Below are 144,179 nucleotides of genomic sequence, written 5' to 3' on the forward strand. Positions count from 1 at the left end.
CTGCTCCAGCTAAGGTTGTGTCAGATCTTATATCAGAAATTATTTCTTTATTATAACTTGGACTAAAATACTCCCTTAGGGCTCATACTTGGCACATGCACATGGTCAGCCCAGAAAGCAGGCTATTAAAAATGACGTTTCCATGCTAACCATTTGAACACTGAGCAGCAAAGTCTAGAACCTAGATATGCTATAGGTTTAGAGAGGACAAGAATGAAGATGGTTTCAGAGTAGCAGCCATGTTAGTCTGTATCCGCAAAAAGAATCGGAGTACTTGTGGCACCTTAGAGACTAACAAATTTATTAGAGCATAAGCTTTTGTGGGCTACAGCCCACTTCACTGGATGCACAGAATGGAACATATAGTAAGAATATATATACACATACAGATAAGTTGGAAGTTGCCATACAAACTGTGAGAGACTAATTCCTTAAGATGAGCTATTATCAGCCGGAGAAAAAAACTTTTGTAATGATCATCAAGATGGTCCATTTAGACAGTTGACAAGAAGGTGTGAGGATACTTTACTTAGGGAAATAGATTCAATATGTGCAATGACCCAGCCACTCCCAGTCTCTATTCAAACCCAAGTTAATGGTATCTAGTTTGCATATTAATTCAAGCTCAGCAGTTTCTTTGGAGTCTGTTTCTGAAGCTTTTCTGTTGCAAAATTGCCCCCAACTAAAACCTCTCCAGCGCATCATCAAAGATTTATAACCTATCCTGAAAAATGATCCCTCACTCTCACAGATCTTGGGAGACAGACCAGTCCTCGCTTACAGGCAGCCCTCCAACCTGAAGCAAATACTCTCCAGCAACCACACACCACACAACGAAAACACTAACCCAGGACCCTATCCTTGCAACGAAGCCCGTTGCCAACTGTGTCCACATATCTATTCAGGGGACACCATCATAGGACCTAATCACATTAGCCACGCCATCAGGGGCTCGTTCACCTGCACATCTACCAATGTGATATATGCCATCATGTGCCACCAATGCCCCTCTGCCATGTACATTGGCCAAACTGGACAGTCTCTACGCAAAAGAATAAATGGACACAAATCTGACATCAAGAATCATAACATTCAAAAACCGGTAGGAGAACACTTCAACTGTTCTCTGGCCACTCAGTGAAAGATTTAAGGGTGGCAATTTTGCAACAGAAAAGCTTCAGAAACAGACTCCAATGAGAAACTGCTGAGCTTGAACTAATATGCAAACTAGATACCATTAACTTGGGTTTGAATAGAGACTGGGAGTGGCTGGGTCATTACACATACTGAATCTATTTCCCTAAAGTTAAGTATCCTCACACCTTCTTGTCAACTGTCTAAATGGGCCATCTTGATTATCACGACAAAAGTTTTTTTCTCCTGCTGATAATAGCTCATCTTAAGGAATTAGCCTCTCACAGTTTGTATGGCAACTTCCAACTTATCTGTATGGACATATATAGCTTCTTACTATATGTTCCATTCTATGCATCCGACGAAGTGGGCTGTAGCCCACGAAAGCTTATGCTCTAATAAATTCGTTAGTCTCTAAGGTGCCACAAGTACTCCTGTTCTTTTTAAGAATGAAGATGGTAACTTTGGACTTGTTTTTAAGGGAAGGTCCAGTGGGGAGCTGGGGGGGGGAGTGCTTTATCTGTAGCTACGGGGGAGTTAGTGACATGTCTGGAAACCTTCCTGAATATGCTCTGCCTGCCAATCCACCTTCCATCTCCTAATTCCACGTCCACTCCTACATATGAAGTAGGACTTGACTTACTATGGCCAGTGGTTCTATCCAGTTCGGTGCATGGGCCACCAGCGCCCCAGGCAGACTTCTAAATGGTTTGAGAACAAAGCCTTAAGTTGCCGGCAGTGTAGGAAAGGAGGGTCTCTTTTATGTGTTCCCCTCTCCCCTCCACACACACACACACATTTACAACTGTCCTATGGTGTTGCTAGGTGATTCTTAGTGCTCAGCAGACTATTTGCACTCCCGCGTGATTGTTATCCCACTATTTAAAAACGTACATTGCCACCTAGCAACCGCTTGCATCTCTCAGACATGGGAAGTATGTAGCTTGTTATGCTGCTGGTAGCAGCCTCCCTCCGGAAGAAGGCAACTGAGGACAAAGAAATTGGTTTCAGAAGGCAGTGTTACATAATACTGCAGTACAAGACCACCACCCCACCCCACCCCGCTTTAGTCCTGCTGAACTTCCTTCTGCAGTACAAAGAACAGGAGTACTTGTGGCAGTTTCCTTGAGCTCTCCATGATCTCCTACATCAATCACTTGTGTTTTACTGAAGGATGTGGGGACTCTCCCAATTGGATTTGACTAGTGCACTAATCCCCTCACAATATAAACTCTACATCACTTGTACTGATGTATTTGAAACGCTCTTTTCACAAGTGTAAGTGAAATAATGCAAATGTAAATTGACTGCTATGCATGAAATCAAATGAAACAAATTACTGTTCAGATCCTGTTTTAGAATCTGCTCATTTTTGCTGTGGAAAGTACTGTAAACAGGGCAGGGAATGGCTAATTGTGTTTGGACAATGCCTAGCTTGGCAGGGCTCTGATCCTAACTGGCACCTCTGAGCACTACTGTAATATAAGTAACAATCAAAGGCAGTGACTGGGGCCTAATTCAGTGCCCAGTGAAGTCAATGGAAAAACTCCCATTGATCTCCGCAGACAATGAAAATACCATACAAACTGTAACACTTTTGAGACCACAATTCTGGCCACCAGGGGGCTGCAGCAACTAAGTTTCTGTTCCCTTTCCCAGAGGCTCACTGTTTGTGCAGGACAGTGCAGTTAGTTTTGTTGTCTTTGTGACACACGTCATTTGGTGTATATCCAACCACTTGCTGTTTTCAGGAAACTCCTTCCTTTTTTGTTTTTCATTTAAATTATTTAGCTGATATTTTTAAATGCAGTGGATCATTATTAGGGAAAAAAAAAGAATTGGAGAAGTGTGCACAGAAAGGTTTCAGAGTAGCAGCCGTGTTAGTCTGTATTCGCAAAAAGAAAAGGAGTACTTGTGGCACCTTAGAGGCTAACCAATTTATTTGAGCATAAGCTTTCGTGAGCTACAGGATGCAACCGATGAAGTGAGCTGTAGCTCACGAAAGCTTATGCTCAAATAAATTGGTTAGTCTCTAAGGTGCCACTAGTACTCCTTTGCTTTATGCACAGACAATCTTTGAAACAAAACCAAGGAGTTTGCTTTCTGAAAAGCATTCTTAAAATCTGGAATATATCGCAACATGAAACAATGTTAGTATTAAAGGCACTGAAACTACCATTCAAATAAAAAGACTCCTGAACAACAGTGGAACCACTTAGGCATATTCAATTAGAATAATCTGAAGAACAGCTCTGGGTAGCTTGAAGGCTTGTCTCTCTCACCAACAGAAGTTGGTCCAATAAAAGGTTTCTCTAAAATAACCACACAACATTGAACTCCCAAGTGAATGAACCCTGGTGAGCATTCTTTCTAGTGCAGCAACTAACATGCCACTGCAAAACCTCCAGTTAAAGCAGGCAGAGTAAGGGTGAAAAGGCCCCAGTGAAGTCAACTAGAGTTTTGACTGTCTGTCAAGTGGATGGGCAGATGCCAAGAATTGTTCATCAATTCAGACCAAAATTGTTTGGGGCACTTCTCTTACTGTAGCTAATACAAATGAATGTTGTGACTCTGTTTACTCTCTTATAAGGTAACTAGGGGATTTGACAGCTTTTGATCCGATCCTAAGGTGTGATGTGGTTGGCTGCTTTGCATTGCATTGTTAGTGGGTTCCAGCCCCAAAGCTGTTGTACCTTGCCATGGTAGGATAACCCCAATATAGAGGATCCTCCTGTGCTATACCCACACCTCATTGTATCCTGCTGGCTGCTGTGTGGCCCTCAAGGCGATAGGCAGCTACTTACAGGCTCCTCCAAATCATGCCGGGAGACCAGCCCAGGATCAGGGCAGTGCAAGGGCTGCCTTTGTACATACTTCTCTCCTCAACCGCACTATGTTCCCCATCTATAGACAAAAATCTGGGCCTTTTGGTATTGGATTTTGTTCAGAGGAACACAGCTTTTGTTTTTATATTTAATTTTGGCTTCCTGCCTGACAAAGCAATAAACACTTTATATAACACTGTTATGTAAAGCAATGGCTAGGTATGGAGTTCCATAACTAAAAGGGGAATTTGCCCTGAGTAATACATTTTCTTTTCTTTTCTTTTAAAGACAGGTGACTTCTTCGCTCTGATCACTCTGTTTGTATGTTGGATCCTGTTTCCCCACCTTTCATCTGTAATACGTCTTTCTAGATTATTTTATGCATAGTTTCTAGGACAGTAGTGACATTCAGCCTTCAGTGCAATGTAGTACAATACCATTAGCATTGGTGCTGGCAGAATCACCTATTATTGAGGTAGTCTGATTTGTCCCATTATTACAGTACCCTCTTTTCAGTTGCTTATACCTTTGACAAACTTTAATCATCAAGACTTCAATTCTTTCTACCACTTCCCCTCTCCTGCAGACAAAACAGTTCGGCTATTTTTGATAATGAGGCTAGGGGGAAATACATTGTTTTGCCAATGTTAAAAAATTCTGGTAACTTTTTCTTTCAAAAACTCTAGCACCCCATACTTTTGAGCAGAGGTATGAAATTTAGCCAGGGGGAGAGTGGCCTTTAAGTCAGGGAAGTCTCTTTTGCCATCCCTGTAAAACTCCCTTCAAATTTGTCCAAGTTATAAGCCTATGAAAAGTCTGAGTTTGCATATGCTCAGTAAGAGACAGATTTTAGCAGCTAAAATCTCTAAAGATTTTGTCCTCACTGAGCATGCTCAAGCCTTTCACAGCTCCTAATGCTGACCAGACTGCGCATTCTCCCTCTAGCCCAGGACTACAGGGGAAAAGCCAGACCTTCCCTCTAACTGCAGGTCCCAGCTGCCCCAGGCTAAGGTGAGGGCAGGCACCGGAACGGAGAATAGGGAGACTTTCTCTCGTGTGCTCTCAGTGACTTCCCTGCTGGCACCCAGGCATGACAGAGGAGGAAGCCGCCTGATCAGAATGCAGACGGGACAAGAGATGGACCAAGTCACAAAAAACGCCATAATGGGTGGGCAAGTGAAATTGTGACTGGCTGGGCAAGGATACTGGTACTGGGAGCTGGAAGAAGAGGATGCAAAGTAGGTAAGGTCAAAGAAATGTACCTTGCACTTATGAGGTTTGTGGTGGTCCTTTCTTCCCATGTGAATTCATTGCACAGTTTTGAACTGGCCCCCAAGAAAGGTCTGTCTCCTGCACAGACCAGCTTTATCTTTGCTGCAGAGAGTGGGCCAAAGGAGAAAAGTTGCATCCAGGGTCTTCATCCCAGACCTTACGTCAGTCTTTTAGATATCTTGGACCCAGGCTATGAACCAAGAGTTTAAACTTGATGTGATGTTCTATGGGAAGCCAGTGTAGAGAGTGGAGGACAACAGTGATGTACTTGTGGTAGCCTGTTTTTCTGAGAAGATGCACTGCAGTGTTCTGTACTAGATGGAGTTTCCTAAGTGCAGCCGAAAAATGAGGAAGGTGCGAATGACTGAAGCCAGGTCATGGTTTGCCAGGATGAGATGGAGTTTTGAGGTAACTAAAGATAGATGCTATTATGTGAGAGCTTAGCATCAGTGAGGAATCCAGGAGCACTCCTACGCTATAGACTGAATTGACCAACTGTGGTGTGTATCTTCAACCAAAGGAGACTGTCCTGTGGCTGCAAATGCTTTCCTCTGCCCGTCAGCACAACTCTCTTTCACTTGGTTGGGTCCAGGTTTTTTTGTTCTTGCCACACAGCATGCATCCAATGAAGTGAGCTGTAGCTGTAGCTTATGCTCAAATAAATTTGTTAGTCTCTAAGGTGCCACAAGTCCTCCTGTTCTTTTTACACGTGGTTATGGGTCACAACATTATTAGTCAAATTACATGACAAAAACACACCCCTGACTGAGAAAAGTTTCACCAACAAAAGTGCCAGTGTGGACAGCGCTATATCGGTGAGAGATGATCTCCCTCCGCTCATTAGGGGTGGTTTAATTATGCCGGCGGGAGAGCTTTCTCCCGCTGGTATAGAGTGTCTACACAGGAGACCTTATAGTGGTGCAGCTGCAGCATCTGTAGTGTAGACATAGCCTTAGTCTCTATGCCTCAGTTCCCCAACTATAAAATGGGGATAATACCATCCCCTCACTTCACAGGGGTACTGTGAAATAAATTAATTAGTGCCTGTGAAGCACTCACATACTATTGTGATAAATGGCAGAGCAAAGTTCATGAGGAAATTAATAATTCTGTATTCAGAGCACAGTTTGAATAGTGTGCAGTAAATAAGGCCTGTGGCCATACATTGAACAATGAGAAAACAAAATATTGAATAGCTTCATCTATCCTGTGGACTGAATGAGGCAAGGGTCCTGTGGAAAAAACAGTATGTAATCATATAGCTAAAGATTGTATCATAATGCATATGCACAAGGGGACCAAATTAAGGTTGCATAGGTGACCTTAATTCTGGTGTTTCCTATGTTTCGAGTGCTTGACTTTGCAACCTTAATAATAGAGAGCCAAGGTGGGTGAGGTAATATCTTTTATTGGACCAATTTCTGTTGGTGAGAGCTTTCAAGCTTCCCCTGAGCTGCTCAGGTCTGGGAAAATACTCAGGGTGTTACAGCTAAATACAAGGTGGAACAGATTGTTTAGCAAAAGTAGTTAACACGTATTTCAAGGGACCATTCAAAGTGAAGTGGCCTGTTAACACCCCTCCAGTCATAAGGATTATAGGAACAAGGCATAAATCTAGTGTCTCTACTTAGGTCATGATTTTTAGTATCTAGCAAAGGTGTGAATTTGAGCTCCCAGACTCATGTTTTGACAGTGTTGTGCAGGTTTCCTTTGCGGATGAGGACTGATAGGTCCGATATAGAGTGATCGCTTTGTGATTTGGGGTTTTTGTCTTTTTTTCCTGTGTGAGTTCATTTGAGAGCACAGTGATTGGCTGGCTGGTTTCATGCACACAGTTGCTATTGGGGCAGTTAGTGCAGTGGAGGAGGTACACACCACATGTTGAGATAGGCATGTGTAGGACCCAAGGATCTTCAAAGGTGAGTTCAGGGTGGGGGTAGTGTTGATCATTGTAGCAGTGGAGATATGTCTGCAGATTTTGCATCTGTTGTTCTGGAAGGGTCCGTGCTCTTTGAGTTGGTGTGTCCTGGTCTGTGCGGAGCTTGCCTCTGATGATGAGGCTGAAGAGGTTGTGGGGTTGTTTGAAGGTCAGAAGAGGGGGTTCAGGACCCAGCCCTGAAAGAAATCTTTCCTGAATCTTTCTGGCTTCTCCTGTCGGCATAGATACTCCACCTCCCAGAGAGGAGGTAGCAATGTTGACAGGAGAAGCCCTCTCATCAACATAGCACTGTCTATACTGGGAGTTAGGTCGGTATAACTGCATCGTCCGGGGTGTGTATTTCCCACACCCCTGAGCAACGTATTTATACCGATATAAGTTGTTCGTGTAGACCAAACCTTAGGCTATGGCTACACTAGACAGCTTACAGCAGCGCAGCTGCCTCATCTAAGCTGACAGGAGAGATCTCTCCTGTCAACTTAATTAATCCATCCCCAGTGAGTGGCGGCTACTATGTCAGTGGGAGAAGCTCTCCACACCAGCGCTTAAGTCAGCATAAGTTATATCACTCAGGGGGTGGCTAATTCACACCCCTGAACAACATAACTTGTGTCAACTTAAGCTGTAGTGTGGCCATAGCCTTCGTAAATTTCCCAGACTTGAAGCTGAGCTCTGTATATGCCCAGAAGTTGGTCCAATAAAAGATATTACCTCACCCACCTTGTCTCTCTTAGGCTATATCTACACTGGCACTGTTGTCACTCAGAGGTGTGAAAAAACACCTCCCTGAATGACAAAATGTTAGCGACGAAAAGCGCCTGTGTGGACAGCGTTTTGTCGGGGGGAGCTGCGCTCCTAGTGACAAAGCTACTGCCCCCATTGGAGATGGTTTTATTTTCTCACCAGGAGAGGCGATAAAGAGCAGCCACACAGCGCATCTTACAATGACGCGGCTGTGCCATCCTGGGATTGACACAGCCACAACAACACTGCATACCACCTTATTAATATTCTTTTAATGTAATTTTGTATGTATGTGTGTATATAACTACCATGTCTGATTGCTTATGTTCAATATTCAGTTAATATTAAACCTGCATATTGGATCTCAAAGTACTTTATACACTACCTCAATACAGCATCACTGAAAAGCTGCTACCTGGGATAAAGTGTAAAAACCATCCAGCACATACCAGTGTGTCAAAGGAAACTCTTGGCCAAAGACACTAGCTAGCCCTTGTCCTTATTTTTTTATGAAAAGTGCCATCAGATCTTTAATCAGAGAACCTCTGTTTTTAAGTGAAACACCCACAAACTTCGTAACAGTACTTCGTGATCTATCTTGGGAGGATGAAGGCTTGACATAACCCTCCTGAAATTTGAGCCTGCCGGTTTGAAAACATCTAGTATTTCAAAGCTGGTTCTTAGACCAGGCATTCTGTATAACAGCATGATTGAATTATGGCTGAAAACATTTATTCATAATTCTTAAAAATAAAAGGAAACATATTAGAAGTTTTCCTGTCATAGGGCGTGATCCAAAACCTACTGAAGTGAATGAGAGTCTTTCAGTTGATTTCAACAGGCTTTAGATCAGACCCATAGTAAGTGCAACATTTAAAATACTAGGATATGTAATTTGCCCTAGCAGTGACTAGCTTGTTTACATGTGCAGCAAGCCCTCACCCCCACCGAAGATTAGACTTGAGACAGAAAGGAAACCGAATGCAAACAAGTGAAGAAGTTCTCTACATCTGAAATGAAACCTTCACACTCATGAGATAAGTCAAACCACTGAAGTGAAAAAATTGCTAACAGAGACAGAGTTCTTCAGCCAGCAGGGTGAGAGGACAGAGGCACCAACTACATAAACACACTTCAAATCCCAGGTTACACAGGACAGGCTTCCAATATAACTCCTCTTATGGATTCCAAAATAAAACTCCCTGGTAAATTTTAAGTTAAGGTTGCTAAATTACAGAACAGCAGCGAAAGAATGTCCTACTTATTAAATTTAAAGATGCAAGAGTTTAGAAATTCTCAGTGTCTCAGTGTGACTTTCTCAGTTAATATTAATTCTCTAAAATTATAATTAATGGATAGATTAGCAATACCATCATAAGTCTTAAAAATGGAACTTTAACTCTATCTTCCTGTGCTGTAATATTAGGGTATGTGGAATTATTGGGGATTCTACAGCCTTCTATGGATTATGATTGGATTAATGCTGTGTGTCACTGATCTGATTCGATCAGTATAATGAGCTTGCTGCGTGTCTTATTGCATTTGAATTGCTCTCCCTAAACGGTATGTGTCTTCATTATTGGAAGCGCTTTGAGATGTATATTATTTATGAAAATGGAAGATTTTCCCAAAACTGTATCACCAGTGCTGAGAAATGGCATATGAATGATCATTCCTCGGCACTTTTTGATGGAAGTCCAAAGGATAAAGCTGAACAAGGAGAGGAATATATCACCCAAGGTCAGCTATACCCAATGTGCTAAATTCATACTAGAGTATGCCTATACGCCCCTATTGAGGTTAATGGGGTACAGTGGTGTGAGATCAGAACTTGGCATAATGTATCCCTTATGGTCAGCTACCTAACTTTAAAACAGGTTAAAATTTCTTATGGCTCATCCAGCCCAAAAAGTTAGGCTTTAAAAATTTGGGGATATCCACAAGATGGACTATAAAAACTCTTACCCCAAAAGTTTCATCCTTCCTGGAAATATATTCTCTGCCACACAAGACTGATAATATGGCATTTAGGCCCCAGTTCAGCAAAGCAGTTAAACATATGCTTAAGTACAGTAGTTAAGCACGTTAGGACTCATTGAAGTCAACATCACGTAAGAAGACACAGTTCCTTATTCCTCTTCTGTTTTGTTGCTTTAAAGTTCACAGAAATTTCAAAATGCGAACATATTTCAGAGGGGTTGTGTGAGTGTATTACAAGCTTTCATCAGTTCATATTAGAAAGGAAAAGACTGGTGATGCCAGCAGTATTACATTGAATTTACACTTGCCAGCCATAGTTTAGACTCCAAAAAAAGAAAAGGAGTACTTGTGGCACCTTAGAGACTAACAAATTTATCTGAGCATAAGCTTTAGTGAGCTACAGCTCACTTCATCGGATGCATGCAGTGCAAAACACAGTAGGGGGATTTTATATACACAGAGAACATGAAACGGTGGGTGTTACCATACACACTGTGCATCCGACGAAGTGAGCTGTAGCTCACAAAAGCTTATGCTCAAATAAATTTGTTAGTCTCGAAGGTGCCACAAGTCCTCCTTTTCTTTTTCCAGATACAGACTAACACGGCTGCTACTCTGAAACCTGTCAGTTTAGACTCCTTATCTGAAAAGCTTTTAGAAGCAATTGCCTGTGGGACCTAACAAGTGAACAGAAAAGACATCTTTTTCCCCAGCAAGTACAATTTCTCATACAAGATTAAAATGAAATATTATCTATTTATAATTTAAATAGATTTAATTTATAATTTAAGTAGATTAATCTGCCAGCAGGATAGGGTGCTGAGTGCTAAATAAGGCACAAAAACACGCACACTTCCTAAGAGGAGGTCACAGACTAAGCAGGCAGTCCAGACAGAAAATGGAGTGAGAGCCAGAGGATGATTCTAACAAAGGGCCCTACATAGATCTGGTTTTACTGGAGAAAGTTGGGGGTGGAGGGCCAAAAAATGTGTGAGAAAGTGGGGAGTCAATAAAATGTTAAAGTGAGAAAAAGTAACACTAGGAAAATTGGGGGTGGGAGGGAGTCAAAAAGGCAGAGAAAGTATCTCCCTCTCCCATGCTTCATCCTTTAGTGTTATCTTCCAAATCCATTTACCAAATCAAAACCAACATTTCTATCTATGCAGCCAGCAGAAGCAATCATGGTCAGGCTAGTGGCGTAATGCAAACGCAGGTGGAGGGCCAAATTCAATTCCGCACTTCCGGTATCTTTATCCCTGGGTGGGGCAGAAACTCTGTGTAAATAATCTGCTCAGCCTAAGGATATGCGAGCGGACTTTAAGTGGCAGAAGGCATTCTCTCCCCTTCAAGTTAGGCGTGTGCATCTGCAGCATTCCTAGCCTTTGCTGGCACAGGGATTCTGAGAGACCAGGATTTAGGGGATTATTTTAGCCAGTCTCCCATGTGCCAGTGCAGAATACTGGATTGAGGAATCCTTCCCATCTTAAATCCTTTTAAACATCCTGTTTTATAAATATGCATTCTTACATAACTACCTAAAAGTCAGTTGAAAAACAGGAGTAGTATGGGTGGTCCATTTACATACAGCCAGGTGCTGTCACCTGCTCCTGTGTTGAATAGTGCTGTACGCCATGAGCGGTCCACTGAAATCAGTAGGACTGTTCATGATATATGATGATACTTAGCATGAATAAGGCTGGCACAACCTGGCTTTCAGGGCTTGATTCTGCACCATTTAAGTCACTGGAAGCTTTGCCATTGACTTCAATGGGCAGGATCAGGCTGCCAGAGAGTAGCTTCATTCTACTTTCAGTGGGACTCTTCACTGAGACAAGTACTACTTAACATAAGTAAAGGTGGCAGAGTCTGACCCCAAATGGCAATTCGAATGTAACTATCTCCTGTGTTCAGAGGTGGATTGCTTTCAGTGCAATGATCCAGACCTGCCAACCGTCCCCATTTAGGAGGCACACTCCCTTAGTTTTCTTTATTTTAGAAAAGTATCACTTTTTCTTTCTGTGCCTCAGGAAAACTCTCCTGCACCGATATATTAATGGTGTTTAAAAGGTTTCAGAGTAGCAGCCGGGTTAGTCTGTATCCGCAAAAAGAAAAGGAGTACTTGTGCCACCTTAGAGACTAACCAATTTATTTGAGCATAAGCTTTCGTTAGCATACAATGAAGTGGGCTGTAGCCCACGAAAGCTTATGCTCAAATAAATTGGTTAGTCTCTAAGGTGCCACAAGTACTCCTTTTCTTTTTGCAGTGTTTAAAATGGTGTCCTTACTTTTGTCCCCTAATGTTCCTGAGTCTAGCCTTCAAATGTTGTCAGCTAAAACAATCCCACCTCTAATCTATTTACTCCTCTATTATTTTAATAATGAAAATTGCCTCTTCAGAGCATCAAGTGACTCAAACATTACAGTCATCAATCTTAGGCCACAAAACCCAGTGTGAAACCGGTAGTGTTATTTAGAGAATGAAACCCCTGCTGTTCGCTAAAATCACCCTCTCCAGATAAAATATTCAGTCAATTACATGCATTCCAGGCTCAGCTTTCCTTCCCTGCTCCTTAGAAGACCAGTCAAAGCAAACCGCATTCTTAAAAATAATTTTAGGGCACCATTTAAGTTTAAACAGTTTATAAATTATTGCCTGGTAATTTTTTCCCCATTTATTTGTTCAACTCCTGTTGTTCATTCAGCTATTTAGGCTGGATTCATCTTAATTTAGATCCCTGCTAGCACAGTTGGAAGAAAAGTGACCCAGAGACAGTAAATGACTGTGCAAGCCAATGTTATATTTCACACAAAGGCAAAATATGTTCTGTATCCAGACTAGCAAATGGGTGCTGGAGTCATGGCCTTCTAATCCTCGCCTGGAGGCTGAGCTGGTTCCATACATTTATTTTAGTCTGAATAGAATTTAAGCATTAGGGTGGAGACATCTTTATCAGTGCACCTCTCAGCAAGACATGATAATAGAAAGCAATCGTCTTTGATCTCAATATAGGCAATGTGTGTTTCACAAACCACCATGTAAAAGGAACCTGCCTTTGCAGTTGTATAAACCTCCTATTGAATGGAGATAGTGTCGCTGGTATCATGGAGGCTGAAGAAAAAAATGTTATTTCCCTGCACATCTTTCTCTGGTGATTGTTCTGTCTTTTGCTCTCTACACAACAAAAAGAAAATGAAACAATTTCAGAATGTGGGGCTGAATTAAGGAAGTTCACAGAGTGTTGTCAGATTGGAGAGCATTTAAATGCTGCATTAAGGGAGTGGTTAGCGGGTGGGATGCAAAGTGAATCAATACAACCACCACTGTTGACTGAGGCTGACTGTATCCTAGAATGTGCCCCAGAAATTATTATATTAATCGAGACATCGACTCACAAGGTCAGGGAGCAATCGTTGCATCTTTTGTTTATTTACAATAAATGTAAATAGTAATATGAAGGCACCACAGCAGCACATTGGGGGCCAAGAGACCAGGTTTACTAAGAGCTTTTCTACACGTACAGCACAGCAGCTGCACCAGTGCAGCTGCTCCACCGTAGGGCTTAGTGAAGATGCTGCCTACACCAACAGGAGACCGTCTCCCATCAGCACAGCTACTCTGCCTGCCTGAGAGGCAGTAGCGATGCCGAGGGTTAGGTCGGAACAACTACGTCACTTGGGGTGTGGATTTTCCACACCCCTGAGCGACGTAGTTATACTGGCATAAGTTAGTAGTGCAGACCAGGGCTAAGTATATACAACATACAAGGCCTACCTACATGTACACACTACTGCTCGGGTAGGTTTCTAAACACAGACCGCAGAGAGTGCCACTAGAGGACTCTAAGACTTTTTAAAGGGATACGGCCCAGTTCCTACACAATGCAGAGATAAAAATCAAAATTGTTCATACTTTTAAAACATGGCAACTTGTTCTGCAAACCTATTGCCACTTTGACATTTAAATCGGGAACTGTACTACTGTTCATCAGAGCAGGTAATATATCTAACATAATCTCTGTAAATTAGTAGGAATTCTAGAACAATGTATTTGGGGGGTGGTGCAGCTTTGGAGTATTAGATGAGGGTGTCTGACTGTGAAGTCATGTTATAAACACTCAGAATCCCTGATTCAAGGTATAGATCTATACCTAGAAAGAGATATATAGTGGGAGGTGATGTAGCAGTTAAAGCAAAAGACTTGGTACCAGGACTCCCGGGTTCTATTCCCAGCCTGCCACTAAATGATGTGACTTCTAGCCTCTCACTGAACCTCTTTGTGATCAAAGGGAAGTAGTAGCATAAAATACAGCTTTTGGCAGAGTAACAGATGGCACTAGTGGGAGTCCCATGCAGTCATCCTTATCCAGAAAGGGAGTGTCTGTAGTAGGGGGTCTCAAATGGTTAGGAGGAAAATGAAAACTAGGGAATATTCAAGCCTTTTGCAGGTATTTGGAGGAGTCCCATTGCCCCTCTGGTAGGGGGCAGTGGGAATAGAACAGAACTATTCCAATGGGAATTGTTTTTATAGTGATCAGGAACAAATAATTATCAGACATTTATATACCACTAGGATGTACATGATGCTCTATACAAGACAGTCCCTGTCCTAACAGTTTTATACCTAATGCAAACATATTTTCTTTTTCATGAGCTCAGAATGAAGTTTCCTAAAAACAAGCTTGGTTATAATGTTCTATCAGTTGATGGTTTAAGATACAGCCATTTCTTATAAGGGAGCTAGCCAAAAGGGCCATGTACATTTACCTGTTTGTGTTTATCTGAATGCAAAAGTTTGGAAAATCTAGAAAAAAAATCAGAATCCAAGAATACTATTCAAGTAGAAAGTTCAAAAGTAAAGACTAGTATTTCATTTAACAGTTTTTTCTTTGTAGAATTTTTAAAAGTAAATCCACTTACTTAAAAAGAATGTTATTATCTTGGTAGATTTATAGCAGGATCTATCAAAAAGAACCTACCAAGAAAAAAGAACGGGAGTACTTGTGGCACCTTAGAGATTAACAAATTTATTAGAACATAACTTTGCTCTAATAAATTTGTTAGTCTCTAAGGTGCCACAAGTACTCCTGTTCTTTTTGCGGATACAGACTAACATGCTGCTACTCTGACACCTACCAAGAAGCCACCAGACAGAAACACAATGCATCTGCAGGCTGTTGCTTTGATTATTTGCTGACAAATATTATTTTTAAATCCCTGTTCAGCAAAGCCATTTGAAAATAGAATTTTCATTTCACTCATTTATGTTACGATATATTTTTCAAATTAAATAAGTGGGCCAGACCTTGCCGTCATTATTCAAGCAAAGCTCTCACTGATGAAAAAGATCTCAAGATTTGACAATAAGGCCCAATTCAGCCTATGTACTTAAACCTATGCATAATCTTAAACACATATTTAAGACTATCCCTATTCTGTAGACCATTTAACTGTACGTTTCACTTTTAATCACATGATTCAGTCTCATTGACTTCAACTGGGTTACATAAGCCGCGAATTTGATCCTATGTTTATTATTATGAATGGCAAGCCACAGGGTTTTTTCCTCCAGGAACCTAGAATAATATGACAGGTTTCAGAGTCGCAGTCTGTGCTAATCATATGAAGTAGGATTCAGGAAGCTGGCAAGTCCAGTTGAAAGGAGCAGCTCCCGGCTTAATGGAGTCAAGTGAGTACTCACCTGAAAGTTTTACTTTCTTAACTGATTTGAGCTATCTCCAGTAACAGCAAGAGGCCAGACATAATTTTCAGGTCTTGATGTGTTTTTGTCTTATCATGCTAATCAGTAGCTGACTACAGGCCACAGACAAAGGAAGTGCTGGGAGCAGACAAGATGACCCTGTTTAATTTCTCAATGAACTACAAACAATTGGTATGTATTTGCTGTTTACTTTCATCCAAATGAATTTATCTTTGGCTTATGTTAAAGCATACATATACAGCATCTTTGGAACTATTATTACTTAACTTTTACTTCAAAAGGGGCTGGCAAATCATTCAATACACTCTTCTGTACAGCGTTGTCTTCTTTAAATCATCCTGTAAATTATTCTTAAAACCTGCATATTCGTTCCTATTATTATTTACTTACTGGGAACAAAGCATTCTCAGTGGAGGGATATAGCTATAAAATGAACTTTGCGGGAGATTCGGCAAAGCCAGACTCTGACCATCTTTACAAAATGAGGAAAAATCTGCCTCTTCAAAAGAATCTTTCCTCTGTAACAAGAATGACAGCCCCAACATTGAAATTCCACCTACCTAAACAGGACCCCACTTTTGTGCAAAAAAATTAAATTAAATTAAATTAAAACCAAGTAAATTAAAAAACACAAAACTAAAAATTAAAAACTAACAATAAATACAAACAAGCAACTCAAACCATCAACAATAACCACTATCCCCTTATGCATAGGTTAGTTTTTAATCCCTAACAAGGGGACTCCAAGAATCCACTAGAGACTTGGCTATTGCTACTGATCTTATGTGCAAGGTGCTCACATAGAACAGTGATGGGCCACAGAATAGAATCCCAATATAGATAGTATATTTCTAGCACCTACAGGTCCCAGTCAGGAGCTGGAGCCCCAAGCTCTAAGCATTGCACAGACACCTAATGAAACGATGGTCCCTGCCACACAGAGCTTATGTATGTTTGAAGAGCAGGAATTTAACTTTCATTATAATAATCTTCAACTCTTGTCCTCCTTTTCTCCTTCCACTGTCCTCTCAGAAACAACCTGTGTTACACACAGCATTTACCCCACAGCTGCCTCTAACTTTACTATCGCCTTTGTATTGCCATCCACCGAATGCAGCCTACATATACTTCTAAGGATGTTTTACCTCTTTGTAGGGCTGTACTGAATTGAGGTTCTGAGCCTAAAAGCTTCTCATGCAAATAGTCCAACTGACTTCCATGACTAATGATTACATAGGTGAGGCTGGACTGAAAGCAGAGTGGTCCCAGGAGTAGTGCATTGGATGGGGATAAAAGGAGATGTGAATCTTCTAATCCTGCCTTTGCCACTAACAACTCACCTCACTGTGCACCTCACTGTGCACCCTGTTTCCTAGCCCAACCTTTGTCTAGCAGATCTATTTAGAAGCTGTTACTTACTCACTCTTTGTACAGTGCTAAGCCGTGGATCCTCCCCTTCTGCTCAAGGGCCTGCCCCTCCTCCTCCCCTTCTGTCTGCCCTCCCCTGCAGGAGCCCAGAGCACAGGTTAGCCTTCCCTAATGGCTGGTTCACCAGCTGCCCATGTTCACAATGATTAATGTGTTTAGCGTCACCACACCCATGTGAGAATAGAGAAGTGCTATTATCCCCATTTTTCAGATGGAGAACTGAGGCACAGGGAGATTAAGTGCATTGCCTAGTGTCACACAGGAAATCTATGACAGAGCAGGGAATTGAACCTGGGTCTCCAAAGTCCAAGACAAGCACCCTAACCATTGGACAATCCTTATTCTCCAATAAATAATTAATAGTAATAAAGATAAAGATCCTCATTTGTAGCATCCCAGGGCAGTAGCCCTGTTCTCTTGAACTATTATTGCACTATGTGCACCTACAGCTCTTTTTAAATAAAAATAATATTTCTGATTTTTAAAAAATTAAAGCATATCTAAAAACCATTTCTATTAACAAATTAAAGAAAACCCTTTCAGTACCAAACACAACTATTCCTCACAGTTATATTGGTGCCAGTATCTATTTACCATCATTTTTTGTAATCCACCAAAATCAAAACCAAAAGAAGAGACTATGAAATAATTGCTTTCATGGAAGAAAGCATGTTAGTGTGGCAAAGTACAAAGGCAACTGGAATGTTAAAGTACAAAATATTTATTGTACTACTGACAGAGCAGGCCTTCTTGGAAATCTCTCATTAGGACTGAGAGTGGAAGCACAAAGTTTAAGGGTTGGATCCTTTTCAAACCGTCTTGCATTTCTACAATTATTTTATTTTGTTTGATATGGCTAAATACCACACCAAATCTTTAGTTTAACTTTTTTTTTTTTTTTAATACTTAGTTTTCTAATCTGTTCAGATTGCCCAAACAAACTCCTGCCTTCTTTGAGGAGAATTCCAGTCCCATTTCTTATAGAGTCTGATCAGTGGCTCCTCATTAATCTCTGTCTCCCTGGGAACAGTCAAAGGAAATGAAGGGAACAGGGTAGAGGAGGAGGGTAGTCTCCAGTGACTATTCAAGTTATCAGGGTCCATCAACAGGTGACTGTCTCTCATAGTCAAGAACAGTAAATATGGCCTGTGGCTAAGGGAGTGACCTCACAACTTTCTTCAAAAGTCTTGAAAAGAATCAAGCTTGAATCACATGTTCAGGAACAACATACCTGTAAAACATGGCAATTACTTTTTGACTGGACAACATTACATATTTCAAAGCTAACAAAACTTAGTTTAATAATAATAATAAAAAAAGGCATGTAGGCCCTGCAATTTCCTCACTCAATTTCCTCAGCAATTCTTACTTTCTTTGTTTTTTGTAGTCCTTACTCAGGCAGCCCTTCCATTGAAGTCCCACAGGGATTTGGAAGAGCAGCAAGAGATGCAGCACAACCAGATGAATGAAGTGAAACAACGCATCAAAGTGGGATGGGGGTGGTGAAACACATAGTAAAAGGATCCCCTTATGAAGCCACGTGCAAATTCACATGGCAACTTTTCCACACCATGCTGATGAGTTAAGTAGCCACAAAAAGAAAAGGCAACTTGTACTCCTGTAACTCCTATTTCTGTGGAGGAGTCAAAATACTAATTGATGTGAAGTGCTCCCCAAGCCATGTCTCTGTTTAGTGACTGGCTTGCCAGAGTCTTGTTAAAAATGATGACGTATAGCCAACTGCTGTCAGACTGCATGTCAATCAGAGTTCCCTCCATGGAGGATGTCAAACTACTGAGGCCTACAAATAAATATGGCCAGGAACTTCCTTGTACTTAAGACTGAACTGTGAATGTGTGGAACTGAAGTCTCAGAATGGAGAAGGCTTACCTGGGAAATGATGCTGCTGAGAATAGCACAGGATAAGCAATTTGACACAGCTAATACACCCTTGAACTAGATGATTACCAAGGTGCAACAGACTCAAGAGCCCAGTCCTAAGGACTTTGTTTTCTGGCAGAAGGCAGCCAGCAAAGATAACTAGAACTATGGCCTACTAGGTAATGGTTTCAGTTGCTGCCTCAAACCAGAAACAGTGACAAGTATCAAGCAGAAGGGGTATGTGTTTATGAAAGCTAGCGATCACACTAGGGCTGTGTGATCACTGGCTTTTGATTCACATGAACTAAAAAGCTGAAAGTGTATTTGAAACCATCACATTTTATAGCTAACAATACATGTATACATTTTTTCCATACTCAAGGAGCAGATACTTTTAGTCAGAATGATAAGAGTACACAGCAAAACAAGAAAGGGCAGAAGTGAAGCCTCCATGAGAGAGCACACAGTATGTGTCTCTTCTGACAGGCTGCACTGATCTCTCTGAGACAAGAGGAGTTGTCCCTCCAATCCCTGGTGGAGGCATATTGAGAGGCCAGCATGGAGACGCTTGATGTGCTTGTTCTATTGTGCTGTACCTGTTCTATAAACTGAGGCCTTGTGTCTCCAGGATGCTCAGTCCACCTGCCTCAATAAGCACCACATTCACTCACACACAATAGTTTTCTTTACAATTAGAAAGTGCAGATCCTTTTAAAGACAGAGCACAGTAAGCAAACATGAAAACTGATTTAACTTCCTGCAGTGCAAATTTGGGACTAGAGTGAGTCTTTAGATACAATGCTGAGTAAGTGGTAGCTCATAACTGCTCCACCCAGGAACAGCCCCAGGAAGAAATTGTGACTCAGAGATTTCCAATTCCTTACTTTGAAGGGGAGAGAAGGGGATTGTTGCTATATAATACAGCCCTGGAAAAGGTTCCACTTGCTTCCCCACTCATACCTGGCCAGCTTCTCAGAGCCAGGGCCCCTCCTACTTCCTACCTCTCCCCAGCCACTTGCCCACAACCCAGAGACCAGCAATTGTTCTCCATTCTACAGACTGGAACCCATGTAGGCTGAGCAAGAATTGGAGTGTTTAAACCCCATTATTCCCTTGCTTGGCTGAGAAACGCATGGGTACAATCTCGCCATTTGAGTGAAAGAATTAATGTTGCCTGCAACAAGCTGAGAATTTGTCATAGGTCTATGTTTTGCCATTATATAATAGTTTGGAAGAAATCAAATAGTATTTTTATATAAGGAGTGTGGGAATTATGGTCAAAATAGTTAATAGCCCTCAGGCCTTTTAATAATATATGTTTTACAGCACTCGAAGCTCACATTACAAATAAGAAGGCAGGGTCCCAATGCTGGAGAGCTTCCAACATGATTTCAGACATAAAGCAATGAAAAACACAACAAAATAATGCTGAGGGGCTGAAGCAAAGGGGTTACAACAATAGGATATGAGGTTACTCAGCAAAGGCTTGTGCACAGCATGGATGAATACAGAACTCCTTTTGGTTTGTTTATTTTGGACACATTGGGGTTCATTGGCATTGTACACATTCTCCTGCAGCTCCGAAATATGCAGTGCCACTAAGGCTGAGGGATGCAAAAGGGGCTGTAAACCACCTTTGTGCTCTCCTAGTCCTGCTTCAGTTGGGCATTGGCCAGCCCATCAGCATATGTTACATCACCTGTCAAGAAAAATTGTTACAGCTGCCAGGGATTGCAAGGACACAGAGAAGCCTTGATCTCAACTCTGCTTCTTATTTATGCCTCCTACTTTGACAACGAGAGGGAGTGGTACCCTAAGGGCCTTTTTGGAGGAGGATTTTACCTACATGGTGTTATCTTCCCATGGGTTATATATGTTGGGTGACCCCATTAAGGCTTTCCCCATTGACTTAACTGGAAGTTATGTACATAGAAGTTTTGCAGGATCAGGTCTATGACTTAGCTCTGTGCACACTGGGCAGCCAAACCATGTCAGAAGACAGTTTTAAAAGTTTATTTGAATTGGTTTGAAACTCAGGCCCAGATTCTCCTGTGTTAAGGCTGCTTTGTGCCACACTGTTGTTGCAAAGTAACTCTAAAGCCAACAGGTAAAAGCCTGGCCTAACTGAAATCAATGATACTAAACCAGTTTCTTTGGAACTACATTTTTATTGAGTTTAAACGTGGCTCCTAAATTTGAGTTGAAGATGAAGCACTTGATGAACTTGACGCTGATGAATAAAGGCTTGAGGTGTTTCCCCATAGCCCTAATTAGTCTTATTTTGTACTGATCTTCTCTAGTTTGAGGAAATGGAGACAGGTATAAATAAACCATATTTGTCCTCAGAAACAAGGAGCAAGAAACAAAACAATAAAAGAAAAAAATCCATGGAATATTTGTTTTTCCAAACAACACCATTAATCCCTGGGAACTTTTATGTTGTCTTTTATCAGGGTATTTAAACAGATCCTGTAATTTTCCTGCTAGCATACAAACAATAAAACAAATATGTACGGTGAAATCCTGAGTCCCGTGGGAGTTCTGTCATTGATTTCAATGGGTCTAAGATTTCACCCCTAGACATTTACACACAACTACTGATATATAGTGTATTGTCTTTCTCAAATCTGTTGAGGCTAGAGGTCTGAAAACATTCTGGAAGAGTCTAATCAAGCACTATAACTGCCATGTCTGAGCCCTTCAAAAAGATATTATGAGCCTATTTGTTTTAATTATATACACATCTATTTATCAGAGATAGGTTTCAGAGTAACAGCCGTGTTAGTCTGTATTCGCAAAAAGAAAAGGAGTACTTGTGGCACCTTAGAGACTAACCAATTTATTTGAGCATAAGCTTTCGTGTATGCTCAAATAAATTGGTTAGTCTCTAAGGTGCCACAAGTACTCCTTTTCTTTTATCAGAGATAATACTTTGTAGTAGATTTATTGTGATTAGGGCCTGACATTTTATTAATATCTAAAAAGTTCTTGAAATAAGTTTACATATTGTAAAGCAGCCCAATTACTGTCTGTTTCAGAGTAAAAAAATCAATTATTTGAGGAGAAATGGATCAAGTGATAAGAAATTGATTTTAAAAAAATTGATATAAATAGAGCTGATGGAAAAATCTGTTTTCATCAAAATTTAAAATTTCCATTAACTTTTTTTCTAGTTTGAAACTCAAAAATTTTCAACCCTCTTTTGATATAACTTTTCTAATAGCAATATGTATGCTAGCTGTAACTCAGATCTATATGGCCTCAACTAGTCTGCTCCTTTCTCTGGTATATCTGGCACCCTTTGTTTTAATACTATGTAAGAAAATAACTTGCACTGTCAGCAATTCTATTTATTTTTAATTAACAAAACTGACAATTGAACTTGTGCTAAAAAAAGGGTGATGGGAATAGTATTTGCAGTTATACATTTTCATGTATTTATAAAATGTTAATTAAATGATATTCATTTATTAGTAAAGTAATTAAAATACATAACCATCTGAATGCCTTAAATGTGTACCATCTTTCATCTCAAAGACTCCCAAAGTCCTGTGCCAATTATAAGCAATATTCTGGCTTTGTGTAAGTGTATGTTGACATAGATGACTGTAGCTGAAGCCAGAATATGGTCCTATACTATCCACTTAGAAAAACTTCTCCCACCTCTGAACTTGAATATACCTTCTGCTAATCTAGTCAATGAAAGATGAGAATTCTAAAGCTAAATATATAACCCTGCCTCTGGATATCCTAATGAATGAGACAATACAGTAAATTCCGTAAGCGCTCAGTTCTGTGACTCTTACTGAAATCAACAGTAGTTGTGGTGCACTTAACGCTTCATGGGATTGGGACCTAACAGAAGTTTCCAGACAGAATATTCTTTTACTAACAGAAAGCTGTCTCCTTTGTAGTACTTGGCCACATAAAGAAAGTGCCTCTTGAAGTTGTAAAACAGTGCAAGAGACATGGTGCAATTACCAAAAGCAAAACATTTTCACTTGATAAGTCAATCTGAGCTGTTTTTTTCTGCCAAATCAGCAATGTCTGACAACAAAAGAGACACACCAACCCCAGGAGACAGCCTGTCTGTCAAGTACTTTTCTAGGGGGTCACTTAATTCGATTTAGCAGGCACATAGCAAAACTACCATGTGTCACAATTTAATATGCCACATAGTATGCTGCAGCACTGACATTTTCAGACTCATGAAATCCCATATGTAAATTTTTGCATTTAAAGTCATCGTCTCCACCTCCCTGGTTATCACAACAATCACTTGAATGGGCAATAAGCCCAGGTCTTGTCTTGAGTGTTTTGATAAGCTGTTGATAACGAATGGGGCAGTGAGCTCATGGTGTATATAAACCACAAGGCTTGTGTGTCTGAACACTACAGAAGGACTTGACAACCCCACATTTAGCAACTCAGGAGTCACACAAAGATGTTTCCTGCAGCAGAGATGCTCTTTGCTCTCAGTGGCTTCCTAGGATTGACAATGGGTTTTGACATCGGATTATCCACTAAATGTGTAACGATACCTATGGAGATGGGCATGTGCCACAGCATTGGTTATTCTGAAATGAGGCTTCCCAACCTGATGGGACACACAAGTATGGCAGAGGTTATTCCAAAATCTGCTGAATGGCAGCACTTTGTGCAAACTGGCTGCCACCCTCATGCAAGGACATTTCTGTGCTCTCTGTTTGCGCCAGTCTGTTTAGATACGTAAGTACTATGTCACGTTCTAAAATTCTGCCTTGTGTACCTGAATAGATATCAATCTGAATGTATGTTGTTAAATCTTAAAATGAAGATAATTCTCAGCCCAATTGTTTCTCTTTTGCTGAAGAATATTTATTAACCTTTCTTTTGCCTGCCTGTTCCAGGAAAAAATTCCACACAAGAAGTGTTCTACTTAAACGTTGGTCATGATGTAAAAAAAGAGAGAGTTGTGATCAAACAATGTTGGGTTTTATTTCATTTGATTGCAGTGTTATTCATATTAATAATTTAGGGCCCAATCTAATTACTGCTGAAATCACTTATTGGACATAGAAGTAGGCCCTTATTGAGTGCCTATCAAAAATGACGTACAGGTATTTTTCTTAAAACAATGTATGACTTCTAAAAGCCAGCCCAAGGCCCAGATACAGAACCCCCAGCAGCACCCTCTGTCTGTGTGGACTTGCATCACTGATGAAGACTGAGGATGTTAAACCCTGACATATAAGAAAGACTTTCACAACTCTGTACAGAATTTACTGTAGGAATAATCACTATTGTCACTGACTTCCAATAAATTTAACTGGTTGGACCTGATTTTTATTTTTTCACAGCTTCATCCATCCTTGCAGGAGTATGTGTGTCGCTGTTCGTGACAGCTGTGCTCCTGTGCTCCTCTGCCATGGACTGGCTTGGCCTGACAGTTTGTACTGTGATCGTTTCCCTGCTGATGAGGACATGTGTTTAGCATCTCTTAGCAAAGAATACAAACATATTCATAAAGGTAGATGGAGTAGATGGGTCGGATTGGCTGTGAGCTCTTTTAAAATCAAGTGTACAGAATCAATCAAATACAACTTGCCGGACAAATTTCAAAAACAGTCTCTTTTGTAAACAGTCATTTCCTTGGGTGCACATTTATTGTGCATGCATTCAGATCCATTTTGCACCCGATCCTGTGAAGTGCTGAACACCTTCAGTGTAAACTGGGCCAGATTTTAATTGGTATAATCAGTATAACTGTACTGTAGTCAAGGAAGGATGGTCAGATGGCAGGAGGAAGGCTAATACAATCATGCATATATGCAGCATAATCACCACGGTATCTACAGAGCTCAATGTATTTTATTTATTTACTGATAGGAGTGTCTATGGCCCTCATCACCATGTATTTGAGTACTTCATATACACAATAAATTTGTCCTCACAACAGCTCTGTGAGGTAGGGAAGGATTCCCATTTTAGTGCTGGGAAACTTAGGCAGAGAGAGATTAATGCCCAGATTTTAGCACCCAGCAGCTCCTATTGAAGTCACCTTTGGAAATCTGGCCATAAATGACTTGCCCAAGCTCAGACAGGAAGCCTGTGGCAGAACCAATACTATTTCCGGAGCCCTAGCCCAATGCCTTAACCACAAGATCTTCCTTCTCGTGAATTTAGCATAGCATCACCAATAGAATTACTCCAATACACATGCAATAAATGATACAAATTGATACCCTTGTCACTCTTAGCAAGCAATGTGAAAGGGCATGGAAAATGAACCCCCTTTTCATCCATAGAAAGGGCCCATTTTCAGAGCACTGTCTGGAAGCTTGCCTACATCACACCTGTTCTGTGGTTAAGTGGAGAATGTTACTCTTCAGGCCTGTCACTCTCGCACCTTTCATTGGCTCTAAATTCAGACAGCGGACAAAACAATAACAAGACTTTAATATTTCTTACCAGAATTGCCAAAGCCTATATGCCAGACCTGCCCAGCAGTGGAGGAATTCTTTACACAGAAAAGAGTACTTGATGTTTTCTGTGCCAATAATTTTGGTAAGTTCTTGTTAATATATGTACAATTAGAGACACCAGTATTTTTGATTCCTGAATAGTGGACACACTTTGTCACTTCAGATGTATTCAGAAACTATCTCTAATATAATCGGCAGTTTGTGATGTCTCTGTGTGTGTGTGTGTGTGTGTGTGTGTGTCTCAGGATTTAGCCCCAAGCCAATATCTTCTGGAAGTTCTTTCCCCTATAAACAATATACAAATAGGCCCCACGCTGATTTCGTTTGAATGATGAGGTTGCCTTATTGTCTATTGTATAACCAAGTGGCTTTTTTGTTCTAGTCTAATTTGCTGTACTACAGTGTACTTTATGGATAACATCTGTGGCAAAAAGGAATACTTGTGGCACCTTAGAGACTAACAAATTTATTTGAGCATAAGATTTTGTGAGCTACAGCTCACTTCATCGGATGCATTATGCTCAAATAAATTTGTTAGTCTCTAAGGGGCCACAAGTACTCCTTTTCTTTTTGCAAATACAGATTAACAAGGTGCTACTCTGAAATCTGCGGCAAAGGAGTGAAGTGGCTTTTATTGGCAGTTAAAACCAAAAGAAAGCTGAGGCACTTGGCTGTTTGACATTAAAAGAGGAAGGTTCCTTATTGAATGTGTACATGTGCATTATTCCTGTTAACCACACAAAGCAAGATTCAGCAAATGCTAACATTAAAAAAAAAGTCTTACCTGATGAGGGTTTGAAAGTTCTGGCTGCTGCCTTGTTGGGCTTCCACTGACAATACTTTGAGATTACAGCTAGAAGCCTCTTCCAGAACCCACAGAAGTCAATGCTAAGACTTTCATTGATTTCAGTTGACTTTGGACCAGGCCTTAGGAGAAGTGGGCATGGAAATGCAATGATGCAGTTGGATCTGGGGAAATAGCTGGATGGGAAGCTTTACTGAGAAAGGGAAGAACTATAAAGAAGGTGGAGCAAAGAGCAGGCAGCAGTAGCCAGATATTTTGTTGGTTGATTCTGCTGAAAAATGGACAAAGTCACAATTTCCATAGGACCAGCTGGGATACCTGGGTTGCCCTACAAAGCTGGAATGATACCAGGGTGCTGGAACATCTGGTCACCCTAGTAGTTGGACACATGCAGTGTCACTAAAGATATATGACAGTGATCTTTGTGAGAATGTTACATTTTCCTGGTTGTGTGATTCAGTGAAAAACCTCTCTTATCTATGTCCCTCTTTAAAAAAATACTACCATAATCTATGGCAATGACCCAAAACAAAGGTATGACCTAATACTTATACTGTAGAATTCACTATGGATTCCTCCACTGCTCATTAGGCAGTATTCCTTGCTACACTTAAACAGTTAAAGCAACTTATGTGTTTTTTTCTCCCTAGCGGTAAAGGTAAAGCTGTCCAAAAAGAGAACAGTTTCTGGTGATCAGGAGTATAATATTGAATGCCAGGTGGAATTCATCAACCAGGGTTTGCTCTTGCCTTATGATACTCGGAACATGATACAACAGTGGTTGCTTATGAATGAAAATTGTACTCAGAGGATGACCCAGACCTACCGCCCCATGGTGTATCTCATTGTGGGGAATATTGAGGAAGGTACCGTTTTAGTAAACCAAATTTACCGCTGGCAGAGGAGGGACTCCCAGCTAACTTTGGCCACACGGAAGTGGAAACACCATAAATGTTTATAAATATTTATCTTATGATCCCTGATACATGTAAAAGGTGACTACTCTCCTCATACTAATGCAGTCTTGTAAATAGAAATGTATTATAAATGCAATGTAAAGTCTTAATGTAATTTTTTAAAAATATGTTATAACAGGTTGAATTCAACCTGGGTGTAAGTGGACATAATTTCTGTGTGGTAAATGGTGTTCCAGCCACTTTGGCCCAGCATGTATAAATGTGTATCCTCAGATTATTGTGAAAAATCTTGCATAATATGTATAACACTGTCATAAAACACTTTCTTGTGCAAATCATAACAATGAATGCTTCTAATGCTGTTTGAGGTGCTCAGCACCTCTGAAAATCTGTCTGTCTACAGTTTCTTAAGTTTTCTGTATTGCCCATCACTGTAATATCTCAGTATTGACTTTCACATGCCCTAACTGTGGTTTTAGGTGCCTAATTTTAGGCACCTGCTTTGATAAAATTTGGTCTACATCTACGCTAATCTACTTAATTTCTTACATTGATGGAGTGTTTTAAAAGAAGGTGGCCCTCTACTGGACATTTCTATATGGACAAAATGGTTTCCTTTTCTGTCAAATAGACATCAGTTTGAGTGCCTCAGAAGGACATGGTTGGGGTGGCTAGTTTTATTTTATAATGGGTAGCACTTACAATCACATAGTATTAATATTTTAAAGCATAAGACAAGTACAGGTTTTGAAAAAGTACTTTCTTGATCGTGTGTGATCATTTTGAAAAAGTGTACACTCCTACTGGAATCTGAATCAGAACTCTACTGAATGTATCTAATCTGTTTTCATTTTATTAATTCAAATAAAACATTAGTTACTTTAAAAAAATCAACCCAGGTGCTTTACAAGCTGTCTCTGGGAATTACATGGGACTAAGACAACTGCAAAAGACACTGATAATATTCAAGAAATGTAAAACACTATACTGCCCAAATTATTGTAATTAGCATCTTCAGTTGTAGTATGCCTGTGCTGATCTTAAAATACAGTGGTGATGGATTGGGCTCAATTTAATTTCAAATACATAAGAACTAATTTCATAAAGATGTATAATCAGCACAAAAACATGTAATAGCTACTGCATAAATTATCAGCTACACCAGTAATATGCTACCTGTTGTATCTATATATTTAAAAAGTTTAAAAAAGCATCTGGATTTTTAAAGCAAGGTCCTAAGGTCCCAACTACACCAACTAGAACATGATTCTCTACCATGCTCCAGGGCATCCTTATTAAAACTAAGCACATAGTTTTTTAGTGATTCATTAATCACCCTCTTGTTCACTTACATACAAAAATTTAAAAATCTAGCTTACACTTAGCTAATATATACAACCTTGTGTTCCTAACACTGTTAGCCCTGGCTTCTTGGCTTCTCTCCTCCTACCATTATATCCTATTCTCACCTGTCACATCTTGTCCTTAGTTAGACCCCAATCCTTTAATAAACTCTTTGATTGAGTCTACCCTTGCAGAGCTCATTGCGAACTGTAAGATCTCGGGGGCAGGGACTGTCTTCTGTTCCATGTTGCTCAGTTCCCAGCACCATGGAGTCCCACTCTTTGCCTAAGGCCAATAGTAACAACATGGCTTCTTCAAGAAAATATGGGACTGAATCAGATATTCCCTGATAACCAGAAACTTCTATGCCTAAACTCTGTACCGTTTTCTTTTTATTTCAATATTTTAGAGCTGTTTTCCCATCCATACTGGTAATAAAAAACTGTATTTAAATGGTTATAACAGTGTCCCCTATTCATAGCAGAGAGTTGTATACAAGCATGTTTATTCAAGTAGTGCAGATAGGCCCCAATATGAATCTTTTCTAATAATTAAAATCCATATGGCATAGAGGTTTCTGTATATATATTGTGGAACTCTTGTTATGAATTGAGTAGTGTTGTTACTGGAACAAATCCTCTTTGTTAGATTGGTGGCCACAATTCCCACTGACATTAATTAAATGTAAATCATTTTCCAGAGGAAGTTGTGAAGGCCAAGACTATAACAGGGGTCAAAAAAGAAAAAGATAAATTCATGGAGGGTAGGTCCATCAGTGGCTATTAGCCAGGATGGGCAGGGATGGTATCCCTAACCTCTTTTTGCTAGAAGCTGGGAATGGGCAACAGGGAATGGATCACTTGTTCTGTTCATTCCCCCGGGGCACCTGGCATTGGCCACCGTTGGAAGACAGGATACTTGGCTAGATGGACCTTTGTTCTGACCCAGTATGGCCGTTCTTATGTTCTTATATACATGCATTTGAACCAGAGCCAGCCCGTAGTTTGCTGTTATGGACTGGAAAACTAATACAGATTGAGAAATATCCAGAAGCTGAAACAACCTATTTTAAAGCTGTGTTGTATAATGAAGCAACTGCTTAAAAAAGCATGTAGTTGAAAAGCTCAGGTCATTCTGTCCTGTGGCTTGTGTGTCAATCTCTGGTGGTAAAATGGTAAATATTTAAAGAACTCTGTCAGTGCTTATACAAGTACCAACTCTCCCATAAAGGCCACATTAAAAGGCTCTCTTCATGGTAACATTCACACCCAGCAGTGGGTGACCCATTCTAGAAGCACAATACCTGTCAGAATGGTCAGCAACATCACTAACCTGGTTTTGATCATACTAAAAGGTACACTTTGAGTATGATCCACAGGGAATTAGATTCATGGTTCTTTATAAAAATAAATTTCCACTGAATGCTTCCGATGAAGTGAGCTGTAGCTCACGAAAGCTTATGCTCAAATAAATTGGTTAGTCTCTAAGGTGCCACAAGTACTCCTTTTCTTTTTGCGAACACAGACTAACATGGCTGCTACTCTGAAACCTATAAAAATAAAAGGAGTTATTTCCTTAGTTTAGTTTTATTTACCTTTATATTGGGGAATTTAGTTAGGATTTAGGTTGAAGGGTTTTGTTGGATTATGGCAAAAGTTTAATAAAATACTCCTGTTTTAAACTGTCCCTGACTGGGAGTGTAACAAAGACTGGCCTGGAAAACACATTCAAAACAATCCCTAACAAAGGGGCTGATGCCAATTTGCACTAACAATATGTCTACACTACAAGTGCTACAGCGTGTTGGGAACACTGGGGCATGGCCACTAGGTAACTCGAGGGGATGGAAGACCACGAGTGTCGATGAAGCCCCCTCACACTAGGCCCCGGTGTCCTTGGCCCCCCCCTCCTGGCTGGAGGCACTCGCAGCAGCTCTGCGTACTAGGCCCAAGTGTCCTTGGCCCCCCCCGCCTGGAGGCACACACAGCAGTTATGCTGAGAATCTGCAACAATATGTTGCAGAGTCAGACTGCCTGAAACTAAGCAAGGCCAAACAGGGGAGATATGGAAGATCAATGCTGAATAAAGCAGCTTTATGTATAGTTTAACAAATGATACAGAGAATCAGGGCACTAGCTGGGAACTGGATTGGCTGGCTATATGGATACTTGGGGCAGCTTGCTATTGGATAAGTATGCTGGGAAAAAGGATGTATAAAAGCCTGTGTAACTTCCTGCTCTGTTGTGCAGGATTTGAGATTTTATTCTCCCTGTATCTTTTTGCAGCCTCAAATAAACTTTTCTGCTTCTCCACCCCGTTGTGATTATTGGGTGTAGCACACCGGGTAACGAACCACTCAAGCTGTTGTTCAGCCTCTCGGCACTGGGTGCCGGCAACAGCTTTTGGCGTCCCTGGGTGGGCGACGAGGCTGCAATTTAGCCTTGCCCGGGCCCCTCCTGGAGGTCGAGGATTGCGGCGAGAACCGACGCCCAGCGCGCACTGGTGAGTTCATCGGGGGCCTCGGAGGAGACGCGATTTGATCGACCCCAGAGGGCACAACGGTGCAACGCACTCATATAGTGGAGAAGCTGTTGTGGACGGCGGTGAAGAACCGGACCCTTAGACATGGGGGAGGAGCAGCTGCAGGTCATGGTGAAGAACCGGTCCCTTGGATAAGGTAGGAACCTTTTAAAATCCGGATTATATGCTCTGTTGGAACCTGGGGACGCCCAGAGTTACCCTGTAGGTATGGGACAGGGACAGAGCTCAGAGGTTAGGGCACGGTGTACGCCCCTAGAGTGCATTCTAGCAAACTGGAAGGTATTTGGTGCGGATCCGATGACTAAGAGCCAATTAAAACGATTCTATACAGTTGACTGGCCTCAATATCAACTAGAGGACCAGGAGTGGTGGCCACCAGGAGGGTCAATTAATTACAACACGATCCTTCAGTTACTCCTGTTCTGTCAGAGAACAAGGAAATGGAATGAACATATGTATGCGCATTTGTTTCTGACTTTATGTACTCGACCAGATATTTTACAGCGCTGTAATCTGACTCCGACTGGTTCGGTAGTACCTAATGTTAGTCCCCAGACCCCCACCCCCACTGTAATGGCAGAGCCGGTGTCCCCTTCGGCCCCCACACCCCCACCGTATAAGGGTAGGATGCCTCGGGTTACAGAGATTGCCCCCTCGGTGGGACTCTATCCTTTGCTTACCGAGACTGTTGTGGCTTGCCCAGGGGCAGACGGACGTCAGGCTACCACTATGCAAGTTTACACCCATGTGCCATTCAATCCAATAGACTTAGCAGCTTTTAAAACACAGGATGGGGAATTCTCAATGAACAAAAGCAGGTTTATTTCAGTCTTTGAGGGGTGCCTCAGTAGTCACAAGCCGATTGAGACGACTGTAATATCCTTCTGAGAACCCTGTTGTCTGAGGTGGAGAGGGATCAGGTTACAGCTAAGGCAAGGGGAGCGTCAGCGTTCAAGTGAAAAAAAAGAAAGGAATCTATCTGTCAAGTTCCTCTCCAAATAATTGTAAGCGGCTCAGGGCATTTCTGGGTATGGCAGGCTTTTGCAGGATATGGATCCCAGAGTTTGGACTGTGGGCTAAACCCCTGTACGACTGTGTAAAAGGAGCGGATCATGACCCCTTCTATTGGACCCTAGAGGCTGACAGGGCATTTAAAATCCTGAAAAGAAAATTGATGGAAGCCCTGGCTCTGGGCCTGCCGGATCTCTCTAAGCTGTTTCAGTTGTATGTACATGAACGAAGGGGGGTGGCCCTAGGAGTGCTCACACAGCTGTTAGGAGCATGGAGACGTCCCGTGGCTTATTTTTCTAAGCAACTGGATCAGGTTGCAAAGGGTTGGCCGGCATGTTTACGGGCGGTCGCAACTACAGCCCTACTGCTTGAGGAAGCCGAGAAGCTAACATTGGGAGGGGTTATGCAAATCTATACTCCCCATACGGTCCGAGCCTTATTGGATGCAAAGGGAGGGCTTTGGCTCACCCAGGCTCGGATTGCTCGGTACCAGGCTAAGCTGTTAGAGAACTCTGAAGTCACCTTACAGCCTTGCCCCTCCCTTAACCCAGCCACCCTCTTGCCAGAAACAGAGGAACAGAAACATGACTGTTTAGAGATCATAGATGTCCAGTACTCCAGCCGTCTGGATTTAAAGGATGTACCCCTCCCAAATGCAGATTATGAGTGGTACACTGATGGTAGCAGTACTGTAATAGATGGGCAAAGGAGGGCGGGTTATGCTGTTGTGAAAGGAGGGATGGCTCCATTCCCCAGAAGGGAAGGTCCTCTTACCAAAGGGCCTAATCCGGCCAGTGCTGCAGAAACGACATCAAACCACTCATGCTGGCAGGGAAGCACTTATCCAACTAATGGGAAAATACTTTATCACTTCCGGACTCCGACCCCTGGCTGCCCAGGTACAAGTGAACTGCTTAGTCTGCCAAAAGAATAACCCCCGACCGGGACATCCTGTGCCACCAGCTGCCCTAGAACCCACTCCGGGCCCTGGACAAGTGTGGCAAATAGACTTTACTGAGTTTCCCCGGACCCAAGGGTTCAAATATCTCCTTGTTATAGTGGATCGGTTCAGCGGATGGCCAGAAGCCTTCCCATGCCGTAACTGCACTGCCAGAACAGTGGCCCCCAAGTTTGTTAAGGAGATCATTCCTCGCTTTGGACTCCCCCTGTGGATGGAATCTGACAACGGGACACACTTCACGTCAAAAATCATTCAAAGCATCTCACATGCCTTACAGATCCCCCGGAAACTCCATACGCCCTGGAGACCGCAAGCCAGTGGGGTAGTGGAGCGTACCAATCAGACCCTTAAACGGCATCTCTCAAAAGTGTGCCAAGAAGCCTTACTGCGATGGCCTGATGCTTTGCCCCTCGTCCTACTCCGTATCCGCGTTCTCCCAAAGGGTAGATTAGGGCTCAGTCCCTTTGAAATTATGTTTGGAAGGGCATGGCCTATGAATGGCACCCCGGTTCTGTCAGGGGAATGGGAGTTGGGTAATGGTTTTTTGTCACAGTATATGTGTTCCCTGTCTGCTGTTCTCTTGTCTCTTCACAGGTATACCAAGGATTCCCAGCCTCTCCCCTTGGACTCTCCTGTTCACTCCTTACAGCCCGGTGACTCTGTGCTTGTTCGCACCTGGAAAGACGAGCCTCTCCAGGAAAAGTGGAAAGGACCCTATACCGTCCTGCTGATCTCCCATACAGCGCCAAAGATCGAGGGACACAAGAACTGGATCCATCACTCTCGTCTGAAGGCAGTACCCGCCCCCTTGTCAGCAGAACAGTGGACCGTCCAACCTGCTGACTCCTCATCTAGTGACGATCTCGGGCTAAAGCTACTGTTTAAAAGACACAAATAGCGGGCACCTTAATGCTAAAATGGGCCCACCCAGGTACTGGAGACCCTGGGTTGGGAAGACTCTGGTAATAATTAATTGGGTAACATTGTTATTCTCTGTATTGGTATTTCCAAACTGTGCATATCGGGAGCATAACTCCTTTGTTTTGCTTGCGCACCATGTTGCTAATTTAACAAACCAGGCTGATTGCTGGGTATGTACTCCAACTCCACTATCCCCCAAAACGGGAATGCCCCTTGACATGCTGCCCTTGACCCTAGCAGAATTAGCCACCACCAAAGAGCAGGAAAGAACGGACTCGCAGTTCTGGGACAAGACCTCTTTACAGCAAGCCACCTATCAGGACCAGGAGTATTCAGTTGCAGTACTCACTGAGGGAGTGTTATGTTTTACCCGAAACCAATCTGATCACTATGGGCATCCTGTGGGAAAGAGCTCCTGTGTTATTACACAGTGGGCTGATGGGTATTGGATAAAGACCAAAAGGGGAGGCCAGCAGTGTGGGTGTAATGGTTCCTCCCCTTTTAGGGAAACTCTTACAAATAATCTTACCACAAAAAAGAAGGGTTTGGAAATATAACTTGCCGTCCAGTTAACATCTCCAATGTAGCAAGCCAATGGTGGGTTTGTAGTGGTCCCTATGGCGACTGTAATTTGAACGGTACAATTAGAAATGCCCCCACTTGTACCCAATCAGGAGGATGGGATGCCCCCTTAGGGGCATATAAATTGTTTAAAAAAGCAGCCAAAGCAGCCTTAAATATCCCAGGAATCCCCTTAAGAAACAGTCCTTACTGGGCCCTACAGGGTCACTATTTTGTATGTGGCCGAAAGGCTTACAAGGTGCTGCCAGCCAACTGGACAGGTAGCTGGGTTATATAGCTCATGGAGTTCCTCATCTTTCCATAACTGCCACACTGCCCAAAGGAAAGATGAGAAATGCCCGAGACACCTCTGTTGAGTCACGAGAAAAGACCCTGCGGCGACTGACTACGGCATTGGAGGGCAATATGAAGAATCCCCTCACAACCGAGAAGCCTGTAGGGTGCTCTGTACTGGGAATAGCGCCACTGGTTTCCGGGCCAGCCATGGCATGCATAGGCCGCTATACTATAAGGCTGCAGATGGTATTTGAGAAGGTGGCCTTAGAGTTAGAGGACTCGGTTAGTGATTTAGGGTCAGCAGTAAAAACATTAAATAAAGAGGTACAGCAGCTCAGGACATTTTCCCTCCAAAACAGGCTGGCTTTGGACTATCTCTTGGCATCCCAAGGAGGGGTTTGTGCCCTCGTCGGGCCCCGATGTTGTGTATATGTCAATGATAGCAGTTATGAGATCTATGAAAAGGTGGTACAGGCTGAAGCCCATGCCCGAGCCGGAGCACAGGTTGCCTATACTGCCCCAGAGAACGATTGGTTGCAAACCTTGTTTTCAGGCTGGGGTTTGTCGTCTTGGCTTGGTGGTTTATTTAGCCTGCTATTGAAAATTCTCTTTCCTGTATTGCTTGTATTACTGGTATTATGCTGTGCAGTATCATGTGTCAGGGCCCTTTTGCAAAAGTTAATAAGTCATTCTCTTCAGGGCTATCACAAAGTGCTTATGCAAAGTCATATTGTAAAGAAATAAGTAGCCCAAGTGAGAAAACTCAGAGCCAAGGCTGTTGAGTGTTCTCAAAGGGGGGAGTTGTTGGGAACACTGGGGCATGGCCACTAGGTAACTCGAGGGGATGGAAGACCACGAGTGTCGATGAAGCCCCCTCACACTAGGCCCCGGTGTCCTTGGCCCCCCCCTCCTGCCTGGAGGCACTCGCAGCAGCTCTGCGTACTAGGCCCAAGTGTCCTTGGCCCCCCCCGCCTGGAGGCACACACAGCAGTTATGCTGAGAATCTGCAACAATATGTTGCAGAGTCAGACTGCCTGAAACTAAGCAAGGCCAAACAGGGGAGATATGGAAGAACAATGCTGAATAAAGCAGCTTTATGTATAGTTTAACAAATGATACAGAGAATCAGGGCACTAGCTGGGAACTGGATTGGCTGGCTATATGGATACTTGGGGCAGCTTGCTATTGGATAAGTATGCTGGGAAAAAGGATGTATAAAAGCCTGTGTAACTTCCTGCTCTGTTGTGCAGGATTTGAGATTTTATTCTCCCTGTACCTTTTTGCAGCTGCAAATAAACTTTTCTGCTTCTCCACCCCGTTGTGATTATTGGGTGAAGCACACCGGGTAACGAACCACTCAAGCTGTTGTTCAGCCTCTGGGCACTGGGTGCCGGCAACAAGCGGAATAGCTGCAGCGTGGCAACTGTGCCACTGTAGTGCTATAGCGCAAACACTTGCTACAGCGATGGAAGGGATTTTACCTTGAGAGGTGGTAGCGAGGGCCAAGCGAGAATTCTTCTATTGATTTACCAGTGTCTATACCGGGTTTTAGGTCAGCGGACAGTCTCTGAGGATGTGAATTTTTCCCACCCCTGAGCGACGTAGCTAGGTTTCAGGTGCAGAGCCGAACTAAGTCTACTTTACACAGTGTAAAGGGGCCTCAGAATGGATATAACTTACACATGTACCCACCACAAGACCTCTTTACACACGAGAGAGGTGTAATGTGGCCTTCGTGTAATGAGAGCCAGGCCCTTCAAGTTTCCTCAGTGAGGTACACACACACACAGTGCCCAGCCACCCTTATCCTTCACACACACACACACAGTGCCCAGCCACCCTTGTCCTTCACACACACACACACAGTGCCCAGCCACCCTTGTCCTTCACACACACACACACAGTGCCCAGCCACCCTTGTCCCTTACACACACACACACACAGTGCCCAGCCACCCTTGTCCCTTACACACACACACACAGTGTCCTCCCACCCCAACCCACTCACACTGCCCTGTCCCTCACACGCAGAGTTCCCTGCCTCCAGAGCCCAGCCACGCGAACCCCGCGCGCACACCGTGCTCTGCCACCCCTAGTCCTAGTCCCAGTCCCAGTCCTAGTTTTCTCTCTCACACACACACACACACACACACGTGCGTGCCCGACCATTTGACTCCTCCCTCAGAGATCGGTCACGTGAGCCACTTAAATGGGAAGGACGGAGGAGGGAGGTGGAGCAGGTTGGGGGTTTCGCTCCGGGTTCACGGGCTGGCAAAGGAAACAGGAAGCGAAGACAAAGGGGCCGCGCCGTAGCAGCGGCGCAAAGACAACCCAGGTAGGGGACGCAAGGCCCCCGCTCAGAGCAAAGATACAGTCACCTTCCCGCTTCTCCTTTGCACCCGCCCCTCTCTTCCCCCGAGGGCCGGTAGCCTGAAGCCCTTTATCGCCCCCGCAGAGCCCAGGGAGGGAATGAGAAGTGCCTGGCCTCCCCCTCCTGCAGTTTGCACCGTCTTTTATTCCCCTACCCCCGCCTTTATTCCGCCCCCGGGGTGGTTGGCTGCCTGCAGGACTGATGCATTCTCATACCCTCTCCCCCAACTTCTTTTTTATGTGTTTGCACTGCTGAGCCAAGGGGTCTCACGGCCTTTTGCGGGGCGCCACTGAGCTCGGGACGCTAGTGAAGTGTCCGCGCTCTCGCACCGTAACCCAAGTGTTCATACAACTCGCTCTTGGGATTATTTTTACTGCTGAGGGTGGGGTGACGGGATGATCTGATTTTGCGATTGGTCCTGCTGCAAACACGCGCGCTATTTAAATAATAGGGAAACGGCTTTGTAATTTAGAAGTTATAAAATAAACTGATATGAGACTGAACTGGAAAGCTGAGCTGATCTGGGCAGTTCCAGGTTACATATTAACATCCCACTGGCTGATCTCTGGTGCTTGCCTTTGATGACACCAGTTTATTGTTTTGCATTTGAATTTGCTTTTGTCACTTTATATCCGTTTTTAAAATGAATTTCTTTTTATATCCATAAGACCCATCCTTCTAAAAGTAAACCTGATAAAGGTTAATGTGATCAATTTATTATAACTGTAATGACTAAGGTATAAATAATAACACTTTGGTTTCACCAGTCTGAGGATTACCCAATACTTCACAAACATACATTCAGACCAGCCCTGACAGATAGGTATGTAGCACAATATTACAGTTTGGATAACAGAGAAAGTCTAGTGCTCTAATGGCCAACAATGTTGGCTTGCTGCATATTCAGACAATTGCAGGTCCTGAAGTGAGCTGTAGCTCATGAAAGCTTATGCTCAAATAAATTGGTTAGTCTCTAAGGTGCCACTAGTACTCCTTTTCTTTGTGCTCCAGTTTCTGGATCACTGCCTCTGCTTTGTATTGTTGCCACTGTAATGTGGGCATTCATCCCCAAAATAGATTACACAGGATAAGATGATGTATGAACAGTTCAATCCTTTTTTTGTAATTTTTGTTTTCTGCCTGAATATGCAGAAATGTATCTTGGGATGTCTGTTTTGTTTTGTTTTAGCAATGGCTTCAGGAACAGCTTTGATTTATGATGATGAAATGACAAGTTACAAACTACTTTGGGATAAGTAAGTCAGCTGCAGGTTTGCTGCATTTTCTATGAACAAACCGTTATTAGAGCGTTTCTAGAAATGTCGTATACAAGAGTTGATGGGTGGCCCTGATTTCCATTTTGTGAGCTGCATTTTCTTGGGACCCAGAGAGTTTCTTTTATTTTTACGGCTTTTGATCAAAGTAGAATCCTGCTGTAAATCCCCTTTTTCTTTGCTGGCCTTGAGCATTATTTATCTCTGATACTCTTTTCATTTGAATACTCCTGCCTTCTTTATTTTAGGGCGCGCTCTCTCTCTCTCTCTCTATTTATTTATTTTATTTTGGCTTCGTTCTTTGTTGGTTGCACTCCTGATGTTTTTAAAGAGCCACATAAAATTTCTTCTTACTCATGCATTTTTATAACCAAAAAATGTTTGTTGTTCCCCCACCTCCCCAATTCCACAAACTGGAAAGTTTTCAAAGATCTTTTTTCTCTTATTCACCCCTACAAGAAAAATGAATCTTTTCACAATGAAATATTTGTGCCTAAGCATCCCTGAAGAGGATTTATAATAAGACTTGTTGATATTGTATTGTAACAAGATAATTTTTGTTTATTTGTAGCCCTGAGTGTGATATTGAAGTGCCGGAAAGATTGTTATCTTCCTATGAGCAACTTAAACGTTATCATCTTCTGGAAAGATGTGTCCATGTACCTGTCAGGGAAGGAACGGAAGAAGAGATCATGTTGGTTCACAGGTGTGATATCAAGTATAATGTTAATTTAATCACCTGGATCCTATTTGATCTTTACAAAAACTGTTCATATATTTTGCTGCTATGAAAGGTCCTGACCCAAAGCTCAGTGAAACCAATTGAAGGATTCCCCCTGATATCAGTAGGCAATGGATCAGGCCCAAAATGAAAGACTGGCTAGATCTAGGTGTAGTGGGGGCAGGTGCTGAACAAACTTCCCTGCACAAGTCTGTAATGCCCCTAAATCCTGTCTGACAATTTTCTTGGTTTTCCTATTCTGGGCTTCTTTTGAGCAGAGATTGCCAATTGTATCCAGCACTAACTGCATACAACTGAGGCTCTGTACTTGTAAAACTTTAAAAGTAATCTTTAAACAAAACTGGTCCAACTTTGCCAGAAAAAGTGAACACAGGAAAAATGGGGATTTGTATAAATCAAATAGGAAGAGATGTTGAGGGGAAATTATCTAAGATAAATTGAATCAAATAGAAAGGCATTGTATTTAATTCTGCAGAAGGCCCTGGGCCTAGAGGGACTGTGGCATACATACTCAGAGAGGGTGCCCCAGAGATGGGATTTCTGAAATCAGAAGGCTCTGGCTGTAGCCCTGGCCCAGACTTAATTGTGGCATGTTGTGTAGTGGTTTTTCAGTATGGGCAAGTGTTGATTGTACATTAGGATGAAACCACCAAGTTCAATTTTATTTGTGATCTGGATCGGTGCCCACGCATGTAGAAAATCAGGCCCAAAAGAGGTCCCAGGGTGACCCACTCTCCCACCTGCCTCCCTCAAAAGACATGTAAAGCTCTTACTCTTCCTAGAGGATACCGCAATGGATTGGGACTCAAGAGACCTGGGTTCTATTCCTAGCTCTGCCATTGGCCTGCTGGTGTCCTTGAGCAAGTCAGTTCCCTTCCCTGTGCCTCACGGGGACAAGGATACTGACCTCCTTTATAAAGGTGCTGTATAAGAGCTAGTTAATATTTATTTATGTTGCAATGTTTTGTATGTGTTGTTCACACCTGGTGCCTATGGGTTTAAGTTAGCTCTCTTTTTTTTCTTTTTTCTTTTTCTTTTTTTAAGTACAGTGAATTTGGATCCTACTCCTTAGTTCTTGCGAACCTCTTCATTTGGAGCCACTCTTTTACATCTGTTCCTATTAGGCAGCTGCCATTACTGTGTCTGTCTTCTACCTGGAGTGAGACTGTGGCTTGTGTTGCATGACCCCACATGAGAGTAAGCAGGCAGGGTGTAAGATGCATCATATCCTAAGTCACAGAGTGGAGGACAGAACAGGTTCCACTGGGATGCCATTACCATGCAGTTGGACCAGGAGGGGCAGGGACAGACAATGGTTAGAACATTGATTCTGCCCTTCCAATGCACTTCCAATGCCAGCACAATTGAGCCAGTGTGGAGATGCAAAAAATATAAACCTGATAAAGGGCTGACTCAAATGACTTCTTCCATGGAGCAAGGGGAGAATTTGGGACTGAACTGTGACTCTCAGAATCATAATATCATTCCCTCATCAGCTCTTGAGGCACAGCATCTCTGCATTGCTCTTTACTCAGGGCAGATTGCAAAGGGACAATCTCTCCTTTGGACAGTAAGGGTGTAGAGTACAGCGTGTAGAGTACAGATGTTGCATGCCCAGCTAGCACAGATGTAAACACAACTGGAAACAATGAGGTATGGCTTCGGTGAGTAGAGTGGAATGGAATGCCCAACACACCTGAACCCCAGGGTGCATGCCCTATACAGGCTCTCTACACCCAAACAGTCTCCCCCACCTGCTACACTGCTGTTGTTAGCAGTGTAGGATCCCACTGCCTCCTCGCTGCCAGAGCCTTTCACCACTGCCTTCCCCTGCCAGAACCTTTCACTGTGACGTGTGGTTACACACCACAGTGACAAGTAGCCTGTCTTTTACTGCAGCATGTAGCTACACAGGTACACGCCACCATAAGTGTACACAGCCTAAATGAGTGGCCTCCTTGGGGGCTGATAGCAGTCTCCAAACTGAACAACACTGCAAACCACACTTGGTTCTGCTCAGACAGGTTGCTAGTAGAAATGATAGTTGTCACGCTCTCATATGACCTAACATCTCGGTTTTGATCCCCGGAACACCACCGGATATGGGGGGTTGACATTCTGAAGCTAGGCCTCACATGTTACCACAAACCTCTCATATTATCACATAGTCTTTTGTTTTCTCTTTGCATTAGTAGAGATTTTTCAGGCCATATCTGAGCTCAGTTAACCTGCTTTCTCTTTTTTTTTTTTTTTTTTTTTTTTTTTTTTATTATTAAAGTTCAGAATACTTGGAAGTTGTAAAGAGCACCCAGACAATGAATGAAGAAGAACTCCAAAGAGTCTCAGGAAATTATGATGCTGTTTACTTTCATCCGGTACGTGGGCATGGCCATTTATATAAGTGTTTGTACTGTTGTGTTAGAAGCCCATTTTTTATAGCTGGAATTAAAATAGCCAACTTTTTTTCTTTTGTTTAAATATACTTGTCGTTTTTTTCACAAGGTACTTACGTTTGTCAGTTAAAATTACTACACTAATACTTGTAACAGCTCCACAGCTTCTGCTCTCTTAACCACACCACCCGATTGAAGTATAGTTCTGGATTTTAACTTAAACTAATAAAACTAAGGAGACTGATAGTTAAGGCCAACACTTTCCTCCCATAATTCTTCCCATTTGTGCCTGTGTATTGCTCATGCTTCAGAACAGTGCATGATATACACAAATATTTCTCGTAAAAGTCACACTTGAATTTCTATTGTCAAATTCTGCTCTCAGTTACATTCATGCAACTCCAACTTCACTAGGGAGGGAACACTTCAAATAATTTGTTATAGTGATGCAAAACATGTCAGTTATATTTAGTTTAAACCAACTGGTGGGTGGCTGATGATGATAATGGGATTTTTTTTTTTTCTTAGAATACTTACCGCTGTGCTAAACTAGCAGTAGGAGCAACTTTGCAACTGGTGGATTCTGTGATGTCAGGAAAAGTGTGCAATGGAATGGCATTAGTAAGGTAATGAAGTACTTAGGAGTTCTGTTAAGGGGTACTGGCAGCAGGAATCAAAGATGGGACCTCTTGAGCTAAATATATGAGCCTCTACTGCCTGAGCTAAAAGATAGGCCTCAGCCATGGCTATAGTAGGGTCATCAATCTATAGCTGGCCTAGCCACCACTAGAGGGGGACAGAGTGCCACTCTAACCAGGAAGGGGTTACATTACTTTTCAGCCAAAGTTCATTCATAGTGAGTAACCATGTCAAGCTTTGTTTCAGGCCTCCAGGTCATCACAGCCAGCGAAATGCAGCCAATGGATTCTGTGTGTTTAATAATGTTGCCATTGCAGCTCAGTATGCCAAAAGAAGATACGGTCTCCAGAGGTTAGTGTATATTTGTCTCTGGGGTAGGTTTTCAAAGGCACAAATGTCAGTTAGGTGCCTAACTTCCACTGAAAGTCCATAGGCGTTCGGCACCAAATTGCTTTTAACAATCTTCTCCTCTGTCTGTTACTTACTATCCTCTTGACATGGTTTGCTGTGGTTCTTCTAGTGAATATTTCCTTTTGATTCATGCAGAATTCTCATTGTTGACTGGGATGTGCACCATGGACAAGGAATTCAATATGTATTTGAAGAGGATCCCAGGTTTGTAAATTTTTTTTGCATGTCCAGTTTGTTTATTTTTGGTCTCCTCTCTGTAGAATAAAACCCTCCTTACTTTGAAAATGGAAATTCCTACAAAATGACTCTCATTCTTTTAGGTACTTCATTCTCTTTGAAACTGTATTTATTTATTCTCATTTGTCAAACAAAGCGAAACAAACCTTTAAACCTAATTAAAAGTAATTTGTAAGTCTACTCTAGAAAAACTGACACAATATGAGCCCCGTGGCTGCCTTTGTTTGCTGATAAAAAGCTCTCTCCGCACCACTAACCAAATATTCAGTGAACAGTTGGTCTATGCTGTTTTCTGAAAGCTAAAAACTTTGAGCCCATCAGCAAAACCCCTCTTTCGAAAATTCTTTTTCTCTGGCCCTAGAGGAGTCTATGCCAGAAACTTACAGCAAAAGTGCCCTAGCTGAATTTAACTGTTGTGCTAGACTATACAGAGCTTTTCAAGTAAGTGGGTGCCAGTTTGTTCAGAGATTAGTGGAGAGAAAGATGAGGAATATTTGCTACTTAAGGCCTATTTTCATGCTTTCTGTGAAATGAGCCAGAGAGGGTCAGATGTGAAAAGATCCTTCATAACTTTTGTTTCAGTTGGGTTTGTTTATTCTTTCTTTCAGTGTTCTCTATTACTCCTGGCATCGCTATGAACATCAGCAGTTCTGGCCCTTGCTCAGAGAATCTGATTATGATGCTGTTGGTCAGGGAAAAGGAAAAGGATTCAATTTAAATGTACCTTGGAATAAGGTAAATGTTGCTTGATAGCATAACAGTGGAAATTCAGTAACTTTGTCATGCATTCAGGGCAATGTTGTCTTAGCAGTTTTAGAAGTAATACTTTTTATGAGAAATGCATTGACTTGATTACTTGGCAGAGGTCACGCGTTCTGGTGAATGGAATGTCTACTGAGAAAATGACTTCCAGTGTGATGATTTAAACAATCTATCACCAATTCACACATTCCCCTTCCTTTATCTGTATGTTATTTAGTTAGGCCCCAGTACAGCACAGCATTTGAGCACATGATGAAATCCATCCCTCTTCAGCAAAGAACTTAAGCACGTGCTTAAGACCCATTGAAATTGGATGCTTACATACTTTGCTGAATAGGGATGGATGGCTGTACTGGGGCCTTAAAAGCTAAGGCTCCAGCTTTGTATTCTGTTCCTCCTGTTTAACCGTTGCTCCTGGCTTTCCCTAAAATCTTGAAGGAACTGAGACCTGGATCCACAGAGGGACTTAGGCATTGCAATGCTGAGCACTGCAATGCTTAACTTTTATGCACCTTGAAAACCACAAAGCCTGAGTTAGGATTTTAGCCCCTTTGTACAACACTTGGGGAGAGATAGGCACCTGAGAATGGGATCCATAAAAGCCAGCACTTTAGGCGGGCCAATGGGAGATGCTGACAAGAGGGGGATGTCCTAAGTCCAGCCTGCAGAGAGGCACCTGTCTCTGCTTGTGGAAACCCTTTTCCTGGAGTCAGGTGCCTAAACTATTTTTTAGGGCCTGTCTCACGCCACACAAGATGGCAGGGAAGGGAAGAGGAGGAAAGCTCCCTAATAACCTTTAGCCCTGTGATTATCCCTTTTCAAATCCCTTCTCTACATCAGGTAGAGGAAGGAATTGAACCAGGGTCTCCCACATCCCAGGTGTGTGCTCCAACCACTGGGCTAAAGATCGTCCTCACTGCCTATTTTGTTAGTGTTAGGCATGCTCTGAGCTTGCGTGCTGGACTCAGGTAGGATAAGCATTCCTCCATCTATCTTCTCCTGGTTTGAGCATTGGTCTGGGGCTTAGCCATGAGATAGGCATCCAGATGCCTGTCTTAGGCAGCAGTGCGCATGCTTAGAGGCAGAAACTTACCTGCCTACGGGACTTTTTTACAGCAAAAGTTTAGGTACTGAGTGAATTTAGGTACCTGTGGGGTTAGGTGGCAGCCAGGTGGGGGTTTTGCAGATTGCAGTGGTGCCTAAAACTGGGACATAGGCATCTGTCATGGGATTCTGGATACAATCCAGACCAGTGAGCAGTTGTGTCACCATTTTCCCTGAAACCCTGCATGCCTTACAGTGCTTTGCTGCTGTAGCTCCCAGCCTGGGATGTTCACCACCTACAAACATGCAGCCTACAAGCATGCAGGTCACACCCTGAAGTGTCTGTGCGCTAGACAGTCCTGATTCAGCAGCTCTGACCCCAGCAGCCTGTCTATAGCCCCACTGTGTCTTCCACCAGCCTCGGTTACAACCAGCAAGGTGACCCCAACACATTCCCAATCCCAAATTTTCTCAAAGCCTGTGTGCTCTGCAATGTCCAGTCCTCACCTGTTTCAGAGTAGCAGGACAGTGCAGAGAAATAATACATTTCATTTGTTTCTCTAAAGACACACAAGCACATCATAGCTTATTAACTTAACTTGAGTAAATGCAGCTTTCCCTTTAAACACAGCACTGAATTGGTTTATAGTAAAAAATAAAACAAATTAATTAACAACAAGACATCGGTTCAGTGATGCCAAGTAGAAGGAATACACCTAGAAAGGGCTACAAGCAAATAAAAGTGAAAAACACACATCTAAAACTCAATCTAGCAAGGTATAAGCTTTGTTCAAGATGGTTTCTCATCTACATTCAGTTTCCAGAGACTTCAGCTTCTCCTTGGTTGAAGGACCCATCTTTCTCAGCTTGCAAGAACTCTGTTCCCTTGTGTCCATCTAGTGATAGAAGCCATCTTCGGCTTCCATCTTTGCTTATATCTTCCAAAGTTCAGTGACTTTGTTTCAAGAGGTGGGATGATCTCATGCTGTTTTCCCCTTCCTGTGGGCTTCCCACCTCCCTGCATGTAAATGGGCTTCCATTGTTTTGATTCCACATGCTTAATTTACAGGAGAATAGTTTACAGGTAAATAGTTGCATTTTATCCTGTCTGGGAGGGAAACTGTTTCACCTTGTTTGGCCACAGACTTTAAAGCATAATATCATTTAAGTATCCATATTTCCTCATATAGTGTTAGTAAATACCTTTCCAATTATATTAATCACCAGTGTGTCATTAGCTTCCAGAAAAGACCTCTGTACACTGTATACAATATTACAGTCTTATAAAACTCAGTTGATTCAGTTGCTTATCACTTGAGATTCGCCACCCTGTGCTTATAGACCATTAAAACTTTGAAACAGATTCTTCTGAGGGTACCCCTCAAAGTAAAGTTTATTCAAGCTGTGAGGAAATCACCATGGAATCTGGTGATGAAGGAAGCTCTGTGCCTTTTCCCCTCTCTTCCCCCACTTGTTAGCTTTGTTACCTAATATTTAAAAGTGGACCGTCATTGTCTTTAACTGAATACTGGGCTGGTCAGAGAATCAAATACACATTGCTTTGTGTAAGTCATTCCTGTTTACCAGCTCCCCCGACATACCTGATTTCAACACATTTTAGTCATAATTCTACCGTATATCCATAACTCTTAATATACACTGCATACATATATCACACAAGAATATAAATAGCCAGTGAGTTATTAATTTTTAAATTATACAACACAAGGCATATTTTGTACAAAGATTATTACAGTAGTGTGCAGGGTGTGAATACAGGCATACTTAGGAACACAGCACCTAAAATCTTTTGTGGATCTGGCCCCTAGAAAATAAACACATTACTTTCTCAGAAAAAAGAGCTGCTTCGTATCTCATGCATTGGTTTTGCAGGTCGGAATGGGAAATTCAGATTATCTAGCTGCATTTTTCCATGTGTTGCTTCCAGTGGCTTTTGAGGTAATGTTTTTGTTCTAGTTTTTGAATAAAAATAATAAAAAAGAACCTGTTACCCTTTCTAAATACTTTTTAAAGTGGTGTTTTTGTAAATATCTGTAGGTATAGGAATGCTGTATGCATTTGAAATGCAGTCGGTCCATTGTTTCTACTGAAAGGAGTGGCTGAATGATTGATGCCTGACTAGTGAAATATTGAAATGAGTTAGGATTTTATTTTTACATATTCAGTGTAAAAGGCTGTAATGAAAACAATACAAAGGCTAAGTCTTGAATAAAGAATTTTCCTGAGTAATGTGTGTAGTCCAGTTGACAGGACTGGGCCCAGGGATTGCAAAAATGCCATATAACATATCTTTGTTTTATCTTAGTTTGTTCCAGAACTTATTCTGGTCTCTTCTGGATATGATTCAGGAATTGGTGACCCGGAGGTAAGCAATTTTACAGGATTTTGCATCTTTTCTCATTCATAATTTTATTTTAAAAGTATACTTATATTTTAAATGTCCTAATTGTCCAGCTATTGATAGATAGATTTTCACTTTGACCAAGAATAAAACCTCATGTTTCAGGCCTGAAACATATCTTGAACTTTTAGGAATTAGGCTGAGACATTTATGGGTTGGTGGGGGGGAGGTACAGATTTTTCCACATATTGCACATTTGTCTGAAATATCTGGTGCTGGAACCAGGATACTGGGCTATGTGGACCATGGGTGATCCACTGTAGCAGTTCTTATGTTACCAGCTTTGTTGACCAAGGCTTCTATTTCTTTCTAACATTTTCCTGGTTTTTAGGGTCAGATGAATGCTACTCCAGAGTGTTTTGCCCACCTTACACATTTCCTAATGCAGTTAGCTAATGGAAGGCTGTGTGCAGTTCTAGAGGTAAAGCTTTAAACGTGTCATTTTTTTGTACATTTTGGAGGGGAGGGTCTCTGTATAAGAGCCTCACCCTAGCCTGAAACTAGAAATAAAAAGCTCAGCAAAATAAATTCTTTCCCTATGCATGTGAAACTTTACTAGAATGTCTTTTTTGAGAACCAGGAATGCAAGAATGGTTAAGATTTTACAGTGCTCTTGTGAGTGTGTAGAAAAGCTGCATCTCTTTTAAACTAACATTTTGTAGTCTACACTTTTGATGGAGAGAGAATTTATATGATGATTTTATATTCGGATTTAAAAAAATAAAGCTTTCAATGTGGATTCATAGTGCTTGTGCACAGCAACTGGAGTGCTACTCCGAACCATATCAGATCCATTAAGAACAAGGCTGCATTATGGACATTTTTGCAAGTAAACCTTGCCCCAATAGAGCTTTTAAAGTCATCTGCCCAAGTACATATTTACCCAGTAATGGAGTCCTTATTGATTTCTCATTGTATTTATTAAAAAACCTCTACACGACCTACTGCTATTGAAAGCTATCTTTTTAACTAAGAAAATATTTTATTTTTCTGAACATTTCATGGTGCATCCTTCACACTCACCCTCTCGACAGCATCCTAAAGAACTGATGGCTCTTGTGGGCATGTTGAGTTTGTAGAGATATTACTACTCATTCAAGGCATCCAAGCCTGGTTTCTCTCCTAAGGCGAACCCATTTCTCATCCTCATTCTCCATTTAATTATTCCTTTTAAACCTCCTCTCTTCTGCCTGTTACAAAGTTACAGTTGCAGTCCCTTCTTTCTAGCTAAGACAGAAGCAAGCATTGTCCTCTGAGGCTAATGCCATGGCTGCTCCATAAGCAGGCTGCAGGAAGCACTTTACCAGCTGCAACCCAAGTACCTCACCTCTGATGGGCCATCAGGCCAGCCACATCTCATAATTTTAACAAAAGCTATTTGTGATATTGCCTGGCCCTAGTTACAATCCATTAGTCTTAGCAGAGAGGCCAAGAACTGAAAGGGCATGGAAAGTAAAATACCTGGAAAAGGCTCTTGTACGTCAAAATTAATGTACAGTGTGCCCGTGTTGCCATTTTGGGATGTATAAGTAGGGGCATTGCCAGCAGATCGAGGGATGTGATCGTTCCCCTCTATTCGACATTGGTGAGGTCTCATCTGGAGTACTGTGTCCAGTTTTGGACCCCACACTACAAGAAGGATGTGGAAAAATTGGAAAGAGTCCAGCGGAGGGCAACAAAAATGATTAGGGGACTGGAACACATGACTTATGAGGAGAGACTGAGGGAACTGGGATTGTTTAGTCTACGGAAGAGAAGAATGAGGGGGGATTTGATAGCTGCTTTCAACTACCTGAAAGGGGGTTCCAGAGAGGATGGATCTAGACTGTTCTCAGTGGTAGCAGATGACAGAACAAGGAGTAGTGGTCTCAAGTTGCAGTGGGGGAGGTTTAGGTTGGATATTAGGAAAAACTTTTTCACTAGGAGGGTGGTGAAACATTGGAATGCGTTACCTAGGGAGGTGGTGGAATCTCCTTCCTTAGAAATTTTTAAGGTAAGGCTTGACAAAGCCCTGGCTGGGATGATTTAGTTGGCGATTGGTCCTGCTTTGAGCAGGGGGTTGGACTAGATGACCTCCTGAGGTCCCTTCCAACCCTGATATTCTATGGTTCTATGATACATTGGTCTTTTACCATTCTATACCTGTTAATGGATGAATAGTGGATTTCAGTCTCCAGAGGTGTCAGTGTTGCAACCTTTGAGCACTAAGGTGTATATCAGAATAGATACTTGCAGATGAAAATGAGTTTAATAGAGATGAAAGCATCATGGGTGAGATCCTCACCCCCCCAATTCTGACTCTTTTATGTTGGGTAAGAGGGCCAGTGCAGTATAAAGGGGCCCTAAAATTCCTTGTTCCAGCTGAGTGAGGAGTCCCCTTGTGAAAGCACTCTAGGATCCTGCAAGGTGGGAGGGTCCCAGAGCTTAGGCTAAACATCTACACTGCAATTAAACAGCCCCTTAGCCTGAGCCCTGTGAGCCTGAGGCAAGGGCCAGCCGTGGGTTTTTAATTGCAGTGTAGACGTACCTTTAGTGGCTCAGTACGGAATCTCACCCCAAGTTTCCCAATTTTTTATTTTATTTTATTTTTTTTTGTAAGATCATAACTGATTTCCAGTAATGCAGTCCAACCATATTATGCTCATTGGTGTCATTTCACAATGACGTATTTTAACAAGCTGCTTCTGACTAAGTGTTTTCAGACTGAAACAGAAACTGTAGCTGACTATTTCCATGGCACTAGCCATTAGATCCTACTTTCCATTTAGCTAACATGCAGGCATATTTCAAAAGGTGGATGTAGAATATTTTTAAATGAAAAAATATACTTTCTACAAGCACGTTTTACAGATAGTTTATTTAGTACGTATTTGTTCTTTGCATTGCACAAAATATAGTTTAATTTTCCTAGGGTGGATACCATTTGAAGTCATTGTCTGAATCAGTCTGCATGACTGTAAAAACTTTGCTTAGAGACCCTCTCCCCCAGATCTCTGGAGAAATGGCACCGTGCTTAAGGTATGGATCAAGAAATATTTTGTTTCATGCTATATGTGTCTGTTCTTCTTGTTTATGGAAGACGCTGATTGTACATTGAACTGGAGCTATTGGAGTGTGAGCTAGAAATCAAGTCACATGGGCATTTCATACTATTTTTTCTACTTTTATCATCAAGCCTAAAAGTGTAAAGAAAACTACCTTAAAACCTGAATGTGGGAAACAGAACATTTCATTAACAATGCTACAATTTCCAGAAAATAATTAAAGTGCTCATTCCTTACTTTTTTAATCCTGATGCTCAAAAATATTAAACAATATTATGATATTGATAAATGCAAATTAAGAAGTTAGGCCCCAGTTCAAAAAGATACATAAGCACATGCCTAGCCTTAAGCACATGAATAGTTCCATCAATGGGACAGTTAAGCATGTGCTTATTATACCTTGCTGAATCAGGGCTTTAATATGCTGCTACAATGCATTATTTTTCTGACTCTGATCGCTCCCACTTCAAAATGATCCATGTATTTCTGGTTTTGTTTTCCTTTTCTGGGATTATTTCCAATTAAGCTTAAAAGGTGAAAGAACTCAGGAGGGGAATTTTTTTTACTATCTCTATCCTTAAGCCTCGTTTCTCTATAGACATCCACCTCAGTCAAAGCTGAACTCCTAATGCCGTGACTGGCAATACCAGATGATAACAGCCAGTGGGAGAGTGAGTTTGTGGGTGTGGTTTTTGGAAAGGGGGGTGGGGGGTGAGAGAACCTGGATTTGTGCTGGAAATGGCCCAACTTGATTATCATACACATTGTAAGGAGAGTGATCACTTTAGATAAGCTGAAGTGAGCTGTAGCTCACGAAAGCTTATGCTCAAATAAATTGGTTAGTCTCTAAGGTGCCACAAGTACTCCTTTTCTTTTTGCGAATACAGACTAACACGGCTGTTACTCTGAAACCTGTCGGACAGCAATGTGTTCGTGTAATGGAACACTAAATTGTATTATACTGTTCAGCCTCTAGGTTGCACCGTGTGAGAAATTCAAGCTATATTCAAGCCAACCTCAGCCATACCTGCGGGCAGAGCATTAAAGGATGGTATAGTGAGCACATCTGGTGTCTCTCTTGCTCACAAACAAGCTCTGTACTCAGTCGATAGCTGATCCAGGACTACAACACTATACATTCTCTTTCATTTTCTGTGGCTGACACTTGCAAGTAATCATTCCAAGTAACATGCCCTTCTCTTTGTTTTTCTAGCAAAAACTTCAGAAACGGAGTCTTATGTTCAGCTTGGCAACTTTCCCTATATTTTCATCTGAACTGATGATGCTAATCACTTGTCTTTTGTAGTGCTGTTGAGTCTATACAAAATGTGAGAGCTGCACATAAACCATACTGGAAATGTCTGATGTATGAAGGTAATTGGTCTTCGTTTCTTTTTGCTAATGTGATTGATAAATGTGATACATACTTGAACTCCAGAAAAGACTTATAATTAATATCCATAGGTTCAAATAACCTACCTACTTCATGGAAGTATTGTGAGGGATCACTATTCAGGGCCAAATTCTTTGCTGGTGTAATTTGGCATAGCTCATAAGAACATAAAAATGGCCACTTGGGGTCAAACCAATGGTCTATCTAGTTCAATATCCTATCTTCCAACGGTGGCCAATGCCAGATGCTTCAGTGGGAATGGACAAAACAGGGCAATTCTCAAGGGATGGATCACTTGTCGTCCAGTCCCAGCATCTGGCAGTCAGAAGCTTAAGGACGCCCTAAGCATGGAGTTGCATCCTTGACCATCTTGGCTAATAGCCATTGGTGGACCTATCCTCCGTGAACTTATCTAATTCTATTTTGAACCTTGTTATAGTTTTGGCCTTCACAACATCCTGTTTCACAGGTTGACTGTAAGTTGTGTGAAAAAGTACTTTCATTTGTTTGTTTTTAAACTGATGCTTATTAATTTCATTGGATGACCCCTTATTCTTGTATTATGTGAAGGGGTAAATAACACTCCCTCGCTCACTTTCTCCACACCAGTTATGATTTTATAGACCTCTATCACATCCCCCATGTAGTAGTCTCTTTTCCAAGCTGAACAGTCCCACTCTTATTAATCTCTCCTCATATGGATGCTGTTCCATACCCCTAATCCATATGAGGAGAGATTTTTGTTGCCCTTCTCTGTACCTTTTCCAATTCCAATATACCTTTTTTGAGATGGGGTGATCAGAACTGTATTTAGTATTTAAGGTGGAGGTGTACCTTGGATTTATATAGTGGCATTGTGATATTTACTGTCTTATTAGTAAGGCTGCGAGTCTGTCATGGAGGTCATGGATTTTGTGACTTTCTGTGATTTCTGTGACTTCTGCAGTGGCCAGTGCTGGCTTAGGGGCTGCCCAAGTTGGGCAGCCCTTGGGCCAGCAGCAGCAGTTCAGGGGTGTGGGAGGGGACTCGGGTTAGGGGCAGGGGGTTGGGCAGTGTGTGTGTGTGGATGCTTACCTCGGGGTGGGGGGCTCCCTGGTTCCCACTGGCATGGCCCTGCAGCTCCAAGGCAGTGGAAGGACTAGGGGGCTCCGTGTGCTGCCCGTGCCCATAGGCCCCTGGCCCGCAGCTCCCATTGGCTGCGGTTCCTGGCCAATAGGAGCTGTGCAGCCGGAGCTGGTGGCAGGAGTAGCGTGCAAAGCCCCCATGGCTCCTCTGCCACCTAGGAGCTGCAGGGACATGCGGAGCCGGGTAGTGAGCCTCTGCCAGCCCTACCAACCATCCAACTTCCCCCAGCACCTGTGGCCCCCTGCCCAAGTTTTAGTTAGGGGTATATAGTAAAAGTCATGGACAGGTCATGGGCTGTGAATTTTTGTTTACTGCCCATGACCTGTCCATGACTTTTACTAAAAATACCCAGGACTAAAACATAGCCTTACTTATTAGCTATCCCTTTCCTAATGGTTCCTAACTTTCTGTTAGCCTTTTTGACTGTCGCTGCATATTGAGTGGATGTTTTCAGAGAACTATCCATAGTGACTCCAAAATCTCTTTCTTGAGTGATAACCTCAAATTTAGACCATATCATTTTGTATGTATAGTTGGGATTATGTTTTCAAATGTGCATTACTTTTCATTTATCAACATTTGAATTTCATCTACCATTTTGTTGCTCAGTCACCCAGTTTTGTTCAATCCCTTTGTGATGCTTCTCAGTCAGCTTTGGACTTACAAAATTACTCAAGAAAGTTAAGTTATCATCTGCACGCTTTGTCACCTCACTGTTTACCCCTATTTCAAATAATTTATGTATATTTTGAACATTTATGAATATGTCCCAGTACAGATCCCTGGGGGATACCACTATTTACCTCTCTCTATTCTGAAAACTGACCATTTATTCCTTGCCAGAGTTTATGCTCCTTTCTATCTTTTGCTTCTAACCACCACTTTCACTCTTTTTTAGCCATGGTGGCACTTTTTGTTCATCTTACTATTTTTTTTTAAATTTTGGGGTATACATTTAATTTGAGCCTCTATTACGGTGTTTTTTAAAGTTTACCTGCAGCTTTCAGTCATTTCACTCTTGTTACTGTTCCTTTTAATTTCCTCATTTTTGTGTAGTTCCCCTTTCTGAAGTTATATGTTACTGTGGTGGGCTTCTCTGGTATTTCCCCTCACCCCAAAGGATGTTTAGTTTAATTATATTATGGTTACTATTACCAAGCGGTTCAACTATATTCACCTCTTGCACCAGATCCTGTGCTCTGCTTAGGACTAAATCAAGAATTGCCTCTCCCCTTGTGGGTTCCAGGGCTAGCTGCTCCAAGAAGGTCTAGAAAGTCTAGAAACTTTATCTCTGCATCCTGACCTGTACCTAGTCAATATGGGGATAATTGAAATCCACCATTATGATTGAGTTTTCTATTTTTATAGCTCCACTGATTTACTTACTCCAGCTGAAAATCTGGTCCTCAGTGTCTCAAAAATGCTGTGACATCCTTGGTTGGAAGTGCTAATATGTATTACAGGATGCACAATCAGTATTTGGTCCCCAGTGAGCAAAGGGTTAACCTTTGGTCAGCTTCCTCCTCCCTTTGTATGCTTGCTCAGATTGGCTGCTTGAGAGACAAGAGGGGCAGAGGATGCTTTTGTGAAGGTTTGGCACCAGTGTCATAAGTCTGGGTTAAATCTCATGCTGAGGAGTATTGTGTGTTCTTTTTCTGTTTGTTAATTTATTTTGCTTTCTTCTTACAACTACTAGTGATATTCCTTTGAGGCAAAAACCTTGCTAACTGCAACTGGTTTTCTTTCTGCTGAATCATTCCACCAATTCAGAATATAAAAGCGGTACATGTTCTGAAAAATATTCCTTTCATGTTGTTTGTTTCGTTCCTTCTACTGTGGTCCATCCCAGCTAATGGTACACATTGTAGGCTTTTTCAAATTGAGGTTGTTGGGTAAAAGCATCATATATAGGATTCTAATCTCTTGAGATTTACACAGATCTTCCCAGTAATGTTTATGGCTTTTATTCAAGGATGAGTATACCTTTAGGCCCCAATCCTGCAAACACTTCCTGCAAACACTTACACAGGTGCATAACTTTATGTACATGAGTGGGTCTGATGAACTCAGTGCAATTAATTCAGTTAAGCACCTGTAGGATTGGGGCATCAAAGAATACAGAACAATTTATTTTACACTGCAAATAAAAACTTTTAGAAACAGCTTTATTTGCTTATCTTTCATATTAATCAAAGGAAGGTTGAAGCCATATTATTATGAAAACAAGAATGCCAAATATCACTTCTGAAAATTACATATTTCTTTGTAGCATAAATATGTTGAAATCAGCACCTGCAAATATATATTTGCACCAGCCAGGCAAGTGCACCCCTCTATGGTAAATAAATGCAATTACTGTACATGTTAATATATAACATTTTTAGTGCCTAGGAATTACACTTGCGTTTTATGATACTTATGAACCCAAAAAATGCATTTTTTTTTTCTAGAAGCAACTCCTTTACACAATCTCGTTACCAAGTCAAAACAGATGATGGAGGCTGAGCTAATTCAAACTAGTACACATCCCACAGCAAAGCAAGCGTTTGGGAAGACTAACAGTGATGAAGCTATCAAAATAGACAGGTTTTTGGAATCACACATGAAAAAAATTCTCTTTCCAGTGCCTCCTGTTAAAACAGCAGCAGCAATTGTCTCTAAAGCTGATGCACATTTGCTACCAATATCTGTTCAAGTGGAGATGGAAATGAATGCACAAGAACTGAAAACTCTTGTCAGGTTGGTTTTATTTATGTGGCTGTCAACTTAATGTTGCGGAGTGGGCATGGTATAGTGATTTGACCACAGGACTGGAAACCAGTGACTCTTGTCTTCTAATCCTAGTTCTCTGATACTAACTTTCTCTTTGGCCTTGGCCTTCCTTAACCTCTGCCTCAGTTTCTCCATCGGCAAAATAGGGTAAATGATATATATCTCCCATGTCGGCAAAGCTCTTTGTAGAGCTTGTCAGAACATTTGTGACTAAAAGTAATTTAATCAAATATACTGGGTTTTTTTGTGTTTTGTTTTTTCCAAAACTAAAACACTTTGCAGAAACATACCGATTTCAATGAAGTTTGCAGTAGGAAGTTTTCTGAGGGCCAGGGCTCTCTGTTCACTTCTGACCAGAGAGAGGTAGAGGGAGACCTGAATCGAAAAGCTTAGGTTTTCGATCCATAAACAACTGTTTCAACACAATTCTGTTTTGGAAAGTGTCCCAAAGGGTTTTGTGGAGTGAAAACAAAGTTCAAGATCTCAAAAATTGTCATGAAACAAAATTGTCATCCTCTGACCACCTCTAGTTCTTTGAGGACAAATGTGTAGCACTTATAAAATGCTTTAGAAACATTTATTAATTAACATTACTATACTATTCAGAATATAACATTATTATTCATAACCCAATTTTAATTAGTTTTAAAAAACTTATTTTACAGTGTACTTGATGCAGAACTTGTGAAGGAAGAGAGAGCTTTACTCTCTCTTCAGAATGTGGTGGCTATCCTAGATAAAATACTAAAGAAGAAGGTAATATTAACTGCCTATATTGTTTTCTATGTTTCTTCTGCTCTTTGATTGTTCTTCAGTGTTAGCTCAATATTAGTTATGTCTTTTCCTATCCTGCTAGTCTCCGTCAGATTGTATCTGTTAAAATTGTGACTATTTACTAGAGTAAATGGGAAAGATAAGAGAAAATATATATGAACAGCAGCTTACTTCAGTTATTTTTTTGATTGTGTTTGATCAAGATTGTGCCCTGCCTTTATGTGAGCAGGGGCATATGAGGGAGCAAGAATCCCCCTTGTTCTGTAGGCCTACCCAGGTCATTGCTCTGACTCTTAAGGGAGTGCAGAGGGCTGTGCACTTGATGCTTCAAGCAAAACTGGGAGGGGAGAAGGTAGAGCCATGGCGATACAAACGGAGTATGTTGCACCCCATAAAGAAGCGTCTCAAATATTCCTTCCCCAGTGCACATTGGGAGTAATTTTTCCTTTTTGATCCTACCATTAGGGCAGTGCAGTTACGCATCCTCCCTTATTGTGGGTTGCATGTTAAATGTACAGTTTAGCCCTTTTATTATTATATCTGTTGATGTCTGAATAACAGTTTACTCAGAACTGAGCTTTTCTCTCTGTTTAACTCTCCAGCAAAGCAATAATCCTCTTTGTTTTGTTTAAAACATCAGTGTATTGCCATGAAAATTAATGTGATACCCCAAATTCAGTGTGATGATTTCACTGCAGGATCAGGAACTAAGGAAAGATGGGCTTTGAAGTATCAAGACTATATTTAAACACAATTGTTATCAACAATTAGCAGGAGTGACCAGAAGAATTACAAATAACAAGCGAAACATAAATAAGTTTGTATTTTGTCATTGTACAGTTGCAAACTTTCTCTCTGGATGAACATCTCATTCTAAAGTGCAGTACTTGTCAGAAAAGTAACTGTCAAAATGACCCCTTCGTACTCAACAGGTCTGCTTCCTGCTATTGATATTTAGAGTCATATTTGCAGATGTTGGTGGCAAAAGCAAGTTGTTTGTCTGCTAACATTACCAACCCCACTCAGCTCTGGGAGAGGGAGCTGGATTGTACAACAGTCAAGAGAACTAATAACTAAATTGCAGTTGGAGAACCTTTATTGTTCAAAATCCAAAAAGTTCCCATTTTGACTCAGATTCTAGGCTGAGCTTCCCATGCTGGGAATTGGGAAATCCTTGTTTTACTCCATATTTATGTAGCATCTGAAGACATGACACAGACATTAGCTAATTTAATCTTTGCGGGGGTAGGTATTGTTCAGATAGTGGGATGAGGAGGTGAAGGGATTTGGCCAAGATCACAATGACAGTGACAGTTAGAACTTGGCACAGCCTGATTCCCAGACCAGTATTTGTTCCTCATGAGCAGTGCCTACTTGTAAACTGAGCAGATTTATCTGTAAGTCATTGAGTGACAATAAACATGGAACCCCATGGTGCCATTTTTACAGAGTCACTTTTCAGCATAGAACAACGCTTTTAAATAGGTTGCCAGACAGAGCAACTATGTAGCATAACAGCCAAACACATCCTCTTTGCAGGTAGCGGGCCACGAGGACTTTTACCAATCTTGTTAGGCTACATCATTAATGTTCCTTTCACACAGCTGTAGCTTTGTTTGCATTTATATTTAATGTATAGACAAAAACAGGTTCAACTGGTACAAATTAAAAAATGGTATGATATAGGATTTATTATGATTTATTAATACAAATTTTTATTTTTAGGTGTGCAATGGAATTGCAGAATCATCTCTGGCTTCTGTTTCTACAACTTTTGCACTAAAGCACTGCTTTGATTTTGGATTACAAAGGTGAGCTATGCTCATTGGATATGGTGCTCTCTTATAAAATTTGAAAATGTGATGCAAGTTCATAAACTACAATGGGCTGCCTTAAAAACATTTCATTTGCCTCTGTAATGAAACAACATCACCTCAATATGTGCAGCATTGCCTATACTAAATATAGGCAACTCTGTAAATGTGACCATAAAGCTATCTAGTTATCAAAGGCAAAACGCAACGTTTTAAGAGTGATTGTTAAATAACAGTTTTTCTAACTCTGTTTTTTGATTGCCTAAGTCCCCATTATTTTTATCAGCCTGTTGTATTATTTGTTTTTTGTCCTGAGCTGTCATGAACCCGTATGCTATCCCATTGTTTTTTATATTGCTAATAGGTCAAATTCAGAGAAGACCCACGGTTGTTTATTATTTTTTCTGGATTGAATTCTCTTCCACACATGTAAACCCCTTAGCCAAATGGCCACATTTTCAGATTTTTTTCTTGTACTGATTACTTAATTGCACTGCATGTTTTTAAAAGTTAGAAACTTATCAATGTAAGGTGTGTGTGTGTGTGTGTGTATAACTAACACACACACACATAATTATTCTTTGTGTTCTGTAGAGTGCTCTGCATAGTTGTTGGAGACGTGGATCTTGAACTCGATTTAGATGATGGGTAAGACTTTCCATTTGTTTCAGGTGATTAAATCCCAGAGGATCATTTCTAAATGATTCTAGGTGCACATATGTCTGAGGAAACTTGCATTAAATGACTACCCAAGCACCCGACAAACATTAGTTGTTTAATGGAGTTGATACCTAATAAAGTTGGGGCAGAATTGTACTCAGTATGTTTAGGGATATTTTGGGATGGCCTCTAAAGACAGAAGGTTGCCTTATAAGGGTTGTCTCGGGTAGGTTTTGTTGTTGGTTTAAAGTATAATCCTTTTCGATATTATTGAAAATTGAGATTGAAATGTCAGGCTATTTAAAAAAGGGATCTAAAAAGAGCAATATGTGATCAAATGTATTGCTGTTAATCACAGATGCTTTATTTAAGTCACTAAGAGCCCAGCACAGGTGAATGTGATGGTGGGGAGAAGGCACAAAATATCTTTTGCCTTCACATTCATGTGCCCCTACAGAGGGGCCAGATACATTCCCAGTCCTTGTCTGAGGTAATGCCAGCTCCAGGCTAGAACAACAGTGAAACCAGCCTCAACAAAGGGTCAGACCATGGTCATGCCCTCTTGAACAACCAGTAGAACTGGCACCAGGATTAGGAACTGTATGATGCATGCTGTAAAAGGGTTAGCAGGGGGGTCATCTTGCCCATGCTCATCTAGAACCCTAGACTCAGTGGGACTCTATGTTGTTCTCTAGATTTGTATTAGGAGAGGAAGAAGCAGGACTGGGCAGATAGCAAGGAGAGGGCGTGCATACATCATTTCCCACCCAACTCTGAGTTTATCTACAAAATAGCTATATTATCTTTTCCATGGGGGTCTCTCCATGGCTAGGACCCCTCTTTGGTTTCCCTAGCCAGCCATGGGGAATGGAAAGCTACCAGGGGCACAGAACGGCTGCAGAGACACAAGATCTCCCTGCTGCTGGCCCCAGTCCACAACTGTTCCTCCAGGATCCATGTGGGTCACAGGGGACACAAGATTTCCTCCATCTGAGTCACCTCCAATGGGTGTTACCATGGGGGCTGGAAGCTTTCTTGGCAATCCCAGCAGAGCAATGGCACAGATTCTCAAAGGTATTTAGACTTCCACTGAAATCAATGGTTGAAATTCAGTTGATTTCAGTGGAAGCTAGGAACCTAAGTATCTTTGAGGATCTGGGCTAATATGGCTACACATGCTCATCACAGAGCTGTGCCTTGAAGACACAGTCTATTCCAAAATGTATACAAAATACCATGTAGGACTTGAATTTGCTAAACGGCATCAAACTATCTCAGTATTAGAACCTAACATGGAAGGCAAGTTTCTTGTTGTTTGTACAGATGTAGGCATATTGTGTGTGTACAGCACCTAGCACAATGGGGTCCTAATAAATAATAATGCTGTGTAGAGGTTTGTGGGGCAAGCCAATTGTGACATTAGACTCAAACTTTACATGATCTTGATGGTTCCCCTCGCTCACCCAGTCCTGTAATAGATCCCTAACCTCTGGCTGAGTTACTGAAGTCCTCAAATCAGAGTTTAAAGACTTCAAGATTACAGAGAATTCACTATTTACACTAGTTTAAACCGGCAAGTGACCCGTGCCCCATGCTGCAGAGGAAGGTGAAAAACCCCCAGGGTCTATGCCAATCTGACCTAGGGGAAAATTCCTTCCTGACCCCAAATATGGCGATCAATTAGTCGCTGAGCATATGGGCAAGACCCACCAGGCAGATCCATGGAAAAAAATTCTCTGTAGTAACTCAGAGCCCTCCCCATCTAGTGTCCTGTCTCTGGCCATTGGAGATTTTTGCTACTGGCAGTCACCAGTGAGCCACATGCCATCATAGGCAGTCCCATCATGTCATCCCTTCATCAAGCTCAGTCTTGAAGTCAGTTTGGTTTTTTACCCCACTGCTCCCCTTGGAAGACTGTTCCACAACTTCTCTCCTCTGATGGTTAGAAACCTTTGCTTAATTTTGAGCCTAAACTTATTGATGGTCAGTTTATATGCATTTGTTCTTATGTCCACATTGGGGCTTAACTTAAATAATTCTTCCCCCTCCCTGGTATTTATCCCTCTGATGTATTTAGAGAGAGCAATCAAATCTCCCCTTAGCCTTCTTTTGGTGAGGCTAAACAAGCCACGCTCTTTGAACCTCCTCTTATAAGGTAGGTTTTCCATTCCTTGGATTATCCTAGTAGCCCTTCTCTGTACCTGTTTCAATTTGAATTCATCTTTCCTAAACCCTGGAGACCTGAATTGCACAAAGTATTCCAGATGAAGTCTCAACAGTGCCTTATACACCTCTCCCTGATATAATATGGTCCTCGGGAGACAAAAAAAATCTCACCGCGTTATAGGTGAAACTGCGTTATATTGAACTTGCTTTGGGCCCCCTGCTCCCTGTCCCCTGACTGCTCCGACCCCTATCCACACCCTCTGCCCCATGACAGGCACTCACCAGCAGCAGCGGAAGTGGAGCAGCCCGGCCCCAGCTCGCTCCACTCTGCCACCTCCCAGCCACAGCGCTCCGCTTCCTGCCACCAGTGAGTACAGAGGGCGTCCTTTCCCGAACCTCCCCTCACTCACCGGTGGCGGGAAGCGTTGGGGAAAGGATGCCCCCCGTACTCACCTGCGGCAGGAAGTGGAGCACCGCGGCTGGGAGCTGGTGGAGGAGCAGCCCGGCCCCAGCCTGCTCTACACTTCCCACCGCTGGGGACGGGGTGAGGGAAGCGGAGCGGGCTGCCCCCCGGCTAATCTCCCGGGCCACTCTGGGACTGTGGGGCCCCCAAAAGTGCCCCCCCCCAGCCCTTTCCTCCCAGACCCTGGGGGGTGGGGAGGAGCCCCTGACCACCCCCAAGACTCTCTGCCCCTTATCCAACCCATCGGCCCAGCCCGGCCCCCTTAACATGCTGCTCAGAGCAGCGTGTCGGAGCTTTACCGCGTTGTATGCGAACCCCCATTATATCGGGTCACGTTATATCTGGGTAGAGGTGTATAATGATACTAACACTTCCCCGTTTCTACTGGAAATACCTCACCTGATGCATCCTAGGACTCCATTAGCCTTTTTCACAGCCACATCAAACTCATGGTTCATAGTCATCCTGTGATCAACCAATACATCCAGGTCTTTCTCCTCCTCTGTCACTTCCAACTGGTAAGTCCCCAGTTTATAGCAGAAATTCTTGTTAGTCCCTAAATACATGATCTTGCACTTTGCACTATTAAATTTTATCCTGTTTCTATTACTCCAGTTTACAAGGTCATCCAGATCTTCTTTTAGGATATTCTGGTCCTCCTCCGTATTGGCAATACCTCCCAACTTTGTGTCCTCCACAAATTTTATTAGCTCACACTCTCACTTTTTGTGCCAAGGTCAGTCATAAAAAGATTAAATAAGATTGGTCCCAAAACCAATCCCTGAGGAACTCCACTAGTAACCTCCCTCAAGCCTGACAGTTTACTTGTCAATATGAACTGTTGTAGTCCCCCCCACTTAAACCAGTTCCTTATCCACCTTTCAATGCTCATATGAATCCCCATCTTCTCCAATTTAACTAATTTCCCATGTGGAACTGTATCAGATGTCTTACTGAAATCCAGGTAGATTAGAGCTACTGCATTTCCTTTGTCTAAAAAAATCAGTTATCTTTTCAAAGAAGGAAATCTGGTTGGTCTGGCACGATCCACCTTTTGTAAAACTATAATGTATTTTATCCCAGTTACCGTTCACCTCTGTCCTTAATTACTTTCTCTTTCAAAATTTGTTCCAAAGACCTTGATACAATTAAGGTCAAACTAACAGGTCTGTAGTGTCCGGGATCACTTTTCCCCCCTTTCTTAAAAATAGGAACTATATTAGCAATTTTCTAGTCATAGGGTACAACCCCCGAGTTTACAGATTCATTAAAATTCCTTGTTATTGGACTTGCAATTTCATGTGCCAGCTCCTTTGATATTCTTGGATAGAGATTATCCGTGCTCCCTGATTTAGTCCCATTAAGACGTATGAGTTTTGACTTCCACCTCAGATGCAGTAATTTCTACCTCCACATCCTCATTGCCATTAGCCACTCTGCCACTACCCCTAAGCTCCTCATTACCCTTATTAAAAACTGAGGCAAACTATTTGTTTAGGTGTTGGGCTAGGCCTAGATAATATTTACTCTCCACCCCCATCCCCAGTGTTTAGCAGTCCCACTTCTACTTTCCTTCTTTTCTTCTTATTTATATGGGTATAGAACCTTTTACTGTTGGTTTTAGTTTCCTTTGCAAGATCCAACTCTGCTTGGCTTTTGTGAGTTCTCACTTTATCCCTACACTTTCTTACCTCCAAGAGGCTAGCTTTCCTTGCTGATCCCTCCCCTCTTCCATTCCTTGTAGGCTTTTCCGCTTTCTCTTCATCACCTGTTTTGTGATGCTTGCTCATCCAGCTTGCTCTGCCACTCTTCCCTACAAATGTTTTCCCCTTGCTAGGGATGCAGGCTTCAGATAGTTCCTGCAACTATGACTTAAAGTAATTCCAAGCCTCCTTCATCTTCAGATCCTTGAGTTCTTCAGTTCAGTCCATCTCTCTCACTAATTCCCTTAATTGTTTAAAGTTAGTTCTTGAAATCAAGGGCCCTTGTTGCAGATCTATTTTTGTTTATCCTTGCATTTAAACTGAACTAGCTCATGATCATTCAAACCAAGGCTGTTCTCTACAACCAGCTCTTCTATGAGGTCCTCACTACTCGCAAATACCAAATCTAAGATGGCATCACCTCTTGTTGCTTCAGCGACTAGTTGGAGAAGAAATCAGTCAGCTATCACATCCAGGAAAATCTGGGCCCTACTATTATTGGTAGCACTTGTCCTCCAATCTATATTTGGGAAGTTAAAGTCTCCCATAATCACACAATCTCCAGTACTATTTATTTCATTAAAAACATTAGATGTTCATATCCATATCCAAATTAGATCCTGGTGGTCTGTAGCACACCCCAAGCACTATGTCAGGGGAACTTCTAGAAGCTTTCTTCCCCAAAGTGATTTTGGCACAGACAGACTCTTATCTTATCCATTCCATCACTTCTAATTTCTTTACGTCTATCTTATCATTAATATACTTTGCTACTCTACCACCTTTGCCTTTATTTGTCTTTTCTGAACAGCACATACTCTTCAATACCTGTACTCCAGTCCATGTCTACGATTCCACCATATTTCTGTTATCCCTATAATATCTGGTTTCACTTCCTGTACCAATAGTTCTAGTTCCTCCATTTTGTACACCAATGCAGGGAGCCCGGGTAACAAATGTCCTAATTGTTGCTGCTTGGCTTCCCCGACATTCATTGCCCGATTGGGTACAGTCATTCTACTGCCAGTATCACCACTATTCTTCCTCTTAATGTACATTGTTGTACCCCCTGCTGTTCCTTTCTCCATTCCTGAATCCTTTCTTACTTGATTTTCCTCGCCCTCAATGTTAAAATCAAGTGTGGAAATTACATGAGCATTTCCCCTAAGTTCCTCGTTTAAAGCTCTTTTAATGAGTTGTGCCGACCTCCATCCTAGAAGTCTGTTTTCCTCCTACTCAGGTGGAGTCCATCCCACAAGAACGGTCCTCTGTCCATGAATGCCTCCCAGTGGTCAAACATCCCAGAGCCCTCCTTATAGCACCATTGCCTGAGCCATCTGTTGATCATCAGAATCTTGTCTCACCTTCATTCTCCTCCTCTAGTAATAGGCAGAATCCCACTGAAGATCACCTGAGCCTCCATTTCCTTAAGCTTCTTCCCCAGCTTGGCATAGTCTCCCAATTTTGGTACTGTGAAAGTAGTTATTTCTTTATTGCATACTATGAAAATGTGCTTGCTAATCATATGTGGGGCTGGGGGGAAGAAGAGTCAAATAGACAATTCTTTATTGAAGGCCAACTTTACATATCAATATCCTACTTCTCCAGCTCCTCTTTCCACTAAAAGTGGCTTGACCATTATTTTCCTAAAAACTTTAATACAAAAAAATTACTTTTATTGAGATTTCAGTTTTAACTGGTATTGACCTTTTTTAATCTTACTTTTCACAATTTAAACAAGGGACTACAATGATTCAGAAGTGTTTGCTGCTGAGATAAATTTGAGATCAAATTTATATAAGGGGCCACGAATATCATCCAAAGAATAATTTTTAATATCCACTTTCACTAATTTCACTAGTATTATTTATTATCTCATTAGAAGTTGTTGATGAAATAGTGAAATGTATTTTTTATCTACAGAAAAATACTTTTGATGAACATTTGCCAGAAACACCAAACTGAAAAGACCAACTCCAAATATCATATTTCTCTGAACTGGAGAGAGGTACATTAAAAAATTCTGGAAACCAAATAAGATAAAGGACTTCTTTTTTTTTTTTTTTTTTTAAACTAAGTTAGAATAGAATCAAGTATATTTACTAGTTCGTAAAACTGACAATAGTGTCTAAGATTATCAATTTGATTCAAGTTTTTACTAATGAAATTGGGGGGGAAATTTCAAAGATACAAATGGGAGTTAGACATCTAACTGCCATTAGGCCTTTAAAAATCTCCCCCCTTTTTTTTTTCTTCATTTGTGTATAGTGCATCTTAGGCACCAAAGTTGTGACAGCTTGAAGAAGGTTAAAATGGCCTCTGACACTAGTCCTGGAGGGGTGGAGTTGTAATGAAAGGGGAGATGAATAATGCATGATGCGTAATTAATACAAGTAATGATTCATATGAAAATAGGAACACTACATGAGATCAGAGAAGTATCCTGTTTCCAACAGTGATCTATTCTAGAAGTTTTTATAGTTCTCCTTTATTTCTTTGTTTTGTTTATTTTTTAATCTCTGTTTTTTGGTACATACAGGGATTTTGGAGTTTCACATAAATGTTAAATTGTTTTCTGTTTCTTGTTAAAGGATGCTGAAAGAAACAATTTCTTTTGTGCTGTACTTGGATTCATTCTTCCTGTAGCGTATAGCTATCAACCTGACTTAATGATAATAGTCATTGGACCAAACAGGAGCCTTGGTATAAATGGGATTTCTCTACTTACTTGTTTACTGCAAGGATTAGCTGAGTCTCAAATTCTTGTGGTAATTCAGGTAAGAAGTGGTGCTAATCTTGATTATCCTAAAATCCTTTTAGCTGACAAAGAAACTATTCTATTTAAGCACCATTGTCTTGAGTAGAAGTAGCAGTAGGCTGTCAGCATCCTCATTTATCAGAGCGTCACCAGAATACACCGTGCTGGGTGATATTCAATTTTATTTGGCTAGTTCTCTTTAAAATAATAAAAACAAAACATAGTTTTTTAAAAAATATTGCTATGTAAAAGAAGCCTATATAATGGTAGGGGTGTATAAGTGAGTGACTTGGACTAGGCCACAAACGGTCATATTTGTAAAGGTGGTTAGATGCCTAAAGATGCAGATAAGTGCCGACTGGAATTTTCAAAATCACCTGTGCATTGAAATCATTGGGAGTTAGGCACTAAGCTATTGTTGAAAATCTCGCTAGGCGCCTGGTCTGTAAGCATCCAAATACCTTTACAAATGTGGCTCTTACTTTCTCTACTTCAGATGTGTAAAACTGGAATAATACTGCTTTACTTACCACAAAGGTGTTATGCACTTTAACGCTTTTTAAGATAATTACATAGAAGGTGCTATTTATAAATACAAAGTAATAGCAGAATTATGTATCAGGAAAGAAGCAAAAAAGTGGAAAATGTAAGTTACCATGAATCCATTTACAGACTTACTGACAAGTACTATGTGGGGTAAATGTAACATTTATTTATTGTTTTAATGTAATGAAATACATAAAATGGAATCTCTTTCCTGGAAACTGCCCCAGTTAGGGACATGTTATTTCTCAAGATGTCAATTAAGTAATCTTACCATACTTTATTCTACATTTCTCTAGAATTTTCTTTGAATTTACTGTGCTATGATATTTAAATTTTGTGAACTAAATCTGTATATTGTGTGATACAGCATGGCCAGAGGGGAGCAAGAGAGTGTAAGAAGGGAGCCTTATTCCCTGTAGAGGGAAGAAAGTTTGCTATAGATTAATTAAAGCACCTGAAGCCAGTCACCTGATTTAAAAAAAAAACCCTGCTTCAATCGGACAGGAGGAGGATTTGAAGCAGAGTGGATTGGGGTTGGCGCAGAGAGCAGTTTGGAGGGAAGCAGAGGAGAGTTTGGAGAAATGCTGCTGTGGGCTAAGAAGACCAAGACCCTAGGTAAAGGGACACCTGGTTTGTGCAGAGGGAAGGCAGGAAGCCCCACAAGCTGAAGGGCAGGAGAGGAAAGTAGTCCAGGGGAAGGAACCACTAGTTCAAGTGGTTTACCGCTATCCCTAGGGCTCCTGAGCCGGGACCCGGAGTAGAGGGTGGGCCCGGGTCCCTCCCTCTCCACTCCCCCCCTCCAGGACACTAGTGGGGCAGTTAAAACCCCAGTTCAGGGGCAAGAAACGGTGCCCTGAACCGCCCCGCCCCCCCCAAGAAAAAGCGCAAGACCCATCATAGTAGTGCCGGCAATTTGCCACAATTGATATACAGTATTCTGAAATATTTGTGCACACTAACCAGGAGCATTCAGCTGGGAAGAATTATTGGGAGTCTGAAGGGTAGGCTGAGAGATGAAGGAGGAACTTGGATGGACATGTGAGCCTCTAATGAATGACTGAAATAGATTTATATTAACACTTAGCGGGTAGTACCTATAATAAAAATGTGGAGATTTTATATAGCGTGCTTGGCTTCTTAGAAGAACTAAAATCCACGTTATCCCTTTTCAGTGAAATTCAGTAACATTATTGAAGAATGAAAATAAGTGGCATGCTCTTCACCATTAGTCACAATGACCACAGAAAATGCTTTCAGTGACTTTACAACATTGATTTAAACTGTTAAAAGATTCTAGAAAATTTTTATAATGTCATTACTGGTCAAAGCAAAATAAATCACTGTTTATTAGTGACGGAAAATTCAGTGATCTATGAAGTAAATAAGACCTATTTTTCTCCATTTTTCCATCTCTAATTCTGTGCTATTTCTTTTGTCTCATAAAAGAGTAACTGAGAGGTCATTTGTATTTGCGATAAATTAGCTTTATAGGAGTTCACAGTATGAATTCCTTCGTCATCTGCTTCAGCTCCTCCACTGGTAGTACTTTCAGACTTGGAAAACTGAAAGTTACTTCATTATTACTACTGATACTGCCAACTTCATTACAATAGGTTATAAAATATTGCATTCTCTTGCTGAAACAAATAAAAGTTTGCTTCACCACTATATTTATTTTTAAATAGGACACAGAAATAAAACTAGTGCAAAGTGTGGCCAAAACCTTATCAGGTGTTCCTGCACCTGACTTTGGAGCCTATGCACCTGCTTCCCAAGAAAATGTACTTGAAATAAAACGATTAAGAAACCAACTTCAACGGGAATGGAAAATGCTTCGATGTTCAGGTAAGTAATTTGTTTGTAGTTCCGCTTCTTGGTACAGTTAGTATGTTTCTGAAAAGGCTATAAACTTACTAAGGGTTCAGTTGTGTACCATTAAAGTCAATGGGAGTTTTTCCATTGACTTGAACGGGAGCAGGATCGAGCCCTTAAATGCCTGGTGAGATCTGTCTTCCTAGGGTTCCCATCACTGAAGTAAGAAAGCACTGAATTCAGTACCACTGTGCCTGCATACAACATGGAATGCAGCCACTTCAAGTACTTAACGTTAAGCACTCACATTGAAAAGTAGTTTTCGGATCAAAATATTGTATATTCAGTGAACAATTCAGAGACACACAGGCTCTGAATCTGTTAATCTTTTCAGAATGTGGCTCAGTCTTCTATCACTTATTCACTTGCTTACTATTCTCGCATGAGTAGTCCCACTGAACTTCATAGGGTCTACTCATGTACTCAGAGTTAAGCACATATATAAGTATTTGCAGAATCAGGGTCTGGGTTGGTACAGGACTCTGATTTTAGCAGGGAAATAGGCTTTCAAACTTCTGTATCCAGAAAGCTTCCTCTTAGCCAATACATGTATGTTAGGGATAGGGCACACCATAATAACATTGTGTTATATCCAGCAAGTGGGTGATTATGTTAACACTTTTGCTTATTTATGTCAAGACATAGAGATCCCACAATTGTCTGCAGAGTAAAACGTAGCTTTTGGCAGTAGTGAATATAAAACCTGCCACAAGCAAGATACATGAATATTTGTCTTGGTACAAGCTTAGGAATGCCTTCCCACCTATTGGTACCTGGAATGTGGTAAACCAGAGATAAGGAAAGGTACAGAACAACAAGTTAAGAAACTGGTGTGAACTGGTGGGTTGGATCTTAGGTAACATATAAAGAGCTTTAACTTGTATAAAGCCATGACATAAAGGTAGTTTTGGGGAAATATCTTTTGAAGTGCACTTACTGGGTAAGGTGAATATGCTGTGAGATAAAAATTGCTTCCTGAAATGTCTTTTGCATATTATACAATCTCTTGCTTTAGGCAGTAAACTGGCTGCGCTTGGTTATTTGGTCTCTTGAATATTTTTAATATGGAACCCAACTGTAGTCAAACACTCTCTACTATATAACTTTTTATTTTGGAAGGGAGGGGAAAGGGAACAAGTTTAGACAAACAAAATTAAAAATGGGGATACAAACGCCCTCCACCCCCGCCACACGCATACACTCAAAAAAAACCCTGCAGCTGTTCGTGGAAGTAGGTTGAGATCATCTGACCAGTTCCTATAGACGGTAAAAATGTAATCTGGATTTTTGGGATTCTGCTGTGTATCTTGACTAATAATTGCGCTCTTATTTTTTCCCTTTGTAGTAAGGGACTGGATTTCTGGAAGCTGAGGTCACTTGACTACCTTTGGGCTCCATCATTTAACACATTTCATCATGACAGAAGGAAAAAGTGTGTCACTTTTGGTTGTTTTCTTTTAAATCAATGAACAAAGATTATCAAGATATGGCCACAGCAAGAGCCATTCACAATTGTTTTACGACTATTAAATATTTTTGTTCAAGAACCACATTTTCAGCTAAGAGCTCTTGCTGTGTGTCCGCAAAAGCGTTCATGTATCAAGTTGTGCATGCAAAACCTGCATTTGCTTGTAACTGCCTGCCAAATTATGGACCCAGTCCTGCAAACATGTATAGGTGTATCTTTTCATGCATAGAATCAGATGTGTAGAAGTGGAAGGGATCTTGAGTGGTCATCTAGTCCAGTCTCCTACACTCAAGGCAGGACTAAGTATTATCTAGACAAGGGGTAGTCAGTAGGTGGACCATGGGCCAAATCTGGATCGCCAGATGCTTTTGAGCATACCCCGAAATCTTTTTATGTACGTATTATTATTATTATTTTATTTTCTCTGGAGTCTGGACCTTGACTATATCTTGACCAAGAAATTTGGACCTTGACAAAAAATAATTGAGTACCCCAATCTAGACCATCCCTGACAGGTCTAGCCTGCTCTTAAAAACCTCCAATGAGAGAGATTCCACATGAATGGTCCTATGTAACTCAATGAGACTGCTCATGTGTATAAGTGTTTGCAGGATTGGGCCTATGTGATTTATGAGTGCAAAGATGGGTTTTGCACATGCAGTAAGCTGAGTGTATATGAATTGTGAAGCTGACTGGAAACTTGGGCCCAAGAGGAGAGCAGGGAGAAAATGAGTGGTCATAATACAGTAATTGAGGAGTTTTCTGAATTACTCCAAAGTATGAACAAATACTCTGCACTGCCTTCCAGCAACATGCATCAAACACATTTAATTCTGAATTAAACTTTTTATTGACAGTCCTCCAGCCTCCTTTTATCATCCACTAATCTCCTATTGCAAGCTTCCATCTTACTTTCCATGGACTAGATGCTGGTACCCAGGTTGAATTGCAAAATAATTTCACTTAGGTCAATGGGACTACTCATGGAGTAAGGTTATCATAACCTGACCATATGTTAGTAGTCACCATTCCCTACAACTCCCCCCACACAAACATAGCCACACTTTCTCTTGTTTCTTAATTTTTTTTGATCAACAGTTATCTGCCTAGCTATTTCCAGGAAAGAATTTTAAAAGAAAAACACTTGGGGGCATATTATATTTTGAAAATATGCATCTGGTGTTAATGTTTAATATCCTGACATATACAGCATTCTTTTATTCTTTATATTACTTTATTCAATTTATTCAGGCAAGGAGCCAGAAACTCCTGAGTTATCTTCCCTTTGTTAGTGGCTTCTTCTGTGGCTTTTGATAGTTCTCTGGCCAGTCTCTGCCTCAGTTTCTCCAGCTGTAAAATGTAATAGTCCTCCCCTCCCAGGATTAAATAGTTCATTTCTGTGAAGTGCTTTGTAGCTGAAAAGCACAATATAAGCACTAAGCAGTATTATTAAATGGAATGGTTTGAATAGCTAACACTGAAGTAGGCTCTGTTTTGTTTCTTTTGGGATATTTACATAGGTGGTAGCAAGGTGAGCTGAGAAGTGTTTTGATTTGTTGATGTACTTCATTTTGTATGACAGATTTCTATAGTAGGAGGGATGAGCTGGAGTGCCAATGAGGAGCGCAGTCAGGAAAGTAACAAATACTTTCCTCATGGATTGTATTTTCTAAATGGACAACTAACCTGATTCTCAATTACTGGGGGACAATCTCCACTCATTGACCTATTTTTGCTTTCTACAACCAGATCTCTGCACAACTTTTCATGGGTGATGTACCCAAGTATTCGGACTCTAGATTATAACAATACAGTTGAGATGATATTCACCTAAATCTGGGTTATTGCTGATCATGTACTCTATGTATCATATGACTTTTAAAAAAAACCCTAATTTTGTATTTGTGGATAATCTAAGCACTATACCCAGATGTACAGACACTCTTCTCCCAACCTATGTGTTATATAACTTTTTTTAACATTAGCTTTAATAAAAATTGTTAATCTATTGGTGCTGTTAAGGCTCAGCAAGGATTGATTAGGCATAGAGACTGGACTGAACCTACACTGCAGTTCATGCAGATGCACCTGTGCTAGGTGCAATCTAACTAGCTTGCTAAAAGGAGCAGTGAGGACATACCAATGCAAGTTTCGGACGGTCTACCAATGCAAGTACGTACCCAGTGGGGCCAGGTGGGCTTGTACAGCCTGCACTGAAGCCCATGCCACCATGTCCTCACTGCTATTTTAGCTATATTACAGCTAGTGCTGGTACATCTACATGAGCTGCAAATTACACCCCTGGATATCAATGTAGATGTAGCCTTAGAAGCAGTCCCGTCCAGGTCAGGCTTGAAGCACTGCTCTGCAAGCGTTGTACATGTTCAGTGGACTTTTCAGGCCAGCCTCTTTCATGAGCAGAAAGTTCCCCATACAACGAAGATTAAAAATAAAAAAAATAATAATAAAAATAAAAAAGGCAGGGAGTGTTGCAGTGCTAGAGTAATATGCCCTCCCTAATGTAACTAAAGTTAATGTATAGATTCTGAAGCCAGAAGGGACCACTGAGATTATGGAGTCTGACCCCAGCACACACACATAACGAGGCCACAAAATAATCCCTGTTTTGAACTAAAGTGTATTTTTTAGAAAAACATCCAATCTTGATTTTATGATTTCCAATGATGGAGAATCCACTACAATCTTTGGTAAATTGTTCCAATTATTAATTACCCTCACTATTAAAAATTTATATTTTATTTCTAGTGAAGGCCTAGGGCACTGGGATTAATAGCTTTGTTGCTTCTGAACACTCCAGGAATGTTTTGGCAGAATCCACCTGCTGTGTCGTTAAATGTGGCTACCAACCTTGCATTCCACTGTTTTCAATGGAATGTTAATGGGCAAACCCCTGCATAGCAGGGAACAATCAGCTACAACAGTAGTGCTTCTTGATCAGCGTTGGTGGGGAATTAGTCCCAGATACAGCATTGTTTTTGCTTATTATTTTGTTGCTTTTAAATGCATGTTCTGCTAGGGATGTCATTTACCATATGAATTCTCTTGATATACCCAGCAACTTTCTACATGAATTCCAAGGTTTGAATACTGTAAATTCTTTGTAGCTAGCTCATATTGAAACATGCATAATTTTAAAAGTACTTTATTCACAGGGACTTTGTTCTTCACTCTCCCAACTAATACTGGAAATTAGTAGGGTCTGTAAATGTTAAATGCAAGATTTAATTAAAAGAAGAAATATCATATTTAAAAATAGAGCACTTTAACTACTAACATCAATTTTAAATGTTCCAAGCAATGGAGAGATTGTATATTTCCTGTATATAGAAATATTAATATTTTATCATGATAAAGCAAGATGAACAAGGTGAACATTTGAAAATGAATAAGGATAGCCTACTTGTTTATCTGGTGACATAGTTCAGTTCTCAGCTTCAAAAGTAATGCTTCTAGCACAATGAGATCAGAGTATTAATTCCAGGTTCTAATACAAAACAGTGTCTTTTTACTTATCTCTACCAAGTCCATTCCTGTCACTTTGATTGAAATAAATGGTAGATATTTTTTTCATGATCTTCATCCTTAAAACACATATACTTACATGGTTAACTTGCTCAAGTCAAAGGTAAAGTTATCAAAAGCACCTAAGATGAGCCACAGAAGGAGGAGCCTAGCCAGCCATGGGAGCCCCAGCAACTTTGGTCCCTGCTAAGGAGGAGAGCCCCCAGAGATCCAGTTCTAGCTGTGTGTTATAGAAGTTTTGCCAAATCTGCAGCAGATTTAAAAAAATATTTTGGTCCAGTGCCTCAGCCTTTACTGAAAATTTCTGACTAGCTCTACTCATAAGTTACTTAGGCTCCTACATCACATTTAAAGTCGGTGAGACTGAGGCTTCTAAGTGACTTTAGATGCTTTTGAAAATTTTACCTAAAGTGACTACTTGCATGCTTAAAATTTAAGCATGTGCATGTGTTTGCAAGATTGGGGCCCATATGGGGATATATCACTTAACAGTACTTATGTCCTAAACAATCTGAATATCACAACTTTAAATTGTAGTAGAATTCTATTAAGAGAGGTCTTCTATGGCTATTCCTATTTTAGATTTTCTAGCTCATACTGACTTTTGACTTGAGGTGGGCAGGAAAAGGTTTTCCCATTCTGCAAGAATTTTTGAGATTTTGAAAACTTTTACTGTCCCAAATTGGGATGAAATGTCAACACCTCAAATTCTCATGAACCAAAACATTCAAATCAGGTGAAAAATTTGTTTTAAATTGGAAAATTGAATTTTTTGTGTCGGGGACATTTTGACAATTTCAAAACGAATTTTACCAACAGTAAAAAAATTTTGAATTTGTCTAAACCAACCCTTTCCTGCAAAATGTTTGTTTCAAATGATCAGCATTTTCTGATGGGGAAAAAACATTTTGTTGAAAAATTCCCAACAAGGTCTACTTTTGACCTGCCTTCATTAGATTGTAATATTCTATAGCCGATCCTTGAATCCAAGATTGTAGTATTTTTAATATAAATTATTAGGTTCTTGAGCTCTTGATCAAATTAAATGGAAGATTTTCCAGTGTATTTTTTCAGTAGGATTACTTTGCAGGTAATGTCAGAAGATTGTTTCTAAGGTTGATATGTATTAGAAAGTCAACTATTATAATATACAATAAAATGATGGCATTCTTTGCTATAACTTTGTCTACACAAAAATATAGTGGAAGAGTAAATGCTAAAAAGTGTGATGCAACAATAGCAATCAGCCTAAAAATAAACCACCAACCTTAGGAAAGGAAAATCCACTTTGGGGTATTGGTTTCAAATTATCAGTAAAGTGAACCAAAACGACAGACAGAGTTCTTCAAAGCACTTTACAGTAACTAGCGGTGGATATGAGAGGGGCACCTAAAAAGAGGCAGCGTAGTCTAAGGCAGGGTTCTCAACCTTTTTCTTTCTAACTATTGAAAACTCCACTACCCACCGGTGCCACAACAACTGTTTTTTCTGCGTATAAAAGCCAGGGCCAGTTAGAGGGTACAAGGAAGGCAGCTGACCGGGACCCCACATCATAGGGGGCTAGGTGAAGCTAAATTGCTCAGGCTTTGGCCCTGGTCCCAGGTGGTGGGGCTTGAGGGCCCAGACTGCAGTCCTACATGGCAGGATTTTGGCTTACTGCCCTGGGCCCTAGCGAGTCTAATGCCAGCCATGTTTGGCGGACCCCCTGGAACTGCTCGTGGTCCCTCAGGAGGCCCAAGATCCCTGGTTGAGAACCACTGGTCTAATGGATAAGCCTACTCCTGGGGGAATTCTGCACCAAAAAATTAAAAATTCTGCAACAAAAATTTTTAAAATTCTGTACACAATACTTTCAAATTCTGCATATTTTATTTGACAAAGTAACAATATATCACACCAGTTTCAATTATTTTTAGTCATTTATTTCAAAATACCTGTCAGCAAGTATGTCTGTAACAATACAGACAACAAAAAAGATTCAGAATTATTTTGACAAATAGATTCCTTACTAGGCATATTAATACAGAACTCTGAATAATAATTCATTTAAACTACAGAACCATATTTCCCGCACCCCCAGAAGCAGTGCAAAGTCTGGGAGGAGTCAGGGGTAATGGAGGAGCAAAACTTGGAGGGTTGGTGGGTGTGCATGGGAAAAGTATGGAACAGGTATTTTGAGGGTAGGGGTGGGGAGGGATTGTTAGGGAGCTTCCCCCATGCAGACCCTGGCTGTCCCCTAGACTCTCCCATTCAGTCAGGCACATGTGTCCCTCCACCTCCACTCAGACACCCACTCCCCCCATCCCCATGTGGCCCCGCACCCCCTCCCCATCCTCATGTGTGTTTGTGCCCCTACTCAGACACCCTCTGTTCCTATGTTGCTCTGCACTCCCTCCCCCATTACCATGTGGCCATGCACTTCCCTTCCCACTATGGCCCTATGCCTCCACTCCAATTCAGACCCGGCCCCAGTCTGTCCTCCCCTACTAGCCCTCATGAGCCCCTGTCTGACCCCCGTCAGCACTCCACGCTGTCTCCCCATAACCGCTATCTCCTGACCTGGCCCGCTGCGTAGAAGCCTCTGCAGGCTCTTTCTCTTCCCTAGCTTGCTGGGAGCTACTGATTTGTTCTATCACCCTCTGGTGGGCAAAAGGTAGCACTGCAGAAGTTATTTTCTGCTAGGAGCTGCTGCTGCGTTCTGTCACCACAGTGTCCTCTGGTGGGCAAAAGGTGGAACTGCAGCAACTTTTCAGCAGAGCCCTTCTTCTGCACAAAAAATTAAAATTATGCACAGCTAACTAATTATGCACATGTGTAGTGGCACAGAATTCCCCCAGGAGTAAAAAGGACTAGGAGCCAGAACTCATCAGTTCTATTCCAAAGTGCTACACTCTGTTGCCTTAATACTACTTAACATATTCAGCATATCTCATCCAAGGATTCAAAAATATTTTACAAATATTCTTTACGCCTTGTATTCCCTGTACCATGACATAAATATCACTGTTCCCATTGTTCAGGTGGCAAAATTTGAAGCTCAGAGAGATTTAAGTGTCTTGTCAAAAGCTACAAAGTGAGTGAGTGGTAACGCTACGATTAGAACTCAAGTTGCCTGACTGTCCCGGTATCTAATCAATTGAGAGACTTAAACTGTGTCCCATGCAACTCACTTAATTCCTCTATTCCTATTTGTGTGTATATAAAACAGGGATAACTTATTGATCTTGTGCTTTGAAAACATAAAGTAATGTAAAATTATTATTATTACTGGGGCAGATCCAAGAGCAGCACTACAAATAGACAAGTAAACATTTCTCCCTTCATCTTAGCTCTGCTGTCTCCAAAAGCCAGCAAAATCGTAGCTTGGCAGGAGAAGCTTGTTAACAATGATGCTGAATTCAGTTTTTAGTGGACCAAAATATGGCAACCCTTGAAACTACTGGCTAGTGTGATACATGAAAGCCCATGTTGTACATGAATGTGTTGCAGAGCTCCTCTTAAAATTAAGTTGCTCAAAGCCAAAGAAAATTCCCAGACACAAAATGTTGACCTGGAGTTAGTTGTACAATGTAACTGAAACTTAAGAGGAAAATACCTTTGAGAATTAAGCATCCTTGGGGCTAAATCACTGTTATGAAAATGTTTAGAAAAATCATGTACACAGGTAGCACATACTATCATTTTAATGTACATGCTCATTTTGTAGCTCAGAATCAAGTAACACATATACCTTGTTATAACTTGACACTTTTTTCACTGACAAATACACATAACAAAATGATTATTAAAGATGCAAGTCTTCTGAAGCACTTCTTTCACATATTTGTAGTAAAATCCCACCGAAATAAAATGTTAAAAGAATTCACTAAGATTGTATTATTTTATTTCGGATTCGAACATACCATTTGGCTTTCACGTTACTGAAAGAAACAGGAAAGTCACACAAAATGGCTTATCTTTTATTCCTGGTGTTTCAATGTCTGAAAGCCAGTAAATTCAAAACTGAGGTTACATTTTTTTTTTTTAAGGCATGGAAATGCAGAATGGAGGTAACCGGAACTACTTTACTTTTGTCTGCCCGTCTTTTGCCCTAAATCAAGACAATCATCTGTCTGCAGGTCAAGCAGTTTCAAAACTGTTCCATTGATCTACCCTGACTACTGACAGAGGGAAGAGAGGAGTTTAAATAGTACTTGTGGAGGAATTCTGCACCACTGCATACATGCAGAATTCATGTCCCGCTCAGATTTCTTTGCTTTCCTGCAAAAAAAAATGAATTTCTAATGGGGAAGCAAAGGGAAACTGCAAGAGTGGTCACACACCCCTCTTCAGCAGCCTGGGCGCATCATTTCAGGCACCCAGAACAGCCGGCAGAGAGGTAAATCACTGTGGGGGGAGGGGAAGCTGGGGACGCCCCAGCTGGTGGCTCCTACCCTGTACTGGGCTTAGCTGCTATTCCCAGCTGGGCTGGGGAGGACAAGACTTCCTCTTCTCCTGCAAGGAGTGATGGGGTTTGTGTGAGACCCACCCCCAGAAACCTCCCCTGGCTGCAGGAAGCTCTTCCCCCTTCCTGCCCCCATCACTCCTCAGCCATGGGAGGAGAGGTCACTGAGGATGGGGAGCTGCTCCCCCATCCACCCAACTCCTATGTATCTGGACCCCCCATACCCAGACTCCCCTGCTGAACCTCACCTCCCCCAGAACTCCCTGCATTCAAACTCCCACCCTGCCATGCCTCACCCCCTGCATCTGGAGCCCCTCCGCACCCAGACACTTCCCGCCGAGCCACAACCCCCTACACTCAGACCCCTATCTGCTGAGCCCCATCCCGTGATGAGCTCCGGACCCTCTTCACCTGGACCCCCCACCACATCCCATTGCTCCTGCACCCAGAACCCCACAACAAGCCCCTGTGCATTCAGCTCCTTCCTGCAACTGGGTCCCCCAGTGAGCCATAGAGTAGCCAACTGTCTATTTGCCCAAACCCAAACACCCTTACCCCCCCCTGCCACACCCCTTCCCTGAGGCCATGGCCCTGCCCTGCTCCTTCTCCAAGGCCCTGCCACCCACTCACTCCATCACGTCACTCGCTCTCTGCCACCCTCGCTCACTTTCACCGAGCAGGGGGTTGGGTGCGGGAGGGGGTGCAGGCTCTGGCCTAGGGCCGAGGGGTTCGGAGTGCAGGAGGGGGCTCCAGGCTGAGCCTGGGTCAGAGTGTTGGGATGCAGGAGGCGGTGCGGGATCTGGGAGGGAGTTTGGATGCAGGAGGGGGCTCAGGGCTGGGGCAGGGGGTTGGGGTACAGGAGGGGGTGAGGGCTCTGTCTGGGCAACACTTACCTCAGGTGGCTCCCAGAAGCGACCAGCACGTCCGGCTCCTAAACTCAAAGGCAGCCAGGGAGCTCTGTGCGCTGCCCCTGCCTGCAGGCACCATCCCCGCAGCTCCCATTGGCTGCAGTTCCTGGCCAATGGGAGCTGCACAGTTGGTGCTCAGGGCAGAGCCTCTGTGCCTAGGAACCAGAGGAATATGCTGGTTGCTTCCGGGACCACGTGAAGCCAGGGTAGTTAGGGAGCCTGCGTTAGTCCCACTGTGCTGAGGACCGGACTTTTAGTGGCCTATTAAAATCTCCTGGATTGGTTTCAGTAGCCAACAGGAGATCGATTCTGATTCCGGGAGACTCCTGGCCAATCTGGAAGAGTTGGCAACCCTACTGAGCCGCCTGCATCCAGACTGCCCCATACAGAACCCTCTCCCCCACACCTGGATGCCCCCACACTTGGATCCTGCTCGGCTGAGCCTGCCTACCCACACCTGGTGCAGAGGGGCAGGATCCTGGGGTGTTTCTGGGGCAGGCCTGGCCCTTGCACTGTGTCAGGGTTGGGTGTAGTCTTTGTGCCTGTGGGGGGTCCTGCAGGGTGATCTCCCATCTCTGTGCAGCCAGTGGCCTGTGCTCCCCACTGCCATGCTAGAGTAGGGTTGCCTGGTGTACGGTTTTCAACCGGAAAGTTTGGCTGAATGTCCAGTTAGCACTGTTGAGCGGACACTAAGTCTGGTTATCTGCAGTAACTGGCGTCTGGGGGCGAGTAACGTGGGGCGAGGATGCAGGAGAAGAGCAGCAGCTGCTAGAGCCTGAAGGAGCACCAAGGGACGGCTCCCTCCCGAGAGGAGCGGGACCCACCGGTACCTCTCTCCAGTGATGAGCTGCCAAAATCTTAACAACCGGTTCCCTCCTCACCCTCCTCACCCCACGGAGGGGGTTGTGGCCCGCCCCCATCCCCCAGGACGCCTGCCCCATCCACCCCCCTCCCCTGTGCCCTGACTGCCCCCAGAACAGGGCAGGAGGGTCTCATGGGCCACCGTAGTGGGTGCCCACCCCACTCCTAAGAGCCAGAGGGACCTGCTGGGGGGCGAGATGGGGAGTCCCGGTGGTGCTTACCTGGGGCGACTCCCAGGAAGCATCCAGCAGGTCCCTCTGGCTCCTAGGGGCAGGGTAGCGTAACTAGTGGGGGAGCAGGGGAAGCGGTCGCTCCCCACACTGATCACGTCAAAAGTGGCAACTTAGGCACCAACTCTGTGGGTGCTCCGGGGCTGGAACGCACCCACGGGGAAAATTTGGTGGGTGCAGAGCACCCACCAGCAGCTCCCAGCCCCGCGCCCGGCCCCAGCTCACCTCCACTTCGCCTTCGCCTCCGCCTCCTCGCCTGAACGTGCCGCCCCGCTCTGCTTCGCGGCCCCTCCTCCCCCCGCTTCCCACGAATCAGCTGTTCGCAAGGGAAGCCTGAGGGCTGAGAAACAGGCGGCGACTTCGCGTTCAGGCCCAGGGAGGTGGAGGCGAGCTGGGGTGGGGAGTGGTTCCCCTGTGCGGCCCTCCTCGTGCCCCCCCCGCCCCAGCTCACCTCCACTCCGCCTCCGTGGGCCTGAGCACGACTTGCTTCTCAGCCCCCCCAGGCTTCCAGTGCGAACAGCTGATTCGCGGGAACCGGGGGTGGAGAAGCAGAGCGGGACAGCGCGTTCAGGGGAGCAGGCAGAGAGGAGGTGAGGTGATCTGGGGCCAGGCAGGGAGCTGCCGGTGGGTGCTCTGCACCCACCAAATTTTCCCCATAGGTGCTCCAGGGCTGGAGCACCCACCGAGTCAGCGCCAAAGGTGCCACTTTTGGCCGGTTGTTAAATTTAGAAGCCCCTTTAGAACCGGCTGTCCCACACTGGTTGTCCCACAACCGGTTCTAAAAAGGCTTCTAAATTTAACAACCGGTTCCAGCAAACCAGCTTCAGCTCACCACTGCCTCTCCTCCACCCTGCCCACTCACCCCTCTGCCCTCAGACCATGCCTGCCCCCACCCCCGGCCTGCCCCACTCTCCCATCTACTCCTGCAGCCCCGGATCAACAGGCAGTGGGAGGGAGCTGGGGGGAGCCTCAAGAGAAAGAGGCGGAGCAAGGAGAGAGCCTGGTGCTCAGTATCCGGTTTTCACACTCTGATGCTGGCCTCCCTGTGCTAGAGCCTCCACATTTATTTATTGACAAATAACATTGGCAGAACCCTGCAGAATTTTACAATAGCGTGGGCAGAAATTTTCTTTTGTCTGGTGCAGAATTCCCCCCGGACGGAGCAAACACCAGGTTGATCTGGAACGGGCCTGTCAATGCAAAACCACCCCGCCTTTCGCAGCGACCTTCAATACTCCCCACAAGCACCAGCAACCACAAACCGCCCAACCCCCAACAGGCGGCTTTACGAGCCCCTTCCCGCGCTGCCCCCTTAACCCCTTCTTCTCTCCCCCCTCAGTGCACCCGCTAGGCGAGCCCCGCCCCCTCTGCCGTCCCCGCCCCCTTCTGTGAGCCCCGCCCCGCAGCAACCCCAGGCCCCTCTTCCGGTTCCTACGCCCACGAGCCGCGTCCCCCACCCCTGCTTCCCCCGCCCTTGGCTGCCGGGCCCCGTCGCTCTCCCGTGACGTCCCAATGGCGGCGCCCGAGCGCGGGGCCGCTGGCTGCTCTGGGGCTGGAGCGGCCGGTGGGCCCGCGGGAGCGCGCAGCCCTGAGAGGCGCCTGGGGCTGCTCAGCGCGGGGTAGGGGCAGGGGGATGGGCGGCCCCAGGCCTGGCGGGAGGGGGCTGGGGGCTGTCCCGACTCTTGGTGGGGGCTGCCGGCTGCCTCGGGTATTGTGGAGGGGCTGGGGGGGGGGTCACCCCAGTCACCGGGCGAGTACGGGCGTGCTCGGCTGGGACCGGTTACAGTCACTATACGTTTTGAAGGGGACGCGGACTGGTGCAGATCTTTTGGTGGGAGCGGTGGGGACAGGGTGGACTAGGCACTGCTCTTTTTACCTTTGTGTGCCCCTGGGGACAGGGTGGACTAGGCACTGCCCCTGCTTTTAGCAGCTCTTGACTACTTGCCCTGTCTACACTAGCACTCGAACTGTTACTATCACCAGAATAATTTTGATCTCACACTCTTTTTGCACTGTATTGTTTGAACTCCTAGTATAAATATAGCTGAGTTTGCAGCAGAAAGTTATTTTTGTTAATCAAGTTATTAGTGGGAAATATCCTGAAAAAAGTTGGTATTGACAAGACACGTGGATGTGTTAGTGCTTGACAGTGAAACACTCCTCTACCATGGTAACCTGTGTTCATTCAAGTACCAGGTAATCTGTGTTCGTTCATGTACCACGGCAGGCTTTTTATCTATGGTGTAACCTGTCCTCTTTATATAAAAAAAAAAGTGTGAGATCAAGTGTGTGTGTGTGTGTGTGTGTATATGAAACAGAGGTTATGATGTAGCGGTTTGGCTTTATCTGTAACGCTGCACATATTGGGCTAACTCTATTTTAAATTTAAGTACATTAACACATACTTCCAGAGGTTCTACATGTGTGATTAGTCACTAATGTCTCTTTTTTTTTCTTTGTATTTTCCAGGTCTTGAAATGGAATCAAAGACCAAACATACAGTTATATTTGCAATGAATTAACTTTACCACTTATTTGTGTTGAAATGGAGAGCATTACACAGTTGTTTAGTGACTTGTGTGAAGCGCACATGACAGGTTTGTCATGGAAGGTCCATCTGGGCAGACAGAAGATCAGCAAGAAAAGGGCTAAGCAAAATCTAAAAAGGATTGCGTATAATGCCCTATTCATGAATCTTTTTCAAGAGGAGGCCCGTAAAGTGCAAAACATTTCCAGACTTCCAGTGAAAAACAAAATTTTAATGCTGTCCTTCAACTTGAGAGTTGGCGGAATGGGTGCTCAAGCAGATAGGCTGGAGAAACTCGTGGAGGAACTGGAAACATCTGATTGCTTACCATTTATGGAAATTAATTCTATTCTGGATCTTCTAGTACAGCTTGTAGGAACTGGTCCTCCTCAGCTTCTACCACAAAAAAAGGACTATTTTCTGAACAACAAGTATGTTGGGAGAAATGTTAAATATCAGGGTTATGATTATTATGATGTGAGTGTATTTGAAGCTGATATACAGACTTTAATTACAAATGAAGAGTATCAGTTTAATGACACAATTCAAAAGACAGTTCAGATAATGGAGGCTGCACCCGGCACTGGACTTCCTGCCATCGGATTATTTTCACAGAACTACCCTGTTGGTGACAAGTTTGAGAAGGAAACACGTGTCTCACTCTTTGGTGCTCTTGTCCATAGCCGTACATATGACATGGACATCAGGTTGGATCTGCCACCAGTACCTGACAATGCGGATTTGTCTGGACTTGCGATTAAAGTATGGTGTCAATTTATTTTCACTATACTTATTATTTTACTTCAGAGTATATACATACTTCCAATATGCCTTTTTGAAACTTTTTTTTTTAATACTACTGTACGAAATGGCTGTTTATCAGCATTACAAAGGTGTGGATTTAAAACATTTGCTTACATCATTCCCTGCTCATAATATTTAATTTGCATGTGAGCATCCCTCTTTACATCTCTGTTCTAGTATCCAGTTGACCAGGTTGCAGGTTTTTTTAATTGGAGCCCTTCTTGAGATGGTTTTATGTAGCTCCCCGCTACATGCAACCTTTCACTAAGCAAAGTTTCCACTATCTCTTTTTTGGTATCATTTTTCTCTTTCGTCCTGTATTGTTATATAGCACTGATAAGAACTGCAGAAGAAGCTAGATTAACAGATTTGATTTTTTTTTTCTTTCTGACTATGGGTATCTTTTGCTTTTTCTGTTTTTAATCTTTCTTTTTTCTTATTTTATTGTTGCCCCTGTAATTCTCCCATTTAAAAGAGAAGGCTACATGCTACTTAGGGTGAAGATGGTCCAGTAGCACAGGGGTAGCCAACCTATGGCACGTGTGCCAAAGGCGTCACACAAGCTAATTTTCAGTGGCATTCCGGGGGGCTCTGCATTTTAATTTAATTTTAAATGAAGCTTCTTAAACATTTTAAAAACTTTATTTACTTTACATACAACAATAGTTTAGTTATATATTAAAGACTTCTAGAAAGAGACTTTCTAAAAATGTTAAAATATATTACTGGCACGCGAAACCTTAAATTAGAGTGAATAAATGAAGACTCAGCACACCACTTCTGAAAGGTTGCTGACCCCTGCAGTAGCAGTTTCTTTTGCCTTGGATGTGTATGCTTTTGCTACTGAGCTGAGTTTGGTGGGAGCAGAGGCATGGGCTAGCACAGTGGAGGGCAACCTGCGGCCCACCAGGGAAATCCGCTGGTGGGCTGCGAGACAGTTTGTTTACATTTGCAGGAAGCGGCAAGGGCTGCAGGGACGTGCTGGCCACTGCTTCCCACAGCTCCCATTGGCTGGGAACAGCGAACCACGGCCACTGGGAGCTGCGGGCGGCTGTGCAAATGTAAACAAACTGTCTTGTGGACCACCAGCGGATTACCCTGAAGGGGCCGCAGGTTGCCCACCACTGGGGTAGCAGGTTGCTGGCTGAATCTGTAGCCCTATACACGGTAATTGCAGATTCAACTTTCATTAGGGTTTATGACAGGAACACGGAAGGAAGGCTGGCATGCTTAAAGGAGCTGTATGCCACTTTACCTGTATCTGTGTATGCACGTTGTAGTTAAAGGGGTGAGTCAGATCCTGGGTCAAGGAAGCAACTCTTTTTCTTTACATGCCTGTACCCCTTCTATCAGGTTGGAAAACACTGTATGAAATGTTCTTAGGAGCAATCTGCGTCCAATCAATTTGACCTATTACACAGATTTGGGGTATTACACTGCACACCAAGCTCCCAACAAAGTCAGTGGAGTTCCATGGTTGGGATGTTTAGAGGCCCTGATCCTGCAAACCCGTGCCTGATTTTATGCACATGAGTAGTCCTAGTGAAAACAATGGAACTGGTCATGGACACTTTAATCACATGCATAAGAATTTGTGCGATCAGGGCCTTATTATAAGTCACTTATTTTGTGAAAAAGAAAAACAAAACAGGTTTATTGTTCTGGAGCATTATGTATTATTGGACATCTAGTTTCTGAACTGACGTTATATTCAGAGTAAAATATTTCCGTGTCTAATACTAACATTGTTAATATTGTAGTTTGATTATTCCATTGGCTACCAAAAAAAAAGGCTTGTCAGAAATTGAAGTGGATTTTATTGTTACAAATAGCAAAGTTTCGGTTTGTATAAATAATAAAGCCTGAGTACTTAAAATGAGTATCTTTGATAAATTGTTAAAGTGAGACCAACAATTAAATGGCATTAGCGTAATATTCCTCAATAAATGTTGCATATATGTGTACAGTTTGAACTCTCATGGTTTTTTACAGGTTCCTCAAAGTATAGATCAATCAGAAGATGAGGGATTCCAGTCAGCATCCAATCTGACTCCTGATTCACAATCGGAACCCAGCATGACTCCAGACATAGACCTCTGGGATGCCGTACTTACTTATGGACCCAGCAAACGAAGATGCTGGGAAAGAATTGGATGGTATGTGTCTGATGTTAAGATGAAAAAGAATTGTATGCTTATGTATGGTTTGTATGTATTTTAGTTGGAAGTGACCTTAATTAGAATAAACAAGCTAGGAATATACCATCTGATTTGGAACATGGAGTTCAATATCTTGAGGCTCAGAAGCTTATTTCTGTTCCCTCCGAGCTATGTTTTTGCCAGATAACAGTGTAGTGCTCTATGACATTTTTCAAGCAGCGGGACAGTTTTCCTTGCTGCCATTTAGATTTTGAGTTTTTAGTGGCATGGACTGTGTCTTCATATATGTGTGACAGAGACTAGCACATAGTGGGTGCTATCGTAATAGACATCAATAACACTTTAGGTCGAGGGAGTATTTCTCATTTTATGAACAGCTATTCTTGTTCTAAGGGGGGAGGAGATTTGCATATGTTAATACAAGTACTTGGAGCTTATAGGATCCCATTTCCTCTTCAAAGCAATTAACAAACATTAACCACAAGTTAGACAAAGTGTCCTCATTTTGCTGATGGGGAAACTGCAACATTTTCAGGGCTATGGAGGAAGCTGGTAACTCCAGTCCAGTGTTCGTTCTGTTTGTGAACAGTTGACACAAATAATCTATCAATAGGAACTCTTGACGTGTATATAATCCCCTTCACCCTATTGACTCATTTCAACCAATAAAATGGCATCATGCAAATTAACAGTAGCATGCTAATTAACAGTTTTAGTTGATTGGTTATGATGGTTGTCATTTTGTCAAATGACAGCATTTAAGAATAACTTAAGCTTTAACATGGCCTTGACTACCCAGTAACAATTATTAATGGTTGATATTTTTAGTTTAGCTAATTTCAACCTATTTTCTTCAAATGGAACCTTTGCACAAGGTTTTAATATGAATTATATGGAAAATGTTAAGAGCCTGTTTTGTTCCATTATTCAGATCATTTGGGTGAAGAAAAAGACAGGGAATGCTGAATTTCAAAAAATGATTATTTTTAAAATATTTGCGCAAGGGAATATAAGGAAGTACTTAATCCAGAAATTGATCTAGAATATTCACTTGTCCTGTGAAAAGCAATTATGCCAAGTCTTGAAACAAAATTCATTAATTACACTGGATAATAGGCTAAACATTAGCTGGAATTACCTATCAGTACGTCCATAATAACTATGTACCCTCCGAACCGCTGTGCTGTGGTGCCATTCACAAAACTGTGTAGTCTGGAGGGAGTATTGGTTAGAATGGTAAATATAGGTTTCCTTCTTGCATGAATAAGTAAAAACTTATTCTTTTAACCTTTAAACACTTTAAAAAGGTGTGTGTGTCATTTCCTAAATAAGAGCAAATGCTTATTTTGAGGTCATGTCCAAATAATACTTTTGGATGTCTGTCTAAAGAAGAATTGGTGAGACAGCATTAATCATTTTTCCTTCCAAAGGGTGCATCATATTGTGAAAGGTCTAGGTTTAAGTATGTTATGTTTTCAACATGGGTAATGTGCACTTTTAAATTTAGGCAAAACATCAGTGATGTCTTAACACATGTGTATGAACATGTAAGCTGAACCGGGGTGTGAGAGATTGCATATAGGAGGAAGTGGTTGCAGAGGCACTTAGGAAAATGAAAAAAGAAGAAAAGATTTGGGCCGGTGAAGTACCAGTGCATGTGATGAAGTCATTGGGAAGGGAAGGCATTAAGTATCTTAAAGTTTGTTCAGTTATATTCTTAAGAAAGAGAAAATGCCGGATGAATGGCATAGAAGATTAGTAGTGCCTATTTTTAAATATACAGGAGATATTACACTGTATGCTAATTATCACCCAGTTAAACTGACATCACATGTTCTAAAAGTATGAGTGAAGATAATTGAAAAGTGTCTGCATGGAGTAGTTGAGATTTGGAAGGGACAGTATGGCTTCATGCCTAGTAGGAGCAGAACTGATGCCATATTTGCACTACAAATCCTCATGGAAGAGTTCAGAGAAAAGAGATGGCAATTGGGTATGGTCTTTGTGGACCCATAGAAGGTGTATGATCATGTACCATGAGAACTATTTTGGTGGATTTTGTAATGGAGAGGTGTCCCAGAATGGTATGTCCATCTTATCGAAGATATGTACGATGGAGTAACTACCGTAGTCAAAACTAAATGGGGCTACGTTAGAGAATTTCCTGTAAGTATTGGCCTACATCAGGGATCAGCACTGATCCTCTTTTTGTTTGCAGTTATAATGGATGTGGAAAGTGAGAATATACAAAGAACTGCTTTGGAAAATGCTGTTCATTGGTGACCTAGTGATATGTGCAGAAGTTTGTGAGATCCTGCAAGTCAATTTTGAATAGTAGCAACGTAGTTTTGAGCAGGCAGGACTTGAAGTGAACATTGATTAGACTGTGGCTATGATAACTGAGGGAGAAGGACTCTCCATAAAGGAAAAGGAGTCCTTGTGGCACCTTAGAGACTAACCAATTTATTTGAGCATGAGCTTTCGTGAGCTACAGCTCACTTCATCAGCTCATGCTCAAATTGGTTAGTCTCTAAGGTGCCACAAGGACTCCTTTTCTTTTTGCGAATACAGACTAACACGGCTGTTACTCTGAAATCTCCATAAAGGAAATCACAGGCAGAAAGCTTAGAAGAGTGAAATAGTTTAAATACTAGGATCAGTGGCTGCAGATGATGGTGTCCTCCTGAGTGATATCCAGCATAATATTAAAGCTGTGTGATGCAAATGGCAGGAGTAGATCCCAGTTCTCTGTGACAAAACGATGCCAGTAAAGTTAAAAGATAGACTGTATAAAACTGTAATTCGACACATCTTAATGTATGGAACAGAGACTTGATCAGTCGCAAGAAATCAATATGCTTAGAGCCCTTCGCGGATACAAAATTTGTATCTGCATTCGATCCGCAATCTGCAAAAATGATCCGTGGATATAAAGTGGATATCCGCAAATTTGCAGGGCTCTAAATAGGCTCTTCACCATGGAAATGAAGATGTTGACAGAAGCTTGGATGCTCCATGATAGAAAGTGAAATGAGGTTGTAAAGGGCCTCAGGCAGGATGCGCCAATTGAACACAAATTGAGGGAGGCAAGGCTCTGTTGGTATGGGCATATCAGTGGAGACTAGAGAGTTCTATCATCAGAAGAGCTCTTGCAATTGTTGTGGATGGAAGATGACCAAGGAGGAGACAAAGACTCAGTATGTGGACCAGATATCAGCAGAGTACAGTGAGCGCAATCTGTACAAGAGCCTGGCATACAGTCATGAGTTTTGAAAGAAGGCTATAAAAGTTGCTGACCCCGAATAGGCAAGTGGAATGAGAGAAGGAGGAGAAGTGCCGTTTTCACTCATATGTTTTGTTTTAACCCAGTAGTTCTCAACCTGTGGTCTGCAGATCCCTAGGGGTCTGCAGACGATGTCTAGGATTTCCAAAGGGGTTCGTACCTCCATCTGAAATTTTTTTAGAGGACTGCAAATGAAAAAAGGTTGAGAACCACTGTTTTAAAACCACTTATAAGTTTGCCCAGGATCTTTGTAAGAAAGTATCCATTCCAACTCCAGTTCTAAATTGTGCACAGATACGAAAGATGTAATTAAAAGATGCATCCTAGAACACTGGAAAAATCTAGTTCCTTTGCTGTATAAGATATGCTGACTTGTGAATGAACTTGTGCTTAAGTGTTGTGGGGCCAGGTCATGTGTGATTGTTTTCTAATGGCTTCTCAATGCCATTTAGCAATAGTGATTTTTATAATTAAGTTATTACTGGAAGCTGTGGGTAATATATGAACAGTATTTTGAATGTTTTGTTTCTGTGTTTAGATTTCAGATTCTTTTATGCAGGGACATGCCTTTCTGTTTGTTCTGTAAATTCTCTGGAACACATCTGGTGCTGTAAAAATTATCGTAATTAAGAATGGGTTGGTAGTGGAGAGATTTTTAGGTTGTAGTTCAAAACTGGCTCTTGGCAGTTGCCTAGCTTTTTTAACATTTGCGCTGCAGAACTTCACTTACTATTTTAACAAAAGTTATTTGTAACTTCAGCAGTTAATTTGTGTAGGTAATTTTGTGTAAGCAGTGGTAGTCGTCTTCCCTTCCTCTTTGGGAACCCACCCTGGTCTTTTCACTCTTCCTGTCAGGAGCTGGTGCAGACAGGATCTTGGGGTCAAATACATCTATCGCTTTCTTCAAGAATGCCATTTCCTGCATGCTTTTGACAGTTGTCCACACAGCCTCCTTATGCAAATGTTGCATTGTAAATAATGCACGAGGGTAAAACATTTTTAATGACTGTGTAAAGTTCTGAAATGTCTTTATTTTAAAGGAAAGCAGTTGATTTATTCTTGGCTTTTATTGTTTCTGTATTTTTTCTGACACAGCCCACCTGGTAAAAAAGAGGAACCATATCTTACTGAAGCTGGAAGAGAAGCTTTTGACAATTTTTATAGGCTTCGAGAAGGGGAATTAGAACTATTTAGCAATACCATTCTCCAGCTTCCACAGCTTGTGCTAATGAAAGAATTTGAACTGGTTAAAGATGTTTTGAATGTCCTTATTGGTGTGGTATCTGCTACATTTTCACTTAATCAGGTATGAAAAACTTTTCTAAGAATGATCATGTTCAGTCACATCAGATTTCATGATTTTTGGTAGAGATTTTTGCAAGAGAAATAATTTTTTTGCATTTGAAGTTTTGTGATTCCTATTAGTATAACTTAAAATAATCAGAGAACTCTTTTACTGCAGTTTAAATGTCCAAAACAGTCTCCAGAGAGCTGTACAAGAAAATATGTGAGAAAGTAAATTAATGGATTCCACGAATGCCTTAAAGTGATTAAAATAATGTATAGAGAACTGTTTGGTTAAAAGATTAAGTAACAAGAATTTTTATATACACTTTAATATAATTATGATTTAATTTTCCTCCTAAAATTGTGCTACCTTTTATATCTGTTAATCTTTTTGTCTCAGGTATTTAACTCCAGTCACCATAATAAACTGCAAATCTGTGTGCCATTATTTTATGGGGGTTTTGTTTTCAGGCAGTTTGGGGTGAGGTTGTGTAATTATATAACACTGAATATATAGTTCTGAAATAACTAACTGGTACTGTCTCCCTTTCTGCACAATTCTAGGCTGCTCAGACATTTGTGATAAAGCAGGGGATATATGTATCTGGAACATCACCTGAGAGCATGAACAATCTCCTGTCAGAAGTTGCTGAATATGGAACATATTACACACGATTGAGTCGCTTCTCTCTTCAGCCAGTCTTAGACTCCTTGTACAACAAAGGGCTTGTATTTCAGGTAATGTACTTGAATGGTGCTGGCCTGCTCAATAGTGTGTTTATTGTTTCTGTAGAGGAATGATCTTGACATGCTGTTTATTGGGAGGTAAAGGGTGACTGTTTCTCAAGTTCTGCAGTATTGCTAAATATTTGATTAGTAAATATATTAAAAATATAATAGCTCTTTTTTGTAAGTGTAAATGCACTTCACAGTGTAAAAGAAATAAAATGAGGGAAACAGTCCACTTTAATACCTTTTATTAGATCATGTCAGTTTGAAATTGCTTACTGCTTCCTTGTAGATATTAGTTCTCCAAATGTGACTTGGATTAAGCAATGCGATGAATCTTCTGTGTGTGGTGAGGTGTAATTAACTTTGTTGTTGTCAAATAAGTATTCTTTTTTAACCAGAGGGGCAAAGGGAATCTTCTTTGTTTGTAATACCCTATTAAAATTAATATTAATTAAAATTAATAAAAATTAATTAAAATTAAAATTCATATTAATGTTAATAGGTGCTGTCCATATGCATGAAAAGGAAACAATCCTGTTATCTTTCAAATACACAACTTTTCTTGTCTTGCCATTGAAACTGGACTTTTTTTTTTAAGATAACGTACCCAAATTAGAATGCAGTAAATGTGTTTTAATGTTAATGTACTGTAATCAGTGTGAACATAAACTGAGCACTAATAGTTTTAAAAGCAGGGTGTTGTCAATGTTTTTTCTTCTACTAGGCATTCACAAGTGGATTGAGGAAGTACCTTCAGTATTACCGCGCATGTGTTTTGTCAACACCTCCCACTTTAAGCCTTCTAACAATCAGTTTTCTCTTCAGAAAATTAGGGCGACAGCTAAGGTAATATTATAATATTAAAGCATTGTAGACTGAAAAAATGAACACTAAAAAGCCACTACTAGAGAACCCTTCCTATTCAATCTCTGGTGTTCATTTCGTAATATTTTCACAGAAAAAAATCTTTAAATTCCAGAGGCTGGTGGTAGTAATTCTACTACCTAGCTCTAATAGTCGTCTTCATCAGTAGATCTCAAAGCACTTTACAGATAAGCTCCTATTATATCTCCCCACTTTTTACAGATGGGGAAATTGTGGCACAAGGAGGTGAAGTGAGTAAGGATATAAGGACTGATAGACTAGATAACTTTAGTATAGATAGTTAGACCTAGAGTCCTGGCCAAATTCCAACTTGAGTCACCATCTGCGTATCTAAATACTTTCTATAGCTTGAATTGGAGAAATGTTCTCCACCTCCCCTCCATACACCTGTTATAGTTTGATGCTGCAAAATGATAGCCTCATGCCACCCAAGTGTGGCACATTTCATTGATCACTGTAAATGACCTGGGATACTTCTGTCTGAAAGATGTTACATAAATGTAATTTTTTGGTTTAGGTATTTAGCTGAGCTCTGTGGCATAGGAACAACTGTTCTGGGGATCAGCAGAGGTGCTGGTGCTTCATTTCCTACGGTGATTATTGATCTTTTTTGGAAACCTATTGTTTTAGTTTTAATATCAGTATATCCGCTTCAAATAAATTGAGTAGGATTTTTTTAAATGTTCAGTGTTGGCCTCTGCTCCCAATGAAGTCAATGGGAGTTTTAGCAAAGAACACTATTAGATCAGTGCTGAATGCTTTTGAAAATTCCACGTAAATGTTGCATGAAATGAGAGAGAGAGAATTCATATACTGATTATAAATTGTTAAATTAATGTTGGATGTCTGTCACTGTTCTGCAAGTGGGTATACAATAGAAACACTTTTATAATATAACACACACAATTTTAAGTATTTTTCTGTTGTATTAGCAAGATAATCCAAGCATTAAAAGCAATGCTCAACAGAAGAAGGCCTGCTACAATCCTTCCTATTTAGCTTTGCCCCTCTGAAAAGTTTCAGTGAATAGATAAGACCTGAAGGTGAACATACGGGCTCAGTCAGACCAAAGAGGAAATGTGAACTTCAGCGTCTGTGGCTTTCCAATGAGAATGCCGTGCCAGCCCCAAATATTTAAATATTGGGACTTTGCCCTAGTGATTTCAATGGATGAAGTAAAGCTCAAAAAAAGTGGACCCTAAGATATTCAGGACCCAAATTAAAGCCTTTTATTAGAGTTCAAAACCAACCCCTTGAATTGTCCCTGGAAACTGGTTGGAAGGTAGTGCAGTCTATCGAGCACTGGTGTAATATGCTGTATCCTTGAAACTCTGCTATGTAGGTGGGCTGTTTACACTATTGAAGTTTCTATGGTAAAGAGGTACGGCCCCACATAGAGTATTGCAGAAATTCAGTATATAGAGGTAGTAAATGCAGGGACAATGGTGGTAAGGTGTACATCTGGTAGGTAAGATTACAATCTCGTATTCAAGTAAAGATGAGAAAAGTACTCATGGCTACAGTTGCTATCTGGGTATCCAGAAACAATCCAGGATCCAGAAAGAATCCTGACGATTCCAATAAAACTTTGTCAGTTGAAGGGGCATATGTCACCTCTGCCATTTCCTCTGGTTGTTGTTGACCCATCCCACCAATATCGTTTCAGTTTTATCCAGACTGAGCCATGACCAAATTGTCTCTGTCTAATAAATAGATGTAAAGATGTGTATATTATGAATCTTTTTTTTACTAATAGTACGATGGATTTTACTGTTTTGAAATGTAGTTGTTTTATCTTTTTTTTTTTTTCTTCCAGGGAGTAAGATTGCTTTCATACTTGTACAAAGAGGCTCTCAATAACTGTAGTAATGAACATTACCCAGTTCTTCTGTCATTGTTAAAAACCAGCTGTGAACCATATACCAGGTGGGTTGCAGACTGTTTGTTTTATAATTGTGCTTAGCAATGACTGTAATAATAACCTACTGGTTTTCCATTTGGGCATTTTTAATGTAATAACCACTTTGAAGAAGTGGATAACTAGGCTGGTTTAGTTTATAAAGGGCAGACCATTAGCTTGAAGATTTTCAGAGTGGATGTGAATTATTTTTAATGATTTAAGGTGTGGTTCGGCTCTGAAAACTGACTGCAAAAATGGCATTGTGTGGGTCCATATTTGCTTTCCAATGACTTCCGTAGCAAAACCTTTTTTCTTTTTTTTAACAAATAAAAGGATATTTTTTTCCTAACTGCCAACCCAACAAATTCACTCAGGGATCTGAGACTCAACCAGGGTTCAGTTTCTTTCCTTCTTGTACATCATCACCACCACTAAAAAATATCCTGCAGCTGATATTTAATTACACACAAAACCAGGAGAGATCCCACCTCACTCTCTCATACCTGTGTTGGCTTTTCAATGTTAATAGAAGTTCAAAAGTTGTAAAAACATCTTTTATATCACTAACGTAAGCATAGCTGTTGAGTAAGAAGTTGTTATCTTTAATAGAGTCCCTTGGATGTACCAGTTTCTTTAATCAATATCCACACAACTTTGGAAATTGCTTATCTACTTCTGTAGCAATGCTACGGAGTGTATAAGATATTAGACATTTTTAGGAACTACAATAGTAATTTTAAAAAATCAATAATAATGGGGCAAGTATAATAAAATTAAACAGGACAAAACAAACCCATCAAGATATTCTGAACTGAAGACTCCACCCACTGCCACCCTTTCCCTATGTTCAGTTCCCAGTCAAATTTTGGGCCTCAGACCTTCTCAGCTGTAAACCTGTTGAAATACTTAATTGTGGCTTCACTTCTGCAAATTATACCTTGACAGACCGTTGAGTCTTCATTGTGTTTATTGCAGGAGTAGGACAGTAAAGTTATAAGTACATGCATAAAAATTTGCAGGATTAAGGCCTAAATGAGTTTGTAACAAGTCACTATGAGAACATCAATTGTTTAAGCAATAATGGTTGCTATAGAGGTCATTTCCTGCCAGCTAATGTCTGTCTTGAGGATGTTAACCCAGTCATTAATTCATTAACTTCCAGGAAATGTACCACCTGGAAGTTGTTGTTGCTGTTAGAAATCATAAAAATATAAGGATATTAACACACAAGGCCTTATTTTTAATTAGGTTAAAGTTGAACTGCGGTTGCTATGGATACATTTTTCTGTTTACAGTACCAGTCTGTTCCTAGGCATTAGACCTTTACAGTAACCAGTCGAAAAGAAGGACTGGGCTGATGCTGCTATGGGACCCTGAATTTCAGTATCTGTAATTTATGATAATTTTGTTTCCTCTGTGCATATAGGGAGGATAACCTTTGATTCACACTGGGGTCAAGAGAGTGTTATCATAAATATATGAAAAAAGGAATATTTTCTCCCAAAGTAATAGTTCACGTTTCTCCAGATATATGAAAAGCTGCTCAAGCTCAAAGGAAAAGTTGTCTGAATTTGTGTCCTAGAGTTCTATAGCCTCTCTTCTCCTTCTAAACAAGTTGCATCTAATTAAAATTCTTTCTTCCTCCCCCCTTCCCCATAAAATGTATTCTATCATTATGACAGTGCAAAGGTTTTTATGTATGTCCAGATCAGTATAAAAGACTGTTACTGGAATTAGAATGATTTTAAACTAAATGTTTGCAGTTAAGATTCTCTAAAAAAGATGCTTCTTATGCCAAAAATGAGGGTTTATATTTTTTGGGAATTAACTGTCGATGTGATTATGCTTAACTTTTATATTTATCCTCAACATGACTTGAAGATTTACCGTTTTGTCATGACTTTGACAAATATGCTGCTGATACAATATTTGCGGCATGTGCATGCATGCGCACATGTGCATCCACACTGATTGAGATATAAATACATATGTGTGTGTCAAAGAAAATAATCTGTTATGTGTATTGGTTCAAATAAAATAATTTTAGAAAGGAAAGAGGGACTTAACTCCGTTGTATAATCTTTATTTTTTAGGTTTATCTATGATTGGGTGTACAGTGGTGTATTCAGGGATGTTTATGGCGAATTCATGATTCAAGTGAATGAGGATTATCTTAGCTTCAGAGGTACAGTACATAGATGTAGAACTTCTAGTTTGTTCAGTTTGCATTCTTGTTATCTTTATTAAATACAATATACTTTGATCTTTCTTGTCTTTGATCTATAGATAAACATTACTGGACCCATGGATATATTTTGATTTCAAAAGAAGTAGAAGATTGTGTCCCTGTGTTTCTGAAGCATATTGCCAATGATGTATACATTTGTGGGAAAACCATAAACTTATTGAAATTGTGTTGTCCCAGGGCAAGTACTTGCTTGGTTCTTTCATGTTGCACTACAGAAACAAATTCTTAGCATATGTTGACTGGTTCTGTGGCAAGTAAATTTAAATTTATGCTTTTATTGATAAGTGGCCCTGCCAAGGATGGATGTTGAAGAATGTTATTTAGCTGTTTACATTCAAGTATTCATGACCTCAATATTCCAGTGTAACACAGGTCTTGATAGCTAATTGACAAACTGTGAATGTGCAGAAGCAAGTTTAAAGTACCCTTTGTACAACTTTAGGTTTCATATTTTCCTTTGTGTAAACCCTGAATGTTTTAGGCCTCCAAGCAATTGTTCTCCAACACCCAGACAACACTGACCAAAGCAGGGGGCCTCCTCTCCCTAAAGACCTGAATTTAGATCATACCTTCCCCCCCCTATCATTTTGGCTTTTTTTGCTGCACACTTATTCAGACACACTGTAATAGTTCCATTGTACACATTTTTTGCAAAACAGATCTGTTTGTGGTAGGAAGAATGCTTGAAATAATAAATTTAAAGTTCCCTTTAATTTATACTTTGATCTTTTCATCTGATTTCTAAGATCTTGTCTTTTTAAACCTTTCAGGTCTCAGTCACAGGGTGTAGAAACATGATCCTGTTATATCAGTTCCATTTTCATATCTGGATGTATGTGTTGTACCTAAAGGCAAGCAGTGGCTGTTATCGGACATGTAATGCCATAAGCTATTCAAGAAAGTAATATGATTTAAAATAGACATTTAAACATCTGCAGAATGGCTCAGAACAAGACTCCTCCTAGGAAGCATCTCAAACAGTTGATATATGCATATACAATCATAAAGCCTGATTAGTCATTTAAATTCACAGGCTTTTTTCCCTCTATTTAACTGTATAATATTTCTTATTTGTAGCATTACATATGCTGGTCAGATATCCCTGTTCCTCGGATTTCTGTTATTTTTTCCCTTGAGGAGCTGAAAGAGATTGAGAGAGACTGTGCAGTATATGTGGGTCGAATGGAAAGAATTGCCCGTTACAGTTCTATTAGCAAGGAAGAAAAGGTAAATGAATATTAAAGAAGAAATAATTTTATATAATTAGTATATTTAAAGAGAGCTCAGATTTTTCATTTGATTGTATATGTAAAAGTACTGACATTCATGACTATAGTCTTCCTGTGGTGGTCTGCTTGCTTTGTATTGCTGTCTTGGGGGAAAAAAAGACTAACATAATTGCTTTTAGTTTTGTTTAACTGGCATGTCATTATTGTTGACATTTTCATGATTTTTGGAAATAGTTTTGGAGGATGTTCCACCAGAAATTTGTTGCATCTGCTTTAATCTATTAGGGAAAGGTAATCAAGACCCAACTAATACACTATCAGAGCCTAACTTGTTTATTAACTAATCAGATTGTTCCATTTGTCAAGTCCTTTAAATAATTTGCATGGCTAATTTATTTTAGTAGAACTTCATTACTGTGAGCAGATCATTGTGTTAATAAATTTTAGTATAACCTTAGATTCTACGTTCAGTGATTTGCCTAATTAGGTGTCTCATTTATTAAGTGGGTATAAATCCTGGAAGCCAGCTACCTGAGGACATTATTGCTATGTGTACATGGAATGAAAGCGTGCACTTTAAATTGCAACACTATCTCTTCATGTCTGAAAAGCATAATAAAACTATATATATTTATCTCCTAGGATTTGCGCATGGAGATTGCAAAACAGGAGTTGATTGTTCATGCTCGAGAAACAGCTAGTAAAGTACTAAAAGCCATTAATGGTAAGTTTCAGTGGGGTTTTCATCTAGTGAATTTTTTCTCTGTTTTTTCAGTATGTTGATGTAAAGTAACAGTATTTTCAATTTAAATACAGATCAACAAATATCAGAAAGAATGACTTTGGATGCAAGGAAACGGGAACAGTTTCAGAAATTAAAAGAACAGTTTGCAAAAGATCAAGAGGTATTTCTGTGACTTGATTGCTTTGAGAATTATATTATTTGCTAAAGAAAAACAAAGAAATTACAGTTTTACAGTGAAGCACCAATTATTATGAAATCTAATCTTAGGAACGGCCAGTTATACAAACCATTTTTCCTGAAGGAAGGGAAAAATCCCTACGCAATAGTGATGTCTGTGAAGAAAAACGCAACATCCCTTCACGTTCCGATGTTTTCAGTGCATTGGAAATCACCTTGCAGTGGTTTGAAGGACAAGAAGAAAGTAATGCAGTGCACCGTACTACAGTTTGTGCACAGTACCTACTGTAATTTTGAAATGTTCAATGTTATGACCTCCTCAATCCCCAATTAGTTTATAAAATAAGGGGTTTACTACACATTCTGAAATTGCTCAAACACCTAATGATATATAGTTTTAAAAGCTCTTTAAAATGTGTACATCTGTTTGACTGGGTTGGTGCTGAGAGTGATTTTTTTACGAGTTCTAAATGTTTATGTAGCGTCGACTTACGATGAAACAGGAGGAGATCGATGATGATTTCAGCTATGCCCGAGAGCTCAGGGAGAGAGAGAAAAGACTGAAAGCCTTAGAAGAGGAACTGGAAAAAAAGGCAAGGTAATGTATAAAGAAACAATATTTGTGGTTAATCTCCCAAAGGTTTCAGATCACATTTTCCCATAAGGTCTGGTTTTAAAAAACAATTAAAATATTGCTCTTCATTTTGGAATCCTATCAATGCTCTAAAGAACAGACAGTCTACACCAATGACATCCAGACTGGTTTTTGTCATAATCATGGCTTTAGAAAAACTTTAACAACAAAATTTGTGATCAAAAGCTGCCCACACAGCAAAAAAATCGGATGTGTCAGATCAGATTAAAAACCGGTATGGGGGAATTAACGTAGACTTTTTTTTTTGCTTTACTGCTAATGTTAAATGTTGGTTACGATACTTTCCTCTGAGTCTACATGGACCCCGATCTTACTTCAGTGGGGCTCTACTTGGGCCTAGTGTCCACCAAAGTGGATCTGATTGTATGGTCAGAGCCACAGTTTATACATTGGTGAATGCTATTCAATTTTATTTGGACTATGAATAGCTGTCAGAGGTTAAGGGCTGCATTTTAATCATTTAATCAGGCATACATTGATGGTGAATGAGTATGTAAGGTGAAATGTATATCTCAGTCAGATCCTTTTAATTTGATATATAATCAGCACTCAGATGCAGGTCAGGTATTTCTTGGTAGTTAGTCATTAGCAGGGATCGAGTCTTGGGCTTCACCACATACCTTCAAAATCTCCAGCTGGAAGTGGTGGATTCTCCGTCTCTTGATGTCTTCAGCTCAAGACTGGATGCCTTTGTGGAAGATATGTGTTAGCCAAACACAAGGTACATGGCTCAATACTGGGTAACTGGTTTAAGGGCCTGTTATATATAGGAGGTCAGACTAGATGATCGCTCCAGGGCATACTGTAGCCAGGAGTCATTACTGCTCCCATTAACCATCAAAAGGACACATAAAAGATATTTATGTGATTAAAAATTAAATTGATGAGGACAGTGCCATGGGTGTGGTGTGGTGTGCTATTTTTAATTGTTTTTCCTTATCAGATAGACTTAAACAGTAATGAGCAGGAAACAAAACACTTTTTCAGTGTTAAAATCGGTTCTAATTAAGGCTGCATGTCTGTCACAGAGGTCACGGAAGTCATGGATTCCATGACTTTTCATGACTTCCGTGACTTTTGCAGCGGCTGGTGTGGCTGTCTCAGGGGTTTTCCGAGCACTCGGGCAGCCCCTGGGCCAGCAGTAGCAGCAGTTTGTGTGTGAGAGGGAGCTCAGGGCTGGGTCAGGGGCTTGGGGCATAGGGCGGCACTTATCCCCGGGGTGGAGGGCAGGGGCTTCTCGGAAGCAGCTGGCATGTCCCTGCAGCTCCTAGGCAGAGGGCCAGCTTGCAGGCACCGCCTCCACAGCTCTCGTTGGCTGCAGTTCCCAGCCAATGGGAGCTGCAGAGCCGGAGCTCGTGGCGGGGGCAGCTCATGGAGCCCCCTGGCCTTCCCTCCCCTTAGGAGCTGCAGGGACATGCTGGATGCTTCTGGGGAGCTGCGTGGAGCTGGGTAGGGAGCCTGCCAGCCCCTCCAACCCCGCCCCTCACTCCAGTAGGGATCTTGGGCCATGCACTGCCACCTGGTTCCCCAGCACCAGCAGGGGTCCTGGGCCGCCCAAGTTTTAGTCAGGGATATATAGTACAAGTCATGGACAGGTCACAGACTGTGAATTTTTGTTTACTGCCTGTGACCTGTCCATGACTTTTACTAAAAATACCTGTGACTAAAATGCAGCCTTAATTATAATTGATATAAGTTCTGCATAGTAATTATAGCTGTTACAAGCTTTGACATTACTTATCAATATATACAGCTAATTGTAATTTTTCTTTGTTTTCTATCATACCTTTAAGCACATTTGTTATGAAAAATTAGTCTCCTAATAACATGGTTCTACAAAAACTTATTGACAAAAAATACCATCCTATTTTCATTACATTTTCTCAACTAGCTTCTGTACTGTGGATGAAACCTCTGGTTTTTAATTTTAAAAATATATAATCTGAGAGATCTATCATTTCCTTGCTCTTCTACACCAGCATATGGTCTCAATGTACAGAGTGCAAGATGAAAAATAAGCAGGTGGAGTGTCTGTAATATAGTATCTTTACTCTCCTTCAGGCAAGAAATAATTGATCATTATAGCAAACTTTCTGATGATGCAGCCCGTAGGGAGCAAAGAGCTTTATGGAAAATCCAGCGGCACAAACTGGAAACAGCCCGTCTCAACTTTCTATTAGAAGATCAAAAACATATCGAGGTATCTTTTAAATTTTTAAAAGAAATATCATTTATAGCATTTTAACATTTGATATATTAAAAGCTTTTTGGTTTTGCTATTTTGATTTTTAGGAGATGCTTGAAAAACTTCCTAATGGGAAGTACAGGAGGAAATTAGACATTATTCCGCATAAGCAATGCCAAACAGTTTCACTTATGGACGCAGCTGTAGAAGAACCAAGCTCTCAGGTTAGTGCATTTTCTTACAGAAGCATTGCATGACAATTCCAAGTTTTCTAATGTGAGTTTTGTAAATGTTTGATCACTAAACAGAAGAGTCACCATGGCAGAAATGTGAATGAGTATTACAGTATTGTGGTGCTGGCAATAAAAGGGCAGGACTGGAAATAAAATCTTGTTGTGGAAAAATAGTTTAAAATACATACAAACTGTATGTAAATAGCTGAAGAATGCAATAATTATTTGTGTTTTAGGTATCTTCTGTGGAACCTGTGCATTCTGACAATAATGTTGTCAGAGGTGATTCTGAACCTGGACTGAAGAGTGTTACTTCTGCTGAAAAACCATTGGCTTTGTCCCGGCCAGTAAATACTCATATTAATCAACGTCCTGAGCAAGATGCAGCAGGAACTGAATCTCAATTACTAAGTACAGAACAAACATGGGATCCATCGCAGAGTGCTAATTCTCTGCCTGAATCGAGTCTAAATATTGAGGATTTCCTACCAGAATCACAGGAAGAACAACCTGCTGCCGTTGGCTCTTTACTAGATGAAGGATCTTTACTAGACGAAGCATTTCAAAATATTAGCTCAGAACTTCCTGAAACTACTCAAATAAGTGAAAGTCAGCCTCTTTTGATAGAAGCACTGCAAGGAGAAGGTAATACACAGTTACATCAGCAAAGTGAATATGATTTTAATACAATTCTCAGGCCAGCTGCTGTTTCACAAGGACATGGCAGAGTTGGAGAAAATGTGTTGGTGGAAAGTAGGAGACTTCAGTGGAATATTCATGGACATGTATCCAATGCCAGCTTTAATGTAGGGGAATATGTGCCTTGTGCAGAGACTTCCCAGTCACATTCAAATCCATATGGACATTCTTCAGATTCGCACATAAAGATTGGGGAATATACCTCTGAAGTTGAATCTAGTCGGCCTCGCTGGAATATTCATGGGCATATTTCTGCAGCTCATATTAAAATTGGGGAATATACGTCGGAGGTCGAGTCCTCAAGGCCCAGATGGAATGTTCATGGACATGCCTCAGAAGCCAACATTAAGATTGGTGAGTATGTGTCAAACATAGAGCCTACAAGGCCTCGGTGGAACATCCATGGTCATGCATCTGATGCCAATATCAAGATTGGAGAGAACGTGTCTGAGCCTGTACCATCTAGAGCTCGGTGGAACATCCATGGCCATGCATCTGATGCCAATATCAAGATTGGGGAAAATGTGTCTGAGGCTGTACCATCCAGACCTCGGTGGAATATCCATGGACATGCTTCACAATCACACATTAAAATGGGAGAGCTAGTTTCAGACACTGAACTTTCAAAACCTCGTTGGAGCCCTTTTGGCCATGCATCTCAGTCGAACATTAAAATAGGGGAGTGGTCTCCATCCACAGAAAGTGATCCAATACCTCATAATAAAACCATCTCTGGTCACACATCAGACTCCACAGTTCAGACATTTCAGTGCAATGGAGAGTTTTCTCCCTCTGTTGAAAGTAAGAGAGACAATAAATCATCAGAAGGCAAGGAAGAGGTCTTACCCCAATCACAGTCCTCAGACAGTGTTCCAGTCCTTTCAGATTCTAATATTGAAGGTGAAAAGCAAGAAAACATCACAGAAGAGAGAGAGAAACAAGAAGGTGAGAATAAGACAATCAAACTGTATTCAGTTGGTCAGTAGTTTTTTAGGACCTTATAAAAATTACTATCAAGTGTGTTTGTTCTATCTGGATACTTATGAGTTAATTCACTGAGTATATGGCTAAACACTATTAGAATTTAGAGGTGAGAATTTGCATGTAGTCTTGTCTCCTGTATGAAAAGGGTGAAATATTTGTTAAAATTTTCCACTGGTTTGAAACTTTGCAGATCACTTATAATTCTAGTGTGGTTTTAAATAGCTACTTTGCACTCTGAAATTGAAGAATGTTCTGACAGTACTTTAAATATATTAATGCTAATAGTGTCACTGTGTAATATATAGAAGCATGTGAAGCTAAAGTTCCCTGTTTTTCAAGTGCAGTGTAATGGTGGTTTTGTTACAGATTTTGCATTCTTTTGGAATTATGATCAGGTCTGAGATATGATCCGGTGACTATAGGCAGTTCAGCTGTATTTTGTATGTTCATGGGTTGTTTTTTTTCTAATACTGTTTCAATTTGTGTTATTACAGTAATTGCAAAAGATGTCAGCAAAGATCTCCCTCCAGAGCTTCCTCAGGGTTCACAGGTAAGGAACACATCATTTCTGCATGGGATTTTTGAGAAGATCGGCTCTGAGAGAAGGTGTTAGTTATTGTCTGCATTTTCTTAGACAGAGGAACCTGAAAAATCGATTGCCCTGACTGTTACACCTCAAGAAACTTTACTTTCTGAGGCGTGTGCTTCTGAGACTAAAGAAAAGGAAGATGATGATGATACGTGGAGGAAAGAACAAGCTTATCTGAAAGCCTTATCAGACCAGTATTGCCTTGAAAAATACCAAGACAGCTATGATTTAATGTGTGAGTAGAACTCTTGAAATGGTAGTTCAGCAAGAATATGTAATGATCTTGAGTGAGAAATCAGGATTTTAGCCTAAGGAAGAGTTCTTAGACGATCTTTATCATCAAAATTATTAAGTACAGGAGCAAAACTATTTTTCTTTGCATAAAAATCTGAAGTCTACGGTAGCATGTTTTTGACTTTTCTAATCTGGAATGACTTTCAGGACATTAATTGAAATAGCTTAAGTATAACAGCATACAATTTTTATGTGTGTTCTTCAATTTAGCAGAGTTGCCAGTTTCCCATCTCTTGCATCATGTGATACCCAGGTCATACACTTTCCCAGTGGATCCTTTGGTACAGTCAGCAACAGATGAAACAGCTGTACAACTAAGTGAGCTTTTATCTTTGCCAGTGCTGATGAAACACTCTATTACTGCTCCACTCGTGTCTCAGTAAGTATTAATTAGGAATAACAAATCCACTTTTATTAACTCAGTTATTTTTTCTTTGCTGGTTATTTTCCCTTGAGACAGAGCTGCACGAAAATCTACTTACTACTACTTCGAGTGCTGGTCCGGTCCCTATGTGTATTCCACACATGTGTACACATGCATGCCATGTGCCTGAGTCTGGAAGTTCTTCAAAGCCGTGTCCATTGACTCACACATGCGCATTAGCTTCCCTCATGTTTCCGACCAAGGGTATAATAGGTGGCGTGGGTTGATGCCTCTCCAGTTCCTTCTTAACACTGCATGGCTTTGGTTGAAATTGTGTCCTTCATTGTATAACCTGTGAACTAAACTAGATATAAAATCAATTTACAATGAGTTTAGTTTACAAGTATAGGGTATAGGATAATTTCCTCCTACCCCTGCCTTTGGGGAAAGTCTTCCCCGGTCTCGGGACTATCCCCAGAGTTCCAGGGTTCAAGAATTGCATCTCCTGCCCTCTCTCCTTCTCTGTCAGTGACTAGCATCAAAGGTGCCTGTATTGCCTGGGTGAAGTACACATCTCTGCAAAGATACAGACATGACACTTGCTTAACCAGTCTGGATCCCACCAGATGAAAGCTTCATAAAGGGAGGTTACTGCTAATGTGTTTTCCTATGATCCATGTAGTGTCAGTCTTCAGATATGCTAGCAATTCCAATCAAACTATAGTTCTCAGTAGTGGTAGGTTTTAGTTCTGTGTCATCCTGGATATTATCTGTATATAAGGTTTCTCCCATTTTCTTTTGTGCATGTGAATGTCATACAAGCTGGTACATTATGCTAGATACTGAAACGTTAATTTGATAGTAATATCCACGACTGCATTTTAATAGCAAGGAAAGAATTGTTCTTAAGAGTGATTGTCACTTCATGTTTTTATTAGTGTTTCCCTTGTGAACAAAGCGATAGTCGATTACTACTTTGTGGAACTGAACATAGAGAAGCATTTTGAAGCACTAAGACATTTTTTGTTAATGGAAGATGGAGAGTTTGCTCAGTCACTTAGTGACCTACTATTTGAGAAGGTATTTGCTGGCTTGTTTTATAACTCTGGTATTTGGTCATTTGCAATAGGCACGATATCTGTGAACCTCTAGTATCTCATACAGTGATATTAAGGACTGTTCCCAGCGTTGACATAGGTAGCTAAAAAAAACCAATATGAGTAAGGGTGGTAGAGAAGTGTGGGTTAAAATCCTGTCTGCTATTTTTCCCCTTACCCATTTTGTATCCCCTTGTGCCAAGGCAGCAAATTCTGTAACAAAGAGGCCCTGCTGAGGCCCTAAGGACTGTGGGCCAAAATGCACCCTCTCTTAGAAATGCCCATGAGAGGAGCTACACGAGGCCCAAGAAACTCTGTAAGAGCACTATATTTGGCTGATATTCTCCCTGAGGAATGGGGCGGTGGGATTTGGCAGACCGCAGAGGATGCCAGGTGTCTGACCTCTAAACTAAGCAGAACTTGGAGATGTTCAGGGAAGAAAACCCCCTGTCCTGTGAAAGGCTAGATTGTTTGCACTATTGCTCTGGCCCCTGCTGCCTAATGGCAGCACAGCTGGAGGACACTGTTGCCACTGATTGAGTCCCACCACTCCCCTCCATCACCCTCCCACTTCAAAAATCCCACAGTGTACTGCTGAAGGAGAATTAGGGAGGAGAATATTGGAATCTGCTGCAGAGGTGGCACTTATATGCCCTATTTCTGTGTCCCTGGATGAGGTTCACCTGAGTAAGGTCACAGGAAGGATGGTTTGAGCTTATGTCTAGCTATCAGGACATGCATAGAATCATAGAATCATAGAATATCAGGGTTGGAAGGGACCCCTGAAGGTCATCTAGTCCAACCCCCTGCTCGAAGCAGGACCAATTCCCAGTTAAATCATCCCAGCCAGGGCTTTGTCAAGCCTGACCTTAAAAACTTCCAAGGAAGGAGATTCCACCACCTCCCTAGGCAACGCATTCCAGTGTTTCACCACCCTCTTAGTGAAAAAGTTTTTCCTAATATCCAATCTAAACCTCCCCCACTGCAACTTGAAGCCATTACTCCTCGTTCTGTCATCTACTACCATTGAGAACAGTCTAGAGCCATCCTCTTTGGAACCCCCTTTCAGGTAGTTGAAAGCAGCTATCAAATCCCCCCTCATTCTTCTCTTCTGCAGGCTAAACAATCCCAGCTCCCTCAGCCTCTCCTCATAAGTCATGTGTTCTAGACCCCTAATCATTTTTGTTGCCCTTCGCTGGACTCTCTCCAATTTATCCACATCCTTCTTGTAGTGTGGGGCCCAAAACTGGACACAGTACTCCAGATGAGGCCTCACCAATGTCGAATAGAGGGGGACGATCACGTCCCTCGATCTGCTCGCTATGCCCCTACGTATACATCCCAAAATGCCATTGGCCTTCTTGGCAACAAGGGCACACTGCTGACTCATATCCAGCTTCTCGTCCACTGTCACCCCTAGGTCCTTTTCCGCAGAACTGCTGCCTAGCCATTCGGTCCCTAGTCTGTAGCGGTGCATTGGATTCTTCCGTCCTAAGTGCAGGACCCTGCACTTATCCTTATTGAACCTCATCAGATTCACAGATTCCTGGGCACAGGATAGTTAACACCAACTCTCTAGAACCTGAGAGCATTTTGGTCACGATTGAGAAAAGTACTTTAGCACATGCTTAACTTTGAGCATATGTGAGAAGTTCTGCTGAAGTCAGTGGGGCTGCTTGTGCTTAAATGTTTTGAGTCCGAGTCTTACGCTCACTACTGTCATTTTAATAGTTGCAGGGGGATCAGGATAACATAAATGAAATGTTTAAAACGACATGATGTTTGTTGTTGTTCTTTATTCATTTTGAGGCTTGACACCTGCAATTCTGAATTTGCTGTGTAATTCTATTTTATATTTTCCATAACAGCAGTTAAGTCTTTGTGTTTTGAAAAGTGAATTAGTAAGTTCTCATTTGGATTTTCAACGAATATATTAATTTCATTAGTAAACAGATGTCGGAAAACACATTAAAATTGCTTTAAAGTGCTAAAGGTGAAAATTCAGAGGTTTATTTCACAGTATTAATTTTGATTCTGTCACATTAATGTGTTGATTAGGTTGTTCTGACGTTGATCATCATGGTACTGAGCCAAAAGACTAAGGGCAAAAATTTCAAAAGCAGCCAATTCCCATTTTCAAAAATGAATAAAACACTTGTGGCTAAGCCACTTTTGAAAATGGGACTTAGGTCATTTAGGTGCTTTTGAAAAATTTACCTTAAAGCAAGAACATGACTTGTATGTCTCTAAAAATTGTGTGTAATTAAGATTTCTTTTTTTCAAGCTTGGTTCAGGGCAAACTCCTGGTGAACTTCTGAATCCACTGGTTCTCAATTCTATCTTAAATAAAGCATTACAGTATAGCCTTCATGGAGACACCCAGCTTGCTTCCAATCTTTCTTTTGCACTCAAGTACCTTCCAGAAATGTTCAAACCCAATGCTCCTGATGCTCTGAACTGCTTGGAGCTACGGTACAAGGTAAGAAAGCATATAGAAAAGATTATTTGAAAGTTTTATACTTTGCTCTTATACCATAATCATTTGAGCATCCATGTTTCTTGTTCTTTGATGTATAGTAATTGATGATTTACTACCTCCTGGAGGAAAAGAGTCAAGAAATTAGGCTAATCTAAGTGAATTTATAGGGTTCACTCATCCTGGGCATTCTATGATGCCATTTATAAATTCATTCAGTTATGTTTCAGCAGCCTGTAGTACCTGTGACTGAAAGAGTTGTGAAATATTCTGAAATGATCAAATATGACATGGACAGGTAACATTAATGGCACTTGGTTTTATATATATATTTTAGGTTGATTGGCCTCTGAACATTGTCATTACCGAGAGCTGCATGAATAAATACAACAAGATCTTCTCCTTTTTGCTGCAGTTGAAGCACATGGTGTGGACTCTCAAGGATATTTGGTTCCACTTAAAACGTACTGGTAAGATAAATTAGAAAAGGTACTGCATAAAAATGTGTTTAGCTCCATGTGCCAGACAATAGATTGTAAACATACCATTTAAAACAGGTACTTTGGTCCTTAAAAGTCAAAATTTATTCAAGGAAACTTGTTTGGAATTTGAGACAGGTTTCTGCTAATAGTTTTGTCAAACCATGATTTTTATGGGAACAGTCTCTACAGTGTCAACAATAATATCTTTCTGTTTTTATTTTCAGCATTAGTGAGTCGTGCATCAAATTCTGTTCAATTTCGACAGCTTCAGCTGTATAAACATGAAATGCAGCACTTTGTTAAAGTTATTCAAGGTTACATTGCTAACCAAATATTGCATGTAACATGGTGTGAATTTGGAAATAAACTGTCTTCTGTAGGAAACCTGGAAGAAATTCACAGAACACATGCAGAATACCTCAACAAAGCAATTTTCAGGTAAGCAAAGCAGAGAAACACTTGAAGTCAACTGAGCTGTTTCAGCTTACTCCAGCAGTGGATTTTGCCCACTCTTTTGTGTAAATATGGTATATGGCGCACGCACTGTATGTATGTGTACATGTGCATGTGTATGGATATATATGTATACACATAAAATGATTTCAACAAACATACACAGTAGTAATTATACCAAAAAAAAATTGTAAAGACTTTGCATAGGTACAACAGAAGCATCCAGAATATCAGTGCTGTGATGAAAAGGAAGTTCATGATTTGTAGTTAATACCTACTACTTAGGGAAATGAGTGTTGTCTGTCTGAATAAGTAGTATGTAGAAATAATCCAAATTCAAGGATTGCGCAAGGGCTGTCTCTGTACATTTGTTTATGCTTTTAATACTTATGCAGAGCTAATTTCAGGCTGCAGGATCATACCTTGGCAGAGCAGTTGTCATCTGATGTACCCAAATATTGTCTCTTAAGAAAGACCACCACCAGGGTTCATGAATAGTGGAAGTAGTACTACTTGCTTTATGAATCAGAGGCTGCTAACACTTTAAGTCTCATACATTACAGTTGTTACTAACACCAAACTGTAGAGGCCCTGAGATGTTGTGATAGAGAGCAAAGAGGAGAGTAATAGGATAAGGAGAATGGAGTTGAGAGGTAAGTAGATATGGGAGTGGTGGGATAAGAAAGGAAGGAATAGAGAGAAAAAGAAGAGGTCCGAAATGACAAGGGAGGAAGATGGCGAACAGGAGGAGTAGATACAAGAAAAGGCAAAAAGATTGTGTCCCACTAGAAGTGGCATCTCTTGTTAGTTACAGACAAGAACAGGTGCATCCAGAAAGACCAGTTCAGGCATTGGGAAGTGGCAGAAATGATGACAGATTTTTAATTACCTGGGCAAATTTAAGAAGAACCAGAACATGATACTTAAAATTTGATCCCACCACCATAAAAGTAAAGGGCAAGTGTCTGGATTGAGCTCTTCATATGTAAATGTCAGCAACCTTGAAGAGTAGGTAAATCATACTGGACTCAAGAGTTACATAAATTCACTCCTGTAGGGTTCCATGTTTTGTTTTGAAATGATTAGAGAGGGAACCCAAAGGATTCTCTCTGCCTTCTAACCACTCAAATAAACAATGTCTCTTTAGTTCTTTAAAGTCTGTTTTTCTTTTGCTAGAGGACTATTGACTGAGAAGGCCACCCCTGTGATGAACATTATTCACAGCATCTTCAGTCTCATTTTGAAGTTCCGCAGCCAATTAATCTCTCAGTCATGGAACTTTGATGCTGGCGAGCAAATGGCTGTTCATCCCAACTTTGGTTTGATGCAACAATCTTATAATACTTTCAAATATTACTCTCACTTCTTATTCAAAGGTAGGAACTGGTATACATTATTGGGCTAATTTATATTGCCTCAGTCAACTGACACCTGAAAAACCCATCAGTTCTTGCAGTTGTCTCTGATAGTACAGCCTAAAATCAGGAGAAATGTTGAACTCATTTTGCTTAGTGCATTACTTCTGGGAAAGCTAATCTCTCCATGTCCACTAACATAAAGCATCAGAAGTCTGAATTTCTTGGCATGTGTCCCAGAGCTGACAATAAGTATCACATTGGTGGTTTACGGGGAGTAAATCCATGGTAAATAATTGCTTCTTAGGCAGATATATCTTATATTTACCATTTATCTGCAATGTAGTCTTTGAAACCGTATGACAGACAAAAGTATCTAAAATGGCAACACACAAAAAGTTCTTTGAACTGTATTTTACATCTTCCTACAAGTCAAATACTACATCTTACTGTGAGATTGAATTTCCTGGCTCCTGCAAGGGGTTAAGAGAATAAGGTCCACAGTCTGCTCACCTACTGCAAGATGTAGTTAAATCTAGTGCTACAGGCAAGAACTTTGCCACTGTGCAGATTTCTTGCCATGTAGTTCATGTTCTTTTTCACAATAGAATTCCTCGTGGCTGTCACCTCAGCTTGCAGGGTGTGTAAGTTAGAGAGACCCTATCTAATCTTCTACATTTCCCAAATAATACTGGTCTTACAGACCCTTCCCGTATTTCTACCAAAGAAAAAAATTCACCTTTCCATGTGAATACAGGCAGCTCCTCACTTTCCTTTGTTAGCAGACCCAATATCCAAAGGAAGTGCCACTTTTTTCTTTAAATATCAGTCTCTCACAAAGGGTGTGATCCAAAGCCTACTGAAGCCAGTGGAGAGTCTCCTGTTGATTTGAGTGGGCTTTGGATACTCTAATCCTGTATATTCTACACCTTTCTTTCTTACTTGCATGCTGTTACTGCTTGCTAATCCCCTTGGTGTATGAGATGTTTATGAAGCCAGGGCAATTTTTCTTTCTTTGATTTAAGGCCATATATTGGAAAGATCTCTTCTTTATTGTGAATGATGGTTAGCATTAGTAAGTTTATTATTCAATTTATAGTTAAGATTTGCAATCATCCCAGGTGTTTGTCTCATGGTCCCTTCAGTAACAGTGGTCTTGGCATAAGAAAACTAGCAGAGCTGCTTTCTTTTACAGAGGTCAGGCAACTCAGTAATGCCTGCCCATTGGTTAATATGATGTTATGGGAACCTAAAATTGTACTTTTATAATAGTTTGGATAAAGTGTACTTGTAATTAGAAGAATAAAATTCCATTTATATGCACACTGTCTAGGATTGACACTTCTATTCCTTGCCTTGCATCTGATTTGTTGTACAGACAGTGAATGAGAGTACTTTGTAATTCCACAAATAGAGGCAGGGGCTCTTTTATACAATATTAACAGATTTGTTTCCATCTACATCAGACATCTCCAATAGGCTTTTTCCATGATAGTATTCGTACATTTAATTAACAGATAGACTTGTTAGAGGTTTAAATTAAGATTTGTGTATTTGCTTTTCCTACAGTGGTAACCAAACTTGTAAATAGGGGATACCAACCTCACCTGGAGGACTTCCTGCTGCGAATCAACTTTAACAACTACTACAAAGATAATTGAGCTCTAGTATAGTGTAAGGAATACTGGTAGCATGGTAAAGAAAATACAGCTACAGCTTTATGCTTACTATTTATGGAAATTGATGCTAATAACAGAGGCTTATCTTAAGAAATAATCCATTGTTCAAAATAACTTTGAAGAAGTTCCACACAGCACTTAGAATATGATGCCATTTAGAATCCATACAAATCACAGCTTCATCAGTACATTGAGAATTGATCCCGTAATTACAGATATAGGGAAGAATGGGGCCTTTTGTTGTCATGGAAAGGGCATACATGTAAATCGGTTAATGTATAGTATGCATTTTTCCTTTCAGTGTTGTGAATAGATGTTCAATGTAAATATATGTTTGTGAAATAAATAAACAAAAAGATATGTTTTAAAACTTCTTGGTGTTCAGTATGCTCAAATTTGGTCCATTTAGTTTATTTAAAAACTGACGCACATTCTCAGTCTAAATCACATTTACATTTACTGTTCTGTAATTATTTCTACAAGGCTGCTAGTCACAAGGAATGAATAATATGGCTGAAATATGACATTTTGAGTACATCTTCTCAGCTGCTGGAAAGTGAGACTGGATTTGGAATATTTGTGAGAAACAGGAGGTCATTGGATCACATAACACAAAGCAGTTATTTAAAAAAGCAAACAGTTTGGTTGAAGATGTGCATAAAATGAGATTAGTATGAAAAATGGCAAGCAAGAAAGTTTAGTATCCCTAACACAAATCAAAGCTCTAACTATGAATAACCTCAAATCAGTGATTTTTTTTTAACCAGTAGAACTAGAAATCCCATATACTTATAAACCATTAAGTTGCAAAGATAAATCATATATTCATATATAGTAGAGCTGGTAGAAACTCAGAATTTCCAAAATTGATTTTGTTCTGATTCACCTGGTGGGGCTATCCCAAAGCCACAGACCCTGGAAACGCAGGGTTCCCAGCACTGGGGCAATGTGCATAGTGGGGCAGTTTTGAAAATTTGAGCCAAATGTGTTTATCCTTTTAGAGTTTTTTTTGGAGTTAGTTTTTTCCCCCCCTCCTATTCCTCCTCCTCCCCCCCGTACATTACTGAATTTTGAAGGTTCACAGTCCGCATGGAATTACTGTTCAGGGAAGTGTAATGCCTATACTAGGTTTGAAATATTTTGGTTTTGAGTTACAATTTTTTACAATGTCACTTTGTGCATGCACAGTAGAAAGACCCTAATAAAGCCTACAGGTGGGTGCTTAGCTGAACATGTGTGTTCACTATATATATGTGTGCTCTTCACACGTGTCTATGCACCTGTGTACATGCTCAGTTACTCACAAGAGATACCAGAGGTGTTTGTTAGCTGGTGAAATGGCGACCTTTTCTTTCCGTGTTTCTAAAAGATACCTGAGGACTTTAATGCAAAAACTTAATATTTCATTGTCACTAGGTTGTGAAATCAAACATTTCGGTCAGAAAATCCCAAGTATAAAGTTGGGAGCTGAGGCTGTTCAGTTCCTTGTAGGGGCAATCCCATATTTAATATTAAAGGATTGCAGTGTTCAAATAAGGCAATGTGTATCTCAGACTGTTTCATACCTGTGTCTGTATATACATACTTAGTGTCTTTCTTTGTCCTCAGTGGGAGGGGGAATTCACACCTGTAGAGTTATTATATAGGTTTACTCTTCCAAAATTTAGCCAGTTAATAATAAATAACTGGCTAAATTTGGGGGGAGTTAAACCTAGTCACAACAGCAATATTTTGGAGGGGTAAAATGGCAACAAAACAGCAAATTTCTGATTTTTGTCTGTTTTTGTGTTAGCCTCCACTAGAGGTCAGCCAAACAACTTTGAAAGAGAATAGTGGACCAATAGAAAGAGTTGCCTGAACCACACAAATCTTTTTCTATAATAAAATTTCAGAAGCACAGTGTTAATTTTCCTATGGGTTCAGTCCACTTATCTCTGAGTCAATGGAAAGATTCCCACTGATTTCAGTGGGAGTTAGATTAAGTGCTATGTTATTAAGGGAAGATAGATAGTAATGATAGGAGAAAATTAGACATGGAAGGCACCTATAGCTTACCTAGTTCTTCTCCCAAGAGACTCTTTGCTAGTAGTTGATCTAGTTAGTTTTTAAATTTCTTGAGCACTTTTTGAGAATGATTATTCCACAGTTTAATATACTATTCAATGGCAAAAACTACATCAAAGCAGAGTTGAGGTTGCTTGGTGATAGAATCATAGAATATCAGGGTTGGAAGGGACCTCAGGAGGTCATCTAATCCAACCCCCTGCTCAAAGCGAGACCAATCTCCAACTAAATCATCCCAGACAGGGCTTTGTCAAGCCTCACCTTAAAAATTTCTAAGGAAGGAAATTCCACCACCTCCCTAGGTAACGCATTCCAGTGTTTCACCACCCTCCTAGTGAAAAAGTTTTTCCTAATATCCAACTTAAACCTCCCCCACTGCAGTCTGAGACCATTACTCCTCATTCTGTCATCCGCTACCACTGAGAACAGTCTAGATCCATCCTTTTTGGAACCCCCTTTCAGGTAGTTGAAAGCAGCTATCAAATCCCCCCTCATTCTTCTCTTCCGCAGACTAAACAATCCCAGTTCCCTCAGCCTCTCCTCATAAGTCATGTGTTCCAGCCCCCAAATCATTTTTGTTGCCCTCCCCTGGACTCTTTCCAATTTTTACACATCCTTCTTGTAGTGTGGGGCCCAAAACTGGACACAGTACTCCAAAATTGGACACAGAGATGAGGCCTCACCAATGTCAGATAGAGGGGAACGATCACATCCCTCGATCTGCTGGCAATGCCCCTATTTATACATCCCAAAATGTCATTGGCCTTCTTGGCAACAAGGGCACACTGTTGACTCATAGCCAGCTTCTAGGTCCTTTTCTGCAGAACTGCTGCCTAGCCATTCGGTCCCTAGTCTGTAGCGATGCATGGGATTCTTCCGTTCTAAGTACAGGACTCCGCACTTGTCCTTGTTGAACCTCATCAGATTTCTTTTGGCTCAATCCTCTAATTTGTCTAGGGCCCTCTGTATCCTATACCTACCCTCCAGCGTATCTATCTCTCCTCCCAGTTTAGTGTTATCTGCAAACTTGCTGAGGGTGCAATCCACACCATCCTCCAGATCATTTATGAAGATATTGAACAAAACCGGCCCGAGGACCAACCCTTGGGGCACTCCACTTGATACCGGCTGCCAACTAGACATGGAGCCATTGATCACTACCCGTTGAGCCCGGCAGTCTAGCCAGCTTTCTATCCACCTTATAGTCCATTCATCCAGCCCATACTTCTTTAACTTACTGGCAAGAATACTGTGGGAGACTGTGTCAAAAGCTTTGCTAAAGTCAAGGAACATCATGTCCACTGCTTTCCCCTCATCCACAGAACCAGTTATCTCATCATAGAAAGCAATTAGATTAGTCAGGCATGACGTGCCCTTGGTGAATCCATGCTGACTGTTCCCGATCACTTCCTCTCCTCTAAGATACTGAGCTGATACAGAACACTGACCTGAGCAACACAAGGAAATGCACAGTAAAGGTTGTCCATGCAACATTAACTCCGCTCTGCTTCAGCATAGCCCCAGTTTGCCCTGTTAATATACATACCTTTACTCTGCCAACCGCACAGCTGCTGAAATGTACAAGCTGTTTATTTCATTTTAAAACCCATTCACTCTCACCCATAGCATTCCATCTAACACTAGTAAACACTATTAAAGGACAAAAAAGAAAAAAAAGTTTCCCACTAATCAATTGCTAATACATGGCAGCAAAGTCCGTGCAGTTGCCCTGACCATAGCACAAAATTGTCCATTTTTTTAAGTCATTATGTCCTGAATTATGCATAATGTTGCCATGCCAAAATGTATCCATAACTATTTTACAATGGAATAGTGTTGGGTGCGCTGGCAGTGCATGCCTCTCTCACCTGAGCTCCCACTCTCATCTCCCCTACCATGCATCCCCATTTATTCCGCTCCCCATAACCCCCCTCTCCTCACTGCAGCCCCAAGCCCCTGACTTCCTATTCCCCCACTCCTCTGCCCGCTAATAGCCCCTCCCCGGAAGCATTCACATGTCTAATTATTTTCCCCCGAAGACTTTGATTATATTCCCCCAAAATAAAATTGTCACCTGTAACTCCCAGCCAATGAGTTCAAAACTCCTTTTGCCTTAAACAGAAGCTCCCAGCTAATTTAGCCTTAGTTTTATGTTAGCTGAAGGGGGAATTCAGTCAATTAGAAGTCTGTGATTCATCTAAAGAGACAAGATGGGTGAAGGTAATACCTTTTATTGGACCAACTTCTGTTGGTAATAGGAGACAAGCTTTCGAGTTTACACAGAGCTCTTCTTCAGGTCTGGGAAATTCAGGCTTGGTCTACACTGGAGAGTTAGGGTGACTTAAGGCAGCTTATGTCAGCCTAACTATGTCAGTGTCTACACTATGGCCGTGCTGCTGCTATATAAGAGCCCTACTACACTAATATAATAATTTCATCTCCACAAGAGGTGTAGGCTTATGTTGGTGTAGTTAAGGCAAAGCAGTGTCTGTGTAGATGCTGCATTCCTTACATTGGCTGTTGGCTATCATTCTTGTCAATTTCAGTCATGAAATTGACAAGAAAGCCAGCTCCTGGCTCCCCAGCCAGGCTGCTGCCTGTCTCTGCTCCAAGCTGGGCTGCCACTTGGTCTCCCCACTCCCCAGAAGGAGCCCTGCTTCCCCTCTGGGTGAGGATTTACCTGCTGGGGGTGAGAAGCCCTGGGTGGCCGCCTCCCACCGAGAAGTGTCCCGGGATACGCCAGGGAAGGATGGCAGAAGAGATGGGGTGAACCATGAAAGAACCCTCCTTCTCCCCGCTTTCCCCAGCAGCCTGGCTGAACCTGTAGAAGGATCATTAACGGGGTTGTGACCGGGGGGCAGCTGGGCTCCTGGCGGGGAGTTGCACAAAGCTAAGAGACCTCACTCTGAGCCCCCAACACTGCCCCTCCTCAGTTGGTGGAAGCGCTCCTGGTGAGGATGCACACTACTAACGGAAGGAGAGTAGTGTGGACATCATCCACTGCAGTGGTGCACTGGCTGTAAATTGACCTAACATAGGGCGACTTAAGATTGTAGTGTAGACATGCCCTAAAAAATGTACATTTTCTTAAATATTATTCTCAGTTCGGGTCCACCAAGGATTTAGTGGGTACCATGCACTGCCTTATTTAAAACTTGATAAATGGAGACCATTTTGACTTGCACCACATCAATAGTTTGATCTCTAGCTCTGAGCAAAACAAAACCAAAACTCAAACCTAGAAACTTTTTTTAAAAATGGCTATTTGGGTGGTTGTTTTTTTATCTTTGGAACCCCTGGCTCAAATACCTCCAAATTTGGCTCAATAACCCTCCTGAGGCACACCAAATTTCAAAGAAATCCAACTGAGCATGTCAATTTTACATGAATTAGAAACGTTTACCTTTAAACAGATGTCATGACACAAACTAAACTATAGTGATGCAACCTTAACTACAATGCAGCTAAAGTTTTCCTGATATTTACTCTAAAGTCCTCTTATTCCTATTTTAATTAATAACTCCTTCTACTGTGCTTCTTCCTGCTTGGCATTTATCCCTTTCAAAAGCTCTTAGAGAGATTGTTCTTGTTTTCACTTAGCTAAGCTGCAGTTATTTTAATCCTCTTTTGTAGTTCCTGCCACCCCTGTCGTTATAATTGCTGCTTTACTCTGAACTTCTTCTCCTTTCTAGGTATCTGTCTAGCACTGAGGGGTCCAGAACTAAAGGGAGCACTTTAGATTCAGTCTCAGCAGATCCTTATAGAGAGGGGACTCTCTTTTTAAAGACAAAAATAGCTTTGGCAATTAGAACATAGCTTCTAAAATATGTGAAAGTCAATTGGGTTTATATTTGAAAGGTTTCTTAGTGAGAGAGTGCCAGTCTGAAGGTCTATATATTATATAAATAAAAGCAAGGAAAACCAGTGCTATGGCAGACAATGTGTGTAACAAATGCTACTCCATCTAGTTCCTAATCACTCAAGATTTGATATTTTACAAGAAAAATGCATGTGTGGGAGTCACTGCAACACCAGTACGCTCCATAGGAATATTTTGCAAAGCCAAGCTTTTTTTCCTACATATATGCATAGGGAAACCATTAATCATAGTGGATCAAAATGAAAGGCAACCAAGTACTGAAGAACTGAATTGTTACAGATTCATAGTGTACAAAGTGAGAAGGGACCATCATGATCCTGGCTAACCTAGTAAGGAGGGCTTTAAACTAGGTTCACCGGGGGAAGGAGACCAAAGCCCTGAGGTAAGTGGGAAAGTGGGATACCGGGAGGAAGCATGAGCAGGAGTGCATGAGAGGGCAGGGCTCCTGCCTCATATTGAGAAAGAGGGAGGATCAGAGAGTTATCTCAAGTACCTATACACAAATGCCAGAAGCCTGGGAAACAAGCAGGGAGAACTGGAAGTCCTGGCACAGTCACGGAATTATGATGTGATTGGAATAACAGAGACTTGGTGGGATAACTCACATGACTGGAGTACTGTCATGGATGGATATAAACTGTTCAGGAAGGACAGGCAGGGCAGGAAAGGTGCGGGGATTGCACTGTATGTAAGGGAGCAGTATGACTGCTCAGAGTTCAAGTATGAAACTGCAGAAAAACCTGAGTGTCTCTGGATTAAGTTTAGAAGTGTGAGCAACAAGGGTGATGTCATGGTGGGAGTCTGCTATAGACCACCGGACCAGGGGGATGAAGTGGACAAGGCTTTCTTCCGGCAACTCATGGAAGTTACTAGATCACAGGCCCTGATTCTCATGGGAGACTTCAATCACCCTGGGACTTCAATCTGCTGGGAGAGCAATACAGCAGTGCACAGACAATCCAGGAAGTTTTTGGAAAGTGTAGGAGACAATTTCCTGGTGTAAGTGCTGGAGGAACCAATCAGGGGCAGAGCTCTTCTTGACCTGCTGCTCACAAACCGGGAAGAATTAGTAGGGGAAGCAAAAGTGGATGGGAACCTGGGAGGCAGTGACCATGAGATGGTTGAGTTCAGGATCCTGACACAGGGAAGAAAGGAGAGCAGCAGAGTACAGACCCTGGACTTCAGAAAAGCAGACTCCGGGAACTGATGGGCAGGATCCCCTGGGAGAATAACATGAGGGGAAAAGGAGTCCAGGAGAGCTGGCTGTATTTTAAAGAATCCTTATTGAGGTTACAGGGAGAAACCATCCCAATGTGTAGAAAGAATAGAAAATATGACAGGCGACCAGCTTGGCTTAACAGTGAAATCCTTGCTGATCTTAAACACAAAATAGAAGCTTACAAGAAGTGGAAGATTGGACAAATGACCAGGGAAGAGTATAAAAATATTGCTCGGGCATGCAGGAGTGAAATCAGGAAGGCCAAATCACACCTAGAGTTGCAGCTAGCAAGAGATGTTAAGAGTAACAAGAAGGGTTTCTTCAGGTATGTTAGCAACAAGAAGAAAGTCAAGGAAAGTGTTGGCCCCTGACTGAATGAGGGAGGCAACCTTGTGACAGAGCATATGGGAAAAGCTAATGTACTCAATGCTTTTTTTGCCTCTGTCTTCACGAACAAGGTCAGCTCCCAGACTACTGCACTGGGCAGCACAGCATGGGGAGGAGGTGACCAGCCCTCTGTGGAGAAAGAAGTGGTTCGGGACTATTTAGAAAAGCTGGACGAGCACAAGTCCATGGGGCCGGATGCGCTGCATCCGAGAGTGCTAAAGGAGTTGGCAGATGTGATTGCAGAGCCATTGGCCATTATCTTTGAAAACTCATGGCGATCGGGGGAAGTCCCGGACGACTGGAAAAAGGCTAATGTAGTGCCCATCTTTAAAAAAGGGAAGAAGGAGGATTCGGGGAACTACAGGCCAGTCAGCCTCACCTCAGTCCCTGGAAAAATCATGGAGCAGGTCCTCCAGGAATCAGTTCTGAAGCACTTAGAGGAGAGGAAAGTGATCAGGAACAGTCAGCATGGATTCACCAAGGGCAAGTCATGCCTGACTAATCTAATTGCTTTCTATGATGAGATAACGGGCTCTGTGGATGAGGGGAAAGCAGTGGATGTGTTGTTCCTTGACTTCAGCAAAGCTTTTGATACTGTTTCCCACAGTATTCTTGCCAGTAAGTTAAGGAAGTATGGGCTGGATGAATGGACTATGAGGTGGATAGAAAGCTGGCTAGACTGCCGGGCTCAACGGGTAGTGATCAATGGCTCCATGTCTAGTTGGCAGCTGGTATCAAGTGGAGTGCCCCAAGGGTCGGTCCTCAGGCCAGTTTTGTTCAATATATTCATAAATGATCTGGAGGATGGTGTGGATTGCACCCTCAGCAAGTTTGCAGATGACACTAAACTGGGAGGAGAGGTAGATACGCTGGAGGGTAGGGATAGGATACTGAGGGCCCCAGACAAATTAGAGGATTGGGCCAAAAGAAATCTGATGAGGTTCAACAAGGACAAGTGCAGAGTCCTGCACTTAGGACGGAAGAATCCCATGCACAGCTACAGACTAGGGACCGAATGGTTCGGCAGCAGTTCTGCAGAAAAGGACCTAGGCTGGATATGAGTCAACAGTGTGCCCTTGTTGCCAAGAAGGCCAATGGCATTTTGGGATGTATATGTAGGGGCATTGCTAGCAGATGGAGGGACGTGATCGTTCCCCTCTATTTGACATTGGTGAGGCCTCATCTGGAGTACTGTGTCCAGTTTTGGGCCCCACACTACAAGAAGGATGTGTAAAAATTGGAAAGAGTCCAGGGGAGGGCAACAAAAATGATTTGGGGGCTGGAACACATGACTTATGAGGAGAGGCTGAGGGAACTGGGATTGTTTAGTCTGCGGAAGAGAAGAATGAGAGGGGATTTGATAGCTGCTTTTAACTACCTGAAAGGGGGTTCCAAAGAGGATGGATCTAGACTATTCTCAGTGGTAGCTGATGACAGAACAAGGAGTAATGGTCTCAAGTTGCAGTGGGGGAAGTTTAGGTTGGATATTAGGAAAAACTTTTTCACTAGGAGGGTGGTGAAACACTGGAATGCGTTACCTAGGGAAGTGGTGGAATCTCCTTCCTTAGAAGTTTTTAAGGTCAGGCTTGACAAAGCCCTGGCTGGGATGATTTAGTTGGAGATTGGTCCTGCTTTGAGCAGGGGGTTGGACTAGATGACCTCCTGAGGTCCCTTCCAACCCTGATATTCTATGATTCTATGATCATCTAGTCTGCCCCCTGTATAACACAGGCCACAGAACTGCCCTAAAATAATTGCTAGAGCATCTTTTTAGAAAAACATCCATTCTTAATTTAAAAGTTGTCAGCGATGGATAATCTATCACAACCCTTGGTAAATTGTTCCAATGGTTAAGTACCCTCACCGTCAAAAATGTATGCCTTATTTCCAGTCTGACTTTCCAACTTGGAGCCACTGGATTGTGTTCTATCTTTCTCTGGTAGATTGAAGAATCTATTATTAAATAGTTGTTCCCCATGCAGATATCTATAATATAGACTAAACAAGTCACCCCTTTGTTAAGCTTAATAGAATGGGCTTCTTAAGTCTATCACTATAAGGCATGTTTTCTAATCCTATGATCATCCCTGTGGTTCTTCACTGAATCTTGTCCAATTTATCAACATCCTTCTTGAATTGTGAGCACCAGAACTGGACACAGTATTCCAGCAAAGGTCACACCAGTGCCAAATCCAGATGTAAAGTAACTTCTCTGTTCTATTTAAGATTCCCCTGATTATGTATCCCAGGATGGCATTAGCTCTTTTGGCTACACCTTTGCACTGAGAGCTCATATTCAGTTGCTTATTGGCCACAACCCCTAAATCTTTTTCAGAGTCACCGGTTCCCAGGATAGTGTCCACGATTCTGAAAGTCTGGCCAACGCTCTTTGTTCCTAGATGCATACATTTACATTGAGCTGCGTTAAAACGCATATTGTTTGCTTGCACTCAGTTTACCAAATGATCCAGATTGCTCTAAATCAGTGACCTGGCTTCTTCATTATTTACCACTCCCTCAATTTTTATGTCATCTGCAAACTTTAACAGTGATATTTTTATGCTTCTTCCAGGTCATTGATTAAAAATGATAAAATATGGTCAAGAACCAACTGCTGTGTGACCCCCTAGAAACAGACCCACGCAATGAAGCTGCCCCGTTTACAGCTATATTTTGAGACCTGCCAGTTAATCAGTTTTTAATTCATTTAATGTATGCCATGTTAATTTTATATTGTTCTAGTATTTTAATCAAAATGTCATGCAGTAAAAGTCAAGCGCTTTACAGAAATCCAAGCATATTACAGCAATACTATTACCTTGTCAAATAAATTTGTTACCTCATAAAAAAAAGTTAGTGTGACAGGATGTTTTTTCCATAAACCCATGTAATTCATGGAAATCAACATTACCGGTCTTTATTAATCGAGTTCCGTATCAGACACTCAATTATCTTGCCCAGGATTGATTTCAGGATGACAGGCCTATAATTACTCAGGTCATCCCATTTACCTTTTTTAAAAACTGGCACAACATTAGCTTTCTTCCAGTCTTCTGCAACTTCCCCACTGCTCCATGACTTATTGAAAATCAACATTAATGGTCTGCAAGCTCTTCAGCCAGTTCTTTTAAAACTCTTGGATGCAAGTTATTTGGATCTGTCGATTAAAAAATATGTAACTTTGGTAGCTTAACATCCTATAGAGATACTAATGGAATAGAAAGAGTGTCTCATCATATATAGTGATAACTATATCATCTGTGTTTTCCCCAAATACAGAGCAGAAATATTTATTGAACCCTTCTAGTTTTTCTGCATTATTATTGATAATTTTACCATCTTCATTTAGTAATAGACATTGTCAGGATTCTTTTTGTTCCTAATATAGTTAAAAAATTCCTTGTTCTTATCCATAATGCTGCTATCCCTAGATTTCTCCTTGTGTTTCTTGGCTTCCCTTATCAATTTTCTACAGTGCTTACCTTCTGCTTTATATTCATTACTATCCACTTCCCCTTTCTTCCATTTGTGTATACTCTCTCTTTCTATCTCTCTCTCTCTCTTCTCTTCCCCTATAAACCAGGTTGTTGTTTTTTTAAATCAGCACAGCCGTATTCCTTGACTGTGGCTTTTGGGGCATTTAGGAAAGTGTTCTTAACTAATTCTGAATTATCATTCACAATTTTCTGATTAAATTCATTCTCCCAAACTGGTCTCACAGCTGTGACTAATGATAACTGATAAATGGGAGCCCTCTTCAGCTCTGGATAATAAAAGAACATGGAGTGTGGGCTATGAGCTACTGTTTTCACCCATTCAGCGGATTAATGAAGGGCCAGATCTATTTATGTTCACTTGTAGAACCCACATTAAAAGTCTGCGGCTGAGTCCTAGATAAGGAAATTAACTGTATATTCTGCATTTTCTAACAATATTATGAAGGACCCAAATTTTCTCTTTGCTCCTGACAGTATGGAGGAATAGCTGTCTAATATAATTAATGGTGATCATTGAGGGTGCTGGATAATTCTTGAGCCATATGACAGACTGTGATGAAGTGGAGAAACTGCCTGCCAGCACAGTAGGGGTTAAAGCCAGCCTCGCCTCCATTGTACCTGCTGCCAATGCTAGGCCTGGATGGGGGAGAAAAGGAGAGAGCCTGGCTCAGTTCAACATTGACTGGCGAAGAGGTAGGCGCTAGCTGTCTCCCTACCTGAGTGGAGGGGTCACTAGCCTTCCAGCCTGGGCAGCCACCAGGGACCCCAGCCAAGGGACACTGAGGAGGAGACATAGGAGTCTCTGGCACATGCGGTAACTGGGTGATTGCAGCACAGAGACATTGTGTGGTTTGGCCTCACCAAACTTATGCCTGCCCCACCCAGAGGCACCTGGGACCATGGCAGGGTGCTGCCCAAGGTTCATGAGGGAGCTCAGGAGGCAAGCCATGCTCCAAATGGAAGGGACAGTGGTAGGAAGTAGCCCAAGGCAGTATATTTAGACTTTTTGCTGGGACAGTCCCCTGTTCAGGGGTTGGCTCACACAGGACCTTGGGTTGGGACCCAGTTGAGAGGGAGGGTCCCACTACCTAAAAGACTAAGATACTTCAACTCAGGGAACCAAAGGATTGGAGGTTCGGCCTGCCAATCACTAGGCAGCCCAGTCCTCCAAGTTCCCTGTTAAACATAAAACTGAGAAGTTGCCATTCTACCACCAACTTCAAATTGGGCACAGTGCCCTCAATAAGATAACTAGTTGTTAATCACTACTGTTCTGTTTCTATTGATAGTATATGCCTACAGGTGTTTGGAGGAGATTAACCTCAACCACATACTGTCGGTGTCTGAAAATAGCTCAGTTCAAACCAAACTACATGCATGGTTGGGAGCTAGACTAGAATAAATCTAACAGGCCAAAAATAAGATAAAATATGATTGAAATGAAAGTGTAACAGAATTTTTCAAAGAACTAGTGGGTCAAAGGAGAGGATGGCTGAGCTCAGGGAATGAAAAAATACCTACACAATTGTGCACCTGTTTCCATGTGCAGAATAGGTGAATGAGCATGATAATGGCTAGCTAGAGGCACAGCTATTCACTTATTGTTCATTCACCCAGTTATTGAACAGCTGAATGTGCTGAATTTCACCGTAATCCATCCACCTCATTTTGTTTGTTTGTTATTCCACGCTATTTTATTTAGTCCAACATGGTCATTTGTAATCCAGCTTCTCTTAGTTCATTTTGGATATACAATAGCTGTATACTTGCTTCCAAGTACAACAGAAGAAAAAAAAAAGAGGAAACAGGATTTCCACTCTTTATTGGAGTTTTACAGAACTAACGTGAAGTACATTTTACTTTAAGCTCAGTAAAGAGTAATGAATGAATCCAATCCCAAGTTCCCCAGTACACTCCAGACAGCCAGCCCTGACATGTTTCTTTCGTATGCCACTCTCCATTGAGATTAGCCATGCCACAGTGACTGAACCACCACCCGGAATAACCTATATCCTGGGCACAATTGGTGTATGCATGTCCACCAGTTATACATACATTGCAGCCATCATTGTCTCTGTCACAGGTAGTGAAATTATGGCCATTTTGATCCCCAAATTCTTCTGTGCCTCTGAATGCATCTCCTAAACAAAGAAAATGCTGTCATTGGAATTTCAGTGAGATGGTGGCATTCAGTGATATGGTAAACCATGGCATCTTACAAACTTTTTTTTTTTGGCAGGAGTTGGGGGGTCAGGGGAGAGCAAGCAGCACTGCACTCTGCAAACCCAGAACTCCCACTGAAATCAATGGCAATTTCCTGCAGTATCTCGGAAGACCTTAGTGAATTAAGTTTAAGTATCTTTGGGATCCATTGTATTAAATGAATGGCTTATATATTATTGTGAGCCAGGATTGTATGTAACCTCTCGAGTGGGGAGACATGTGAGCCCTGGGGGTTTAAAAGAACTACATTAAACAATAAGAAAAGGAGTACTTGTGGCACCTTAGAGACTAACCAATTTATCTGAGCATAAGCTTTCGTGAGCTCCAGCTCACTTCGTCGTCCGATGAAGTGAGCTGTAGCTCACGAAAGCTTATGCTCAAATAAATTGGTTAGTCTCTAAGGTGCCACAAGTACTCCTTTTCTTTTTGCGAATACAGACTAACACGGCTGCTACTCTGAAACCCATATTAAACAATGTGTCAGACAAGAATGGACTCTTGGAACAACAAGAATTAAGTGGCTTTCCTGGGAAATATTTAGGGGGACGTACATGCAAATTCCCCACCTCCAGTTATGCAGCCTTTTGAAGCATCTCCCTGAAGAATGGGCATTGTCTGCTGATCACCTGTTACTTGGCACCAAAAACAAAGGCCCAAGCTGTATAAAGGAAAAACTGAACTATTCACATTTGTTCTCTTTCTGAATCTGAGACAAGGATCCGTAACCATGGGGAAGTCCCAGTTGTGGATTTTGAAGGACTGTCACATACCAGAGCCTGAGGTGGACTTGGGGCTGACCACTGGTAAGGTTTTTTTTAGCATGCATGTAGGTTCTTTTATCGTTTTTAATATGTTTTATTTGTAATGATTTCACCTTTAGAATAAATGTGCTTGCTTAGGGCTTGCCTACACTTAAAACACAGCAACAGTTCAGTATAGACACTACCTACCCACATGAGTGGTTCTCCCATTGACATAGTAATCCACCTCACTGACAGGTAGTAGCTAGGTCTTTGGAAGAATTCTTCTGTTGACCTAGTGGTGTCTCCTTGGGAAGCTAGGTCATTTTAACTAATCCACTCAGGAGTGTGGATTTGTCACACCCCTGAGTGATGTAGTTATGTCGACCTAATTTGCTAATGTAGACCTGCTCTTAGAAAGACTTGCAACTGTGCTGTTCATGGCCTCTGGAGAGAAAGCAAAGTCCAGATGCTGACTTCTTAGGGAATCTGGCTTGCTGGGGATATCACAGTGTAGTCAGGGAACTGTGCACCCTGGAAAACCTCCAGTCAGGAGGCAAAGAGATGCAGGTTTCTCCCCAAGAGAAGTGATGGCTCAGGAGTCTCGAGTGGGTACTCTTGGAGGACCACAGAGGGGAAATACTGATACAGTTGCCCTGAGCTGAGACAGTTATAGTGGGAAAAAAACATATATAGTCTGGTAGGGATTTTCTACATTTTCTTTTGGGAATGGTGGGAAGTAAGGGGTCATTATCATCCTGCAACTATAGACTAATTACAGGAGCTGTTACTGTGGTACCTCACCCTACAGGATAGGCTTTTCTTAATTGGCAGCCATTACTTTGCTTTATTAGTATGTAAAAAGCCAGCAAAGTAAAACAAAACCAAAACAAAACCCAAACCAAACAAAAACCCAACCTTACAGGGAGGGGAATTTTCCAGCCTCTTTTATACATTGTAAAGAAGCAAAAAAGGGCACAACTAACTTTCCCCCTTTAAGTAGTCGCCGTTAAATCTTTTTGTTTGATTGTTCAAATAGCATTTTCCTATATGGGAACGAATCCTACTTCCACTGATGTATATAGCCATCCTTCCACTGATTTTTATGGTTGGATCAGGACATAGGTGAAGAGTTCTCCACTGGACTGTCCCCATTCAGAGATTTCTACCATATTTTAACTCTTCTTCCCCCGCCATCTTGCACTAAGCGTCATAGTTAGGATTGCTTGCTGAATAATGGTATATGCCCATCTTGAGTTAGGAAAAGGAACTGAACTAGGGGACCTTTGGTTTGATCATCCACAGATTCTACGTGTATGTTAGGAGGTGTTAAATTTTTCCCTTCCCCCCTCCCATTTTCTGACACACTCTGGTATCTAATAAAAAGATTTTTACTATCCTTTTACATTTTTGAATCAGCTTGACTTCTTGGAGTATTTACCTACATTTCCTGTAAAGTTCCCTAGAGAAATTTGGCATAATTCACTTTCATTGCCAATTTTGAAGGTATCATATAGCACATACGCGAGCTCTTCTTTGCAACTCATCATATCCACTCTTAGCTGGCACACTTTGCCTGGCTGCTGGCTCAGAGCATTAATGCAGTCCAGCCCCAGCCAATGTTCATCTGGAAGAAAGTTTATATAGTTTCTCTATCAGGATGATGGTGTCTGAGAGTTTTATTTCTCTTCTATATAGTTTCATATACCACCCTCATCACCACAGAATCCTAACACCTTCCACTAGTCCATTAAGTGCCATGCCTAACATATCTCCAAATTAAATTTTACCAAGCTAGTGATGAGCTGCCAGCATGTTAACAAAACTGTAGTTTAGGAATTGGGTAATATCCCTTTGGGAGCTGTCTAGTGGCCTTCCTGCCTTCTGTTGCAGAAGCCACCAAAACCTAATAGGGTTCTGTATATAGCCTTGGATGTTTGCATATAGTTAATAAACATGGTTATTTGGAGCCCCAGCTGTGGCTGTGTGGTTTCCTGATACTCCTAATGTTGTGTAGAGAGCACAGACACAATAAAATTCCTCTCTTCCCCCCCCTCCACTCAGGCTGTGGTAAACTGTATGCGTCACAGGCATAAAGAGCAGGGAAGAACTGGGGAATCTATTCAAATATTTTTCTCATTTAAACAAACATATTTCCTGAACAATAACCATGCAGGAAGACAGCATCACTTGGCCAACAAATTTTAGAAGTGCCCTTTGATGGAAACATTTATGCTTGTTTCCCCCAACACAATATACAGGCCATATTATTAGTACTGTACAGTGTCCAACTTGTGATATTGAAATGGAGGGTGAGAATGTGTAAAGGCCTTATCAGAGGTGCAATTATATGTGTCCTCACTTTGGAAATACTTGACACTTGGTGCAAACTTGTACAACAGCAATTTAAAATGTGTGCTCTTTGAAATTCTTTCCATGAGCTGAACAGAGAAGTGAACACTGACAGAGCTGATAGATCTGTTGTGGAACTAAGTTAAAATTGGAGTTCTTGATCTTCAGATCCTAGGGAGGCCCAGGATATAGTGCAGGGGGAATCTAATGGACCAAGAGCCTTCCAGGTAAGACACCATTCTCTAAGTCTCTACTAAAGCACATGGTGTTTGTCTTGTTTGGTTGGGGGGTGTTGGTAGCTACCAGCAAGTGTCTTTGATTTATGGGCAATCACAGACCTTGTTGAAGCTGATGGGAATGCTAACCATCCTTGATTCAGTCTAAATGAGGGAGCAGTTAAGTGCCCTTTTATTTGGAATATGAGACATGTAGGGCTGGGAGGGACCTGGAGAGGTCATCAAGTCTGGACTGAGGCAGGACCTAGACTCTCCCTGGCAGGTATTTGTCCAACCTGTTCTTAAAAACCTCCAGTGGCAGGGATTCCACAATGTTCCTTTGTAACCTATTCCAGAACTTAAGTACCTTTACAGTTAGACTTTTTCCTAATATCTCATCTACAGCTCCCTTGCTGCAGATTAAGCCCATTACTTCCTGTTCTACCTTCAGTGGACTTGGAGAACAATTGATCACGATCCTCTTTGTAACAGCCCTTAACATATCTGGAGAGTGCTATCAGGTGCCCTCTCTGTCTTTTTCTCAAGATGAAATATGCTCAGTGTAACAGTGGCTTTATGGAAATATGCTTATGAATGTATATATATAACTGGAATATGTTTTATGCTACATATGCCATGTAACATATCTCTGTAGAGGTTATGATCTACTGAATCTATTAATCCTATGTGTATGCACGTATCATTTTTGTGTTCAAAGTTATGAACATTGGATGTGTACTGGCTTGATTTCTAAGTAACCTTAATAGAGCATTTGGTCAGTTCCTTGAGAAAGGAATGTGCAAATTAGGTGCCCAATCAAGAAACACTTAAAGGACAATGACTCTTGTAAGGCTCCAATCCACATAAGAAGTCTACCTGAGGACATTCGAGGAAGCATGTGAACCATGGCTGCCACCCGTAAGTTCTGAGTCATGCATGGACATGTGATTTGCCCATGTGACTCCAAAATGGCATTTTGGGATGTATAAGTAGGGGCATAGCGAGCAGATCGAGGGACGTGATCGTTCCCCTCTATTCGACATTGGTGAGGCCTCATCTGGAGTACTGTGTCCAGTTTTGGGCCCCACACTACAAGAAGGATGTGGATAAATTGGAGAGAGTCCAGCAAAGGGCAACAAAAATGATTAGGGGTCTAGAACACTTGACTTATGAGGAGAGGCTGAGGGAGCTGGGATTGTTTAGTCTGCAGAAGAGAAGAATGAGGGGGGATTTGATAGCTGCTTTCAACTACCTGAAAGGGGGTTCCAAAGAGGATGGATCTAGACTGTTCTCAATGGTAGCAGATGACAGAACGAGGAGTAATGGTCTCAAGTTGCAGTGGGGGAGGTTTAGATTGGATATTAGGAAAAACTTTTTCACTATGAGGGTGGTGAAACACTGGAATGCGTTACCTAGGGAGGGGGTAGAATCTCCTTCCTTAGAGGTTTTTAAGGTCAGGCTTGACAAAGCCCTGGCTGGGAATTGGTCCTGCTTCGAGCAGGGGGTTGGACTAGATGACCTTCTGGGTCCCTTCCAACCCTGATATTCTATGATTCTATGAAAACTCCATCTTGGAACTGGACTTTGCACAGGAGAGAGGAGGGGGTCTCCATTCACAAGAGAAAATCTATTTAAGCCCATGGGAGACCCCTTCATTTTGTCTTTAGCTGGCTAAAGAGAGAGCCTCTCCACCGCCAAGGATACCTGAAAGAAACTGGAACAAAGGACAGTAACTACAGGGTGTGCGAGTGATTGCTGGATCCGGACTAGAAGGAGATTAGTCCGTAAAAGGAAGCTTCCTGGAACTGGTGAAGTTTTGTCTGTATTCAGTTTTATTAGACATAGATTTGCAGGTTTTATTTTATTTTGCTTGGTAATTCACTTTATTCTGTCTGTTACTACTTGGAAACACTTAAATCCTACCTTCTCGTATTTAATAAAATCACTTTTTACTTATTAATTAACCCAGAGTATGTATTAATACCTGGAGAGCGGGGGGCAAACAGCTGTGCATCTCTCTCTATCAGTGTTATAGAGGGTGAGCAATTTATGAGTTTACCCTGTGTAAGCTTTATACAGGGTAAAACAGATTCATTTGGGGTTTGGACCCCATTGGGAGTTGGGCAAGTGTTAAGGACAGGAACACTTCTTAACTTGCTTTCAGTTAAGTCTGCAGCTTTGGGGCATGTGGTTCAGACCCTGGGTCTGTGTTGCAGCAGACTGATGTGTCTGGCTCAGCAAGACAGGATGCTGGAGTCCCAAGCTGGCAGGGAAAGCAAGAGCAGAAGTAGCCTTGGCACATCAGGTGGCAGCTCCCAGGAGGTGTCTGTGATCCAACCCATCACACTCAGTTTTTCTTTAACCTTTCGTCATAGGTCAGGCTTTCTAAACCTTTAATAATTTTTGTTGCTCTCCTTCAAAGTGTCCTCCCAGATTGGTGTCACCTCTAAATTTTATACACGTGGTTTCCACTCCATTATCCAAGTCATTAATGAAAATACTGAACAGAACCGGATCCAGGACAGGCACCTGAGGGACCCCACTAGATACATCTTCTCAGTTCCACAGTGAACCATTGATATCTACTCTTTGAGTGGGGGCTTTAACCCAGTTATGAACCCACCTTATAGTATCTCTAGACCACATTGCCCACAATTCCCTAGAATGTCATGTGAGACTGTGTCAAAACCCGTACAGAAAATGAAGATATCACATCTACTGCTTCCCCTTATCCAGTAGATAAGTACCATGTCAAAGAAGGAAATTAGGTTGATTGGGTATTATTTGTTCTTGACCAATCCATGTTGGCTATTACATATTGCCACATTATCCTCTAGGTACTTACAAATTCATTTAGTTTAGTGATAACTGAAACAACAGAATGCCAGGTTTCAGAGTAGCAGCTGTGTTAGTCTGTATTCGCAAAAAGAAAAGGAGTACTTGTGGCACCTTAGAGACTAACCAATTTATTTGAGCATAAGCTTTCGTGAGCTAATGCATCCGATGAAGTGAGCTGTAGCTCACGAAAGCTTATGCGCAAATAAATTGGTTAGTCGCTAAGGTGCCACAAGTACTCCTTTTCTTTTTGAAACAACAGAAGTCACTCACTGCCCAAAGCCATAAGACCAGCATGGCAAGGCTAGAGTAGCAGCTGAGCTATTGGGGTGAGGGTTTTCCCTGGGAACTTATTGCAAACAGGGTCTGGGCACTGGATTCCAGCTGGGTGTGTGTTTGTGTGTGTTAGTAGCAGAAAAGGAGCAGGAAAACTGGGAGAAAGCCACAGCAGTATTAATAGTGTGGCCCTGGGAAGAAGCCAAGATAGAGAGCTTCTTTTGGGCAGTGTACTGGCTGGCAGCAGGCTTAGATTTCTGAACAAGAGACCTGTCTCCTGGTGTGTGTTCTTACTGCATTAGGGAATCAGGTTTCATGTACATTCTTGGTAAATAAACAGGATTGAATGCAAGAAATACCTCACTATCTATCACCAATCTCTGCTCCTAACGGAAACAATTCAGAAAGGCCCTGAATATTGGCTAACTGTTCTGGCCTAAAGAAGCAACAATATATTCTCTCTCAGCTCCCACAACAGCAGTATCCAGCGCTGAGGGGAGGGAGGGGAATCCTTTGGGCCAAGGAAAATCACCTGAATTCTCTGGTTTATTTGTGGGAAATTAACAAGTTGTGCCCAAAAGTCCTTTCCAACGCTTCATTGCACTATGTGGGTGGAGCAGCTGCTTTACTGTAAAGAACTGTACACCAAGTGCCTGTCTTCTCAAACCACCTGTTTCATGAAGCATTCCAGTTACAGAATGTCTGCACTGCACTCCATTCTGCATTGCATCAGCTTGTACCTGAGGACTGGAAACACTTTCAACTGATACACTATGATTTGTCTGGTATATCAAGTCCCTCAGGTGCATGGCCAGACAGATAGTGACTTTAATCCACCTTTGCTTTTCCCTGATTCCAAGGCCACCTTGGACCATTCAGGTTGCTCTAACTTATTCCTGGCTACCTACAGCCCCAAAATGCTGTTCAAGTAGCTAGGAATCAGCTGGACATACATGTTCTGGCCACATCCCACTTTGCTCAGCCATATCTCCCAAATAGAAGATTGTAGGAGCTGTTCAGAGGGCTTATGCCAATAGGAGATTCTGCATCACAGAAATCCCCCACTGCCTGGATCCACTGGATATATAGTAGGGCTGGTTAAAAAATTTTCTTTCAAAATCATTTTTGATGGAAAATGGGGATTTGACTACATTACATTTTCTGCAAAAATTGTCTGCTTTCGAAGGAAAATGTTGACTTTTCATGAAAAAAACGAATGCCCAAAACCAAAAATATATTGATTTGGAAATGCTGCTGCAGTGCCTCCTGGGTATTGTAGTTTGGTTGTCTCATGTCACTATTCTTTTATAAGGGCTGGACTACATTTCCCATGATACACTGCCTCCCTGCCAAGAGAGGAGATCATGGTGCATGATGGGAGATGTAGTCTATCCAGGGAGCCAGCCCACTGAACAGAGTAGGCGCTTGAGATACCAGAACCACAACTCTCATCCCATAGCAGCATTTCCAAATCAAATATATTTCAGGGGTTTTTTGTCAAAAGTTTTCAATATTCAAATTTCTGCCAAAAATTGAAGTTTTCAGTGAAAAACAAAACCATTTTTCATCCAGCTCAACTACCAAATCATTCTGAGACGGTGAAGCAGCACAAAGTGGCACAGCATGGCCATGAATCTGGCCCTATATTTAAATATTATAGTTAATAGAGGGAAAATAGAGCTGACTTGAGTGTTAAAACAACATTTAATTACTCTTAGGAAATTGGCAAATCCTGAGGCTTTTGGTACTGCTTAATTTCCAGGGTTGACTTGGGACTTAGGATCATCAATTGCTGTGGGGCAAAGGGAGAAAAGGCCTTGGTTTGACTTTTCAAAAATCTATATGCTCCATTTTTGCCCCCCCCCCCTTTCCATGACTTGCAGGATATAACATCATCCCATACATGATCTAGATGAAGACACAACTTCCCCCCGTGATGACTCTGGGCGGGGGGGCTGCTAGGGTGCACTGCAGTAAAGAGAAAGCAAGGTCTGTGCTTGCCATGAGAAGGTACTGGAGTAGGCTGGGATTGGCCCAAAATCATTACCAATAACCCCACACCCTCTTCCCTAATGTATGTGACACCCTCTTCCCTAATGTATGTAAGCTGTCCTGGCCAACCTTACTGCTGGGCCCATCTCCTCCTCATACCCGGAGGCATTACACAAGCAGCTATGTAGGGAGCACTGGCGAGCCCCACTGAGCTGGTCATGGGCACAGATGGGAGAGGCTAGGGGCAGAGTGCATCCGATTCATGACCATTCAGAGGGGCAGCCTTTTTTAATACTTATCCACTGGGGTGGGAGTGGAGAAAGGCTTGTTGTGTGGATCTAGGAAAAGAAGGAAGCCAAGACTACTGCAAAGGAGAAAATGATGCGGGTCAAATATATATATATTTTTTGGATCCAGTCTGTTATCTTAGCTGGTGACAAGTATACCTGTTCTAAAGGTTTAACTGTAATATACACTGTCCAGGCATTTAGACTTCAGATTTTGAGACTTAATTTTAAGGCCTATTTAAATGCAAACTTCCTTGTAGGAACATTCTTACATAAATGTAACATGTCCAAATCTTTGTTTGTAGCTGTCCCAGACCCTCATGAAGTTCACTGGTTGACCATTTTCACCTTTTCCATGGCGCCTCTGAAATATAGTCCATCCTCCATCTTCACGCTTCTCACAGAACACCTATGAGGCAAAGACTCAACCTAAGGTAACGTTACAGCAGATTATCTACTTCATATACTGTTATGAGCAGGGTGGAATCTTATTATGGGTTGAATTGAAACCCCTGTCCCCCGAGACAAAAGGAGTGTGTAAACCCACCCAGGCACTTTTGACTGAGTGTTGTTTTGGGTAGGGATGTGTCTGTGGGGGGTGGGGGAGACAGAACAAGAAAACCTGAGAACGAGAGCCTAAAGTTGCTGCTGAAAGCATGGTGGCTGATCCTGGAAGTCACCTGAGAAGGGTTTCCGGGGCAGGGAAGCAAGCTGAAAAGGGTGCTCTTGGTGCTATGAGAAAAAGAAGCTATTCCCTGATATTTGATTCTTTCTGCATTAGAAGACACAGAATTTGTACATTCTTTGTAAATAAATTGAACTGCATCAAAGAAAATACCAGACTCCATCAATTTCTATTTCCAGCTGGAACATCCCCAGAGCCCTGAAACTTTGACTAGCCACTTGGGTCAAAAAGGGCCAACAATACTATAATGAAAAAAAGGGAAATGGCCCAGGTCTTGTTTACCTGCTAATTCTGTCTGATCAACAAATAGAACAATGGAATTCCAGGTTTAAAGTCAACTTTTAATTTGACTTTAAGCTAGAACAAAAACTTTTAGAACATAGATGGAAAAAACTGCCATGAAGTTTGGTGAAGTCATCTAATTAGCCAGTAAACATTGGGCTCATAGAGTGGACTGTTTCCTTTTCAAAGGAGATGGGGACACAGAATCAGTACGTTGTCATAGCTTAGTTACATTAAAAACATTTCAAGGCAGATATAGCCTTGAGCAGCTGTGCCAATTTACCTACACAGCACTTCTCTTGAACAACTCTGTGTATTCCTCAGTCCGCACAAGCCCTAGGTGCGTTCCCTTCAGTGGAACTGCCCTTTCCATGTTCCCAAACAGGCTGTGCACTTCAAGTCCCCCAACAAAGAACACATTTCCCATTGTTGTTAGCTTAGCTGTTTTACCTCTGTAGGTTATACAGGTACCTTACCATGGGCGGTGGGTATAATAGGCCAGTGGAAGCGCCTCTGGACACCTGGGCTGTGGTGGCCCTGCCTGCACGCCACCCCTTCCCTGAGATCCCCAGCAACCACTGCTGCCTGGCGAGTCTCTCCTCTCCTCCACTCCACCCCCTCTCCGCAGGTCCCCGCCCCTCACCACATTCCTCCTCCCCTCCACCTCCTCTCCCACAAGGCTGCCCGCCTCTCCCCAGCAGCCAGTGAGGACTCAGCTCCAGACGGCAGCCTGGGGCTTGGGCTGGCTGGCAGCTCAGCCCAGAGTTCAGGCCAGTGCTGGGGCCAACAGCACAGGCCGGGCTGAGCTGGTGCTCAGGCCAGTGCTCGGGCCAGTGCGCAGGCCAGCCCTGGGGCTTGGGCCAGTGCTCGGGCCAGTGCTTGAGCCAGCTTGGAGGTCGGGGCGGTTTGGCTGGGGCTCCTCTGGCCATGGGGGGATGGGGGAACTCAGGGCTCCGGTGTGCGAGGGGGGAGAAAGGGGCGGGGTAGTGGTAGGGGCACGGCCTTAGGTGGAAGGGCTGGGGCTAGCCTCCCCAAAGGGGGTTTCACCCACCACACATGTACCTTACTCTCTGCTAACCTGATTCCTCTTTGGGTGCAGCCATTTTGTAGACACAAGGCAATCCACTTGAAATCAAATATTAAGGAATTTCAAAAACTTCAACTTGGCAATGTCTAGTTAAGGGTCAAGAACATATTGCCACTGTATCCAAATGAAGGTTTTCTAACCATCCAGAGATAAAATTACAGCTAAACTACTGTATAAAGGACACAGGAGATGACCTTCAGTTGCCAGCGTGCATTGTCTGGGTCATGTTTTTTTCTTAATAAAACACAGATGACCATGAAGCACCTAATTGGGAAGATATTTTCACAGTCTAGTTGTAAGTATTCTGGCGCCACGGTAAATTAGTGAGCTGGATCTCTAGAAAGAGCAGTTCTCAAAGTCTCTTTATAAATGCTTGCTTTCATAGTTGACATCGCAGTTCACAAATGCCTTGATCCTGCAATCCAATCTCCATGGGAGAACCCTTGCACTTGTGTGGCAATCCATTGACTTCAGTGGCCCTCCCCGAAGGTGTAAGGGTTCACCCAGACAGATCGGCGTGGAGGATGGGGGCCAAAGTTTGGCTATGGATATTTTTATAAGTGTAGGGCTGTCTGGATCCAGGATTTTGATACAAGACCAACAAGAAATGTCCAGAATTTTTGGATTTGTTCTGTTTGCTGGAACAGGGTTAATGGTGGCTTAAAGAATTTGTAACATTCTTCTGAGCAATCTGAGTACAAAATTCATTTCAGAAGAAGAGACTCCCTTATGACTGTCTGTCTATCTAGTGCCAAATCACAGTATCATCTAAGCATTCTATCAACACTTTATCTAGTGGCTGATACAGAAGAAACAGCTAGCTATTTGTACTAGATGCTTTCTAGACAGATCTGAAACAGCCCCAATACTGGAAATAGCATCTTACCTTAAAAGGCTTTGCAACTTTTTCTGGTTTTATCAGGTAAACTCCACTTTCAGCATTAGGATTTTCAGCAAATATTTCTGTGCAATCATATCCTTTAACTGAAAAAAATTACAGGGTTTTTTTTTTTTTTGAGGCGTGGGGAGGGATTGATTTTGTTTGTTTTTAAAGCTGAATGAAGTGTCTGAGGCGGGAAAGGGTGCTATATACTAGCGTTTTTATTACACCTGGTCAAAAAATGTCCATTGAAACTTTTCTTTGACAGAACATGGCTTTTGATGGAAATTTTTGCCAAAAAATTGCTTGCATACAAAATGTTCTATTTTTCCATAGAAAAATTGCATATTTGTAGGGCAGGGGAAGATAACTATTATGAAAGCCAAAATATTTTGAAGAAAAATTTCAGCAAAAATGAACGTTTGTTTTCATCAACAATTTTCACGGGAGAAAAAATCATTTCCTGTCCAAATCTGAAAACCAGACTACTTATTTTATGTGCCTTGGCGAAATGTTTCAAACATGGTTTATGTGTCAAATTCCACTAGAAAAGCCAACATTTCTTTTGGTTGAGGAGTGTGAAATTTACTGCCCTTGTAAGTCTTCCAGTCCCACGAATCTTAAGGCTTGATGCAAGAAGCCATTGAAGGACTTCCATTAATTTCACGGGGCCTTGGATAAGGCCTTTAGAACACCTAGTTTTCACTGCTGTGGGCACTATGGAAATAAGTAATAATAATTTATGTAAGATCCATACAATAGAAAAAGAAAGACACAAAGTTATATTTTGGCAGTGCTGCCATTCTTAAATTTAACATTACCATTGCTCTTGATGTCTGAAATTAATTTAGCTTATCACATTCTCTATGCAAATATATTTATTTTTCTTTGTACTGGTAGCTGATTAATATCTGAATTAATAACGGACTAGTGGCTAAAATATTTACTCAACTTCTATCATATCATTAGCAGCCTCTGCGGTCATCACCTGCAAAGAGATTGCATAGTGTTTATTTTACACTAAGCTATAACACTAGTGGTACAATGCATAGAAGTTTTGCGTAACTCAACAATACAAACAGATGAAAACTAAAAGAATTCCTCCTTTTAAAAGGATTTCTAAGAGAAGGAAGAGCTCTGTAAATGAAACATTCACCATCTACTTTTAAGATTTAATATATGAGAGAGACAAGTTGGGTGAGGTAAAATCTTTTATTGGACCAGCTTCTGTTGATGAGTGAGACAAGCTTTCGAGCTACACAGAGCTCTTCTTCAGGTCTGGGAAAAGTAATCAGGGTTTCCAGACCTGAACAAGAGCTCTGTGCAGCAAAAAAGCTTGTCTGATTCACCAACAGAAGTTGGTCCATTAAAAGACATTACCTCACACACCTTGTCTCTCTCATATCTTGGGACCACTATGGATACAATACTGCAAACATTTAATCTATGAAGTATTTTTAATCCACACCCACTCATTGTGGCACTGTGTTCCCCTTTAGTGGTGGCTGGGCCAAACATAGAGGCTCATGAGCCTGTTACAGCCTGGACTAATAGACTTGGCTCTCTTACCTTAGGCTGCAGCGGCTCATGCTTAAAGTTCTAGAGGGTCAATGTTCAACCCCCACTGGCAATGACCCATCCAAGGGAAGGCAGTACCAGGTTGATGAACATCTGCATGTGGCCCAGCCACCACTGGGTTACAGATCATCACTTGACACACAAAGTGGCTGCTTGGTCCAATGAACATGGGATTAGCCTGGGAGGCAGGAAAGCTGATTTCTCTACACGACCACAAGACTTGAGAAAGTCACTTAACCTCTAAGCGTTTCAGTTTCCCCATCTGCACAATGACGATTATAATGCTTACTCACCTTTTGTAAAGCTATTTGAAATCTGTGGATGAAAAGTACTATTTAAGTACTAAATATTGTTCTGATCTGTTATTAAAATGTAAAATTCACTCTCTAAGTCAGTATCAAAACATAAAAGCATGAAATAAGTCAGCTTGATTGGTCAGTGAAAACTCCAATTTTCATCAATTTGGGCCAATAAACTTGTGTTTCTTTTTATGCGTATACTGAAGTAATGGTATATCTCACCTTTGCACTTGCTTGCTGAAAGTACAGGCTTAATAAGACTATTGCAATGCTGTTTAATCAGCCAAGAAAATTCAGTTTCATAACTGAAACAGAAAAAATTTCGAGAAATAAATTCAAACTGTTGTGTTCCTTTAGCTAAGAAGAGCAGGGGACAGTGATCTCTACCATCCTAGCAGAGGATTAGCCACTGCACAACATGATAGTGGGCTAAATTCATCCATGGTGTTAGTTATTTAAGTCAATGGGGCTCCTTTTGAACCACTGCTTTTATTACTGACCATTTAATGTAAGAACCTATTGCAAAGGAGGTGATTAGTAACATTTATTCCAGAAAATGATATACCTGCAACAAATACTAGTCTTAATGGCACTGCATGTTTTCAGTTAAATTTCATTTATTGTTGTCGCAATTACAGGGCTAGCTGCACCTCTGTCCCCCTCCTGGTCTGAGTCCATCCCCTCAGGTGTCAGGTCTCATGCCTTTACCTGTCCTGGGGTGGAATCCCACAATTCTCCTACTCTTAGACCAGGTCCTGGACTACCATAACCTGTGTGTCAGCCATTCCTAGCTGCAGCTCAAACTGGGCTCAGCACCTGTGGTTCTTCCCTTCCAGAGACTATGTCCAGTGACAAGACCGCCTTCTTAAAAACCATGTCTACCTTACCTAATGGATCACCATTCCCTGACTGTGATCTATGCAGCTCTAACTTCTTCACCCCCCAGTTTGTATCTGTGCCTGGTTTCCCAAACATCTAAGCCCCTCCCTTAAGATAGAGTCTCTGTTTAAAGTGTCAGAGGTCTTTTGTGCTTCTGAGTTTCTGGTCTTGGCCATCGTCATCAAAACCGGTTTTGTAGGTTGGCTGGAGCCGGAGGTAAAATTATCAGAGCGAATATATCCGGCTGACTCGTAACAATTCGCATATGTTTGCTGAGAGATGACTTATCTTTTTGCTCCCTGCTTACTTTTCCCAACAGGCCCCTATTAAACTAATCCAATATATTGATACAATAAACATTCCAATAACAAGGCCAACTTAGAGTATTTATAAATTATTACAGAACAGCTCGAAATCCATCATAACTATACATATAGCAACAGGACCTGGGTGCTATACAGTGCAAGAAACATGAACATATCGCACTCCCACAATCTGCAGCCCAGATGTATGTCGCAAGCAGCACTGCCCGCCGTTCAGCTCTGCCCTCACCCTGCCTAACGCATCCCACTAACCAGAACCAGAAATACAAATGATGGAAGAATAGAAACAAACCCAAGAGCAATTCAAGGAAAAGCCGGAGGGAACAAAAATCCTTGCAGCATGACCAGATTCAGGCTTTGGCTCAGAACGCAGCCAGAATTAGCAAGGCCCAGGACAAGCTATGGAAATGAGTCCAGAATAGCCCCAAGGGACAATGACGGTTGTTGGCAAAATAGACATGGGAAAGTGAGCTCAAAACCTTACTCCCTCCTGCAAATCTCACCTTTCCCAGCTCCCCACAGCTGCCCCCTATAAATCACTCTCCCACCCCCACATCAGTCAGTTGCAGAAATCTGCCCTTTATCCCTTCTACCCCCAGGGGAGTGGAGCAGGACAGAAATAACTTTCCCAGGGACCTGGTGGGGCATGGTGCCAGGAAATGTTCTCTCTCCTTCCTGAAGGAGAGCTGGCATTGGAGGGAGGGGCCAGGGGTCCGTAGGAACTTAAATCTCAACATTTTGGCCGTTGCATTTAATTAATATGGCATCTCTGATTTCTAGGAGGTGAAGTAGCAGCATCTCCAGTTACGGATGAGGAGCTGAGGAGCCTTTATCCATAAGGAATTGGCCTGATTTTCAAAAGTCCTGAGCACACACAAATCCCATTACAGTCAGTCTGAGCTGTAGGTGCCCCTCTCCTTTGGGAATCAGGCCATTTACATTTAGACACAAATATGAATTTAGGACCCCAACTCTAAACACCTTATTTTGAAAGTGTTGGGAATTATCACTGCCAGCCCAGCTCCCGCTCAGCCCTCCGCCTTCCTGCCAGCCCAGATCCCCCTCCCCACTGTGCCTGCCTGCCCGCCCAGCTTCCCCTCCCCACTGTGCCTGCCTGCCAGCCCAACTCCCCCTCACCGCTCTGCCTGCCTGCCAGCCCAGCTCCCCCTCACCGCTCTGCCTGCCTGCCAGCCCAGCTCCCCATCACCACTCTGCCTGCCTGCCAGCCCAGCTCCCCCTCACCCACTGTGCCAGCCCATCTCCCCCTCATCCACCCTCCCTGCCTGCTAGCCCAGCTTCCCCTTGCCCCCTCACCCACCCTGCCAGCCCAGCTCCCCCTCACCCACTCTGCCAGTCCAGCTCGCCCTCATCCATCCATCCTCCCTGCCAGCCCAACTCCCCCTCAGCCCTCTGCCTTCCTGCCAGCCCAGCTCCCCTTCACCTGCCCTGCCAGCCCAGGTGTCCCTCACCCATCCTGCCTGCCATAGAACCAATATATGCAGTTTTATCTTGCTATCCATGTTCCGTATTGGGAAAAGTGTAAGAAGCAGGTTACGCAGGCTGGTTCTGTTAATCCACTCTGGCACACAGAGACATTGGCAGTCTGTGTGCCCAATGCACCTGTAAATGTAAACTAAGCTGTAACTCCACCTGCAGCAGCAGCAGCAGCTTCCTTACCTACTGTGTTCAACAGAGCATGTCCTCTGCTTCACTGAGAAAATGATGAGAGCAACAGCGCTCTGGGTGAAAGGGACGCCCCGGAGGAAGAATATAGCCAGGTGGCGGAGTGGAGGCCAACTCTCTCCTCCACCGAGAGGATGAACCATTGCCTCTCACCTGGAGGTGGGAAACAGAGGTAGGAAGGGGAAGGCCTGAGCCTCGATTACCTGGTGCTCCAATTGTAGGCACAAGTGCGGGGAGAAGCAGTTTATCTGAAACATGTTAAATAATTGTACAGGCTTAGCCTGACCATGGTGAGCCTGACCCAAAGCCCCTGAAGGAAATGCCGACGTTGCCATTGGTTTCACTGGGCTATGGATCAGGCCCAGAATGAGCAGAGCTCCTGCCTGTCAGAGTCCAGACATTTGTGGTCGTATTTTCAAGATGTTTCATTCTTTGATATGGCACAGTAGGGTTATAGCACAGGTGGGGCCTAGCCCAGGCCCACAGATGCATGGAAGCTGTCACTAGGGATCTTTGGGGAGGAGACTGGGGACTCGCTTTGTAACGCCATTGAAATACACTGCAGGAATTGAAACAAACTAATAATGTCCAGGAAGGAATGTACCAGGGTGACACACTATGATTGTGACCTAACTCGGGGAAGGCATGTCCACAGTGCGCACACACAAACACCCACACCCACACCCACACGAATGATAGGACCTGCCATATTTAAAGAGAACAAAGGTCTGGTTAGTTCAAAATTCTGTCTCTTGTGGTGATGGTTCAGATGCGGGCAAAAAACAAACCAAGCACACACCCTAAAAAACCTGGACAACTGTACAGTATTTTTCATCCTGGCCCCAGCAGGTGGTCAGGTTATGCTCTGCAGCATGACATATTACCACTCCTTTGCCACTCTATTGAGTGCACCTGCTTTCTCATCTAATGTGCAGGGCCAATTGAGTACATATTATGTAGAGCTGTAGTCTGACTGCCTGAACTTAAGCATTGGAACAGTATTGCCACAGGGTGAAATTCCAACAGCCAGCTAACCCCTTTTGAGGCGGATACGTTGCATACCATGCAGTTTACTATGTTCTGGATCCTTCAGAAGAGACCTTGAAAAGCAAGCGCTGTACAGTCAACAAAGATTGAGCTTAGTTAGAGTTAGATAAAAACAAGCAACTGGTCAAAAATAAAAATAAGTGGCTGTATACAAATATGAGCTGCTTAAAAGAAAAAGCGGTGAATTAGACTGCCTTGTAATGGATAAAGCCTTTGATAATATAGGTATGACTGAAAGATGGTGTCATGATGCCATGACAGATGTGGAGCTGATATGTACTCATGTTATGAGTACTGAGATGTAACCTTTTTTTGAACACTGTATGTGATCTGGTCAGCAACGGGAAGTTGTAGTATAGTGACTCAGACTATCCTGTATAACTATCACTCTAACTTACTAGAGGGCTGTGAGAAGAGCTAACAGGAAGGCAATAAAATCAATCTACCTGAGGACACCCCAAAACACGTTTGACAGACAATGGGTCAAGCTGTTAGCTTCAAGACTCCTGTCTCTGGTCACTAATAAGTAGGGTGACCACCTGTCCCTTATTTTAAGGGACAGTCCCTTATTGCATTGATTTGTCCCTTCCTTAGGGGGACCAGCTGTCCCTTACTTTAAGATGTATTGAAATGTATTAAAACTAGTATGTACCATTTTAAACATTATATTGAAGCTTATGGTAATTGCATTGTATACCTGAGGGCAGTAGAAATGTACACTCGAGAGAAAAATACATGATGTGTTAAGGGAAATGGTTTTTCCCTAAAAATAAAGAAGCAGTAGTTTTCATGTTTTTTCTTTCCAACGAAGGAGGTCACCCTACAAATAAGTTGCAAGCTTCACTTTGCCAAAGCTCTGCAGCTAGAGCTCAAAACGCTAACAAGTTAAAAAGCCTTTCTCAAGGGCAAAAAGGGTACACTTGTCAACAGCTGTCTAGGGAGACAGGCTGCCAAGAGGAACTCTGCAGATGGAGTCCACGTGGTAGGGCCTTTCCCCCTCCAGGGAATGGTAAACCTGAAGGGGAAAGATAGACAAGCATAAAGGCTAGTTTATTGTTTTTAAGATGTTTTCTCTGAAATGCTTTTGTTCTAAATTCGCTTTAAGGAGCCTGTTTGGTTACTGATTACCACTGTCATTGCTTCCAGAGGGAACAGAGCTGCAGGCACTAACGATAAGTCAGGCCTGCTGAGGTAAATCACAGTTGATATACAGGGGACTAAAACTCAGAGCTCGGTCTGAGAGTGGAAGAACTGTGTTACTTCACCCCAAGAGACAGCTGGAGGCCTGAGACCTACTAGAGGCAATGCACTCAAAGAGACCAGGAGGGGGAGTCAGAGGTGCGTTAAACTGACAGCCACAGACCAATGGGATACTGTAATACCTGGTTACAAGACAGACTATCCCAGAGAGGTGAGGGAGTACTGCCATATCTAAAGGATTCCATAGATACCAGTGAGATAAACATTCTGACTGGAGAGGAACACACAGTTGAATCTATGTGGATACAAATCTCAAGCTGTAGGGATGTAAATGTAGACACAGGGTTTATAGTACTGGCTTGTGGATCAAAAAAAGAAGAAAAAAAAAAGGAAATTGTGTGCTCAGTGTTGAGAAAGTGGCAAAAAATTGTTTCTCTAAACTTTGTCCCATCTGACCAGTTTCTGTGTGGGTAGCTGAAGTCCTCCATTATTATCACATTATTAGAGGTTGCTGCCTCTCTGATCTCTAAGTGCTTTCTTCTTGAAACAGCTAATTCTAGCTCACACAACAGGCGAGACTATGCTCCTTAGTTTTAGGTAACAAGGGGCGCTAATTCAAGAAGTAACAGTGGCTGAGGTCCAGATCCTTAAATGTATTTAGGAGCTTGTCTGCCTCTTTACATGCCTAAGTCCACCAGTTAGGCTCCACTGAAATTTTCAAAGCCACCACTCAGCTGCCACCTGACCCCCATAAACACCTATGTCCCCTCGATGCCTACGTTTCCACCAGTTGGCATTTTCAAAGCAGCCTAAGCATTACTGCTACCCAATAGCTAATAACCTAGCTCAAGCTGAGGCCTGGAAGCAGGCTTTTATAGGCTAGATGGGGAATGCCTATCTCACTCTCAGGGCCCACTCCTGTAAGTGTGCGCTGAGCATACCTATGATGCTTGGGGAATCTGGCTAGGCATAGCTTATGAATTCTGTTTGATACAGGGGGCTCTTTAAGTGTATCTGTGTCAGACTGCAGACTCCATTTTCAATGTGAGGCTTACTGCCTTGTCTGTTGTCCTTTTACCTCCATGTTGGACTGAAATTCCATTGGCTGGTGGCCCAGGGATAACATGAGCGGGTCATTAAGCTTTGATGGTCAGCTATTCAAACAG

General features: G+C 41.8%; 3 protein-coding genes across 10 annotated transcripts; all 3 read left to right on the forward strand.

The window, feature by feature from the left end:
- Positions 1-23,420: 23,420 nt before the first annotated feature.
- On the forward strand, positions 23,421-27,152 carry LOC144280302 (secreted frizzled-related protein 2-like). The gene is made up of 4 exons (XM_077805349.1): positions 23,421-23,650; positions 24,262-24,431; positions 25,376-25,468; positions 26,842-27,152. The coding sequence occupies exons 1-4, from the start codon at positions 23,421-23,423 to the stop codon at positions 27,150-27,152; spliced, it is 804 nt and encodes a 267-aa protein (XP_077661475.1).
- Positions 27,153-36,937: 9,785 nt separating this feature from the next.
- HDAC10 (histone deacetylase 10) lies at positions 36,938-70,455 on the forward strand. Of its 6 annotated transcripts, none has more exons than XM_077834623.1 (21): positions 36,938-37,078; positions 38,304-38,370; positions 38,960-39,094; positions 41,409-41,505; positions 42,052-42,149; positions 42,409-42,513; positions 42,709-42,777; positions 43,419-43,545; positions 46,510-46,575; positions 46,943-47,002; positions 47,370-47,459; positions 49,950-50,056; positions 51,389-51,456; positions 55,051-55,339; positions 56,038-56,128; positions 57,872-57,957; positions 58,555-58,608; positions 64,876-64,960; positions 65,544-65,729; positions 67,942-68,101; positions 69,474-70,455. In XM_077834623.1, the coding sequence occupies exons 2-21, from the start codon at positions 38,306-38,308 to the stop codon at positions 69,497-69,499; spliced, it is 2,064 nt and encodes a 687-aa protein (XP_077690749.1). In that variant the 5' UTR covers positions 36,938-37,078; positions 38,304-38,305; the 3' UTR covers positions 69,500-70,455. The 6 variants fall into 6 exon arrangements, with proteins under 6 accessions (XP_077690749.1, XP_077690759.1, XP_077690768.1 ...); XM_077834642.1 differs by having other exon boundaries at positions 37,009-37,078; positions 41,414-41,505; XM_077834633.1 differs by lacking the exon at positions 46,510-46,575.
- Positions 70,456-81,088: 10,633 nt separating this feature from the next.
- Positions 81,089-111,467, forward strand: TUBGCP6 (tubulin gamma complex component 6). Of its 3 annotated transcripts, none has more exons than XM_077834682.1 (26): positions 81,089-81,201; positions 82,052-82,871; positions 84,906-85,069; positions 89,451-89,661; positions 90,207-90,380; positions 91,099-91,220; positions 91,777-91,852; positions 93,076-93,185; positions 95,253-95,344; positions 95,446-95,585; positions 96,485-96,634; positions 97,279-97,360; positions 97,453-97,541; positions 98,041-98,156; positions 100,275-100,413; positions 100,506-100,622; positions 100,868-102,275; positions 102,809-102,864; positions 102,949-103,138; positions 103,408-103,576; positions 104,500-104,641; positions 106,943-107,137; positions 107,472-107,604; positions 107,841-108,054; positions 109,246-109,445; positions 110,994-111,467. In XM_077834682.1, exons 2-26 carry the CDS (start codon positions 82,128-82,130, stop codon positions 111,083-111,085), a joined length of 5,325 nt encoding a protein of 1,774 aa, XP_077690808.1. In that variant the 5' UTR covers positions 81,089-81,201; positions 82,052-82,127; the 3' UTR covers positions 111,086-111,467. The 3 variants fall into 3 exon arrangements, with proteins under 3 accessions (XP_077690808.1, XP_077690817.1, XP_077690827.1); XM_077834691.1 differs by lacking the exon at positions 81,089-81,201 and adding an exon at positions 81,395-81,778; XM_077834701.1 differs by lacking the exons at positions 81,089-81,201; positions 82,052-82,871 and adding an exon at positions 82,878-83,002.
- Positions 111,468-144,179: the final 32,712 nt, after the last annotated feature.

Source organism: Eretmochelys imbricata, chromosome 1 (genome assembly GCF_965152235.1).
Source record: "Eretmochelys imbricata isolate rEreImb1 chromosome 1, rEreImb1.hap1, whole genome shotgun sequence".
In the NCBI taxonomy this organism is placed as follows: Eukaryota; Metazoa; Chordata; order Testudines; family Cheloniidae; genus Eretmochelys; species Eretmochelys imbricata.

Coding starts and splice junctions, on each gene's coding strand:
- LOC144280302 (XM_077805349.1), top strand. CDS start 23,421: ATGGGTTTTGACATCGGATTATCCACTAAATGTGTAACGATACCTATG. Junction 24,432..25,375: donor ATACAAACATATTCATAAAG/GTAGATGGAGTA, acceptor ATTTCTTACCAG/AATTGCCAAAGCCTATATGC. Junction 25,469..26,841: donor TTTCTGTGCCAATAATTTTG/GTAAGTTCTTGT, acceptor TTTTCTCCCTAG/CGGTAAAGGTAAAGCTGTCC.
- HDAC10 (XM_077834623.1), top strand. CDS start 38,306: ATGGCTTCAGGAACAGCTTTGATTTATGATGATGAAATGACAAGTTAC. Junction 42,778..43,418: donor GTATTTGAAGAGGATCCCAG/GTTTGTAAATTT, acceptor TCTTTCTTTCAG/TGTTCTCTATTACTCCTGGC. Junction 65,730..67,941: donor AAATTCTTGTGGTAATTCAG/GTAAGAAGTGGT, acceptor ATTTTTAAATAG/GACACAGAAATAAAACTAGT.
- TUBGCP6 (XM_077834682.1), top strand. CDS start 82,128: ATGGAGAGCATTACACAGTTGTTTAGTGACTTGTGTGAAGCGCACATG. Junction 90,381..91,098: donor ACAAAGGGCTTGTATTTCAG/GTAATGTACTTG, acceptor TTCTTCTACTAG/GCATTCACAAGTGGATTGAG. Junction 100,623..100,867: donor TAGAAGAACCAAGCTCTCAG/GTTAGTGCATTT, acceptor TTTGTGTTTTAG/GTATCTTCTGTGGAACCTGT.